The sequence below is a fragment of the Lactuca saligna genome, chromosome 9 (assembly GCF_052625555.1).
Source record: "Lactuca saligna cultivar CGN05327 chromosome 9, ASM5262555v1, whole genome shotgun sequence".
Taxonomy (NCBI): Eukaryota; Viridiplantae; Streptophyta; class Magnoliopsida; order Asterales; family Asteraceae; genus Lactuca; species Lactuca saligna.
This window is the reverse complement of record NC_136425.1, coordinates 180,920,305-181,053,723: the sequence shown is the minus strand read 5'-3', so window position 1 is coordinate 181,053,723 and position 133,419 is coordinate 180,920,305. Positions and strand designations below refer to the sequence as shown.

The following is a 133,419-nucleotide window of genomic DNA, read 5'->3' as shown; positions in this document are numbered from 1 at the left end:
TCAGAATCGACTTAATCCCCGGAGCTACCCCAATAGCAAAGTCACCTTACCATTTAGCTCCAGCCGAGATGCTGGAACTGTCCAGTCAATTGAACGAGCTGTTGAGCAAGGGATTCATCAGACCAAGCTTCTCACCATGGGGAGCACCAGTCCTATTCGTGAAAAAGAAGGACGGGTCTTTTCGCATGTGCATCGATTATCGGGAGCTGAACAAACTGACCATCAAGAACCGATATCCCCTACCACGCATAGATGATCTATTCGACCAACTACAGGGAGCAAGTTACTTCTCAAAGATCGATCTAAGATCTGGTTATCACCAACTGCGAGTACTGGAAGGGGACATCCCCAAAACGGCTTTCCGAACACGTTATGGTCACTACGAATTTGTGGTAATGCCCTTCGGATTGACGAATCCTCCAACAGTGTTCATGGACTTGATGAACTGAGTATGTCGTCCCTTCCTGGATAAATTCGTGATCGTGTTCATAGATGATATACTCATCTATTCAAGAAGCCAGGAAGAACACAGCCAACATCTCCGCCAAGTACTGGAAACATTAAGGGCAGAGAAACTTTACGCAAAATTTTCCAAGTGCGAATTTTGGATTCGGGAAGTGGATTTCCTAGGACATGTGGTAAGCAAAGAAGGAATACAAATGGACCCTTCCAAGATAAAGGCAATAGATAGTTGGACTACTCCAAGGACCCCTACAGAAATCCGACAATTTTTGGGACTCGCCGGGTATTACCGAAGATTCATACCGAACTTTTCAAAGATTTCCAAGCCACTTACCACCCTAACCAAGAAAAATGTGACCTTCGATTGGGGAGAAAAACAAGATAGCGCATTTCAGGCACTAAAGCGAGACTTATGTAGTGCGCCCATCCTAACCCTGCCAGAGGGAACGGAGGACTTCGTGGTCTATTGTGATGCATCAAACCAAGGACTTGGGTGTGTCTTAATGCAAAGAGGGAAGGTCATCGCCTACGCCTCAAGGCAACTAAAGATGCACGAAGTAAACTACACAACGCACGATCTTGAGCTAGGAGCAGTCGTCTTCGCTCTGAAGATATGGAGGCACTACCTCTATGGCACAAAATGTACAATCTTCACTGATCATAAAAGCCTCCAACATATCCTCAACCAGAAGGAACTCAACATGAGATAGAGACGATGGGTAGAACTACTAAGTGATTACGAATGTGAAATTCGATATCACCCCGGAAAGGCTAATGTAGTGGCTGATGCACTCAGTCGGAAGGAGTACTCAGGTCGCCGAGTGAAGTCCCTAACTATGACGATCCATTCACACCTATTCACGCAAATCAAGGAAGCTCAAATAGAAGCCTTGAAATCCGAAAATGTGACAGGAGAAGCCCTAAGAGGAATGGATAAGAACCTTGAGACCAAGAGCAACGGAGTTCGTTATTTCATGGATCGAATTTGGATATCGAAGTTTGGTGGATTCAGAGAAATCGTTATGGACGAAGCCCATAAAACATGGTACTCCATACATCACGGCTCCGATAAGATGTATCTCGACCTCAAGAAGTTGTACTGGTGGCAAAACATGAAAGCCGAAATTGCTACCTACGTGAGCAAATGCTTGACATGTGCCAAAGTCAAGGTGGAATACCAGAAGCCTTTGGGTTTATTACAACAACCAGAAATACCCGAATGGAAGTGGGAGCGGATAACCATGGATTTCATAACCAAGTTACCCAAAACGACAAGCGGACTCGACACCATTTGGGTAATTGTCGACAGGTTAACTAAATCAGCACATTTCCTACCGATCAAAGAGACGGATAAATTGGAGAAGTTAACAAGGACATACCTCAGAGAAATTGTACGACTGCATGGTGTGCCCGTATCCATTATCTCGGACCGAGATAATAGATTCACCTCAAGGTTCTGGCAGTCGCTACAAAAAGCTTTGGGGACAAGACTAGACATGAGTACCACTTATCACCCACAAACTGACGGCCAAAGCGAGAGAACCATACAAACCCTAGAAGACATGCTGAGAGCTTGCGTAATCGATTTTGGCAAAGCATGGGACACACATCTACCCTTGGCCGAGTTCTCGTACAACAATAGCTACCACACCAGTATCAAAGTTGCCCCGTTCGAAGCCCTCTATGGCCGCAAGTGTAGGTCACCTTTATGCTGGGCCGAAGTGGGGGACACACAACTAGCAAGAGGACAAGCAACTGAAAACACGCTCACTAGACCAGAAATCATAAGGGAAACTACGGAGAAGATTGTTCAAATCCGAGAACGTCTAAAGGCATCAAGGGATAGACAAAAGAGTTATGCAGATAAGAGACGAAAACCTTTGGAATTCCAGGTTGGAGACCGTGTCCTACTAAAAGTCTCACCTTGGAAAGGATTAATACGCTTCGGAAAACGTGGGAAACTAAACCCTAGATACATCGGACCATTTGAGATCCTTGCCAGGATCGGTCCAGTGGCTTACAAACTTAGACTACCTCAGGAACTCCACAACGTACACCCTACCTTTCACGTATCAAACCTAAAGAAGTGCTTATCCGATGAGACCCTTGTCGTCCCTCTAGACAAAATTGCAATAAATGAAAACCTCCAATTTGTAGAGGAACCAGTAGAGATCATGGATCGGGAAGTCAAAAGGACTAAACAAAGCCGCATACCTATCGTAAAGGTCCGCTGGAACGCCAAGCGAGGACCTGAATACACCTGGGAACGACAGGATCAGATGGAACAAAAGTACCCGCATCTTTTTCCTAAACTGTAAACTCTATCTTAGATTAAATTTCGGGACGAAATTCCCTTAACAGGGGGATGATGTGACAGCCCTATATTTTCCAAAAGCATTGTAACGCTCAAAAGTCAAATACAACTAAATTAACCTTGAAAATAAAGTGTTCAAATATCTAAGTTGGGATGCATCAAATATTAGATAACGTGTCAAGGTTTCCGAAAACATAAAGAACGCTCAAAACCGGGTTATATTGAAGAAATTATAACCACTCGTATATTTACGACACGCCGTTAAAACATTATTTGACGTAAAAAGTAAAATCTCAATAATATGCATTTTAGCCTTAAGTATCTAAACAAAAATCATAGATCTCATTGAAAGGTGAGCGTGCATAAAAAGATCGCCCAAATTGGACCTCGTATGAAGAAGTTACGAATTTTCAAAGTTTCGTAACAGTAGTAGAGGGCTAAAAACTCGAATTGAAGATCGAGTGTTAATTAGCTAACGAAATCTAAATGAGAGTTGAAGATCTCCACAATATGAGCAAATTGATAAAAAGACAAACGGAAATCGACGCCGAATAAAGAACCTATAAATCTTTAACGAACTTTAGGAGGCCCGACCTATTTAAAATTATGTCATTAAAAATAAAGTCAAAACCAGCCGACGGAGTCTAAAGGAAAGTTGTAGAACATAATCTCACCTACGCGTGGATATAAAGAACACAAAAAACAGAGCTTGTACGCGAAAGTTACGGAATTTAGAAGAGGACAGGCACGATTACGCCCCGCGTACTAGACCCAGAGTCGAGTCCCATCGGCCCGACCACTCTACGCTTAGCTAGTCAGGAGTCGTAAGCCATGACGCATTCTTATGCCCAGCGTAACAAGGTACGCGTTGCGTACCTGAGTACGCCCCGCGTACTCACTCTCCCAGCACTATAAATAGATGGCATCAGCTGCGAGTTTAGGCACACTTTCTCAAATATCCAGTTACTCTCACACACTTCCAAGCACAAGAAGCTGTCCCGACGAACTCGGTTTCTGCACTTGAGCCCCCGATGAAAGATTTACGCTGCAGAGATCCCCGAAGAGCCCGACGACGCAACTATCCGCGGTCGAAGTTCTACTCAACCCTAGCCTCTCTCTTCAAACTTAACGAGTGAGTTCATACCCCTACTTTTCAATTCTTTTCACGTTTTAGGGGGGGGGGGGAATACAAGTACATTACAAATCAAAGTATCGTTTTATAAACATAGTTATAATACCTTTCTTATAGGGCTTTGATACAAATATCTTTATGTTTAAAAGGGCTATTATAACACTAAGTTGTTCTTACAAAATGGAAACATACTTTTTAAGAAACTATAATGGATATAGTTATCAAGTTATTCGTACATTATACATATACATCTTGACAAACGAAATACTTTCAAAATAAGTAAAGTCTTTATTACCGTAAATCTGTTTATACCAAGTAATGTGAGACATTTAAACTTCACGTACGTTCGAGTATGCATTTTAAGTCCTGTATTAATGAACTTGGGTGTTTATTCGTTGTATTCCATCCCCCTCATGGTTGCCTTATTTGACTTATATTGCTGAGGAAACCCCGCAGCATGTGTTGTCACCCCGATGAAAATATTCTTAGATTAGGTCCCTTGTGTTAGTTATTTTAGGGACATAAAGTGAGAATAACGGGAATGGGTAACTGGGTTATTGTTGGTTGATAATAATAAATTTAATTATTTATTGTGGGTTGAAAACCCTATATGCTCACCAGGCTCCCAAGCCTAACCCACTCAGTTTTATTTGTATTACAGGAAGTAGCGCAAGGGCGTAAGATGGATGAACCATCAAGTTGTTTTGTTTACAAGTCTGTATATGTAAATATTTGTTGAATGACTTGTAACGTTATCGTTTATGCTTGTTGGTCTATATCGGAACATGACACCCCGAGTTTTGATTATATAATGAAAAATACATTTCTTTTATGAAATGCTTTGGTAAACATTGTTTTATCATGTTTTGTTTTTGGGAACAAATTCCGCAACTCTTTCAAATCAAAAGGATTTACTCTGAATTTATTTTAAAAGCATAAATGAAAATCGGTCTTTTCTGGCCGAGATTTTGGGGATGTCACACGGTAATCTATACACATCCGATGCGACCCATCATTCTTCTTCACAAATAGAATCGGGGCTCCCCAAGGCGAACTGCTCGGACGAATGAATCCCTTGTCTAGCAGCTCCTGCAGCTGCGTAGACAACTCCTGCATCTCGGGAGGAGCCAACCCATACGGTGCTTTGGCTATCGGAGCCGCACCAGGGATAAGGTCAATCCTGAACTCCACCTGTCGCTCCAAAGGTATCCCAGGTAGCTCCTCCGGGAAAACATCTGCAAAATCTTGAACCACCGGAACCTCACTCACTGTCGCCTTGCCCGCCTCCCGGGTATCCATCACATACGCGACATATCCTGCGCATCCCTGCTGAAGATAGCACCTAGCCCTCGCTGCTGAACATACAGTGGGTCCACACTGCAGCCTTTCGCCATGAATCACTAACTCTCCCCCGCTTGGGGTCCTGACCCGCACTAGCTGCTGCGCGCAGTCTATCACCGCCCCATTAGGGCTCAACCAATCCATGCCAATAATCACCTTGTTCCCACGCAATGGAATGGGAACCAAGTCTACCAGGTAACGCTCCTTAAACAGTCGCATAACGCAATCTCGAAACACCATCGATGCTCGTACCAATCGATCATCGGCAATCTCTACCTCTAAAGGGCAATCTAACTCGCCTGAAGTCTCATGAAACCTCTTGCTAAGCGCAAGAGAAACGAACGATCGGGATGCACCCGAGTCGAACAATACCTGAACTGGGATGCCGTTCACATGGAACGATCCTAATGCATATACATACACACGGAGCACATATCAATATCATAACGTCATAAAACAAGGATAGAGGGAAAGAATCATACCCGTCACCACATCGGGTGCGGCGCGTGCCTCCTCGGTAGTCATCTGGAATGCTCGGCTCCTCACCACCGGAGCCTCTGCCTTGCCCTGCCGGCCATCCATGATCCGCAGGGTCGCTGGAGTTGGCGCCTTCACCGACGCTGAAACTGTCAACTGGGGGCAATTGGCCCTCTTGTGGCCCCTCTGGTTGCAGTGGAAGCACAACAACTCTGATGTCTGAATAACTGCTGCCAGAGCAGTGCAGTCCCTGCTGATGTGTCCAGACTTGCCGCACTTGTAGCAGCCTGATGATCCCATCCTGCACGCCCCCTCGTGCGACTTGTCGCATTTCCGGCAGCATCCCCATCCCTGTTGGCCTTTCGGCCCCACATCTGATCCCTTGGGCTTCTTTCCCGAAACCCCTCCTGTCTGACCCTCCTATGACTTCCGTTTCCGGATATGCTCCAAATCTATCTCCCTCTCCCTCGCCCTGGCAATCATAGAGTCCAAGGTAGGGCAAGCTGAGAAGCTAACATGCTCTCGGATGTCAGCTCGAAACATATCGTGGTAGCGAGTCCTCCTCATATCCTCGTCACCAGCATACTGGGGAACCAACAAAGCCCTCTCCCGGAACTTGGCGGTGATCTCCGCTACAGTCTCTGTCGTCTGTCTCATATCCAGAAAATCCCTGGCCAGCTGCTGAAGCTCGACAGCCACCGCAAACTCCGCCCTGAACCTGGTCACAAAGTCCGACCAGGTCATAGCCTCGATAGCTGAGGCTCCCAACGAGTCACCCACTGACTCCCACCAATCCCGGGCTCGGTCCCGTAAACACCCTGCTGCATACCTCACCTTCGATCCCTCGGGGCAGAAGCTAATCAACTGTGCAGACTCGATGTCTGCAATCCATCGCCTGGTAGCAATGGGGTCCTTTACCCCATGGAAATCCGGCGCACCACTGCCCCTGAAGTCCTTGAAAGACAGTGTGCGTGACCCCGACTGGCTAGATGCCAAATCACTCCTGAATGCCCGCAGGCGATCCTCCATCAACTCCATGATCCCTTCCTTAATCGACCCGAAGATAATGGGAGTCGACTCAAGGATACCCCTGGTGATCTCTGATGCGATGAACTCACGTAGCCCCTCATCTACCGGCTCGGAACCTGATCCCGAGCCTGACCCCTCACCAGAACCGCCATCCACCGGCCTCGATCGAAGTACCACCATTCTGCAATACATCACAATAATCATTAGATATACTGATGCTTCCTGAGGGATCACAGCTACTTATAAGTTCCCTGATCTTGTCTTGGCCTTCCTTGGTTCGGGTACGGATCCTCTGCTTACAGTAGTACGGGCCCATACTACCTTCCACATCTATCCGTACCTTCTTCAAGGACTGCCTCGACTCCACCAGGTCCCTTACACTAAGGTTGGTTACTACTATACTCATCCCAGGCTCGCCCTAGGGAAATCTCCGGCTCTACTCGATCCAGTCCTCAGCTGCTGCAGGCCTCCTTGTAATGCCAATTAGCCATCACCCGAACACCATCACATGCGACGAGACTCAGATAATCCTTCGAGTGCCCGACTCGTCCCTACAACGGTTGGACTCAAACAAGAGCTGCGCAGTAGGATCAATCCGGTACTCTAAGATTATTCAACTCTGATCACCTGTGATGTGACGTATTCGCCTAACGGCTAATTCCCATTATTCGGAGTCCCACGTAGCACGAAGCAAGCAGCATTCGGACAAGGGAAACAACTTCAAACAATTCTGCTCTCATAGAGAGAAACTGAACTAGCACACCGTGCTAACTCATACTACCAGGCATACCCTAACAGGCTACCCTACCGCTGTCTACTCTATACTAGCATGCAATTCACATATAGGTGGAACACATAAAGCAGGCACATAAGGCATCATTCCTAGATCCTTAGTCCTATTCTAGCATGCTGTTCTACAAAAGCTGATAAACATAACATAAACTTGTATGGGTACTTTGGGGAATACTTACTTGAGCTCTGTCGGTCGCGCACATCACACACACTTTTGTTCTTTCTTAAACTCTTTTCTCCATTTTAGAAAACATTTTTTTTAAAAATCTTTTAATCCCTCGATTTGAGTTCAGACACCCCCGAAGGCGAGTCCGAATCCCTCAAACCAGGGCTCTGATACCAACTTGTAACGTCCTATTTTTCACATCCGAAAATTTCGTTTTAAAACATTACTTTAGAAAACATTAACAATTAAAAACACTGTTTGATCACACAATAACACAACGTAAACCATGTTTAAAAAGCCAACCCATACAACCCATCAAAATATCAGAGTACAAATCCCAGTGAATCTCGTAAATGCGGAAACCAGAGTGTGTGCATGATGTGTCGCTACCGCGCCAGCTCCTTCCCCTTCGAAGAAGAGGTACCTGAAACAAAAACTGTAAAACGTAAGCACAAAGCTTAGTGAGTTCCCCCACTGTACCACATACCACATAATCACATACATACGTAAAATTTGTCAGGCATATCCGGGTGCCCGACCTACCCCTTCGGTCCTCTCGACCGGATACTGCCTAGCATATCTGGGTGCTGGCCTCCCCTTCGGTCCTCTCGACCGGATACTGGGGACTATTTCACCCCCTACTACTACCACATAACACATATATCACATAGTCTATCTAGCATGGTTGGGCATGACCGCCCCTTCGGCCCTATCGACCGGTATTCTGGGGAACTATCTCCCCCATACTGTCACTAACACATAACATAACACAGTAGTAGCAACCCTAGATGAATATCACAAAGATAGTCATCTAATCACACATCTCCTACTGGTGGGCCGGCATTGTGGCCTTAGACCCACCGCTACTAGAAGGTAACTCACCTTAAAGTAGCTGCTGAACTGATCGGGAACTGACTGACTGCTGCTGCTACTGCTCCGGAAATCCTCCGACTGCAATTCCCACAACATACTTAATCACACACTGCTAACTGTCCTTTGGGTAAAATGACCATTTTACCCCTGGTTAAGCCCTAAGTCAAAGTCAGAGTCAACTTTCAGTTGACCCGACTCACCGAGTTGGCTCTCCAACTCGTCGAGTTCCTATCCAGACGATAGTCCTGAGTCCCTGATTCTACTCGTCGAGTTAGGCTATGACTCGACGAGTCCTTCTTCTAAACTGACATTGAAGTTCTTCGTCTTACTCGCCGAGTTGTATGGACAACTCGTCGAGTTCATCTTCATCCGATGAACACTCATGCTTAGACTCGCCGAGTTGTATGAACAACTCGCCGAGTCTGTTCTTGATCTATGAAGATTGCCTTGGACTCGTCGAGCCAGTCCATGACTCGCCGAGTCCTACCATGGGTGAGTTCAGCTTCCAACTCACCGAGTCACACCCTGTGACTCACTGCTCAAACTCGATACAACAAAAAGGGACAAATTCGGTGACTCGCGAGCAGACTCGTCGAGTCACATGAACGACTCGCCGAGTCGTTGCCATGTATCCATTAATTACACCGATTTGTTCGATTCCAGTCCATGCCATTCATAGATCTGGGCTTCTAGGACACGAATCACACGTAAAGTTTCCAACTTTACGTGTAGATATTCACCAATATGGATTTTAGGGTTCAAAGTGCCTCAAAAGGGTAGATCTAGGGTGAACAAGCCACATGGGTCCATAAAGCTAATAGATCTGAGCTCCTGGAGCTCAATCTTGCCTAGATCTAGAGGCCAATCAACTTATTACGAAACATTATGCACATAATAGCTTGGGGAATGGCTCAAGAATGTCTTAAATGAAACCTTAAGCATAGAAATAGGGGAAAATGGGATATACCTCAATGAACTGCTGAAAAAACACAATGGTGCTTGGATGGCTCTCCTTCCTCTTGATCTACTTCCCCTTCTTGCCTCAAAGCCTTCAAGAACACACACAATAGCCTCAAACTCTCAAGGAACAAGCGTAGAACGAGGGTTGGGAGCTCTGGGGGTGAATGGGGGTTGGCATGGGGCGGATATGAGGTTTAAATAGGGTGCAAACCCCTGAAACTTAGGGTTACATCCAACAGCGGTGACTCGCCGAGTCCAGGATATGGACTCGCCGTGTCGCCAACTTAAACGTGTCCTGGGTCTCGTCCCTACTTGGTGAGTCGAACCCATGACTCGTCGAGTCCAAGGCTAAAAATGGAAAATACTTAAATAAGATTTACATACCAGGAACCAGGTGCTACACTAAGTCTCATTTTGGGCCTTGAGTGTTGGGCATGTAGTTTGGGCTTGTTGAAATAAAGTTTCGGACCAGAGGATTATGTATAGGTGCTTTGGGCCCTTGGGTTGGGCTTGCCTTTTGACTTGAGAGTTGGGCCTCAGGAGAGCCCATTTATTATTAGGCCTTGGTGGGTCCAATGGGTTTTAGGTTGTTGATGGTCTGGTTAGTGGACCTCCTGTAGACCTAATGAGTGAGAGTATGGACTTAGTTCCTAATTGGGTTAATTGTGGATTTGGATCAGAGTTAGAGGCTGGTGCGTGGCAACATCGTTTTTAAGGGTTGTTCATCATTCGAGTTGAGTCTTCTCACTATACTTACCTTGAGTGGTACCTTTGTGTGATTGAGCTATTTATTGTGCATATCTGTGTATTTGATATTTTGCATCATGTCTTTGTAATTTATGCTGAGTATTGTTATTATGAGCTTACTGAGTTGGAACCGGAGGGTCCCACAGAGACACATTGACCAGAGGGTCTTATCTGAGTATAGCCATGAGAGGCTACTGAGATGTGTGTGGTATTTTGAGGAACTCACTAAGCTTCGTGCTTATCGTGTTATGTGTTTCAGTTTTTTCTCAGGATCGTAGGAAGGCCCCGACTCGATTGTACACACCAGAGAAAGAGTTATGTTTTGAGGATCCTGAATTATTAAACAAAAAGTTATGGAGATGCGTTTTGTAAACTAAATAAATGAGATTTTGTGACATGTGTTATGAGATTTATATGAATTTAAAATGGAAATTTTGTTTGGAAATTTTCGATGCTACAATAGGTAAGGTAAAGTAATGTGGGGTGGAAGTGGGGTTGGGGGTGTGTATATTTAAATAAATTAAAAAATTAAGGGAAAAATAGTATTTTTATGTAAGATAAGGACCAAATGCGCAACAAAAATAAACAGTAGGGACCTTCCGAGTTAAAAAAAAAGTTAGGGACCAAACGTGCAAATTACCCCAAACCATAGGAAACCATTCGTGTAATTTACTCTATTATTTTTGTCTATCAAGTTAAGGTAAAATACAAGAAAAAGAGAATATTTTGGATAGTTTATGAATAATAAATTGTTGTGAAACTTTTTTAGGTTAAAGAATCGGATACGGATATAGTTTCAAACATTATTGAAAATGTTGAGACAGAAACAAAGTTTTTAAAGAAGGCTCTTGGGAGTTGTGTTCCTGTAAGTTGGTCAACAATTGATTTGGATACGAGTCAAGAAAAAGTTGATGGTGTGTCAGCAGTTGGTTTTGAGATGGTGGAGTTGCTTATTTTAGCCACACATCTGTTAAAAGAAAAGATTGTTTGTCTTTCTTGAAACAAACATATAGATAGATAGACAGATAGATAATAATTTGGTTTATGTGGTTTGATGGTGAATGGTTTATATAGACAGATTGTTTGGTTTACGTTTATATTGTTTTTTTGTGTGTTGTGATTATTTACTAGTTTATTTTGTACCTGTAATCCTATAGATAGGGCTATATAGAATGAAATAAACCAAAAACCCGTAAAAAAAATCTACAAATCCTATAAGCATTAAGCATTTAAGCTAATGGTCTTTACTACAACCAACAATTGTAGTATAGGTTGGTTATGTATAACTTGTATGTTATTTGGTAGCAAATTCTCTAATTTATACAAAACATAACTCAGAAACAAATATATACAAGTTACAATATAATGCTTATATATTGTAACTCAGGAACAAATATGTACATGTTACAATATTTCCCTTATAAGAATACATGGTTAAATAACGATCTCTTCAAAGGTTTAGGAATAAATAGTTCTTGGACGATGGCAACTCGCTTGAAAGATTAGTCTCTCGGACACACTTCATTCAAGTTGCATCGAACCATGAACTATATAATTTTCAGATCATACAATAGTTTTAGTGTAAGATTTAGGGTATATTAATTTTGTTGGCATCGACAACCACCACCGTCGTCGTTTTTTTTTCGGAAGAATTAAAGCAAACACTCTATTTCTCCCATGAAAACTGTGTTGAAAACCATTTGTATCAACCTATGTGTGTTGCTTGCCCTAAATCAATCCTTACTATGTAAATAATATTTGGGTTCATGGGTTAACCCGCCAACCTACCCACCCGAATCTAACCCACAAACGTGAATCTAACTCACGCACCAACGAATACATATAATTAAACGAGTTAGACGGGTCGTGTGTCCGGTTGATGTTTATAACCCAACGACATGTGACACATAATTATATGGGACGTGTACAAATCAATGCATTCTAACGTACCAACACGAACCCGACACGAGTGTCATCGTAAAGAGTTGGTGACATCTTAATCGACATAAATGAAAAAGGTTTAGTAAGGTATGAGTTTTTCCACGAATAAACTTAAAATTGGGGTAAAAGTAAAACCATCAAAAAAAAAATGTAAATGTTAGGGCTTTTACGTCATTAACACTTTATTTCTTCCTTTTTCGCCCGGCCTTTTTTCCCGCATGACCCAAGAAATCGCCCTGCATCGCCATCATCTTCTCCGTTTATCGTTGCATTAAATATCCATCGCCGTCGCCGTCCATCTTTTCGGAGGAAGTCAGGTAAACACCCCCTTTCTCCCACGAAAACTCTGCTGGATCCCATTTTGTATATATTTCGGTGTTTCTTTGAGCCGAAAACCAATTTGTCAACATACATGAATTGGTAAGTTGTAATTCTTAGAATGAAACGACCGGAAAAACTATGAGTAGGTCTAGAAACGGCGTATGACAACAAAATAAGTGTTCTACCAGGTACAAGCTATGCTTTCTTTATAAAGATATAGCTTTGCTTTCCATTGCATACAAGGTGTTTGACAAAACTCCTGAGTGAGTTCTGTGTGTAATTTTACCTGTCATTCCTCTTTCTCTTACACATTGCTCATTAATTACACAAAACTTACAGGAAAATCGCTATCCAAAGGCTTAGAATTCTGTATCGGTGTTGAAAGAGTTGTATATTCTATATAGTGCCCTCAGCCATTCTTTCGATGCTCAGGCTTCTGATTGGAGGTAGGTAAGACACTAAGACTTTATTCTTGTCATCCATCATCATCTCATTCTCATGTTATTATAATCTTTTGATTTCAGTTTTTCGTACTTAAAGATCTTATTTTTCTCTTCCAGATTTCTGCCAAATCACAAAAGCAACTACTTTCCAAACATTCTTTCTTCTGGGCGATTTCTTCATACCCAAACATCTTCATCAGATGACAGCTGGACCAATAACAGAGACCTTAACATCGACCTTCTATTTCACTCATGCACAAAAACCCACCTTGCAAAACGCCTTCACGCATTACTTATCGTATTGGGAAAAATCCAAAGTCTCTTCATTTCCACAAGACTTGTCAATCTTTACGCCAATCTTGGTAACATCTCTTTATCCCAACAAACTTTTGATCAAATCCCACAAAAAGATGTTTACACTTGGAACTCCATGATATCTGCATATGTTCACAATGGTGCGCATACTGATGCCATCACTTGTTTATACAAAATGTTGACTTTTGAAGTCAAACCTGATTTTTACACTTTCCCCCCTGTGATAAAAGCATGCCGTGATATAAACAATGGAAAAATGATTCACGCATGGATATCAAAAACCGGGTTGGAATGGGATGTCTTTGTAGCTGCTTCTTTGGTTCATATGTATTGTCGTTTTGGTATCTTTGATGCTGCTTATGGGATATTTACAAATATGCCCTTTCGAGACATGGGTTGTTGGAATGCGATAATTTCTGGGTTTTGTCAAAATGGAAAAGGCGAAAAGGCTTTACAAATCTTGGATGAGATGAAATTTGAAGGGATTAAATTGGATTCTGTTACAGTTTCAACTGTTCTTCCCATTTGTGCACAAATGGATGATATGTCACAAGGAAGATTAATCCATTTGTATGTCATAAAACACGGACTCGAATCCGATCTTTTTGTTGGAAACGCGTTTATAAATTTCTACGCGAAATTTGGTGAACTTATAATTTCTCAAAAGTTTTTCGATAGTTTGGTGACTCGAGATTTGGTATCATGGAATTCGATTATATCCGCGTACGAGCAAAATGGAAATCCGGATCGCGCACTTTGGTTCTTCCGTGAGATGCAAAAAGACGGATTCGCCCCTGACTTATTGACATTAGTAAGTGTTGCTTCGAGTATCGCGCAGTCTAGGGACACTCGAGGTAGCAAATGTGTCCATGGTTTTATCCTAAGAAGATCTTGGTTTGTAAAAGATGTTATAATCGGGAACGCGGTGGTTGACATGTACGCGAAATTGGGAAATGTCGAAAACGCCCGTGAACTTTTCGAAAGAATTTCGATTAAAGACGTTGTTTCTTGGAACACGATGATTACGGGGTATGGGCAAAACGGTCTTGCAAGTGACGCTATTGAAGTGTTTCAAAATATGGTGGAGAAAAATTTCGTAACTCCAAATCAAGGAACGTGGGCGAGTATAATTCCGGCTTATGCCCATATCGGAGCGTTAAAAGAAGGGCAAAAATGTCATTCGAACGTATTAAAAACCGGATTAATTCTCGACCTTTATATCGGGACATGTTTAATCGATTTCTATGGAAAATGTGGGAAAGTGAAAGACGCGATGTTGTTATTTGACGAAGTCCCGAAAACGAATTCGGTCCCATGGAACGCGGTTATCTCGTGTTTAGGTATCCATGGACACGGGGAAACGTGTTTGAAACTTTTTGAAAATATGATCGAGAGTGGGACCCACCCGGACGCGATAACTTTCATTTCGTTATTATCCGCTTGCAGTCATTCGGGGTTAATCGAACAAGGCGAGCAGTGTTTCAACGCGATGGAAAAAGATTACGGGGTTAAACCAGGGTTGAAGCATTACGGGTGTTATGTCGATATGTTAGGTAGAGCCGGGGAGTTAGAGAAAGCGTATGATTTTATAAAATCTATGCCTTTGACACCCGATGCGTCCGTTTGGGGTGCGCTTTTAGGCGCGTGTAGGATTTACGGGAATACCGATTTGGGAAAAGTGGTTTCGGAAAAATTATTGGAAGTTGATGAAGGAAACGTTGGATATTATGTTTTGTTATCGAATATATACGCGAATGCGGGAAAATGGGAAGGGGTGAATAGGGTTAGGTTAATGGCTAATGAAAAGGGGTTGAAGAAGACGCCTGGGTGGAGTTCGGTTGAAATCGATAAGAGAATGGAAGTTTTTTATACCGGGAATTATTCGCATTCGAAATGTGAGGAAATATATAAAGAATTGGAGGATTTGATGATGAAGATTAAGGTTATCGGTTATGTTCCGGATTATAGCTTTGTGTTGCAAGATGTTGAAGAGGATGAAAAGGAGCGGATTCTTATGAGTCATAGTGAGAGATTGGCGATTGCTTATGGGATTATTAGTACGCCACCTAAGACAGTTATTAGAATTTTTAAGAATTTACGCGTGTGTGGAGATTGTCATAATGCTACTAAGTTTATATCGAAAGTTACCGAAAGGGAGATTGTTGTTAGGGATTCTAATCGGTTTCATAATTTTAAAGATGGTGTTTGTTCTTGTGGTGATTATTGGTAGTTTCATCAGACTGTTATCTAGTGGATCACTCTGTATCTGACAAGACATTTAAGATCATAAATAGTATTTATTACTTAAAGTTTGAGATCATAAGGTGTAACATGAAAAGATTGTGAACTTGCTATGATTAATTTTATTTTCTAGTATTGTGCTAATTTAGCCTTTTGTTTTCTTGATTCAAAGTTCAAAGTATATGTAGTATAGTTTTATTACTTTCTTCTAATTTTTAATGTAGTGTTTCATCTCTCATCATGGTCGAATAAAACTGTATATGGGATGTTGGATTCTTCAATTCTTTTTGTTTTACCTGTCTTCATATGTATTTAACTATTTTTGTTTGTTTGATTTGAATTGTGGGTAAATAAAAAAAAAATGTTCAACGTTAATTTGGCATCTACAAGGAGAAAATGGGTATTTATTCTTAGTCTTGAAAAAGAATATTTATTCAAATTTGATGGAGATTCTGTAACTAATAAAGTTGACTTATGGTTGTTTTAGATATATTTATTGTATTTCGCAAACATAAACTAATAAAGTTGACTTATGGTACAGACCCGGGTTCGATTCCCGGCTGGTGCATTTCAAAGAGCTGTGATGTTTCATGCATTAATGGTGGATGGGGGTCCATCAGCTTATCTGATCTCCAAGTGAAGATATTCTAGGCCTTACTGAGCTCTTTTTTTTTATTCTATCATTGCCTCTATTTGTATTTTAATAATAGTTAGTGGGATTAGTATACTGATAAAGAAATTAAAATATTAAAAGCTAAGTCTTTAACAAAGTATAATGCCTTAAAGATAAATCATTGGGCATACATGTCAATTATCGATCAACAGGTGTGTTCTTGACAAGAGGATCATAAATAGGAAGGTATGTAAAGTGTAAACATGTCATTTGATAGTTGGAATGAGAATGCTATCTAATACTTATGTTATAGTCTTATAGATTATGGAAGAATGTAAGCACAATGTATCATCGAAACTAGTATGCTTGATCCCATGTCGCCAATGTAAGAAAAAAATAAAATCCAGTAAACCTAAGTATATATTGTAAGCGATATCGAATTCATGGACTGCATATGGTTTTGAAAAGAATAAATATCAAACGAACAAAGTACGGCGACCGAATTTTAAAACATTTGTAAAATACTAAAGCAAGATAACTCATATTCGTGAATCCTATGTACAACATATGTTCATTCAATTATTTGTATTTAGGGGGCAGATTCAATGTAGAGCATGGGGTAGCCCGGGATACCCCTTAACTTTTTATTTTTATTATTATTATTATTATTATTATTATTATTATTTTTTTTTTTCCAGTAGTGTGATTTTTTTAAAAAAATTCGTTGTAGTGTATATATACATAATATAAATGTGTTTAGCGAAATAATAATAAAAGTTATAGTTGGTTCAAGTAGTTATGGTGATAGGGTGTTTTTATGGAGGTTGCAAGTTCGAATCTTTTTCTAACATTTCTTTTCTTTTATTTCCGCAACTATATAAAAGGATCTTATATAGCATTATCCAGATTTTATACCTATTATATTGTGATATTGTGGAAATTTAATACAAGTACCAAGTTGTCCAAGTGGTAAAACTAAACTTTTAACTTGAATGTCTCTATTTCAAATCTCGGCCTTGATACTGGTGTATTTTATTTTGTTTATTAGTTTCTATCTTATATTCTTTAAACTTGTTTCTTATAATTCTAAAATTGTCTCACATCGGTCATAACATGAAACATACCTTCTATATATCTATTATATAAGCAACACAAGCTTTATAGTAAACTTTTCGAATGGGTTTGAGTTTAAACCTACAACCGAGTTTGAAAAACCGAAAAACCAAGAAACCGAATCCATCGGTTTGGAATACCTTTTTACTTTGATCATGACTTTGTTACTGTTCGTATTAGTCAATAAATCTAACAATATTTTGATTTAAATCTTTTTTAAATAAAAAAAGACAGCCATGTAGGAAGTGTATGTTGTGATGACGTATAGTTTTATTGTTTCCTTTGATATTTGTTTTTAGCATTGGCGTTAATGTAATCTTTCATCCCCCCATTGATGGTTTAGGCTTTGCCATCTTATTATGGTCTTTTTTTTTTTTTTTTTGAACGGACCATCATATTATTGTCTAATAATATTATGTACATTGGTATATTGTATTTTATTTATTTATTTATTTTTCATCTTGTTTCAAAATATTCTTTAATTCCTTTTGTTTGTTTAATTTATTCTGTGGCCAAATAAAAAATCAGTTTTAATTAACATCTAGAAAGGGAAATGGGTATGTATTCTTATTTAATATGGTAAGCAAAGAGTCTTTGTTCATATAACCCTTTATCAATACAACATTTGATGAAAAAATAAAAGTAGACACATGGACCATGGACCATCGTTTTTGTTTCACTGTTAGGTTGTGTGTTAGCTTGGAATTTAAAGAGAAAATGATTGCAGTTTTAAATGGTCATCATCTGGATTCTTCTAATAAACATATCTTTCAGTTAATAAACCATAACACAAAAGCACCAGTGGTCTAGTGGTAGAATAGTACCCTGCCACGGTATAGACCCGGGTTCGATTCCCAGCTGGTGCATTTTATATGAGCTATGATGAAAATTACATTTCTGGTGGTGGGTCCATCGGTATTGTCATTATCTTAAATGATGACTTAGGTTCTAACTGAGCTCTTGTTTTTCTTTTTGTTTCTATCTCCTGTACTTCTGCTGATGTGTATACTTCAAAAATGAAGTATAGAAAACTTACGTTAAACTCCAAATCGGCTCTATATTTTTTATTCTGAATTTCCATGGGTAAAATTAAAATCATTACCAAGAACTGTTGAAATAGTAAAACATAAGGTGCAATGTCAACAAAGAGTAAAATGAAAAACACAAATTTATTGTTTAGTTATTTAGGAGTAAATTACAATTTCCATCTATATGTTATGTCAAAAGTTATGATTTTCATCAATTTATTTATATTTCGAATTTATATTGAAACTAATGATCTATGCAACATGTTCATGTTGTGCGTTAAAAAGAAAGAAAACATGAGAGTAAGTGTATTGTTTTTGCTTGCATTTAAGCAGAAGAAAAAAAAAAGATTGAAATTTTATAAGGGCAAACAGTGGGAAATTGCAATGTACTTAGAAGTGCAAATCCCATAATGTATCCTTTGTCGATGTGTTCATGTTTACCTTATTAATGTAGCTTGGTTGAATTGATAAGAAATGAAACATGATTGTGGATTTGTGTTTCATTTGCTTGGTTGAATTAAGATTCTTGGCTATTATAGTTTTATGTTGCAAGACGTTGAAGAGGATGAAAAAGATTGTTTCCTTATGAGTCATAGTGAGAGATTGGCGATTGTGTATGAGATTATTAGTGAGCCACCTAAGACACTCATAAGAATTTGCGAGTGTGTGGGGATTGTTATAATGCTACTAAGTCTTGTGGGTACAGTGTCAGTCACCTAACGGGTCATTATGTAGCAGAGGAGACATTAAAGATCGTTAATAGTACTTGTAACTTAAAGTAGAAAGCATAAGGTGTATCATGAAAGATTGGTTGTAATGATTGTCAACTTGTTATGAATAATTTTGTTTATGGTCAAATACACCGTACATGGGCATATTGGATTCTTCAATTCTTCTTCTTTTTTTTTTTTTAATCTCTCCTCAAAGTTTTTTTTTTCTTCTAAAATCTATTTTTTTATTTGAATCATGCCAAATAAACAATCAACTTATTTGGCATCCAAAAGGGGGAAATTGGTATTACTCAGTTTAGTCTTGATAATTAATGATGGAAATTTTCTATAAATATGGTTTGTTTTGGGTGATAGCTTTCATTGTTGATGATGTCAAACACAAAGCACTAGCGGTCTAGTGATATAATAGTATCCTGCCAGTGACGAATCTAGAACCAAAAATTGTGTGGTTCATTATGTAAGTGAAACTGAAAAAAATACTACTAAGGACAACAAACGCGTATTGGTTGAGGAAAAATGACTATGTTTTTGATGATGATCGGCCATAATTAACATTACGTGATTATCAAGCGGAGATTTCAACACTCGAAGCAAACAGTTCATAAATTTTTTTATGAAGTGTTGGACAAAATGATGCTTTTCGCACTAGATGTTATAGTACCAACTTCTTTTAATCCGAATTCAAACATTCCAGGACATAATAGGAGGCTACGACGGAGTTTCAAAGGGACGGTTGGTGCACTTGATGACACTTTGATACATGTTGTTGTCCCTGCTAAGAAACAAGACTTATATAGAAGTAGGGGAAAAGGGAGATTGCTACCAAAACGTATTGGCAATTTGTGACTTCAATATGATGTTTACATTTGTTGTGAGCGGGTGAGAAGGGGTAGCGCATGACTCTAGAATATTATCAAAAACAATAACCGATCCACAAGCATCATTCCCGTTTCCACCACCCGGTAAGTTTTTGTTTTTTTTAAAATACTCTTATCTTAGTTTAAAAATTGATTAGTGTTTTGCATTTTTTGCAGACAAGTATTATCTTTGTGATGCCGCGTATGCACACACTCGAGGATTTATGGCCCCTTATCGTAATGTGAGGTATTGGCTTGGAGATTTTCGTCAAAGACGTGCATTGACCAATAAGGAAAAATTTAACCATGGACATGCAAAACTTCAGAATGTCATTGAGCGTGCTTTTGGTGTTTTGAAAGCACGCTTCCCTATTTGAAGAGGATAGCACGATTCCCGTTTGTGACACAAAGAAACATTACCATGACATGCTTCATGCTTTATAATTTTATAAGGAGAGAAGGACTGAGTGATGAGTATTTCGCACGATACGATGAACCCAATGTCTCATTTCGGAATAACAATGTGGCCGTTGATTATGATGAAGACGAGATTCCAACACATGGTACTGCAGCAGACCGTGAATATATAACTCAGTTACGGGATAAATTGCTGATAAGTTGATGCAAAATATAGATTGAATTGTTTTAAATGAAATTGTTATTGTAAAACCATTTTTTTTATTGTATGACTAATTTGGTAATTTTCAATGTTATAAGACTATTGTATGACTAATTTGGTTGCATGAATTTTATAAGACTATTATTATTAAAATTTTGGTGTTGAAATTTCATTTTAAGTTTGTAAAATCATTTTATTTAAAATTCAGTTTATTTCAGTAGTCTGTAGACGTTAAAAAACAAACAGTCTTCTTATTGCAGACTGCAGACGTTTGGTCCACCTCTTCTGCTGCAGAGGCTTGCAGATGTGGTCCGCAGATTGCAAACATTTTGGCTTCAGAAAAACAAACAGCACCTAAGTGACAACACGGTTAGCTGTCGGACCGCGACGCGGTGGTGGAAACCCTAAATCTCAAGTTGTGGGCCATAAGTGCAATAAATTCTAGGCTTTGCTGATTCTCTTAGTCTCCACCCATTCATAAGAGAAAGCCCTAACCCTAAGTGCCTTGTGTGTGTGTTCTTGGTATTTCAAGCCTTAGTGTGCGCTTGCAAGAAAAAATAAGGTGATCTTGTTGCTTGGAGAGTGATTTTTACTTTAGATATTGCATCTCTTGCATCCTCTAGAGCCTTGGAAGGTATAAAGCTCCCATCTTTATTGCTTATAGTTTTTATTTCATGCTTCGAGGTCCCTTTTGGTCCTTCGGGAGAATGTTCTTAGAGTTTTGGGCAACTCTAGGCTCGGTTTGGTTTCATTTCTGGACTTGATTTGAAGGAAAAGAGGTGCGCATTGGTTCCCTTGGAACCATGTACATGTAATCGCCCTAACAACAACATAGAGGAGTTAGGGTTTGAGTTTTAGACTTGGTTTGGTTGTGTATGGATAAAGTTATGAACTTGACCCATTAAGTCCCTTAGAAGCATTAGATCCGAGCTTTGAAGCTCTGGATGTTAAGGGATAAGAGTTTAATGAATTAAGCTGTTTTGGACGTTAACCACGATGCGGTGGGTGGTAGGTCGCGACGTAGGTCAAAAGATTAAGTTGCGACTGTTATGTCTTTTTGCAACCACCGTGAAACCAAGGAGCTGGTCACGCCAGTTAATGGAGGTTGAGCGTTTTAACCAGTTTGACTTTTGGTCAAACTTGGATGTTTTGAGCTCTAGCTTGAGGTGTAAACTTTGATTGGTTTATGTGATTCTCGTAGCAGTTGCTACGAGCCTTAGAGTGTGGAATGGGAAATAAAAGAAAATGAAAAATCTGAAAGTAAAATAATGATTTAGACGGCTAAACAACTTCCACATTACAAATAATCTCAAGTTTTTCTTTTATGTGGTTTTAAGTTTGGGACTATCCAATATACCTTAAGAATAAGAAAATGCATATAAGTAAATATGTCATTTTCGAGTTGAGATTTCTGATTTTAATATTAGTCGTTTATTTTTTGTGTTTTATAATGTCAATCTCTTTAATTAAGCAAATTGAAATTTCTTTGGTGGTATTTGTTTTTTTTTTTTTGGCAAAATGTCTTTTTGACCTTTTATGTATACAAACATGAAGACATTTGATGAAAAGTTGTTTGTTTTTCAGAAGACTAGACATAAAAATGTATTTTTGACATATTTTTTTTCATAAAAAATAATTATGATCTTGGACGACGTTTTTTAAGTTAAAACCATAATGTGATATTTTTGTTTCCACCACAACTGCTATCACCACCGTCGTCACTATCGTGCCTCAAACAAACACTGTTTTTGTTGTCATTGCCATTGTCGCTGTCACCATCTCCACCGACATCATCACCTTTGCCATCTCTTCCGTCACCACCTCTGTCTCCACTTCGGCCACCATTACACCCACCCCCACGTTTGCCACCATCATCGCCTCCGTAACCTTGCCGGCACATCCGATAATTCCTCACCACCACCACTTCCGAATCTACCACTTTGACCACTATCTCCTCCACCACCATTCCACCAACAACACCAATACCAACATGTTTTTTTATGAAGACTTCAAAAAACAATTTTTTATAAAGACTAAAAACATTAAAAAAAAACTTTTGATTAACATCTTATTATGCAAATATAGAAAAAGACCGATTTGTCGATTTCCTCAACAAAAACAAACACCACCTTGCTAAAACTGTTTATATGTCTCGAATTCTTATTGGGTTAAGACTTAAGATGGTATGTCTCATCTAGACTAACCACGTTTTTCAGTTTTTAATTGTTTCCTTTTTCTTTTCCAAAATTCATTATTTTTGTTAGACGAAAAAGAAACGAAACAAAAAACAAATTCAGTAGTATAGAAGCCTCCTCCTGAAGCAATAAACGGACAAGAACCTTTCTTTCTTCTTTCTCGTCCGTCTGGTTAATTCTGATTATTAGGGCTTCCAATTTTTCTCCTCAGGTAACTTTATTTGCTCTTATATGCCCTAATTTTACGTCCGCAGGGTTGTGCATCTCACCATGTTCAAAAAATTACACAATATTGTTTGACCTAGTTTGAATTTCACTGATTAAGCTGTAATTTTGATGAAGATCCCTGTTACCTTTTTGTGACATTCAAAATATGTCATGAATGCTTGCCTGAATTCATATATGATTTCAATTAAACAAGTTTTTATCCATGGTGATTACTGGATGAAGGTCTTTTTTGTTTTGATTATTGTTTTTGTATCCCTAGTGATAATTATTCTACTTTTAGTTTGTGTTATAGGAATCTGCGACCATGGATGAAAGGTTAGAAGATCGAGCCGCTTTGCTTTCTCGCATTGAAGTATTGGAGCGAGGTTTGTGCTCTGTTTTTTTTTCTATGTTTTCGTTATTTTAGAACATCGTTCACTTTATCTCAAATCAAATACAAACTGATTTGAATTTCTACTTGTTATAAATTTCTTTCTTGCGATTTTTGCTTTGTAGAACGAAATGAACTACGGAGTGATATTGAACAAATGTGTATGCAACATGCTGGACCTAGTTACGCTGCTGTTGCTACAAGAATGCATTTTCAAAGGTACATCATTATACAAAAACTATGAACACATTTCCCCATTGTAACAATCTTTAATTGTGATATTAATACCCAATTAGGACAGCTGGTCTGGAGCAGGAAATAGATGATTTGAAGAAGAAGTTAACTTCTTGTCTGCGAGAGAATGTAAATCTCCAAGAAGAGCTTTCACAGTCTTACCTTATCAAAGTAAGGTCAATTCTGTCATTTTACTTTTCTTGTTTCACACCATCCATCACTACTATAATGCTATTTTTTTCTACAGAACCAGTTAGCTGATCTACATGCTTCAGAGCTTAAGAAGGTTAGTGTATATATATGCTTGTTGGAATGCATATCAACTTGTTTCTAGTGAGGTTAATTTCATCTTTTTAACCTCTTCAGAGCTTAGAAGCAGAGAAGCAGATTAAATTTTTCCAAGGTTGTGTTGGTGCTGCATTCTCTGAACGTGATAATGCAATAATGGAGGTCTCGTTTCTTGATTCTATCTATTAATTACATAAATTGTTGTTCTATAAATCCTGTAATTTGAATCGTGTATATGGTTCTGAATTCTGATAGGCTGAAATAGCCAAAGAAAAAGAGGAACTTGCAACACAAGAATTGGGAATTATCCAGCAAAAGTAAGAACTTTATATTTATACTTCAAAAAGGTATTATCTTTTATTCATTTCTGGTATATCTGTTAAAGTTTTTATATAAACCAGGATAGAAGAACTCACCTCAATTGTTCTTGAAGAAAAGAAATTTTCAGCTACCCTTCAGACTGATCTAGAAAATCAAAAGAAGGAAAATGAAATATTCAAACAGGTGATTAATATACATTGGCTACATTATCTATAAATAGTTAAATACATGTTCAATGAAAAAGACACCTAAAGATTAATATTTTACATGTTATAGGTGATCACTAAGTTGTATGACATCAGACAACATTCTTCAAACGAATACAATGATGTCAATTTCGAAGAAAAGTGTATCACTTTACTGAATGATTCAGAAGACATGTGGAGTTTCAATAGACAAGATGAGGAAACATCAACCAGTAAATACATTGTAAGTTATAGAGAGCTTGTAATGGCAATTTAGTAATTTAAACTTTCATCATTTTTGACTTTTCATTTAGACAGACTGCATTAGAGGAAGAAGTGGAGGCATTGAGAAAATCTGTAATCAATCTTCGAAGCAAGTTACAAATGGTAAAACATTTTAATCAAATTGTACAAATTGTAAAAGGGTATTATTGTCCTTTTACTTAACTTTTACTTTTTTTAATTTTTTTTTGGGAATCAGGGATTGGAGATTGAGAAACATTTGAAGAAAGTTGTTCGTGATTTAAAAAACAAGAAAGTGAGATCAATTGATCAAATCTTCATTGATAAATGATAAGTAAACTTATGATGTTTAAATTCTTGATAAATTATAATTTCTTTTTTTATTTGAATACAGATCTTTTTGGAAGAAAAGATGAAGAGGGACATATCTGTCTTACGTGGCTTATATTCTCAACACAGGGTTGATATTGTAAATTTGCTCCAAGAGGAATTTTCTCAGTTTAAATCAGTTATTGATTTTATTAAAGAAAATATGGGGCAAATTAATATAAATGAAGAACTTAAACATTTATCTCCTCAAGAAAATGATTGTCGTGATGTACATATAAGCCCTGATATTGGTTCAGATACTATCACTAAGGTATATCATTATTTATTTATTTTTTAATGTAATAAAGATAAAATATAAAATTCTATTTTACATTTTTGTAGGAAAATGTTTCTGAATCACAAAAAAGTTGTAGTTCTGAATTAGGGGATGCTTCTGAACCACTTGCTCAAGCATTACAAGAGAAGGTTTGTATGTGTGTGTGTGTGTGTGTGTTTATATATTTATATAAAAAAGATCATATAAAAAGATAAATTTTTTTGTGGGGTTTTCATTTTTTATTAAAAAGGTTAAAACTTTATTCAGGTTTCAGCATTGTTGCTTCTATCACAACAAGAAGAGAGATATTTATTAGAAAGCAATGTAAAAGCAGCTCTTGAAAGTAAAATGATGGAGCTACAAAGAAATTTGAATCAAGTAAAATTTCATTATTTAGTTTAATAAATTGTTATAATATTATTAGTTTCATATTATATTTATATGTACAATATCTGAATAGGTGACAAATGAAAAAGTGGTTGCTCTTATGGAATTAGCACAATTGAAGCAAGAATACCATCTACTACAAGAGTATATGTTTAATTGTTTATTTTTATCTTCAAACAATAATTTTCATCCAACATTTTTTTTTAAAAATATTTATGATTTTAAAGTTTGTGACTTGACTATAGGAAACTGAATGATGATAAGCTTGTGATCGATAAAGAAGAGAAAAGCATGATTCAAGATAAAGATGGAAGATTAAAAAGTTTATTAAAAAAGACATATTTTAGTCAATGGATTAATCCTCAACAAGATATCAGCAAGAAAAGTTGTAATGCTACCATGGATTTTGCAAGGTTTGTGGATTTTCTTTCTTTCATGTATTTATTTATTTTTTTATTGATTATATGTTTATTATTATTATATGTTATGTAGAATGAAAGTTGAATATTTATCTCTCAAGGAGAGCTTGGAAAGCATGGAGCATTTAACTAATTCAATTCGTAGACTTCGTTTGTCTCTCATTAAGGTAATCATTTTATATTATATAAATTATATTATTTTGAGTAAATTACACGAATGGTCCCTATGGTTTGGGGTAATTTTCACGTTTGGTCCTCAACTTATTTTTTAACTCTTCATTTTGTTTTTGTTGTGTGCACGGTCCCTGTTTTACCTAAAAAGGCTATATTTCTATTGATTTTTTAATTTATTTAAATAAAATGGGGTAGGTAAGGTAAAGTAATGTGAGGTGGAAGTGGGGTTGGGGGTGTGTTTATTTAAATAAATTAAAAAAATCAAGGGCAGATTAGTCGATTTATGTAAAACAGGGACCAAGCGCGCAATAAAAACAAACAGTAGTGACCTTCCGAGTTAAAAAAAAAGTTAGGGACCAAACGTGCAAATTACCCCAAACCAGAGGGGACCATTCGTGTAATTTACTCTATTATTTTTCTCCATCAAGTTAAGGTAAAATACAAGAAAAAAAGAATTAGTTTATGAATAATAAATTGTTGTGAAACTTTTTTAGGTTAAAGAATCGGATACGGATCCGGTTCCAGACATTATTGAAAATGTTGAGACAGAAGCAAAGCTTTTAAAGACGACTCTTGGGAGTTGTGTTCCCGTAAGTTGGTCAGCAGCTGAGTTGGATACGAGTCAAGAAAAAGTTGATGGTGTGTCAGCAGCTGGTTTTGAGATGGTAGAGTTGCTTATTTTAGCCACACATTTGTTAAAAGAAAAGATTGTCAGTCTTTCTTGATACAGACAGATAGATAGACAGAAAGATAGATAATAATTTGGTTTACGTGGTTTGATGGTGAATAGTTTGTATAGACAAATTGTTTGTTTTATGTTTATATTGTTTTTTTTTGTGTGTTGTGATTATTTACTAGTTTATTTAGTAGCTGTAATCCCATAGGTATAGAGAATGAAATAAACCAAAAAACCATAAAAAAATCTACACATGTGAGGTCTTTACTACAACCAACAACAGTAGTATATGTTGGTTATATGTAACTTGTATGTTATTTGGTAGAAATTTTTTTAATTTATACAAAATAAATGTAAAAATATTACTTACAAAAATATAATGAATTATTGAAATTAATGAGTATATATTATAACTCATAAACAAATATGTACATGTTATAATAGTTTCACCATAAGGACAAATGGTTAAATAACAATATCTTCAAAGGTTTAGGAATAAACACTTCTTGAATGATGACAACTTATATGAGAGATTAGTTTGACATGCTTATCGCATCGTGAACTATATAATTTTTAGACAATTTCTTGTTTCAATTGAAACCCACATATGACAATTTAGAAGTTGGTTTTTTGGCATTTGTTTACAAAAAAGAAAAGAAAAAAAGTTTGGGTGGGTAAGAATCGACCTGCAAGGTTCTTGTTAGGATAACTCTGTCATTAAGATTAAGTTTCAACTACTCGTTATGTACTTATTACAGACAGCACGTTACAAGTTATTGGCTTGTAACTCCTACATGACCGTCTTCTTTAGCTGATGGTTTGATAACAACTAAGTTGAGAAAAACATGATTTCACAAACTACACATTTTACACCAAAATTATATGTGCACTTTGGAAAATAATTATACACCGATATATTGCTTTCCATGACATCCTGGAAATTTAAAAGTTGAAACATGTTGTGCATTTAAAGTTATATAAAGTTCACCGTTAAATAGATCAACAAAAAAACTCAAATGTGAATATTTTGACCCGTTTGAAACTGTGAAATACCTTTATCAGAACTACAGGTCCAAAACTCATAATGGGTTAGAAAATCGATAGAAACAATCTTCAAAATTTCTTTTTTTCAAAAAATTAGTTTTTGAGAATCGAAGCTCGAAAATGTCATTTTTCGAACTCAATGGTCATTTAGGCTTTTTCCAATACAAAAGATCATTTTGTAATATTTACTTATTTAAGCATGAAAAGCGGTCATTTGGTGAATATTCCTTCTCAAATTCACGAAGAGTTTTATGATTTAATAAGTTTTAGTAATTTTTTTTTTTAAAAAAAAAATAATCTAAAAATGCTCGTGCTTTGTAAATAGGTTATGTGGCCTCGTTTAGGATTTTCTTGATTGGACCTGGTTAAAGCCCGTGATTGGTTTTGGGACGCTCTCCTACAAAACTTGGAATGGGCTTGGGATACGTTAGAGTAGGAACGGGTGGGGGCAACGGGGCTTTCCGTTATAGGTGACATGGCACCTAATAACGGCGCCATAACGGGTGGAACATCGCCCCGACTTACCGTTATTAGGTGTTATGTTACCAAATGTTATCACGACATGGGCCATAACGCGTATAATTGATGCAAACGGTCACAATTTTGACCGTTTTTTTTCAAACGGTAACTAATTAATTTTTCTTTTTTACACTATAAATACATACAACTTATATCATTTTTAAATACAAAAAACATAAATTTCTCTCAATATTTTAGTATTTCAACTACATAATTCTTTCAATATTTCAAAACCAAAATATGAATCGTCTTGATCCGGCTCATCCGTACAACGATGATAACGACGTACCAATCTTATACAGACAACCTACTACAGTCAGATCCAGCTCCACTACTCACGCGACGTGTGGCGTTAAATAGAGATCGTGAGGAAGGGCATAGACGACTAGTTAACGATTACTTTGCTGAAAATTGTATCTATCAGCCAAACGATTTCAAAAGAAGATTCCGTTTGCGAAAAAATATCTTTGAAAGGATAGCCAACGCTATGGAAGTAAGGTATCGTTTGTTTCAACTTTTATAAATTACAAAATGTCAACTTTTGATAAAATAAATACAATTTTTACATGTTTAATATTTATTTAGGTATTGTTTGTTTCAATTTTTATAATTTATAAAATGTCACTTTTAGATAAAATAAATAGAGATCGTGAGGAAGGGCATAGACGACTAGTTAACGATTACTTTGCTGAAAATTGTATCTATCAGCCAAACGATTTCAAAAGAAGATTCCGTTTGCGAAAAAATATCTTTGAAAGGATAGCCAACGCTATGGAAGTAAGGTATCGTTTGTTTCAACTTTTATAAATTACAAAATGTCAACTTTTGATAAAATAAATACAATTTTTACATGTTTAATATTTATTTAGGTATTGTTTGTTTCAATTTTTATAATTTATAAAATGTCACTTTTAGATAAAATAAATACAATTTTTACATGTTTAATATTTATTTAGGTATTGTTTGTTTCAATTTTAATAATTTATAAAATGTCACTTTTAGATAAAATAAATACAATTTTTACATGTTTAATATTTATTTAGGTATTGTTTGTTTCAATTTTTATAATTTATATAATGTCACTTTTAGATAAAATAAATACAATTTTTACATGTTTAATATTTATTTAGGTATGAATTTTTCCAAATAAGATATGATGTTAGAGGCAAACGAGGCTTCACAGGATTGCAAAAATGTGTTGCTGCAATAAAACTTATAGCAATGAGAGAGTCGCCCGAGTCTGTTGATGATTATATGAGAATGTCTGAGAGGACCGCACAAGAAAGTTTGTATTTATTTGCAAGATGTGTTGTTGAAGCCTTCGGTGATCAATACTTGCGCAAACCTTCGTTGCATGATATGCAACAACTATATGTGGCGCATGAAGAAATACATGGTTTTCCGGAATGCACACACTGGAAATGGAGAAATTTCCCCGTGGCGTGGAAAGGCCAGTATTCGAGTGGTCATCATGGAGCACCTTCGTTGGTCTTAGAGGTTGTTGCTTCACAAGATTTATGGATTTGGCATGCTTTTTTCGGGGTTGCGGGTTCTATCAACGACGTCAACGTTCTTGATGAATCACCAATATTTGACGATCTTTTGTCAGGAAAAGCCCTAGATGCTCCATTCACAGTGAATGGAAACGGATATAAGTTTAGGTATTACCTTACAGAGGGAATATATCCACAATATTCCATGTTTGTGAAGGCATTTCGACACCCAATAGATCCAAGGGACAAATATTTCAAGAGACGACGAGACGGAGCACATAAGGATGTTGAACGTGTTTTTGGGGTTTTGAAATCAAAATGGCACATAGTTGAACATGCAGCGAGACCTTATGAGTTGGATACTCTACGGTATATCATGTATGCATGTATCATAATGCATAACATGGTTGTCGAAGATAAATGACGCAATATTGCAACGTATTCGCCTACGGAGCCAAGACATGTGCAATTTCAACCAGTGACATTAGAATATTTACATAGAGTGGTTGATATTCAAGATCAGTGAAAACACAAGCAACTTCGTGAAGACTTGGTGAATTACATCTTTGTTGGTTACGAAAACGAAGATGAATAGTTTTAGGCCAAAAAATGTTGGTTTTATCATTTTATTTATTTATTTATTATTATTTTTTTTGCTTTTTAGGTTTTTAAATGTTTTTGTGTTTTGTTGTAATTTTTTTTAATGTTGTTTTTAATTTAAGTTTTATTAAAATTTTATTTTTACTTTTAAAATATAAATAAAAAAAAAACAAATTCGAAATATAGAAAAAAAGCATAAAAAATAAATAAATAAGAAAAATAAAATAGAAAATAATTGGTGTTATCACATGTTATTAGATGTTGTCCATTTCCACTTGAGTGTTATAACACTCATGAATGAGTAGGATGCTGACATGATACTTTTTGGGTGTGGTAACATGTAATAACATGTTGCCCACATCTAGTAGTCATCAAATTAAGCTCGGTTTTTTTCTTACCTCTACCTATTATGGAAGGAAGCAAACAAAACTATGAAGTGAATCACCTAAAAGATTAAAAGCGAAAGAAGTTTGCATTTTAATTTGCTTGCTAATTGCTAAGTTTACAATGTTCTTGTCTTTGTTGGTTCCAAATGTAAATTTTTAAAAAAAGGTAATTTCGCTATAAATAATGCACCGTCAAGTTATTATTATTATTTTTAAACAAAAATCCTATTTCATCAACCGTACAAAATACATAACACCATATGATATACATGAATATGCATATGAGAAAATTATAATCCATATTACTCTATAAGTATTTGAACTTTAATTAACTAGAAATGTTAAACACTTACGACTAAAAATAACTTAGAGTTTTAGAAAAAAACAGGAATCTTACTAATGCTATGTTTGGCGTAATAACATTTAGCTGAAAAACTAGTTGATAGTTGAAACATTAGTTGATAGCTGAAAAACTAATTGATAAAAAATCAAGTTTGATAAAATTAGTTGATAAATTAGCTAAAAGATATAAAATAACATAAAACAACATTTAAAAGAATATGTTTTTTTCTATAATTAATTAAGAGTATATTAATATTTTTTTTCTTTAAAAACTCATGAAAAGCTAGCTGTAAATTATTTTTAAGCTTGTTAAACACAACAATTTAAAAAATTCAAAAAATAAGCTACATTAAGCTAGTTAAACAAAACAATTTAAAAAATTCAAAAAAATAGATTAACTAGTCGTGACCTCAAACACCCTTAAATACCTTTATCTTATGAGTAAATTACACAAATGGTTTTTATGGTTTGGGGTAATTTGAGTGCTTGATCCTTAATTTATTTTTAAACTTTGAAGGTCCCTACTATTTGTTTTTGATACACGTTTATTCTATGTATTATCTAAAAAGATTATTATTTAAATAGAAAAAAATAATGATGTAGATAAGGTAAGTTGAGGGGGTGTGGGGGTGGTGGTTGTGGGTGTGTTTATTTAAATAAATTAAAAAAACAAGGGTAAAATAGTCTTTTTAAATAAGCAATGAACCAAACATGTAACAAAAACAAACAGTAAGAACCTTGCGAGTTAAAAAAAATAAATTAGAGACTAAACATACAAATTAGCCTAAACCATAGGGACCATTTGTGTAATTTACTCTTATCCGGTATCTTTCATCTAAAAGTAAACATGTTTTTCAGTTTTTAATTGTTTATTTTCTAAAGTTCATTATTTTGTTGAAGAAAAAGAAATGAAACAAAAAGCAAATTCAGTAATATAGAAGCCCTCTCCCGCCAGGAAGCAATAAACGAACAATAACCTTTCTTTCTTCCTTCTCGTTCATCTGATTAATTCTGATTATTTGGGCTTCCATTTTTTCTCCTCAGGTAACTTTATTTGCTCTTATATGCCCTAATTTTACATCCACAGGGTTTTGCATCTCACCATGTTCAAAAATTACACACTATGTTCTTGTTTAACCTAGTTTAAATTTCATTGATTATGCTGTAATTTTGATGGAGATCACTGTTACTTTTTGTGACATTCAGAATATGACGTGAATGCTTGCCTGAAATATTTTGTGGGACTTTCAAGTTTTAATTAAAAGGGTTCAAAGACAGCGCAAAAATAGAGGAATAAAATTTAATTGCTAAAATCATCATGTGGAACACCCTAAAAGAGAGATATTTGTTAGAGAGCGACGAAAAAGCAGCTCTTGAAAGTGAAATGGAGACGCTACAAAAAAATTTAACTCGAGTAAATTTCATGTTGTTCATTCCCTTTTTTTTAGTTCAATAATTTGTTATAATATTATTAGTTTCATATTATATTTATGTGTACAATATTTGAATAGGTAACAAATGAAAAGGTGGTTGCTCTTATGGAATTGGCACAATTGAAGCAGGAATACAATCTACTACAAGAGTATGTTTAATTCTTTATTTCCGTATTTAAACAATAATTTTCATCCAATATATATATATATATATATATATATATATATATATATATATATATATATATATATATATATATATATATATATATATATATATATATATATATATATATATTTATATTTATGATTTTAGAGTTTGTGACATGACTATAGGAAACTCAATGAGGATAAGCTTGTAATTGATAAAGAAGAGAAAAACATGATTCATGATAAAGATGGAAGATTAAAAAGTTTGTTAAAAAAGACATACTTTAGCGAGTGCTTTTATCCTCAACAAGATTATGCACAAAATATCAGCAAGAACAGTTCTAGTGCTACCACGGATTTTGCAAAGTTTGTGGATTTTTTTGTTTTTAATTTTTCATGTATTTATATTTTTTTTATTGATTATATATTTAGATAATATGTTATGCAGAATGAAGGTTGAATATATATCACACATGGAGAGCTTGAAAAGCATGGAACATTTAGCTAGTACAGTTCGTAGACTTCGTTTGTCACTCATTAAGGTAATCATTTCATTTATATTAATATATAGTTTATTTATATGCTTCTAATTATATAAATTATATTTATTTTTTCTATCAAGTTAAGTAAGGTAAAATGCACGTAACAAGAATATTCTTTCATTTATTTGTTAATTATAAGCTTATAGCATCCAAGTTTGTTTCCTCCTATTACAACATTGTAGTCTAAAAAAAACCCTAGGAGTGTTAACTCAAATACAAATATAATTTGGTAATTTTTTGTTTTAAATTACAAAGTCCTAACAAATTTATTATTGTTACCAACTTATAAAAAAATATTTTAATCTTATAAGTTCGATAACAATAAAAAGTTCACACTTGGGATGTAAGTGTAGTCACAATGTTCGTTTCACATTTATAAATAGTCAATTACAATATTCAATTTAGATTGAAAAAAAAGAAGTGTACGCTTAAAATATTTAAATATTAGAATATTTGATAATTGGTCAATAATAAATTGTTGTGAAACTTGTTAGGTTAAAAAATCTGTTTCGGTATTGAATACGGTTTCAGACATTATTGAAAATGTTGAGACAGAGGCAAAGCTTTTAAAGATGGCTTGTGTTCCTGTAAGTTGGTCAGATGAGTTGGATACAGGTGAGGGGAAAGTTGATGCCGTGTCAGCAGCTGGTTTTGAGATGGTGGAGTTGCTTATTTTAGCGACACAACTATTAAAAAGCTCGATGTCTTGAAACAGACAAATAGATAGATAATAAATTGGTTTATGGTTTGATGGTGAATAGTTTGTATAGATATATCCGGTGGTCCATGTTTATATTGTTTTTGTGTGCTATTAACTTAAGATTATTTACTAATTTTTTTAGCAGTTGTAATCTTATAAGTAGTGCTATGGGGTATGGAGTATGATAGAAGAAACAAAGGTCACAAGTTTGAAAAAAATATGTACTAAGTTTTCGTTAATTTAACTATTATATATGCCATTAGAAAAGTGCATATGACCTATTTTGGGACATCTTTAAAGAACGAGGTCGAAAATCATTGGGAAAATATGTTCGAAACTGAGGAGAATAAAAAGGTCCTTGTTATTCATTGACATAATGATCAACGCTTCCTAATATCCATATCTTGAAGACAAATTCGGATCAGCCTATTTGGCTAACAAAATGTCTAATGGATGTTTCTAATAAAGAGATATTGGGTTGAATTCCAAACATATACTAATTCACCGTTAAAAGAATGTCCACATCTTGAATATGTTCCAAATAAGCCCAAATGCTTATTTGTCTTTTGGTTTGGTTTGATGATAACTTAGGTGAAATGTATTTGTGAGTTCTTATCGACCCAAGAGGTAAATGTCATTCCTAGCTCTTTTGGACAACGTGGTAGATCTTTAGGAAATTTTTTGTTTGTATGGAACTTATTTATATTATTTAATAAATCTATGATACATTTAAATTCAATAGTATATGTTGTGTTACTTTGTAATAAATTCTTTAACTTATACAAAATAGTTGTAAAAATATTAGAAAACAAAACATAATGAATTATTGAAATTAATGCATACATATTATAAGTCGAACCAAATATGTATACGTTACAATAGTTCCCTAATGAGGATAGATGTTGGTTTAATAACAATAGCTTCAAAGATTTAGGAATAAACACTTACTTCTTGGACAATAGCAACTCGAGTGCAAGATTAGTCGCCGACACATACATTGAACCAAGAACTACATACAAATTCCTATATATTTGGGGATCTTATTATCTCTTCTAACAATTTTATTTTTCTAGCAATTTCAGACCATTTCATCTTGTTTTGATGGGAACCAACAAAGGGCAATTTACAACTTTTTTTCCTTTTTTTTTTTTTTTTTTGGCATTTGGGTAAAAAAAATAACTATAGGTCAAATCATAAGTCAAAATTGACAGGACGACTTTGACATTAAAATTGAGCTTCATTCGGTCGTGAGGCACTTCATTCCAGACAACATGTTACAAGTTCTTAGTGCAACTCCCTCATACCCATTTTCTTTACCTGATGACATTGATAACAACTAAATCGTGAAAAACCTAATTTCACACTACACATTTTACACGAAAATTATATATGTAGTTTGCAAAACAGTTATATGACATTCCACAACGATATATTGCATTCCATGACATTATCGAAATTTGGAAGTTAAAACATGTTATGCATTTAAAATTATATAAAACATCAAAGTTAAATAGGCAAACAAACACCTTCAAGTTTGATTTTTTTAGGCCTGTTTGAAATTACAAAAGAAACGCATGTTCAAAATGGGGTTTGAAGATTCAGTAAAAACAATTATCAAAATTGCTTTTTGTTAGAAAATTAGAGTTCGAAAATCATAATGAAGCTCGGACACGTCCATTTTTTGAAAAATATTATAAGCTGATAAGTTTAAGTAAATATATTTTTTAGAAAATTAGTTAAAAAGGCTTGTGCCTTGTTACGGATTTTCTTGACTTTAGGCCTATGATCAGTTATAAGATTTACGATTAAGCTTGAGACAGGTTAAACATTCGATTAGGCTTGTTTTTTTGCTCACCTTTATCATTATGGAAGGAAGCAAACCAAACAATAAAATGAATCACCTAAAAGATCAAAGTGAAAGAAATTTGCATTTTAATTCGCTAAGTTTACAAAGTTCTTGTCTTTATAAGTTCCAGATGTAAAGCTATGTGAAAAAGGAACTTACAATGAATGTTAGCAATGAATTTAGTTGATAAGTAATGCACCATCCGGTTATTTGTTCTTAACAAAAATCCTATTTCATTAATGGTAAAAATAAGAACACCAGATGATATACATGAATATGCATGTGAGAAAATATAATCCATGTTAGTATATAAGTATTTGAACTTTCAGTATCTGAAATTTTTAATATTTATGACAAAAAAATAACTTAGAATTTAGAAAGAAACCCAAGACATACGTCAGTTAGAAATACGAGCAATATTGAAGGATAATCGTATAGCATAAAAACAACAAGCGGGCATTTGGTCTAGTGGTATGATTCTCGCTTCGGGTGCGAGAGGTCCCGAGTTCGATTCTCGGAATGCCCCATTTTTCAATCTTCTAATTGTTTTTGAAGTACTCTATATATATAATTATTATCTTTCTCCAAAAATCACTTAAACCTTACCATCTGTTGTAAGATCAAAGTAAATCGAAATAAACTATTTTGATAATATGATTTGGGATTTGTTCAAGCAAAAGAAACCGATTACTTGTAATTTTTGTTGAATAAAAAAAAAAAAAAACTGAGTGTAGATATATAGTAATTAATTCTTAGCCATGATAAGGGTTTATCTTTCTAATTAGGAGATTTTGTGTAATTTTGAAATACATCTTGATACATCACACTTACATACAATCTTTCAAATAAGATATGATACAGAAAAAATCTGGTTGGTAGTAATTTATTCACTTTAATGATCTGTAATGTGCAATTTAAAGGGTTCAATTGAAATTATTGAGGCTTGAAATGTGTTCATCTTTTGCAATAAAAAGGTTGGTTTATTGCATTTGAAAAAGAAAAAGTAGACTGAAAATTCATAAAGGTAAATAATTGTGGGAATAGCAATACACTTTGAAGTGTAAATACCATAATATATCCCTTAATTGTTGATGTGTTATTGTTTACCATGTTAATGTAGTTTAAATTCAAAAGAAATGAAACATGCTTGTTGATTTGTGTTTCCATTTCGAAAAGAAAAGTAGTTAGTAGATATATTTCAACCTTTAAACTACTACTAGTGTTGTATGTCAGATGTAAGATATAAAACAAAAAGCACCAGTGGTCTAGTGGTAGAATAGTACCCTGCCACGGTACAGACCCGGGTTCGATTCCCGGCTGGTGCATCTATTTAAGGGAGCGATGATGTTTCATGCCTTTATGGTGGAGGGGTCCATCAACTTTCTCTGATCTCCAAGTGAAAAGTTTAATAGGCTTTATGTTTCATGCCTTTATGGTGGAGGGGTCCATCAACTTTCTTTGATCTCCAAGTGAAAAGTTTAATAGGCTTATCTGAGCTCTTGTATTTTTATTTTTCCATTCATTTTTTGCTTGGAATAGAACATATAATTGCTATACAAAGTTACATAGATGAAGTTATTACACTCCTTTAATACCAAAAAGGTTTGTTACTTTTTATTTCCTTGTGGGTGAGTTCCTGAAATTGTTATCTGATGAACACATTTGTATCATTGTATGTAGCACCTTTTGGACTACATGCTCACAATATAACCATCCCAATTGATTGCTGGATGTTAATTAACTTCTCTCAAACTTCACATGATTTTGATGAAAAGATTAGATGTGTCAGGGCGAAAAAGGAAGCATTACAGAAAAAAAACGTATGATTTTACAAAATGGATGCCCTTTAAAACCTGATGCTTCTATTTAGGGTGCTCTTCTTGGTTTGTGTAGGATTTATTGAAATACCAATTTGGGTAAGGTAGTTTCACATAAATTATTGGAAATTGATTCGGGTAACTTTGGGTATTATGTTTTGTTGTCAAATATATATGCAATTGCGGGTAATTAAATTGGAAAGGATGAAGACGGTTGGATTAATGCTAATGAAAAGGATTGAAGAAGATGTCCCGGTGGATTTAGGTTGGAATATATAACAAATGGAAGTTTTTTATGTCGTAAGTATTCACATCCTCAATGTGATGCAATATATCTAGTGTTGGAGGATTTAATTATGGCGATTATTGTGTATGTTCCGAATTATACTTATGTGTTACAACTTACAAGATGTTGAGGAGGGTGAAAAGGAGCGTTTTCTTATGAGTCATAGTGAGAGATTAGCGATTGAGTATGACATTATTGAAACGCCACCTTGGAGGATATAAGAATCTTTAGGAATTTGTGGGTTATCATAGTGCTACTAAGTATATATAGATTATTCTTAGGTAATAGGTATCCTAACCAGTATAATAAATTTAAGAATGATGTATATTCTTGTGGTGATTACTGATAATTTCAGTATGAATTTGCCTTCTTATGGGTATTGGCTTTTATGTTAGCCACTTAGTGATTACTGTAATTTCACTATGTATTTGATTTACATTTCGTATCGAATATCATAAATAATACTTATCACTTAAAGTTTTAAAGACTGTGAACCGGTTGTGATTAAATTTATTTTGTAGCATCGGGCTATTTAACCTTGTTGTTTTCTTTGTTCAAAGTATATGTATAGTTTTATTATTTCCTTTTATTTTTATGTTTAGTGTAGGTGTGTTTCTATCTCTCATTATTAGTTTAAACATGTTGTTTGACATACTGTTATGATCAATTAAATTGTGCATGGGTATGCACAACAAGAAATGGCACCTTTAGGGACGACATAAAGCGTCACAAATAGTCAAGAAAGTCGCCCCTAAAGGTATTAGGGACGACATGTCGTCTCAATTGGGTCGCCGCAAATACCTCGTAGCTAATACTCAATAGTCGTCGGTAAAGGCGTCGCCCCTAATAACCGTCGTCGCTAGGGCTGTAAACGAACCAAATGAACACGAACAAGGTCTTGTTCATGTTCGTTCGTTTAAGTTAGCCGAACAACAAACGAACACGAACAGATAAACGAACGAGATTTTCTTGTTCATGTTCGTTCGTTTAACAAATTACTTTGTTCATGTTCGTTCATTTATGTTTGTGAACATGCTAAAGGAACATAAACGAACAAACATAAGCAAATAAAGATATAAAAAAACACAATTGAACATATATATATGAACATAAACGAACATATAATATAGCGATATAATAAAAAATAATTGAATATAGATGAATATAAATAAACTTAAACTAACAAACATAAAAGAACGTAAACAAATATCATAAACGAACATTCACGAACATAAATAAACGAACGTAACCATTGTTCATGTTCGTTCATTTAACTAAATGAATGATAATTTTTGTTCATGTTCGTTCATTTATTAAATAAACGAACATAAACGAACTTCCCGCCGAACAGTTCACGAACGATTTGCCGAACGTTCAGTTCGTTTACAACCCTAGTCGTCGCTAATACCCGATGTCGTCCTTAAAGGTGTCGTCCCTAATAATAATATTTCGGCCACCGGCCAGTGTTACTCCGGCCAAATATAACACGGGTGTTGTCGTCTCTAATACTCAAGATCGTCCTTAAAGGTGTCGCCACTAATGCTTAATCGTGTTAATTTCATGTTGATTTATGAACACGAACACGACATCATATTTTGTAATCCTGACACGAACACAAATTCGAATTTTGATTTCGTCCCGATTTCGTTTCGTATATTTTTTTTCGTGTCGTGTAATAAATTGACACCCCTACTTTACGTATACAAAATTTGATGAAAAAAAAAATTGGATGTCAAAGCATTTTCAACCTTCAAATTCTCTATTATAGAAGATTATGAAATTGAAACACAATAGCACCAGTCGTCTAGTGGTAGAATTGTATCTTGGCAACAGTACAAACCTTAGTTCGACTCGTGTCTGGTGAATTCTTGAGCAATGATGTCATACTCCTTTCTGATGGAGGGTCCATCAGCTTTGTCTTATCCTAAATGGTGACATGCATAGGTCCTTACTGAGCTCTTTTTTTTAATACCCCTTCTTTTTCTATGTTTGTTTCTACTAATGCAACAAATTTGTTATATCTATTAAAGGGATAAACATAAGAAACAAGTACAACCCATGAATTCACAAAATATGTTTGCCAATCATTCTCATTAACTTTTAAAATACCAAAACATACATGTTTTATGGGGAAAATCTTGGAGGAGTTTTAGGTCTACTCCTTAAAATTGAATAACACCATGTTTCGATCTTTCGTTGTAATATATCCTCAAAGCCTCTACCAAATACTAAAACACAATACAAAGATAAACATACACCGGAAAAAAAACTAGAAGGGTAAAAGAAGTTAACGTGGAAGAAACTATAACAACTTCAAAAAGTCCGATGTATTATGCTTTTATATACTAAGCATTATGCATTTTGAAAATTTATATCTATTCTTTGATCAAGAGTAACTAACATTGCATTGCTTACATTACGCACATATTGTGATTATATATAATGAATGAATTTGATTTTTTACTTTTTGGTAAATAAGCTTCCGTAAAAAAAGTATATCAGTTTTATACAAATATTAAACAATTTTGATAGAGGTTTTTTTTTTTGAGATAAGTCAAATTGTATTATTATTCTATGAACGGAATATGTGTTGATTATTTATATTTCAAATCTGTATTGAAAGAATTAGATAAGGTGCGATGTCAAGGAAGCGTAAAATGAAAACATAAACTAATGTTTTGCATTAAAAAGAAAGAAAACATGAAAGTGACTTTATTGCTTTTGCTTGCATTTTAAAAAGAAAAAAAGTGACTTAAAATTCATAAGGATAAATTGTGGGAAATAACAATACATGTAGAAGTGTGCAAATAGCATAATGTATGACTTGTTGATGTGTGTATGTTCACCATGTTAATGTACGTGGATTAAATTCACATGGTTGTGGATTTGTGTTGTTTATACTTGCATTTTGAAAAGAAAATTAGATGTAAATCCTTTTGAAAATGAAACTACTTGTATATAAGATAATAGGTTCAACACAAAAGCACCAGTGGTCTAGTGGTAGAATAGTACCCTGCCACGGTACAGACCCGGGTTCGATTCCCGGCTGGTGCATTTCAAAGAGCTGTGAAGTTTCATGCATTAATGGTGGAGGGGGGTCCCATCAGTTTATCTGATCCTCAAGAGAAGATATTCTAGGCCTTACTGAGCTCTTTATTTTTTTTTGAGTAGTTAATTATGAACGATGGTTTTTTGGTCACAATTTTCTATACAAACATGAACTTATTATACTCATTTTATTCGAAGACAATCTAGGCCTTACTGAGCTCCTTCGACTTTTTTCTTATTTAATGAGGAATTTGATTTTATGAGTTTTGTTTGTTTTACATCACAATTTGATTAGATCTGTCAAGTTTAATAATAGTTTCTATATTATCTTATTATCTAGATTAATCTGAATGTGTGATTTTGTTATACATCAAGTTTTTGTTTTTCATTTTGATTATGTAATCTATCTAAGTGTCTTCAATCTCCAATATGTTCGTTAATAAATTGTAAATTTGTAATTTGGATCAATTTGGGTAATGAAATTTTGTTGTTCTAAAAATAGAATTTGTCTTTATTCGAAATTATGAAATATGAGAATGTTAATAGATTTTATCTTTAAAATGAATGGAACCTGATACATAACAGTTTTTTTTTTTTTTTTTTTTTTTTTTTTTTTTTTTTTTTGTGTGTGTGTGTGTGAACTTGTTATTTGGTTTTATGTTTATTTAGAATTGGTTTTATTTTTGACTTCTCACAAAAATGAAGATATACTACTAATTGTAAAATGGTTTTTTAATGGGTCAACAATATAACATGTATAACTCTATCCCTAGTCATAAGACGTTTTTTGTTTTGTTACCACTTATTAGTTACTTTTTATACTATTATTACTGATTTTACATATTAAAAAATATATATTTTTTTCACAAATAACGAAGTATTGTGAAATTTTCGTCTTTGAGGGGCCTTAACTTTTCTATTGCACAAGTGAAGTCGCTCACAAGCTTGGGTGGATCCTTATTATTATTATTATTATTATTATTTGTTATTTTCTTATGGTTCGTTGCTGATCTCTCAGTTTTCCGTCGTTGAATGTGTACATGTATATTTATATTTATATGTATGTATGTACGAACATATGTATGTATGTATCTATGATGTATGTATATATATGTACGCATATTTGTATGTATGTATGCATGTATGTATGTATGAACGTATTTACATATAAATGTATGCATGTATGTGAAACGTTCCAAAAGTATGACCCAAAATTTTCAATTTAAAATTTAAATAAAATAGTATTCCAAAAACATTGTTCATACAAACTAATGAGAAATAAGTATATCAAACATCATAATAATAAGAGTATGTCTCAGAAGCGGAATCCATATGGTGTGTGCGGCGTAGTCAACTCGAGCTCTTTCCTTTGGAATCAGAAATACCTGAAACATATGGGTAAATGGGAAGACATTGCGATAGATTTTGTCACTAAACTACCCAGAACAAAGAATGGTCACGACATGATTTGGGTGGCCGTTGATCGATTCACTAATAGTGCGCATTTCATAGCAGCCAATGAGAAATGGTCTATGGAAAAGCTTGCGAATTCTTATGTGAAGGAAATTGTGAGGCTTCACAGTGTTCCATTAACGATTGTGTCAGATCGTGACAGCCGTTTCACCTCACGATTTTGGAAAAGTCTACAAGAGGAATTGGGTACCAAGTTGTGTTTAAGTACAGTTTACCATCCACAGACTGATGGTCAGAGCGAACAAACAATACAAACACTTGAAGATATGCTGAGAGCGTGTACCCTGGAATTCCAAGGTAATTGGGATGAACATTTACCTTTGGTAGAATTTTCCTACAATAATAGTTTCCACTCGAGCATAAAGATGACACCTTATCAAGCTTTGTACGGATAAAAGGGTAGTACGCCGTCTTGTTGGCTTGAGGCTGGGGAAAAACAGTTTATGGGGCCCGAGATGGTCCATCAAACTGCTGAAAAGTTGAAAATAATTAGAGAAAGAATGTTAGCAGCTCAGGATCGTCAAAAGAGCTATGCTGACAAGAAGCGAAGGTCGATGACTATTGAAGTTGGAGATTCGGTTTTACTTAAAGTCTCACCGTGGAAGGGACTTATAAGATTTGGTAAAAGGGGAAAGTTGAGTCCAAGGTTTATTGGACCGTTTAAAGTTCTTCAGAGAATTGGGAACCAAGCTTACAAGCTCGAATTACCCGAAGAACTGAATGGAATTCACAACACTTTTCATGTGTGTTATTTGAGGAAGTTCACGGGAGAAGTTCCCGATATAATTCCAATTTCTGAATTGAGAATTGATGAAAACAATAAGTTAATTGAAGAACCTGAGGCAATTGTTGACCGAAAGACAAAGAAGTTGCGACGCAAGATGGTCGAATTAGTGCTTGTCCGTTGGAAACATTCGAATGGGCCAAATCTCACTTGGGAAACGGAGAGTGACATGTTGAGTCGCTATTCACATTTGTTTGTTGATGTGTGATTCCGGGGACGGAATCATCCTAAGGGGGAGAGAATTGTAACTCCCGCGTTTCCAGGCTAGGCATTATCATTGATGTAATAGTCTAGGTTAACCCTTGTAACTCTTTTTGGAGTATTAATGATGAAATATTTGAGTGTTATGTGAATTATGTGTTTATTTTCTTAATTATTATGATTTAATGAATTAAGAATAAAATAAGTGTCAAATTAAAGTCTGAGATAATCCCGATATCTTTGCATAAAGATGTAGTGGTTGAAACAAGGATTCCGAAGATATTAATAATGCCGAAATCCGAGTTATAACGAAGAAGTTATGACCTGTCGAAGTTTTGCGACAGAACCGATAACGCTGAATGACGTAAAAAGTGAAATTTATGTTAGACCGATATTTAGCCTTAGTGATTTAAACGAAAGTCGTAGAGTTCGTTAAACCGAGAGCGTGCATAACAAGAATGCCCAAATCCGACTTCGTATGAGGAAGTTATGATTTTTCTAAGTTTCAACTTAATAGTATGCAACCCGAATACTCGATTCAAGATCGAGTGATTGTTGGTTGAAACAATCTAAACGAGAATAGAAGATCTCGTTGATAGTAGCGCATTGGTGGAAAGACAGACGAAAACGAACGTCAGAGGAAGAAGTTATGAACTTATAATAGAGTTTTCCTGTCCCGGCCTACTAAAAATAAATATTAAAAATAAAATTCAAAACTAGCTGACGGAGTCTAAACGAAAGTTGAAAAGTTTAGTCTCACCTACGCGTGGATATAAAGAACATCAATATATATATATATATATATATATATATATATATATATATATATATATATATATATATATATATATATATATATATATTCGAATAATATCCGAAGGGGGGAGGAGTCACCGTTCCGATCAACATTACGCCCAACGTAAGGCTGTAGGCCCAGCGTACCACTCGAGTGCTCCGGGTTCATAAGCGATGACGTCGAAGTTCCGATGACACAAGCATTGACGACTTCGGAGGAGTACGCCCCGCGTAAGGGCATTACGCCCAGCGTAATGCAAGGCTCAACCTCCTATAAAAGGGCTGCGAGGGCAGCCGAGAGTTTTGCTCTTTTTCTCTTACCTCTCTCCCATTTTGCATCGTTTTGCATGCCAGAAGTATCCCGAAGCCCTTGTATTAATCCCGAGCCCCGAAGCAATTCCCGAAGTCCCGAAGCCCCGAGAAGTGCAATTCCCGAGCCGAAGCTCTTCCCGCGAGGTGCCCAGTTTTTGTTAAGATCTTCCAGATCTGCTGAAGAATACTGCTTCTACAAGTCGTAGTGCTGTCCGATCATCTTCTGATCAAGTGAGTGTGTGGTTACTTTCTTCTAACGCATAATTATGAAGTATTTTATACGAAATACGTGTTATGTGTATATTTTGTTGTTATATGCGTGAATGTATATTCACTTTCTTCTATCTCATAGATATGATTTATTCTCTATAAAATACGTGTTAGGTGTATGTGTCTCATCTGTTGTTTGGAATATGTATTGAATGAGAATGCTATACATGTTTTAAACTATGTATAAATATATATATATATATATACATATATATATATATATATATATATATATATATATATATATATATATATATATATATATATATATATATCTACTAAATATGTCGGGTAGAACATGGGTAGATAGTTGTGTGATAAACAGATGAGAGGCCTCGATGTTGTTTTTGATTCAGTCATCTAGCGAGTTTAGATGATGACCACAGACTTTTCTAGACAGTCCTGTGGAACGTTAGCAGGTTCGCCACCTGTAGGTGTTAATGAACTTGGGTGTTCATTCGCTGTACTCCATCCCCCTCATGGTTGCCTTATTTGACATATATTGTCGGGAAACCCCCGATTGCATGTATTGTCGCCCCGATGAAATATTCTTAGACTAGGTCCCTTGTGTTAGTTATTTTAGGGACGTAAAGTGAGAATAACGGGAATGGGTAATTGGGTTGTTGTTGGTTGATGAAAATTAATTTAATTATTTATTGTGGGTTGAAAACCCTATATGCTCACCAGACTCCCAAGCCTGACCCACTCAGTTTATTTGTATTACAGGAAATGGCGCAAGGGCATAAGATGGATGAATCATCAAGTTGTTTTGTTTACAAGTTTGTATATGTATATATTTGTTGAATGACTTGTAATGTTATCGTTTATGCTTTATGGTCTGTATCGGAACATGACATCACGAATTTGATTATATAATGAAAATACATTTCTTTTATGAAATGCTTTGGTAAATATTATTTTATCACGTTTTATTTTTGGGAACAAATTCCGCAACTCTTTCAAATCAAAAGGATTTACTCTAAAATTATTTTAAAAAGCATAAATGAAAATCGATCTTTTCTGGCCGAGATTTTGGCGATGTCACAGTAATCTCCGCCGCCGTCTCTATAGTCTGGGTGAGGTCATGAAACTCCCTGGTTAACTGCTGCACCTCAATAACCGGTGCGAACTCAGCTTTGAACCTGGCAGTAAAGTCAGCCCAGGTCATAACATCCAAAGATGCATCATGTCCAATGACATGTCTGACCTCCTCCCACCAATCCCGTGCCCTGTCCTTCAGAAGACAGGACGCCAATCTGACCTTGTCCCCCTCGGGACATCTACTCGTGCGGAAAGCGTTGGCCACATCCGCCAACCATCTAGTACTCACTATGGGGTCCCGTGCCCCGTGATAATCTAGAGCTCCACATGCCTGGAACTCCCTGAACGTAAGCGTGCACGACCCCATCATGGCCGCCACCTCAACACAAAATGTGCCTAGTCTCTCCTCCATCAACTCTAGTATACCCTCCTTGATCGAACCAAAGATCACTGGAGTCTGCGCAAGAATGATACGGGTCACCTATGAAGTGAAGAACTCTCTGGTCTGCTCATCTAGATGCTCAGCTCCCGAGCCTGATCCTGATCCTGATCCCTCTCCGGCACCTGAACTGCCAGCTGCTGGCCTAGGTCGCAAAACCACCATTCTGAAAACATATCATGGCAAACGTCAGTACACTGAAATATCTCAAGGGATTGTTGCTACTACAAGCTTCCCGGCCTCATCTCAGCCTTCCTTGATTCGAGTACAGATCCTCTGCTTTCAGTAGCACGGGACCATACCACCTTCCACATCTATTCGTACTTTCCTCAAGAACCGCCTTGACTCCACCAAGTCTGTAACATCCCAAAATACGACCCAAAACTTTTTGTTTAAATAGTAATAAAAATCATATACTGATCGTCATATCATAAAAACCATACGTCAAATATCTCAACTCATTAGAAAATGTCATGAAACAACTGTATCAAATCAAACTACGAATCAAAACAAACTCCCAGGATAAAGACTGAAGCTGTGGTGTGTATGATGCCATCATCCCAAGCTCTTCCCCTTACTTGCGGAAGTACCTGAAACCAAAATTGAAACTGTAAGCACGAAGCTTAGTGAGCTCCCCCAAACTACCACATACCATACAATAATATATAAACACGTATTGGGCCTTGCCTACTACATCAGACCGAAGCCCGGAAACTGCATCAGACCGTAGTCCGGAACTGACTGGGACCTTGTCCCCTGTATCGGACCGATGTCCGAAACTAGCTGCATCGGACCGAAGTCCGGAACTGACTGCATCAGACAGAAGTCCGGAACTAACTGATCATAGCATAGCATAAACACATATCAACTAGCATAACACACATCATCATAAACTCATATACTGCATACTACGCCAGGCCGTAGCCCATAACACATAACGCATAAATATTTTCTGAGCCACGAAGGCATCAAACACACTAAAAACTGCATCGGACCGAGTCCGGAAACTACTATTAACTAAACAGGCCGGCATTGTGGCCTTAGACCCGTTCCTACTGGAAGGAAACTCACCTCGTAGCCTAGCTGCTGAAAGGACTGCTTCGGAATCTGTCTGCTGCGTCTCTGGTTTCACTCCGGCTACAATATCCATGAGCACCATCAATCAAATACTAATAATAATACTGAGGGTAAAATGACTCTCCTACCCCTGATCCAAGTCAACCTAACTGTTAAAGTCAACATTCAGTTGACCTGACTCATCGAGTTGGGTCGCCAACTCGTCGAGTCCTTACTCTTACTTTCTTGATTCCACACGCTACTACTCGTCGAGTTTTGGCGCAAACTCGGCGAGTTACTCTTTGCTACTAACACTCCGACAATCTGCATCCGACTCGCCGAGTTGTATGAACAACTCATCGAGTTCTCCTTCATCAGATGATCATTCTAGCTGCGACTCGCCGAGTTGTATGAACAACTCGTCGAGTCTGTTCTTGAAGTATAAAGATTACCTTGAACTCGCCGAGTCAGGGCATTGACTCGCTGAGTTCTTCCACGAATGAGTCTAACCCTCTAGCTTACCGAGTCCATCTCTCACTCACTGGTTCCACTTGGCATAACTCGAAAAAGGAAAAACAGGGAACTCGCGACTCGACTCACCGAGTCAAAAGAACGACTCGCCGAGTCATATGCATGCAAACATTATATACTCGATTCTGCTTGAAACCAGTCCATACCATTAATAGATCTGGGTTCCTGGGACTTAATTTACACGTAAAGTTTCCAACTTTACGTGTGAATAACATCAAATGAAGGTTTTAAGGTTCAAAGCACACTATAATAGTAGATCTAGAGCTTTCATGCAAAATGGATCCATAAAGGTGCTAGATCTAAGCTTCTGGAGTTCAAATCTAGCTAGATCCGAAGGCTAATCAACTCCATGAGTCCTCTATGCTACTATTAAGCTAAGAAATGGTTCAAGAATAGCTTTAATGGCTTCAAAAAGGAGATTTAAGCATAGAAACAGAAAAGGGCCAAGATATACCTTACTATCTTTTGAAATTCCTCAAGGATCTAGGATCTCCTTCTTCTCCTCTTGATCTACCTTCCTTTATCTCTCAAAATCTTCAAAGAACACACCAAAATCACACAAAATGCAAAGAGGGATCTAGGGTTTCGAGAATAATGCTTTGAGGGGTGATGGGGACTGACTTGAGGCCTCAAAAGTTGTTTAAATAGGGTGCAAACCCTTGAAATTAGGGTTTCATCAGACTGGCGGACTCGTCGAGTCGCCAACTTAAACATGCTCGAAATCACGACTCTACTCGACGAGTCCAGCTACCGACTCGTTGAGTTCCCCTTAAAACTTGAAGAAATACAACAATAAGTAAAAATATAAATATCATACCAAAGTTTGGGTGTTACAAAGTCACTCTAATGCTACTGACTTTCGCTACTCACATCCTAGGCTTGCCCTAGGGAAACCTTTGACTCCACCCAAACCAATCCTCAGCTGCTGAAGGCCTCCTTGCAATGCCAACTAGCCACCACCTGAATACCATCGCATGCAATGAGGCTCGGATAATCTTTTGAGTACAAGACTCATCCCTACAACGGTTAGACTCAAACGAGAGCTGCACAATAGGGTCAAATCTGACACTCTGAGATTATCCAACCCTGACCACATGTGACGTGATGTATTCACCTAATGGCTAACTCCCATCACTCAGAGTTCCACTAAGCACAAAGCAAGCAACATTCGATAAAGGAAACATACTCATACAAACTATTCTCAAGAAATTGTACTAGTATAAAATGCTAAGCTCATGCTATCATGCATAACCTACACATGCTATTCTACTACTGCCTACTCACTACTAGTATGCAATTCTCGTCAAGCTGAAACATATAAAGCAAACACATAAGGTATCCTCCTAGATCCTTAGTCCTATACTAGCATGCTGTTCTGCTGCTGCTCCAGTTTCACCCCGGCTACAATTTCCATAAGTACACTCAATCAAATACTGATAACTATACCGAGGGTAAAATGACTATTTTACCCCTGGTCAAAGTCAACCTCTTGGTCAAAGTCAACATACAGTTGACCTGACTCGTCGAGTTGGCCACCAACTCGTTGATTCTCTACTCTCATTTCTCAATTCTGCTCGCTACTGCTCGTCGAGTTTGGCATAGACTCGACAAGTTCCTCTTTGATACAAACACTTAGTCAATCTACATCCGACTCGCCGAGTTGTATGAATAACTCGATGAGTTCTTCTTCATCATATGAACACTCCAACTGGGACTCGCCGAGTTGTATGAACAACTTGTCAATTCTGTTCTTGAGATATGAAGATTGCCTTGGACTCGCCAAGTCAGGGCATTGACTCGCCGAGTCCCTCCATGGATGAGTTCGATCTCCGACTCACTGAGTCCCCCTAAAACTCACTGGTTCCACTCGGCATAATACATAGAAGGGGAAAACTCGAGGACTCGTGACCCGACTCGTTGAGTCTGAAGAACGACTCGCTGAGTCGGTTGCATGAAACTTCTATACAATCGATTCTACTTAAAACCACTGCATACAATTAATAGATTTAGGTTTCTAAGGCTTGTTTACCACGTAAAGTTTCCAACTTTACGTGTGCATATGCATGAAAAGGGATTTAAAGGCTCAAAAGACACTTAAAAGAGTAGATCTAGGACTTTCATGCAAAATGGCTCCATAAAGGCAGTAGATCTGGGCTCTTGAAGCTCAAACCTAGCTAGATTCAAAGGCCATTCCACTCAATATGATCTTTATATTACAATCAAGCTAGGAAATGGATAAAGATGGCTTAAATGGGGTTTCTAAAAGAAAAATTGTGACATCCCCATTTTCATGGCCAAAAAAGACCGATTTTGTTTATGCTTTATAAAAATCAGAGTACCTCTTTTAATAAAAATGTTGCGGAATTTGTTCCCAGTAAAACATGATAAATACGTTATCAAAGCATTTCCGAAGAAAAGTATTTTTAATTCGTTTTAAAAAATTTGGGATGTCATCGTCAATACAGAAACATAAACATAAACAGAACTTACATTTATTTACATTAGTGATCTACATCTCTTTAATCTCTCAGTGTAATGTGACTTAATCTGAACACCTGTAATATAAATAAACTGAGTGGGTCAGGTTGGGAAACCTGGTGACTATATAGGGTTTTCAACCCACAATAATATAATTATTATGTTTAAACAATCAAACAATCGACCCAATTACCCATCCCCATTATCTTCTTTACTCTTAAGGATCTATCCTAAGAGTCATCTATCCCGCATTCGTTCATTCTGAAGTCCTTTGCTTCCAGAGTTATAGGACTGACAATAAATCCATAGCTGCCAATGCTCATTCGTAAAACACTAATTCCATAGCTGCTGGGTACTAAATCCATAGCTACCAGTGTTTATCTAATAGGTACTAAGTCCATAGCTACCAATTCCTAATAGGTACTTAGTCCATAGCTACCAGTGTTTGTCTAATAGGCACTAAGTCCATAATTACCGATGTTATTTGTTAGACACTAAGTCTATAGCTGCCAATGTTTACTCACATCATTTTTTATCTCTCATCATTCATCTACCCATCTCATACCCAACATACTTGTATATTTAAAATACGTATACAGTTAAAAATCATTTAAAACATGTATAAAAAAAAACGTTCATCCAGCATAGACAGCAAGTATTCAGATAATATGCACACATAGCACGTAGTTTATATAAAATACTTCATATCTATGTGTAAGATGAAAGTAACTATGCACTCACAATACGTAATTTATATTAAAGACTTCATATCTATGTGTAAGATGAAAGTAACTATGCACTCACCTGAGAAGGTGGTGACTCGGTACTCGGACAATGCTTCGTTTACTTTAAAATAATTTCCTTCGATGAAACCTAGTATTATTACCACTAGATTTTAGTCTAATATTTACTGTGACTAATTATTAGTCTCATTATTATTATTATATAAGTGTTTAAACAATACTTTCCAATCACTATGTACATACAGGGGCCAGACATAAAACACCGGAGGGCAGGACCATTTTGGTGTATAGCAGTTCTGAAATCCAACAACCTTATGCTACCCTTTAAACCAGATTCCCCGTACCATGAGTAGTTAAAAAGATATTATAACGACACTTATATAAATCATAATAACAGCTCAAATATTTATTATAAATTTATAATAACAATACTAATTTTAAATATCAACTATATTTAAAATAGGGTAAGTATAACTTACTTACAAGGGGATTTTAGCTAGGATTCGGGCTCTGCAGGGGCAGAACTTCATCCCTGTATCTTTCTAAGAAAGATTTGTGCAGCGCTTCAGCGCTCAACTTACTATACTAAAAACTACAGAAATAGAAGTCGAATCACGAGGGACCGAAATGCTCGGGGGATAAGGAGAGGAAAACTCTTGAATCAAGAGAATGGTGCAAGAAATATGAGAGCCTAATCCTCTTATTTATAGTAATTGAATTTACAAAAACTACCCTCCATAATTAGTTAATGACTTTATAGTTATATAAACAACTAAACACCCCTTTATAATAATATTTTAAATAGATTTAACGATATTTTTACTAAGCTAATGTCGAAAGAACTCAACATTATTCTTATAATAACCGCATCGTCGGTACCTTTCTAATGATATATACATATGTATATATATGTGTATGTATATATGATTTATACTTTATTTTAATACGTAAATATGCTATTATAATTTGTAACTCGTTCATACGAACTCCATTTTTGACGTTATTTATATCCACGCGTAGGTGGAGACATACTCTACAACTTTCGTTTAGACTCCATCGGCTAATTTTGACTTTATTTTTAAAGTTATATTTTTAACAGGCCGGGACATGATTGGTCCGTTAAAATCTCATAACTTCTTCATCCGATGTCCATTTTCATTTGTCTTTTTACGTTACGCTAATAATAACGAGATCTTTGATCCTATAATCTTCATCCCATATTCAAAAACCCTCCATGGCTAGAAAGGGAGATAGAGCAACAGAAATTAGGGCTTGAGAAAGAGAAAAAGAATGTATGTGGGTAGAGATGAAAACACTGAAGGTGTTTGTGTGTGATTTAAAAATTAGGATGGGAAAATGCCACTCTAAATTTTCAACTATTTCTCTTTCGATCTGTTTGATGAACTAATGATGTCTAGGGCTGATATTAGATTTAGGGCTTTTAGAAATAATATGTGAGTGAGGGTGGCGATAGCTAGGTTTATTGAAGGGAGATGATTATAATGTATGGTGACGATGGAAATGAGAAATTTGTGCGGCGGCGGAAGGTGGAAGTACATGGAAGAATACAGGGGAAATGGCGGTGACCGATGGTTTTCTTGAAAGAGTTTGTGATAGGGGAGCATGTGTTTTTATTTTCAAATTTTGAAATGAATTGAATAGGAAGACAATACATAGTGTGTATGCTTATCCGATCCATGTGAAGATGATTAATGTTAGTTTTTAAATTTTGCTTCAAAATTGGTACATGATAGTTTAACAGTTGTACATTAAAAAAACATGGCTTGTGATTGGTTATAAGCATTTCACTTGGATTACTATCCATTTAATCTACACCATACAAATTAGATCAAATGGTTCAAATTCCATCTCTTTGTTTTTTAAGACATTGTCTTAATTTTTTAGGCACCCACAAATATGAATGCTTTATAAAATAATATATATATATATATATATATATATATATATATATATATATATATATATATATATATATACAGGGAAACACAAACGCTACAAGTTCCCTGGTTTCATTGTTGCGCTCGCATCGAGTACAAATCCTCTACTTTCAGTAATATGGATCCATACAAACTTCCACATCTATCCATACTTTCCTTAAGGATTGCATCGATTGCACCAAATCACTCTATAACCAAATAATTATCCTTCTTAGATAAGGCTCCCGACACTAGATCTCATCCTAGGTCTTCCTAAGGAAAACTCCACACCACTCTCCACCATCAGCTGCAAAAGAAACTCCTGCTAAACTCCAACTAGTTCACGAATACAATTACATATTACTAAAACTAGATAACTAGGTCTACGGGTTCTTGGTTGCTACCGGTTCTTGCCGTGTCTTCAATGTTGGAACCGGTCATCGATAAATAGCAACAAACGGTTCCGTTTTTGCCGGTTCTACTGCTTCTGGTTCCTACCGGTTCCAGGTTCTAAAAATCCAAAAGAATATCGTCCCGATCCCGGCCCAACAGATTCCATCGGGGTTTCGGTTCCGATACCAGTTTCGGCCGATTCCTCATCCCTAGTTACATCCGTCAGTAATTATCTACGGAATGTTTCCGTAGAAGATTTTCGTAGATAATCAATGTTTTTCTAGTAGTGACAAGTGATATTAGGGGTTGAATAGAAACATTTTTTCAGTTTCAAATTAAATGGAGCTCTTTGGATATAAAACACAAATTTATCATACTCGATTAATTAATAAGAAATATTCGTATAATTGAAGTAGCTAGACAAAAATCGGAAACTGAAACCCATTTCAGTGATCAGGTATGGTCTTTGAAACATGCTTCCAACACCAATTGATATACAAAGATGATCTTATTATACTCCTTTAATACCAAGAAAACACGTTAAACTTTTTTCTTAACCCATAATGTTGATATTCAAGACATCCTGGGAAGATCCCATCGCTTCAACCTTAAAACCCCAAGACATACGTGAGGATTGGGTATCTTTTTCAGATAGGTAACCATCCGCAAATCGAACTTCATAATCACCATGAATCAGCGAAGTCTCAATGAAACCATCACCATCCGTGGTGGCCATGACAACCGCACCAAAGAATTCCCCAATAATCTTGTCCACCACATCACCTGTTGGCAAGTTCCTGAAATTATTATCCGTTAAACACATTCTATAACATCCATTCGGACTCCATGCAGACCACATAACTATCCCATTCACTGCTGGATGTGCATGAGCTTCTCTCAAAACTTGTTCCAAAAATGCTGCCTGTAAATAATTTCCATGATTTTTAAGAAAAATTAGTGTTTGAACTCCAGAAAGAGTAGGTTTAAAGTTAAACACTTATAAATACCTGATCATAACCGGGTTGGATATCTAGTTCAGTGATCCAAATAGGAAGTCTTGCGCTTGCCATTTTATCAATGGCGGATCTCATGTATGGTATGTTCACTTGGGTGAAATGACCTTCTAACCCGATGGATAACGGCCCTCTATAACCTCCAGCTCGAATCTCTCTAATTTTCCTTAGGTAAGCATCTGGTGACGCTGAACCCTCACCAGGTTGTTCAATCGTATTATATTCATTCAAGAACAAAGCTGCGGATCTATCAAGAGCTCTAGCTGTTGTGTAGAACTTTGAAGAAGCAGTTACTCCTAACTTACTTTCAAAAAAATTGAAATGCATGTTTTCATTGACAACGTCCCATGCAATCACTTGACCCGAGTATCTTCGCATGATTGAATTTATCCTCTTGGTGGCTGCTGCCGCTAGTTGCCATGGTTCAAGATTTGGAACCCAATATGGTTGATCATTCGGGTTGTTCCAGAACACGTTATGACCTCTCACTGAAATCCCATTTGATTTTGCGAAATAAAGTAATGCATCGGCTTTGGAGTAATCCTCTTGGTTTTGGATACGTTCGTTTGAGTACCATTTCATTTCGTTTTCGAATGTTGTGTACTTGAATCTTGAAGTGAACCAGTTTTTATAATCTTGGTTGTTTAGAATGTTGCTGTTGATGGCGCATCCGAATGGGAACCTTGCAAACTTTTGCGCAATGGTTAGTGTTCGATTCGCTAGTGGTTTTCCTTCGCTATCAACTACCTGAAGTTTCACCTTACTCTTTCTCACCTATACCATTGGAAACGCTTACATACATTAAATACACATATAAATAGTGATTAAGAAAGATGATTCGCTCAGTTTTCACCTTCTCAATGCTCTCATCCTGGTGAGATCTCCATTCCGCTTTTGTAAACGGTTGTAAAGATACGCTATCCACCCATATGTCAATGGATGCATTTTCGCTCTGTGAAAACAACACATCGTAGGGAAAGAAGGCATTCGCATTAGATAGAAATTGTGAGTTTAATTCTAATTCACTGATTCTAGTAGTGATCAAAGGATTATTTTACCTGAAAATATAGTTGGGCTGAGCCAGATTCGTTAACAGTGAGGCCACCTTTAAGCATCGACCAACACCCAGACTTAGCTATGGTAGAACCAGCATCATAGAAGCCTGATGGTGTTTTAAATGTAGCAACAACAATAGCATCATCGCCATGGCTTACTTGCACCCAAGCTGTATATTTCGAATTCCATTAAACGCAACAACTTGAGTGAAACTATAACATTTTCTCTAGATATGATGAAGCAGTGTACCAGAAAATGTGTAGAGTTTTTCCTTGTCCATGAAAAACTTTTGGGATACACTATCGACTGATCTATTCCTTTGATAAGCAACAATGAATTCATTTCCGGTTTTTGATCTTCGTACTTCTAGTTTTGGATTGCCAAAAGAAACCCATCCTCTTAACCCATCTTTGAGCTCAGGGTTCGTGACTATTCCCCCATCGTATTGAGGCTTCTTTGGGTTCTCTAAACACTATAAAACATTCAAGAATTAGGTTTCTTATGATTCCTTGTAAAAAAAAGCAAAAAAAAAAAAAAAAAAAAAAGAAAAAACAACAACAACAATTGTTTTAAGTTAATTACCTCGGTGGTAAAACTATAATCATATTGTGTTGCATGTGCTACGATTCCTGCGCACAAAATTCAATTAAGAACATATATACAAGGATAACCCATAACGATTGAGCAAGTCTGTAAGTAATACAATCATATATTATATTAGTAATAATGATCATTAATTACTTCAAATTAGTAGATTTGGATTTTATTTCTAAGCGTTTTACTATTTTGAGAGAATACTTTTAATTCGGCAATAAGAAAATATTTGAAGTAAAACATACCAAATCTAAAATAGTATCTCCATGAAATTATAAGAAACTATGATTGTGTTAAAAAAGCATTTGGCTTAGCTAGGGCGTAGTTTGAGAAGTTTGATTGCTACTTAAATATATAGGATTGTCTATGTAGAAATTTACAAATCAAAAAATGAAAAAGAATGTTATATTAGTTAATTTAACTTTTAATAGGGATAAAAAGTGAATAAAATTGACTTGGAACTCTACTTAAAATTAAAAAAAAAAAAAAAACATTTTACAACATATCTACGCCTAGCTACAACAGAAAAATATAAATTCGTTACCTAAAATCAAGAAAAAGAGCTAAAACATGAAAAACAATATGTTATATTAGCTAGTTTAATTAACTTATAATAGGGATAAATAAATAAACCTGACTTGATTTTACTTAAAATTAACACAAAACACTATTTTACAATTATCTATTCCTACATACACAGAAAAATATAAGTTCGTTACCTGAAATCAATAAAAAGCAAAACAAATGGAACCGTGTTCGAATCATCATTGTATCAAGTCCTGAATTTTTTTTTGTTTACAATACCCGGCCTGAAACAAGTTAACAAAATGATAAACATGCACCAAAACAAAAGACACACGAAAAGGTTAAAGATGTTCTCCTACGTGTTAAGTTAAATACCAATCGGAAGGAATTATATGATTTAACTTCAAAGAATTCTGATGTCTTTATATAATGTGGGCAGTGTTCAAGAATTGAAACATTTGTTGTTTGATCAAGAGTAATTACGAATATTGCATTGCTTAAAATGCCCGAATCATGATTACACAGAATCACAGATGGAATAGATTTATTTTATTAACAAAATTGGAAAATAAGTTACCATACAATAAAAAGTAAGATAATTATATGTACTTTAAATTATAGAGAAAGTTACAACTTTGGTCCCTCTGCTTCATTTAAAATTGCAAGTTCAGTCCAAATTTGAAATCATCCCATTGTAACCCTCAAGTTTGCAATTCGGTATGGATATGGTCCTTGTACTTTACTTGTGACATCTCCAATTTCATGGTTCGAAAAAGACATTTTCTTTATGCTTATTTGAAGTAGAGAATCCTTTTATTAGTGCGAAATTTGTCCCATAATATTATTCATGTAACATAATTTCAATTTCAAAACATTTCCAAAAAAAATGTTTTTCAATAATATTTAAAAATTTGAGACGTTATAACCGATACAAAAAACATAAACATATACTATTCATTACAGACCTTATAATAGTTTATTCTACTACTGGCTTAAAACTCTTTAAATATCTTTGCAAATTCAATATATCATTATTCATGGATCTTCGTACCGCTATCTATTGTACAAAGAAATTAGGTGAATTAGACTTGGGAGTCTGGTGAGTACATAAGGTTTTCACCCACAAAACTATAATCTTTTAAATATATATTTCATAGCAATCAAATAACCAAATTATTCATTCCCGTTATCCTCACTTCCTGATCTTAAACTGATGATCTTGAGGAACATATCATAAAGGATCTTTGTAGGCAACGAGTAGACAATATTGCTATGGGGATTCCCTTAGCAATATGTGTCAATAAAGCAACCATATGAAAGATGGAGTACAAAGAATGAATGTATAGTTCATTAACAACTACAGGTAATGAACTTGCCAGTGTTCCATATGATTGATTAGAATAGTTAGAGGTCATCATAGATACTTAGATGACTTGGCACATGATGTGCAAAAAATTATATCCTACTCCTAGTTTTAACCAACTAATTAACTAACTATTACGTCTTAGGCAGCGAACCTAATCTCAAATAGTATAGCACGAATAGTCGGGTATCGAACACAGAGAACAGATTTAGTATACTAAAGTAACTACTAAAAGATTAATCTAAAAGAAAACAATAATTAAAAAGGGGTTTTATCTGATTTTTGAAGTTCAGGAAAACTTAAACACTCAACTAAAAACAGTTTTACTCAATATATTAAAAACACTTTCGTTTAGTTTGGAATCTATCTCTTTTTGATGGTTAGTTACTATTTATGGATTAATAAAGTTGGTTACCAATTATTATGTAATTAGCAATCTTGGTCCAATATACTAACATTTTCACAAACCCATGTACTACTTAGTATTGTCATACACAAGCAACTACTACAATAACAACCTTTTACGACACACAATGTGTTTCGTAAAACGCTCAGACGACGCACAATGTGGGTCGTAAAATGCTCAGACGACACACAAATACATGTCAAGGAAGGCTTTATGATAATGAAAGACGACACACTTTTGCGTGTCATCTATTTACGACATACATTTACGACGTGCATTTACGACACACATTTACGACGCTCATCTATGACACGTAATGCGTATCAAGGAAGACCTTGTCATAAAGGAAGACGACACACATTTGCGTGTCATAACCTTATGACACGCATTGCGTATCATTAAAGCACCTGTCATAAATTAAGATGACACACATTTGCGTGTCATAAACTTCAACAACCATTTAAGATATGAATATACGACGTGTCTTTACAATACTTATTTACACATAATACAAAAATATAGAAACAAATATATACCAAAACAATCAATTTCATCCAATAACATCATGTCAAAAAATTGTAATACATTGATATTAAGGGGATCTTATTGTACATTGTTAATAAGAGGTTTTCCCTAACTATATAACCAAATCAACAACCCGCCTCTGTATTTACATTTTAAAATAAAATCAAGAGTTATGAATCATAAAGCTAAAAGGTAAGCACTTAAAGTTGAAAGAATCTATTAATACATATAGTGACAAGATTAACACCACCCATATTAGCACCCAAACAAAGATTAACATCAACCATATTAGCACCCAAGCAAAGTCTTGTAGATATAGCCCCACATCGTAAAGATCTAGCATTATCATATCTCATTCCCATCTCCTTCAGCATCTGTGTTTGGTTGATAAAGTGTACTAAAAGTTTAATCACTTGCTAGTATTATAGTTAATTTAAAGATAGTTTAAATGATAAAATATATATCATTCAGTTTGATTTACAAAAAATATACCATGTGGAAGGTTCTGATAAGTTGAATAAGGCAACATGTAACATCCTAAAATTCGAGACAAAAAATTTCGTTTTTAGTTTAACAATTCATAAAACCAACAGTAATAAAACATCCGTAATAAAATCGCTTGTCAAAACCAAAGTGTCAATAATCAAAACAAGTTATCATAAAACAATATTAGAGTGTAATCCCAAAGATCTTATATGCAGAAACCATAGTGTGATGCGCTGTGATCGAGCCGACTCCTTTCCTTTGAAAATGAAGTACCTGAAACCAAAATTATTATAAGCCATAAGCTCGAAGCTTAGTGAGTTCCCCCATTATATAACATACCATAAAAATAACATACTGTCAGTAGGGGTGTAAGTGAGCCGAGCTACTCGTGAGCTACTCGGGATCGACTCGTTAAAAGCTCGACTCGAGATCGAATTAAACGAGCCCGAGCCGAGCTCGAGCCTAAATATGAGGCTCGTTTATTAAATGAGCTCGAGCCGAGCTTCAATTAATGGGCTCGCGAGCCTAAACGAGCCTCTATATATATATATATATACACACACACACACACACATACATACACACACACACACATATATATATATACACACACACACACACACACACATAGAGGCTCGATTAGGCTCGCGAGCCCAATAAATTGTTCATGAGCCGAGCTCGAGCTTCATTTTAAGGCTCGAATCGAGCTCGAGCTTCCTCAAATTAAACGAGCTGAGCTCGAGCTTTGTCAGGCATATCGATAGACATATCGAGGTGTCCAACCTACCCTTGCTACGTATACTGGGGTGCCTAACTTACCCCTGTTAGACATATCGAGGTGTCCAACCTTCCCCTTCAGTTTATCTCAACCGGTTACGGGGACTATTTCACCCCTACTGCTACCACATAAGAACATAACATAATCATACTGTGAGGCATATCGGGGTGCCCGACCTACCCCTTTGGTCCTTTCAACTAATACATGGACTATTCCCCTTTCTACCATATAAACATAACAGATAGTGGCATACCATACAATTATCACAAAGACAATCATCTAACAAACAACTCCTACTGGTGGGCTGACATTGTGGCCCTAGACCCACTTCTACTAGAAGGTAACTCACCTCGAATACTGAAACTCGCTGCCCGAACTCCCTAGCTGCCGCACTGACGGCTTCCCAAACTAAACATTACCAACACAAAATACAATTAGCCACTAAGTTCTAAACCATGAACCATAATCCTAATCTTGGGGTAAAATGACCATTTTACCGCTGGCCCAACAAGACCATAACTAAGGCCCAAAACTATATAATCCATAAAAACCCATCAATGGCCCAATTTTCCAAATTAGGCCCAAACCCTTACATGTGGCTTTCCTTAAATCCCATTTACTTCTCTGAACCAATGATTTTTTTGATGGCCCAAAGGTCCAAGCTCATTGGGCCTAATAAAGGACTAACTACATTGGGCCCACTAAGGCCCAATTCATCATCCGAGGCCCATTAGGACAAACCCAGCAAGGCAAGCCCAACCAAAAGTCTATTACTCTAAAATCCTTAGTCCATTATGAGCCCAAACCAAAAGACAAGTCTAATACCAAGCCAGCCCACCATCAAAGAGTCCATAATGTGTACAGTGGATGCTCACATCGTGAGCTCTTCATGCTCACATCCTGAGATCATGGTTTCAGACCATAAACTTCCCTGACTATGTGCTCACGTTGTGAGGCTTCATTCCTCACGTCGTGAGTCTAAATCTAACCAAAAATGAGAATTAAGATCCTAATCCATTAAGCCTTAACATGGGACAGTCTAGAGGGTCTTCCTTGACCCCAAGGACCATAAAAATCGAAGCTTTTTAGTCATATATGTCCAATATATGATGTAAACACCAACTTGGTCAAAAAGAAGGAAAAAGGGCCAAGATTCAAACTTAGAGTCCAAAACCATGACCAAAGTGATGGGTTTTGAGCAATACAACAATCCTATAGTGCTCATGCAAAACCATAAAGCTTTGGATCTAGGGTTCTCTATTATACATGCAAATTATCCAAAGCTTACAAACCCTACATCTAGCATACAAAATCTTAAATTAACAACTAAAACAAGTTTAGATGATTACCTTTCACAAGTAGCATGAATCTTCAACTTCAAGAGCTTAGTATCACAATTGTAATACCTCTAATGGATTTCAAACACCAAGGTAAGAAGATAATCTTGAAGAGAGGGCAACCCCAAAGGACAATGCTACAAAACGGGTCAAGTACATACCAAATACAGTTATGGAATTAGTCACTAATCCAACAGTCTCTTACTTGGATAAGTCTAATAACTATAAATACAAATATGACTTTAGGATCCGATTAGCAATCATAGATCTCTAAAGCCGTTTTTGAACTCTGACTCGTCCTTTAGACAAGGGATCGTATAGTCCTCTTTTCAAGATAGCGTGCAGACAATTACATGTAACATCGTCATACTTATTATCTAGCAATTTGTTTCTCGATCTCTAATTTGTATGACATAGAACTTTATTGAACACATCAAATCAGTCTTGATCAGGCCCTACACACAAGTTAAACCAAATCATCGAAGGGGCCAGATATCACTTTTACCCTCTTAGGATAAAAGGAACAGATAAACATCGACTTATATGCATTTACTATTCACTTATCAAATCATGCACAACAATTCGTTTTATAACATCAGGTTACTGATGCGTTTACGCATTATCAATGTATAACCAACTTGCAAACAATAAACCATATGTCTAGGTTTAAAGACTATATGATATTATTCTCTTGCGATCACTCGTGATAAATTCCATGAAGTGATGCCAACAAGCGTGGGTTTAATCCAATGCTCAAATCTTATTTCATAAGCACTCATGAACGTCGTGACAAACTTTTGCTATGTCTAATACAGTTTAAACAATCTAGAAGCCAATTCATGACAATCTTCTTTCATACCTACTTCCAAAGTATGAGCGACTGTGGACTGTTCGAATAATCTTATTATTTAGGAAGTCAAAACATGCACAGTGAAACAATAGGAAAATAATTAACACAAGATAGTAACTTTACTCATAAATAATACTCCTTTATTTAATCATCAAATGTTAATTACAATTTATCTATTACACGTTTCGAAGCTATCTAATCTAAACTAATATCGTCCTTAAAACCAATGCTCCTATCGTGCTGTAAGTGCTTAACCCTACTCAGTCCCTTCGTAAGGGGATCTGATGGGTTATCTTCTGATGATACCCTCTTTACTATTAGGAGTCTCTCTTCTACCCAATGTCTAATAAAGTGATATTTCTTGTCGGTATGTCGGGATCTGCCACGATCCCTCGGTTCCTTGGTAAAGGCAACCGCTCCTTCTCTATCGCATAAAATATCTATATGATCCTTTATGGCTGGCATAAATCCAAGGTCTCCGATGAAGTTCCTCAACCATATCGCCTCCTTTGATTCTTCGTTCGCCGCTATGTACTCTGATTCACACGTTGAATCAGCTACGGTCTCCTGCTTGGAACTTTTCCAAGTCACTGTTCCTCCATTTAGGGTAAAGACCCAGCCCGACTGAGAGCGATAATTGTCTCGGTCGGTCTGAAAACTGGAGTCACAAATACCCTCGCACCCTTAAGTCATCACTCCCACCGAGGACAAGAAACCAATCCTTGGTCCTCCAAAGGCAATTAAGAATATTCTTGACTACGGTCCAATGTGCTCTGCCAGGGTTCCCTTGATATATGCTGACCATGCTCAAAGTGAAGGCCACATCAGGGCGAGTACAAGTCATAACATACATGATTGAGCCAACTACGGAAGCGTAAGGTACACGACTCATTTCTGCTATCTCGGCTTTGGTAATCGGTCTTTGAGTCTTACTCACCTTGGCATTGCCTTGGATCGGTAACTCCCCTTTCTTGGAATTCTCCATACTAAAACGCTTTAGTACCTTGTGCAACTAAGTATTCTAACTAAGTCCTATTAGTCTTTTACTCCTGTTTCTCAATGTCCTTATTTCCAAAATATAGGCATCCTCTCTGAGGTACTTCATAGCGAAACACTTCCCAAGCCAAGACCTAACTTCCTGCAGGGTCGGGATGTAGTTTCCTATAAGTAGTATGTCATCGACATACAATACGAGGAAGCTAACTATACTCCCACTGGCTTTGACATATACAGATGACTCATCCTCGCTTCGCAGAAAACCAAAATCTTTGACTTTCTCATCAAAACCAAGATTCTATCTGCGAGATGCTTGTTTCAATCCATAAATGGATTTCTCAAGCTTACACACTCTATTAGGATGCTTCACATCAACAAAACCCTCTGGCTGACTCATGTAAACATCTTCAGCCAACTTCCCATTGAGGAAAGCATTTTTGACATCCATCTACCATATTTCATAATTGTGAAATGTAGCTACGGCTAACATAACCCTAATAGATTATATCTTCGCAATTGGTGAGAAGGTATCATCATAGTCAACTCCAGGAATTTGAGTAAAGCCCTTTGTAACCAATTGCGCCTTATACGTGTGTACTTTCCAATCCATGTCGGTCTTCGTCTTGAAGATCCACTTGCACCCGACCGTCTTACGACTTGGCACATTGTCAACCAAATTCCAAACTTGGTTGTCATACATGGACTGAACATCGCTGTCCATAGCCTCTTTCCATTTCGTAGACTCCGGGCCTGCCATGGCTTCCTTGTAGTTGTTAGGTTCATCCAAATTTATTAGTGTACTATCCCTAATAAACGTATCACCCTCACTTGTTATATGAAAACCTTATAACACAGGCGGAACATGTGACATCCCCAAAATCACGGCCAGAAAAGACCGGTTTTGTTTATACTTTATTTCAAAATCAGAGTTATCTTTTAATAAAAGGGTTGCGGAATTTGTCCCAAAACAATAATATGATAAAGATTTATCAAAAGCATTTCCATAGAAATGTATTTCATTAAAAGACTCGGGATGTCATGTTCGTACAGATCAAAAGTATAAACAGTACAATATAAGCCTTACTACATTATTTCATATCTACAGGCCTATATCCGTAATCCCTCGTCCAAAACATCACACCTATGCTCATGCGCCACTACCTGTAATGCATAAAACTGAGTGGGTCAGGCTTGGGAGCCTGGTGAGCACATAGGGTTTTCAACCCACAATAAATAAGTTTATTAATTTTATCAATCAACAATAACCCGATTACCCGTTCCCATTATCCTCACTTTACGTCCCTAAACACCTATCATAAGGGACCTAGCCTAAGGATCATCATCGGGACGAACACTACTGCTAAGGGGATTCCTCAGCAATAAATGTCCTAATAGGCAACCATGTGGGGGATGGAGTACACTGGTGAACACATCGTTCACAACACCTACAGGTTGCGAGCCTGCTAGTGTTCCACTGGACTGTCTAGAAGAGTCCGTGGTCGTCATCTATACTCCGCTAGATGGCTGGATCAACAACAACAACATCGAGGCCTCTCATCATTTTATCACACATTACCTATTACATCTACCCATGTTTTACCCCAACATTTTCGTAGATATAAAATACATATACAGTTTAAATCATTGAAAACATGTATAACAACGTTCATCTAACGTAGATAGCAAGTATTCAGATAATATGCACACATAGCACGTAATTTATATAAAATACTTCATATCTATGTGTAAGCTGAAAGTAACTATGCACTCACCGGAAAAGGTGGTGATTCCGAACTCAGACAGCGCTTCGCTTCTTAAAAAGAATTTTTTTTCTTCGACGAAACCTAGTATTATTACCACTAGAGTTTAGTTTATTATTCGTCGAGACTAATTAATAGCCTAGCTATTATTATTATTATTATATAAGCGTCAAAAAAATACTTATATAACCCATAATAATAGCCCAAGTATTTATTATAAGTTCCTAATAACGTTACTATAATTAAATAAAAGTTATATTAAAAATAGCGTAGGCGTAGCTCACTTACAGCGGGTTTTATAGAAAACTGGGCTTTGCTTGGAGCAGCATTCCCGAGCTGAAAAGCTCTTCTTCTCAGAGCCTTCGAGCACTCCGGGGCTTCCGCCTCGTGCTAGGGAGGTTCCCTAGGCTTTTCGGGGGATTTCGGGGCTAGAGAGAGGTTCTAGAGAGAGAGAGAGAGTAAAGAGAAGAAAGAATGGGAAAGATGTGAAGAAAATGAGGGTGGGAGAGGTGGTATTTATAGGGTGAAATGTGGCTGAACTTGGTGCCACATGTCACCATCTGGTGGCAAGCCTTGGGGAGAAAGCAATGGCCAAGATTGTGCCACATCACCCATTTTCGCACAGCACACTTCCGACTTCTAAAATCCGTAACTTTCACATACGACCTCCGTTTTTGACGTTCTTTATATCCACACGTAGGTAATAATAAGATCTACAACTTTCATTTTGACACCGTCAGCTAATTCTCGACCGATCTTAAATTTAACAGTACAAGGAGATTATACTGTTAAACGTCTGCGTAAAATTAATAACTTCTACATACGGATTCTGTTTTTGTCTGTCTTTTTACCGTTGATTTCCTATTAATGAGATCTTCAACTCTCATTTACGTTGCGTAAGCCAAAAACCGCTCGAACTAAAATTCGAGTTTCAGGCCGTGCACTGTTAAGCCGAATCTTAGAAAAATCATAACTTCTTCATACGAAGTCAGATTTGGGCGTTCTTTTTATTGATGTTCTTAGTCTAACATATTATACGACTTTTGTTTAGATTTCTAAGGCTAAAAAGTCTTCTATCGTAAATTCACTATTTACGTCTCCCGGTGTCGTGCCGGTTTTGCCGTAAAACTTCGGCGGGCCATAACTTCTTCGTTATAGCTCGGATTTCGGCATTCTTTATATGTACGGAAACCTTGAGACATATTCTACAACTTTATGTAGAGATATCGGGATTATCTCACACTTTAATTTTGACGCTCATTTTTATTCTTTATTAATTATACATTTATAATTAAATAATAAACACATAAACACACATAATTCACATAATACTCAAATATTTCATATTTATTACTTCAAAAAGAGTTACAATAGTTGACCTAGACTATTACATTGATAAAAATACTTAGCCCTGAAAACCCGGGCGTTACAATTCTCACCCCCTGAGGATGATTCCGTCCCGGAATCATGCATCAGCAAACAGATGTGGATAGCGACTCATCATGTCATCCTCTGTTTCCCAAGTGAGATTCGGCCCATTCGAATGTTTCCATCGGACTAGCACCAAGTCGACCATCTTGCGTCGTAACTTCTTAGTCTTACGGTCAATAATTGCCTCAGGCTCTTCGATCAGCCTTTTATTCTCATCCATCCTTAATTCCGAGATTGGAATTATGTCGGGAACATCTCCCATGAATTTCCTCAAATAACACACATGGAAGGTGTTATGAATACCATTGAGTTCTTCGGGCAATTCCAGCTTGTAAGCTTGGTTCCCAATCCTCTGAAGAACTTTGAATGGTCCAATAAACCTTGGACTCAACTTTCCTCGTTTCCCAAATCGTATAAGTCCCTTCCACGGTGAGACTTTAAGTAAAACGGAATCCCCAACTTCGAAGGTTATCGGTCGTCTTTTCTTGTCAGCATAGCTCTTCTGACGATCCTGAGCTGCTAACATTCTTTCCCTAATCACCTTCAATTTCTCAGCAGTCTCATTGACTATCTCGGGGCCCATAAACTGCTTCTCTCCGGCTTCAAGCCAACAAGATGGTGTACGACACTTCTGCCCATACAAGGCTTGATAAGGAGCCATCTTGATGCTCGAGTGAAAACTATTGTTGTAGGAAAATTCTACCAGAGGTAAGTGCTCGTCCCAATTCCCTTGGAATTCGAGGGTACATGCTCTCAGCATATCTTCCAACGTCTGAATCGTTCTTTCACTCTGACCATCAGTTTGCGGATGGTAAGCAGTACTCAAACACAACTTTGTACCCAATTCCTCTTGTAGACTCCTCCAAAACCTCGATGTGAAACGACTATCACGATCTGACACAATAGTAAGAGGGACACCGTGAAGTCTTACAATTTCCTTCACGTAAGAATTTGCGAGCTTATCCATAGACCACTTCTCGTTGGCTGCTATGAAGTGTGCACTCTTGGTGAAAGGATCCACGACTACCCAAATCATGTCGTGACCATTCTTCGTTCTGGGCAGTTTAGTCACAAAATCCATGGTGATGTCTTCCCATTTTCCCATGGGTACAGGTAAGGGTTCTAAACTCCCATACGGTTTTTGATGTTGTGCCTTAACCCTCGCACATGTTACGCACTCAGCCACATACTTCGCAACATTGAGCTTCATCGTCGGCCACCAGTAGTAGGGTTTTAGGTCCCTATACATTTTAGTGCTACCGGGATGAATCGAGTACATGGTCTTGTGTGCTTCTTCCATTAGAAGATCTCTTATTCCTCCCGTCTTAGGTACCCAAATTCGATCTTGGAATACCTTCAGTCCTCGACTGTTCGTACCGAACACTAACGTTTTTCCCAAATGTTCTTCCTTTCGGTCATTCTTTTCTAAGGCTTCTTCTTGAGCTTTCCTGATACTTTCCACAATCATCGAGACGACTTCAATTCTTAACGCTCTTGGCCTTTTTCTTTCAAGATTGACTTTCCGACTGAGAGCATCAGCAACAATATTTGCTTTACCTGGGTGGTAAAGTATCTCACAGTCGTAGTCCTTGAGAAGTTCTAGCCAGCGTCGTTGCCTCATGTTCAACTCCTTCTGATTAAAGAGATATTGGAGGCTCTTATGATCAGTGAAGAGCTTGCACTTCGTGCCGTAGAGGTAATGCCTCCATATCTTTAAGGCAAATACTACCGCTGCCAACTCCAGATCATGAGTGGGGTAGTTCTTTTCGTGCTCTTTCAATTGTCGAGATGCGTATGCTATCACCTTTTCTCTTTGGGTCAGAACACAACCCAACCCGACTCCAGATGCATCACTATAAACTGCGAAATCTTCGACTCCATCGGGTAGAGAAAGTATCGGTGCTTCACATAACTTCTTTTTTAGCTTCTCGAACGCCTCATCGTGTTTCTCACTCCATGTATACGTAGCTCCTTTATGGGTCAAAGCTGTTAATGGAGCAGCTATCGAAGAAAAGGCTTGGATAAATCGTCGGTAATATCCGGCTAATCCTAGAAAGCTTCGAATCTCCGTGGGACTCTTCGGACGTTCCCACTTCATTACAGCCTCGATCTTGGCGGGGTCAACCATTATTCCCTCCTTGTTAACAACATGACCCAAGAATTGGACTTCCCGTATCCAAAAGTCGCATTTGGAGAACTTTGCAAAAAGCTTCTCCTTCTTTAACACCTCCAACACTTCTCGTAGATGCTTTCCATGCTCCTCCTGGATTTTCGAGTAAATGAGAATGTCGTCGATGAACACTATCACAAATTTATCGAGGAATGGTTTACAAACCCTATTCATCAAATCCATGAATGCTGCGGGAGCATTGGTTAGTCCGAATGACATAACCAAGAACTCGTAGTGTCCATATCTTGTTCTGAATGCAGTCTTCTCAATATCCTGCTCTCTCACCTTCAACTGATGATATCCTGACCTAAGATCGATCTTTGAGAAGTAGCTCGAACCTTGCAGCTGATCGAATAGATCATCAATCCTCGACAATGGATACTTGTTCTTCACCGTTGCCTTATTCAACTCTCGGTAGTCTATGCACATCCTCATGCTTCCGTTCTTCTTCTTCACGAATAACACCGGAGCTCCCCAGGGTGATGAACTAGGTCGAATGAAACCAATGTCCAACAGCTCCTGAAGTTGCGTCATGAGCTCCTTCATCTCCGTCGGTGCTAATCGGTAAGGTGCCTTTGCTATCAGTGTTGTTCCTGGTAATAAGTCTATACGAAGTTCTACTTGCCTATCAGGTGGTAATCCGGGAAGATCATCGGGAAAGACTTCCGGATAATCGCACACAACCGGTATATTCTGCACCTCTTTCTTTTCTTTCTTAGCATCGATTACGAATGCTAAGTACGATGCACATCCCTTGGACAAACATTTCTTGTCTTTCATCAAGGAGATGATTTCAGAACTCACTCTGTATTTGTCCCCGTACACCATAAATGATTCCTTTCCGGGTGGGTTTATCCTAACTATCTTCTTTCGGCATAATATCTCGGCATCGTTGGCGCTAAGCCAATCCATACCCAAAACGATGTCGAAACCGTTTAACTCTATGGGTAATAGTTCCTCCTGGAATTCGTTTCCGTTTAGGTCAATGACGATGTTCCTAATACGATTACTAACAGGTACGAATTTGCCACTGGCAACTTCTACAATTAGGGCGTTATCAAGTTTTTCTACAGGTAATGCTAATTTCGCACTAAATTTATGCGACACAAAGGAGTAGTTGGCTCCGGAATCAAACAGTATATTTGCAGGCAAACCATTTACAAGAAAGGTACCTGAAGCGATGTCTGTTGCCTCCTTTGCAGCCTCAAGCGTCATCTGGAAGGCTCTCGCCTTCGGCTTTGGTGGTATGTTGGGTCTTCCTGCCTCCTTCTTCTTCGGGCAGTCCTTCAAAATGTGCCCTTCTTCATTACACCCATAACAGGCCTTCTGGTTAAGGGTGCATTCATTGGCATAGTGCCCAGACTTTCCGCATTTGTAACAAGTGACCCCTCCATCACACTTCCCAAAGTGCTTCTTCTTTCACTTGTCACACCACTTTGCTTCTGATCCTCCTCCTCTCGAACCAGGTTTCGAGAATCTACTCTTCTTGTTGGACTTCGAGGATCCATCGAACTTCCGTTTCTCACCGACCTCAGCCCTTTCCAGACCTCTTTCCTTTTGTTGGGTCTCCACATTCTTAGCTGCTCGAACAGCTGATTTCAGAGTGGTTGCCATCTTGACTGTTGGGCCAAAGTCAGCCGGCAGTCCGTTTGCGAATTTCTCAATTTTAGAAAGTTCGGTTGGCACTAGGTATGGAAACAACTTCATCTTTTCCGTAAATGCAGCAGCATAGTCATCGATGCTCATTCTCCCCTTCTTCAAATTTTTGGAACTCATTGTTCAGATCAATCAGGTCTATCTCTGAACAGTACTGTGCCTTTAGTTGTTCCAAGAACTCATCCCATGACATTTTCAGGGCTTTTCCTCGTGGCATCGTATCTGCCAATAGCTTCCACCAACTCAAGACTCCAGTTTTCAATTGTCTCACAGCGAAGACAGTCTTCTGCTTTTCGTTGCAGTCGCAGCTCTCAAACACCATCTCCATCTCGGAGATCCAGTCCATAATCTTAACAGGCTTTGGGCTTCCTGAGAGACTTGGTGGTTTTGCACCCAAGAAATTTTTGTACATCCGCCCATCCTTGTTGTTTCTTCCTTCTGGGCCATCCCTTTGTTCACCTTGAGTCCCTATTTGACTCACTTGACGGCTATAGTTCCCTTCCTCAGATGGCTCGGGAACTGGCTCCGTCGGTTCATCATGTATGGTAGGTTCGTCTCTATTCTCACGGAGCATCCATCTCATTTCTTCCCTTTGTTCAGCTAGCATAGCCTGAATCATGGCTTGAACTCCAGCCATGGTAACTGGCTCATGTGCAACTTCTTCAACAATAGGTATTTGCTGAACTACTGGGGGTTGGTTCCTACCTCCATTTGCGTTCACGTTTCCGCTACGGGTCCTTGCCATCATGATCTATACACCGAATAAGGTGAATTCAGATCTTTATTTAGGAGAGACGTTTTAAATCGTCCTTATCACTCCGAAATCTTTACATGCTAGTTCTAATATCGTAGTCGTACATTTAGAATCCTAAACACATAAGGTTTCCAGATCCGGTCGGCAACAGACCATAGATCCGAACAAAATAACGGCATATCATGCATAAAGCATTTAGCACATAAAAGCATTTTAGGCACAATTCCTAAAATAAGCTAGTACTCACACCTCACAATCATCGCTTAGCATTCTAAGTTTAAGTCTAGAAATCCTACAAATTCCTAGTTCGCTTAAACTAATGCTCTGATACCAACTGTGACATCCCCAAAATCACGGCCAGAAAAGACCGGTTTTGTTTATACTTTATTTCAAAATCAGAGTTATCTTTTAATAAAAGGGTTGCGGAATTTGTCCCAAAACAATAATATGATAAAGATTTATCAAAAGCATTTCCATAGAAATGTATTTCATTAAAAGACTCGGGATGTCATGTTCGTACAGATCAAAAGTATAAACAGTACAATATAAGCCTTACTACATTATTTCATATCTACAGGCCTATATCCGTAATCCCTCGTCCAAAACATCACACCTATGCTCATGCGCCACTACCTGTAATGCATAAAACTGAGTGGGTCAGGCTTGGGAGCCTAGTGAGCACATAGGGTTTTCAACCCACAATAAATAAGTTTATTAATTTCATCAATCAACAATAACCCGATTACCCGTTCCCGTTATCCTCACTTTACGTCCCTAAACACCTATCATAAGGGACCTAGCCTAAGGATCATCATCGGGACGAACACTACTGCTAAGGGGATTCCTCAGCAATAAATGTCCTAATAGGCAACCATGTGGGGGATGGAGTACACCGATGAACACATCGTTCACAACACCTACAGGTTGCGAGCCTGCTAGTGTTCCATTGGACTGTCTAGAAGAGTCCGTGGTCGTCATCTATACTCCGCTAGATGACTGGATCAACAACAACAACATCGAGGCCTCTCATCATTTTATCACACATTACCTATTACATCTACCCATGTTTTACCCCAACATTTTCGTAGATATAAAATACATATACAGTTTAAATCATTGAAAACATGTATAACAACGTTCATCTAACGTAGATAGCAAGTATTCAGATAATATGCACACATAGCACGTAATTTATATAAAATACTTTATATCTATGTGTAAGCTGAAAGTAACTATGCACTCACCGGAAAAGGTGGTGATTCCGAACTCAGACAGCGCTTCGCTTCTTAAAAAGAATTTTTTTTCTTCGACGAAACCTAGTATTATTACCACTAGAGTTTAGTTTATTATTCGTCGAGACTAATTAATAGTCTAGCTATTATTATTATTATTATATAAGCGTCAAAAAAATACTTATATAACCCATAATAATAGCCCAAGTATTTATTATAAGTTCCTAATAACGTTACTATAATTAAATAAAAGTTATATTAAAAATAGCGTAGGCGTAGCTCACTTACAGCGGGTTTTATAGAAAACTGGGCTTTGCTTGGAGCAGCGTTCCCGAGCTGAAAAGCTCTTCTTCTCAGAGCCTTCGAGCACTCCGGGGCTTCCGCCTCGTGCTAGGGAGGTTCCCTAGGCTTTTCGGGGGATTTCGGGGCTAGAGAGAGGTTCTAGAGAGAGAGAGAGAGTAAAGAGAAGAAAGAATGGGAAAGGTGTGAAGAAAATGAGGGTGGGAGAGGTGGTATTTATAGGGTGAAATGTGACTGAACTTGGTGCCACATGTCACCATCTGGTGGTAAGCCTTGGGGAGAAAGCAATGGCCAAGATTGTGCCACATCACCCATTTTCGCACAGCACACTTCCGACTTCTAAAATCCGTAACTTTCACATACGATCTCCGTTTTTGACGTTCTTTATATCCACGCATAGGTAATAATAAGATCTACAACTTTCATTTTGACACCGTCAGCTAATTCTCGACCGATCTTAAATTTAACAGTACAAGGAGATTATATACTGTTAAACGTCTGCGTAAAATTAATAACTTCTACATACGGACTCTGTTTTTGTCTGTCTTTTTACCGTTGATTTCCTATTAATGAGATCTTCAACTCTCATTTATGTTGCGTAAGCCAAAAACCGCTCGAACTAAAATTCGAGTTTCAGGCCGTGCACTGCTAAGCCGAATCTTAGAAAAATCATAACTTCTTCATACGAAGTCAGATTTGGGCGTTCTTTTTATCGATGTTCTTAGTTTAACATATTCTACGACTTTTGTTTAGATTTCTAAGGCTAAAAAGTCTTCTATCATAAATTCACTATTTACGTCTCCCGGTGTCGTGCCGGTTTTGCCGTAAAACTTCGGCGGGCCTTAACTTCTTCGTTATAGCTCGGATTTCGGCATTCTTTATATGTACGGAAACCTTGAAACATATTCTACAACTTTATGTAGAGATATCGGGATTATCTCACACTTTAATTTTGACGCTCATTTTTATTCTTTATTAATTATACATTTATAATTAAATAATAAACACATAAACACACATAATTCACATAATACTCAAATATTTCATATTTATTACTTCAAAAAGAGTTACAATAGTTGACCTAGACTATTACATTGACAAAAATGCTTAGCCCTGAAAACCCGGGCGTTACAGAACACTAACTCTAACGGAACATCTAAGAGGTAAAGACTCGTCAATTGGTTCAACAGGAGTTTCCTTCTAAGCTTGAGCTCCAATGTTTGAGGTTCCTTCATCGTTCGATACGTGAAGCTCTTCAGGATCGATTTTCCTCCCACTATCCCTTTGGCTTATGGGTTCTCACTCTCGGAAAACCCTCTCCTCGCAACAAAGACAACATTGTCGCTCGGTCTATAGAGAGATATCCAAAAGGACTTTTGTGGGTACCCGATGAAAATACACCACCCACTATGAGGTTCGAGCTCATCGTAAGTCTATCGTCTTACAAAAGCCTTGCAACCCCAAACCTTGATATGTGCCAACGAGGGAGCTTTCCTTGTCCACATCTCGTGAGGTGTTTTGGCAACCTTCTTCGTAGGGACTAAGTTAAGGATATGGGCAGCAGTCTCTAAGGCATACCCCCATAATGTGATAGGTAACGAAATCCGACTCATCATGGAACGAACCATGTCAATCAAGGTTCGATTACGCCTCCCAGCCACACGAGATGTGGAACGAACCATGTCTATCATGGAACGCACCATGTCTCGTCAGGTGTTTTGGTAACCTTCTTTGTAGGGACTAGGTTAAGGATATGGGCAGCAGTTTTTAAGGCATACCCCCATAATGAGATAGGTAACAAAATCCGACTCATCATGGAAAGAACATTGTTTATCAAGGTTTGATTATGCCTCCCAGCCACACCGTTCAACTGCGGTGTCCTAGGCGGCATCAATTGCAAAACGATTCCGCATTCCTTGAGGTAGTCATGAAATTCAAGACTAAGGTACTCTCCACCTTGATCAGATCGAAGCAACTTGATTTTCTTTCCTAGCTGATTGATGTGTGTGAAACGAACTAAGTTTTTTCCTACTTTTTACTTATGAATGAAACACACAAAGGCAGTGTACCTATCAATTGTGGTATAGTTAAATAAGTAGGGTATCAAACTCAGGGAACATAAATTAAACTAATTACTAATATTATCTAAGAACAAGTAATAGAAAGTAGGGTTTTCTCTAGTTTTACAAGACTAGAAACTTAAATATTTAGCTAAGACTTAAACTAAATAACTAAAGCTAAAGCAACAGAAATCACTAAATTCAATAATTAAGAAGACTTCTGTTTAGGTTCAAATCATTTGTTCCTATGGTTGATTTTATGGTAAATGCTTTGGACTCAGTTTAAATGGCTAACGATTAAGATGATTAGGTTCACATTCGCTATTGCTAATCCTTAAAAAACAGATCAATTCAAATAATGGCCAGTTGTCTAAATTAATGAATTTCCTAGTTTAATAATTCGGGTTAAGTAAGACTTGTAGTGGTTAATTAAATTGGTCATTCAATTAACTTCTTGATGATGGTTCATGATACAAGCTCACACATTAACTTACCTATCTTCTAGTTAACCTTGTTTCATATTTGTTATTCTTAGGCATATAACTAAGTTTTCACATAAATCATATGAGATTAGTAACTAAGAGATGCACATACCACTTAATTACTGATTTATTAACTAAAAAAATAGTTGTTATTAACACATGAGGTTCTTTAACAAGCTTAACAAAACAAAATCACCAAATTAAATTAATCCTAACCATAAAATCAATCCATATTCACAAAATCATCTACCCTAAACAGAAGATAAAGGTCATAGTTTATAATTGTAGTAAAAACAAACTCAAAAACGAATTCAATTAGTTCAAACATGACTCAATCAAAAGATTAACAAAGAATGAACTAGAAATTGCCTTAATCCTCCTCAAAATCGAACGTAGGGTTGATTCTTCACTTCCCAGAGCTTCCACCGTGTTGACTCATCGAGTCATGGTACCGACTTGTCTAGTGCCTCATTAAAAATCCGTGTACGACAAGGACTTCTATAGCTTCATGAACCTTCAATCCGACTCGCTGAGTCAGGCGTTGACTCGTCAAGTTCTTCTTATTTTCGACATTTTTCTTCTTTATTTCAACTCCCGAACTTCCGATTGCATCTCTTGCTTCCTTTTGCCCCTAACACATCTTTTGGATTGAAAATATAATTTAAACACAATTAAGTACCTTTTGTCCATAAATTGAAAATAATTAGCCAATAAATAATAAAAATCTATACTACATATATAGCTAAATATGCACATATTAAATTCCCCACACTTTACTTTTTCTTTCCCCCAAGCAATACTGAATTTTAGCACACTAATATTACACAAGACAATCCCAATCAAACCTAACCGTTATGTCAAGACCGCAACGCATGCATTTGTGTCTAAATTTTTTCCTAAGGACCCCTCTAATTCTAAATACTAACAATCCTCATAAACACTCGCCCACTTCTTTTGAACAATGTTCCTTTTATGCATCCCTTTATATCCATCCGCAAAAAACTTCTTAACCTCAAGATATTTTTGGTAAAACAATTCAAACATACATAATCTAAAAAATTACAATTTTTGATACCATTATTGAGCTCTTTTGGAATTCTTCACTCTTGATAATTCGACTTTAATCTCCTTGAATTCACAACCTTTTGGTTTTTGGTATCTTCAATTATTTTATTCTTCAGAATTTTGATTTTTTGATTTTCACTTTAATTTGTCCAAAATTCTTACAACTTTTCTTGTAATTCTTTTTTTTTTTTAACATGTAACTCACTTTTTTTTCACTCAAATCCTACATGCTTAAGCAAGGGTGCTCAACTTCAACCTTTATTGGTTAAAATATTTGTCTTTTTGGATACATTTCAAGTACACGATGCTAAACATGTTGCATCCTTCAAACTAAGCTAGGTTGTGTTTTTGTCCCATGATTTCACTATAATAAAGGAGGCCACAAATGCATTATAACGTATATAGGCTTAAATAAACATTTGGGTCTTCAAAGAATCATCAAACACAATACTAGCATGGAATCCTAATTGATTTTACCATAATTTTCTGAATTAATCCTAGAAAATTTTTTAAAATTTAACCAGTGTAACCAACCCCTACCTCACGCTTAAATTATGCAATGTCCCCATTACATGTCATGCATGATATAAAAAACAATAAATTAAAGAGGGAATTGGAACAAACTCCCCTGGGATAGTAGTCGTGAGGTTGATTTTCTGCTTTTGAGCTCCATCTTCAGTTGACTTTAGACATGGGAACAAATCATCCATGTCTTGGGTGTCAAACGTCTCGTGTGGTGCAGCTCCAAAATTCAGGACAAACTCTCGGAAAACTTCAGGAATTAATCTTAAAAAATGCAGTCAAGTGTCATGTAAAATATCATCAAATCAGTAGCTTTAAAGGTGGAATGAAACGCAACTCGTCGAGTTGTGTCGCGAAAATGGCAGAATTTATGAAATTGCCTATGACTCGTCGAGTTCAGGATGTGCACTCTACGAGTTCCACACTATGTGATAAAAATGTGTATTATGCTTCAAATCCAGTTTGGTATGCTGAAGTAGCATTAAAAAGACACTTATGTTCTTCTCTTCTTCAGTATTCACGCACTCTTTAACCCTCTCTTGAACCGGACTCGATACTTGGACTCAAAACTTCACTCTCTCTCGGCTAGACTTGACTCTTTCCCTTTTTCTTTCACTCTCTAGACCCTTTGCATGCATACCCTAATTCAAATTCTGAGAAGAACCAACAACAAACATAAAATAAAACAAACCAAATCCTATTTAGAAGTTCAAACAAAACAAATAAAAACAAGCAAACAACACAACCAAACAAATAAAAAGGATAGAACTTCAATCTTCATCTTCTTCCTCTTCATCATCTTATCTTGCTCCACTCCCACCGGTTTCACTCCTTCGTGCATTTATCTGTTCTTCCCAAGTAGGTACATAAGGAAATTCTCCCCCATCTATGTAACATCCCGAAAATACGAGCCAAAAATTTCATTTTTTAAATACACATACTTAGCAAAACATTAGAATAAAACATTCACCGATCGTATCATTTCATAAAAGATGTGCGTGTCTGGAAACCAGTTTATAAAAATAGAATAAAATCAGAGTACAAATCCCCAAGAGGATCTCATAGTGCGGAATACAAAGCGTGTGTGTGATGTGCTGCTACTGCGCCAACTCCTTCCCCTTCGAAGAAGAGGTACCTAAAACCAAAAATGAAAACTGTAAGCACGAAGCTTAGTGAGTTCCCCCATCATACCACATACCATACAATCACATATCATACATATTGCCAGGCATTTCTGGGGTGCCCGACCTACCCGCTACGGCCATTCTGGGGTGCCGACCTACCCGTATCAAGCCATTCTGAGGTGCTGACTACCCATGTCAAGCCATTTTGGGGTGCTGAATACCCTTCGATCCTAACGACTGAACCTTGGGGACTATTTCACCCCCTACTGCTACTATCACATATATCATAACATAACATATTATCAGACATATATGGGGTGCCTGGACTACCCTTCGGTCCTATCAACCGAACTCGGGGACTGGTCCCCTCCTACTACCTCTATCGCATATAACATAACAAGCCAGCATGCAACATATAACCACATACTGTCAGACGTGTCTGGGGTGTCTGAATACCCTTCGGTCCTAACAAACGAACCTTACTACTATCACGTACAACATATCATGCTAGCATATAACATATTAGGTAGTAGCAAACCTAGATGATATCACAAAGACAATCATCTATCATACGTCTCCTACTGGTGGGCCACCATTATGGCCTTAGACCCACCGCTACTGGAAGGTAACTCACCTCGAAAGTAGCTACTGAAGTCTGCTTGCTGAGCGTCTAACTGCTGGGTCGCAAATCCTCCGGCTATAAACCATAAACATAGGTTAGACACCCATAAATACCCTTAGGTCAAAAGACTGACCCTCCCTTGGCCCAAGGTCAACTCCTTGGTCAAAGTCAATGTCCATTTGACTGGACTCGCTGAGTCCTTTTCCTACTAACCCGGTCCTACTCAACCAATCCTTCTTCCCACTCACTGAATCACCCTTAACTCATGACTTGGGACGATTGAACCGACTCGTGACCCGACTCGCCGAGTTTGAAGAAGAACTCGCCGAGTTCCATGAAATCTTCATAGGACTCGCCGAGTTGTTCATCCAACTCGCCGAGTCTAAGGCCATCTTCATGGAACTCGCCGAGTTCCTCCTTGGGACTCACCAAGTCCCTATGACCCATTTCCCATATAGGCCAAATCTGAGACATGCAACGCTTCAAAACCATAGATCCATGTTCCTTGAGCATGCTTATCATGTAAAGTTGCAAACTTTACGTGCATGCATGGCCCTATAAGCTCAAAAGGTCAAAACCAAACTCTTCAAGAGGTCATAGACTCAATGGGGACCTCAATCACTTCAACCACATGAACTTTATGCTACTAATTCATCCAATAAGTCCAGATCATAAGTCCTTTCGGATCATTAAGCACCAAACATAGAGTTTGGTGTTTTAGGGCTTGAAAACCACCCATTTGGGACAAAAATGGTAACTAATGATCTAAAGATCAAGGTAGAGACTTTTCTACCTGAATGGAAGCTTCTCCCTAAGTAGAGTTCGGATCTACTCCTCTCCTTGCACTTCTTCAACCACCTTTTTCTTCTTCTAAGCTCCAACCTCCTTCACAAGACCAAAAACACTCTTAAGAACAATATGGGGGCTAGGGTCGCACTCTAATGTTCTCTGGAAGTGTTAGGGACAAAGGAGGCCAAGATAGAGTGTTTAAATAGGGTACAAACACCCGGATTAAGGTTTTTGCCCAACCAGGGGCTACTCCCCGAGTCCGGGGACCGACTCGCCGAGTCCAGAGTCCAACCCCTGTACCTTGTCCCACTCATACTCGGCGAGTTGGCCCATCAACTCGCCGAGTCCAAGGCAAAATATATTATCTTAAGAAAATAAATAGCATGGAGTACGTACCGGAAACTAGGTGCTACAATCTACATGTTGGATGTTGAAGTGATTAAACATTTAGATAAATGACCGGTTGGTGAAATTTAAGCTCCTTCCCAAATCATCTTGGTATCTCATTCCCTACACATTAAACCATTCCTCGGGTATCTCATCTTCAATCAGAATCACCGGTGGGTCTTCACGTGCTCGGTGATGTCTCGGCCTTACCCTCCTTCTCGACTCCTCGGGTCCTATCACCGCATCATCATGAGGAACGGAATAGTGGACCCATCCACAATCTTCAATAATTCTTGCTCTTCTAAAAAGAATGATATTAAAAGGAAGGGTCGGGACCATTTTCATCAAGTTCCATGCTCCTCTCTCCATTAACCCATATGATTTTGCTAGGTGGGTCACAAACATCCCGCCAATGATCTTTAAATTTTTTCGATCCTTGACCGCTCCCTCAGCTAAATAAGATGTTATGCAGTGCGGAAGATTACAGAAAGTGTTTGGAGTAATAATACTCCATAAATAAAAAACATCAAGGTTGGGAACCTTATCGTCATCTTTTCACATGTTGATTGTATTAGCAATGAGGCAGTGAATCAATCGATGGGTCGGTGATCTAATACTCCCCTCTTGAGCGGACTTGGGGATATAAACCTTGTTGGCAATAGTGTTCCACCAAGTGGAACCCACAACAGCCTCCGAGAATTCCTTGTGACTATGCTCCAGAAAGTTGCCAAAACCTTCGGTGCTGACCAATTATTGGTCATATATACCCCACTGCAAGCAAGTTCCACCATACTACATTGGCGGAATTCATCACCAAGGCAAAAGGTAATGATTCCCGGGTTGTAATAATCGTTTCTTTCGCGAAAGTTTATGGTTGAGAAAAACTCCCAACACAACTCCTTGAACACCGGTTCTTACATACGGAATAGTCGGCTCCATCCATCACAAGTGATGGATACCCCTTTATGCATAAATGCTTTGACAAGAAATGGGGCCAACTCCTCCTCATATCAGACTCTCCCCAGCCATTCCCAACTTATTGCATTTGGTACATAAATTTCTTTCTTTTTAACTTCAACCAACTTCTTCTTCCATCGTTTCATCGTGGATTTTGAATCAGTTCTTGGAAAGTTTAACCAAGGATGATCCCCGTGGTTACCTCTAGAGCTCTGTCCACCTCTTGAAAACATTTTCTGCAAAATGACACAATCCATACAAACACAGAAAACATAGAACATTAAAAAAAATGAGGTCTGACTCGGCGAGTCCACGAATAGACTCGGCGAGTCATATTAACTACTTGAGTCGCATGTCTGATTTCTACCAACTCATCCAACAAAACTCAAAATTGTTTCCAGGGGTTTGTCTAGGAATGCATATTAAGTATTGATTCACAATAAATTTCACGTATAACATTCTATTTAGACAAAATTTTGAAACCCTGGAACCTTAATCAAGTAAAAACCGAGTTTGCAACAAAATGGGACCATTATTCTGCAAAAATTAGAGCTTTAACAAGATTATAAACAACAAACGTTACCTTGTGGGGAGGAAGTAGAAGAAATCAAAGAAAAATGAAGATGGCCGCTTGAGAGAATCTTGGCACGTCGAGTGGGTGTCGGCTCGTTTGAATGAATGTGTTTTCTCAATTAGGGTAAATAAACCTAATTTTACAGAAACGTAAAATTTATTCTTTTTCCAGTAAATTTAATTGTCTCGTTGAGTTAGCATACGAACTTACCGAGTCAGGTCGTGATTAAAACTTCCCTGATTCGTGTGGACTCGCCGAGTTATGGATGAACTCGTCGAGTCAATAAAAATCATTATTTCTAAAAAATTTACCATACCCCACACTCAGACGTTGTTTGTCCTCAAGCAATCATTTATAGATGAAAATGAAGATTTGGATAGAAAAAAATCCCAAGAAAACCACACAAAACAAAAACGAAAACGAAAAGAAAAGAAAACTCTATTGACGGGTTGCCTCCCGTTAAGCGCTTCTTTTTTTAGGAGTCTTTAGTTGGACTCGATCCCACTTTACATTGCTGCTGCTTCGTCCATTAGGATCTCCTTTTTCAGTTTTTGTACTTTGTATTTTGTCTTGTAGAGATAAGATTCTTCTCTTATATGCCCTCTTCAGTTCTTCCGTTCTCTTTCTTGCAACAATTTCTTCAGCTTTACGCTTTATCCCTTTACTATGCCTCTTCTTTTTCACTTCTTCCTTTTCATGCCCCATCATTTCCCTTCCTTCTTTATCTTCCTCGATTGCCTTTTCTGTCATTAACTCATCATCACTTGAAGGCACAAATTCTTCCTCACTTTCATCACATATTAAATAATCTGGTGTTTTGAAAGTGAAAACTTCAAACGTAGTATAGACAAGGGCACGAGGCTTGGTTCTTTTGCTTTTGGTTGACATCGCTATATGTGATTCAATGAAAGAGTTATGGTTATCATTATTCCAAGTTTTAGTATCCCGTTTATCTTCTAAACTTTCTTTATTCTCTTCTTGAGCAGCCTCATCATTTAGCACAATTGTTTCAAGACAAGCCAAATGTGAATTCTCAAAGTTGATGAAAACTTTAACAACTTTGCTTTCCTCAAGAAGATTCTCCACATAATCAGGCAAAACGTGCACATCTGGTTCATAAAGGGTACTAATGGTTTGCAGACTAAAAACTTCAACAAATCGGGATTTTACATATGTACTCGTTGAGTTAGAATGTACGACTTGGCAAGTCAGTGAACTTCTAATACTTCTAAGGCTTTTTTGATAATCAGCTTCCAAGATCAACCTCTTTAGCTCCTCCAGATCTCCTTTGGCATCAGAATTTTCTTCCAAAGATAACAAGAATTGACTTGGATTGATTTCATGCAAGCACACAAGCTCTTTTTCTAACAATTCATCCACCAAATCTATTGAGGAAACTTTATCTTCTCTTGACTCTATGTGCTTATCCTTTTCCTCATTTTTAAAAATCAACAAATCACCCCCACCCTTAATGTTAGCATAGATTCATGCATATCTACCAATGCACAAGCGGTATTCAAGAACAGTCGCCCAAGAATGATTGGTACTTTAAGGTCCTCCTCCATGTCTAATATTATGAAGTCAACAGGAAATACTAGTTTATCAACTTTGATAAGAAGATCTTAAAACACTCCCATTGGATGTATTATCGTTTTTTCAGCCAAATGGATTTTCATATGAATAGGCTTTGGGACCGGAAGGTTTAAGTTTTGGAAGAAGGAATATGACATAATATTAATACTTGCCCCTGAATCAGTCAATGCTCGTGTGGTCATTATGTTCCCAAATTAACAAGGTACGGTGATGCTTCCCGGATCACCCCTCTTTTCTGGTAGTTCATTCAACACTATTTCAGCAACTTCTTCCATATTTCTTCTAGTTGTAAAGAGGTTTTTAAGCAAACTTGCATATTTTGGTGTTTGAATTATCATTTCAACAAATGGAATATTCACTTGGAGTGCCCTTATATGCTCCATAAACCTCCTATATTCTTGAATATGCTCATTAGGTACGGCTCGGCTCAGAAATGGCAAAGGGGGCCGGTAAGGTTTCAAAAGAAAGCTGCTTGTGTCATCAGGTCTTGGACTCGTCAAGTCCTTGTTGGCGACTCGGTGAGTCGAGTCGGGTTTACTCGATTCCCAACTATTTACCTCTTCTGTTTGCACCATGTTTATATTCTTCTAGACAGGGGTCAGAGGAGTGAAAATTGTTTCAGAATCTGTTGTTATTACCTTCACATGCGCCATTCTAGGATTCTGTTCGGTATTGCTAGAAAGTTCACTGGTTGCTCTTTGGTTGATTTGTTGTGGAAGCTGGCCTAACTGTTTTTCAATGTTATGAATAGATGCTTGCTGATTCCTGAGCATATTTTGTTGATCTTTCATCACAGCTTGATGCTCTCTAAGCATAATTCGCTGCTCTTTCACTTCAGCATCAGTATCATTGTGCCTTTTCTCGGACGCGACTACAAATCTTGAGAACATATCTTCCAAATCAGATTTCTTCTCCATCACCGGTTCCTCATTTTGATAAAAGCCCCTTTCTTTTTTTCTTATACTTCTCCTCCATTACCTTTTTGTACTCATCATAAGGTAGTCATTCTTTCTTGGGTTTCTGTCAATTGTCATCATACCTATCACTACTTGAATAGCACACTTGCACCTTCTGGTCCGCGTTCTCGTCAAGATCACAATCTTTAGTGAGTTGAGGTCCTCTACAGTTTTCACAACCCACCCTAATGGCATGGATGGATTGGTCAATCTTAGTCATTCTTCGATCCAAATTCTCTAACTTAGCCATCATTACTGCCATGCTATCATTAATTGAGTTCACCACCCCTCGACTTAGTTCATTCCTTGGGTTATGATATTTTCTAGAGTGTTTAGAGAATTCTTCAATTAGCTCTTTTATCACCGGGGGTGCTTTCTTTGTGAGAGGCCCTTACGAATCAAGGAGCTGCCTAGTTGTTAAATTTACTCCATCATAGAAAATGGAGACTTCTTGTTGACTATTCAAATCATGATGTGGGAAGTTCCTTAGTAGGCCCTTGTATCTCTCTCATGCCTCATAAAGTGACTCTCCAGCTTGTTGCTCAAAATTGGCTATGGCTTATTCAACTTGGCTATTTTTGAGGGAGGGAAAATTTGGTCTATAAATTCAGTTTTCATTTTGGCCCAAGTAGTGATGGATCCGGAAGGGGGTGATTTCACCCAATCTTTCACAGCTCCCTTGAATGTGACCGGTAACATCCGAAGTTAAATTGTGTCGCGAGGTACATTAGGAATATTGAAGTAGTCGGCTATATCGTTGACCTCTTCTAGATGCTTGTATGCGTCTTCGTGATCCTTCCCGTAGAATGGGATCTCCTTAAGTTGAGCAAGTATGTGGCCTTTAAGTTCAAAGGTGGCAGTCGCAGGAATTGCGGGTTGCACAAGTCCTGGGTCGGTATCATCACGTATCCTTTTCTTCCATTCTCCCATGGGAACTTCATCGATGTTAGCCATGGTGTTGTCGAGTTCTCCTTCTAGGTCGCTTCCTTCTTCGTATTCGGATTCGTGCTCGTACTCAAATTCGGTTTCTTTGTAGAGTGTATCGTCTCCAAGATTTCCACAGTTGCTTCCTTTGCTTTTTTGACTGCTAGAATCACCTGCTTTCTTGTTTTTCTTCCTCCCAAAGACTGATTTAAGGTCCTTGAAGGGTGACTTCTTTGGTGGGTTATTGTCTTCAAGTACTTTATACTTGTTTTTCCTGAGAGTGGATTCCGGGTCTTCAAATGGAGGAACCAAAGGTGTGTTGGATCCTCGGGTCATGTAATACCTGCAACCAAAGCAAGAAACACGCATAAAAAGAAAAAAAATAAAAAAACAAAACTGGAAATCAGCTATGGACTAGACGAGTAGCTTCGACTGCACTCAGCAAGTTCAAGGCTAAAACAGGAAAAAAAATTAACTGAAATTCTAAAAACAGATATATTAAAACTTAACCTAATAACTGAATTACTTAAGAAATAACTTTGTGCAAGATAAATCTCACACAAAGGATCGATAAAACTAGAAATTAGTGATAATTTTTGAACTGTTCCCCGGTAACGGCAAAAAACTTGATGTGTGTGAAACGAACTAAGGTTTGTCCTACTTTTTAATTATGAATTAGACACACAAAGGCAGTGGACCTATCAATTGTGGGGTAGTTAAATAAGTAGGGTATCGAACTTAGGGACGAAAATTAAACTAATTACTAATATTATCTAAGAACAAGTAATAGAAAGTAAAGTTTTCTCTAGTTTTACAAGACTAGACACTTAAATATTTAGCTAAGACTTAAACTAAATAACTAAAGCTAAAGCAACAAAAATCATTAAATTCAATAATTAAGGAGACTTCTGTTTAGGTTCAAATCATTTGTTCCTATGGTTGATTTTATGGTAAATGCTTTGGATTAAGTTTAATTGGCTACCATTTAAGATGATTAGGTTCACGTTCGCTTTTCCTAATCCTTCGAAAACAGATCAATTCAAACAATGGCCAGTTGTCTAAATTAATGAATTTCCTAGTTTAATAATTCAGGTTTAGTAAGACTTGTAGTGGTTAATTAAATTGGTCGTTCAATTAACTTCTTGATGATGGTTCATGATACAAGCTCACACATTAACTTACCTATCTTATAGTTAACCCTAGTTTCATATTCGTTATTCCTAGGCATATAACTAAGTTTTCACATAAATCATATGATATTAGTAACTAAGAGATGCTCATACCACTTAATTACTGATTTATTAACTAAAAAATAGTTGTTATTAACACATGAGGTTCTTTAACAAGCTTAACAAAACAAAATCACCAAATTAAATTAATCCTAACCATAAAATCAATCCATATTCACAAAATCATCTACCCTAAACAGAAGATAAAGGTCATAGTTTATAATTGTAGTAAAAACAAACTCAAAAACGAATTCAATTAGTTCAAACATGACTCAATCAAAAGATTAACAAAGAATGAACTAGAAATTGCCTTAATCCTCCTCAAAATCGAACGTAGGGTTGATTCTTCACTTCCCAAAGCTTCCACCGTATTCTCAATCACAGCTTAGCCTCCTAGGGTTCTCAAGAAGTCTTTGGTATCGGTCTTAAAGTCCGTATTTATAGTTTTCTGGAAACAGAGTTGACTCGTCGAGTCATGGTACCGACTCGCCGAGTCCCTCATCAAGAATCCGTGTACGACAAGGACTTCTATAGTTTCGCGAACCTTCGATCCGCCTCACCGAGTCAGGCGTTGACTCGTCGAGTTCTTCTTTTTTCGACATTTTTCTTCTTTATTTCAACTCCCGAACTTCCGATTGCATCTCCTGCTTCCTTTTGCTCCCGAGCAAATCTTTTGGACTAAAAATATAATTTAAACACAATTAAGTACCTTTTATCCATAAATTGCAAATAAATAGCTAATAAATAATAAAAATCTATACTAAATATATAGCTAAATATGCACATATCACTGATTCTCTACTTATTGCTTAAACTCTTTGAACTTTTCACTGGTTTCTGACTTATGCTTGATTAAGTAGATATATCCATATCTGCTATAATCATTGGTGAAAGTCACACAGAATCGGCTTGCATTCCCTGTGTTGGATCTAAAGGGCCCACATACATCGGTGTGTATGAGATTCAATAAACCCTCACCCCTTTCACATGTACCAGTGAAGGGTGACTTGGTTATCTTTCCAAGTAAACAAGACTCGTACATGTCATTATCTCTAAGGTCGAATGACTCCAACACTCCATCCTTTTGGAGTTGGGCTATGCGTTTCTTGTTGACATGTTCAAGGCGACAATGTCACATGCATGCTTTGTCCAAACTATTGGAAGATTCGATATGCAACAAATCATTTCCTAAGTTTTCTAAACCATCAGAGTTTCATATATTCCATTACAAGGCAATGCTTCAAAATATAAAACACTATTAATAAAAGCATTAATACAACATCTTTCATTATGAAACGAAAATCTAAATCCCTGTTTATATAAACCATGAAAAAGAAATGATGTTTCTTTCCATTTCTGGCGAATAGCAACAATTATTCAACTCTAGTCCTAACCATAGTTGTAGAAATCGGGATTAATCGGCTATTAATCGTGGATTAATCGTTTGGCGTTCTCCAATCATCGAGAATAAGGGCATTAATCGGAAATTTAGGATTAATCGGGTTTGGCGGGATTAATCGGCCTTGGTGGGATTAATCGGTCAACAAAAGTAAAAAAATGGTCGAAAAAAGTCGAAAAAAAGGTCAAAATATTTTAAAAGAATTTTTAAAAAATTCAAAAAATCAACTTTCTTTTTTTACTCCAAAATTTTCAAATTTTCAAATTTTCAAATATTATACCAAAATGTTTATATTTTCGTATTTCCAAATTTCCAAATTACAATTTTTCTTATTTTCTAATTTTGAAGTACTTGTTTTTTCTTTAAATATATTAATATTTAATTAGTTTTTAGATTTTATTAATAATCTATGGTCCCCGATTAATCCCCGCCAAGACCGATTAATCCCTTAACACCAGTCGATCGTCGAGCTACTGTCAAATGATTTTTACAACCTTGGTCCTAACCCACTACTAAGCACTAAAGTGTAAACTCCAATCTTGGTGACAGGCGACGATCTTTTGTTCCCCATGATCAAGTTTATCTTTCCATGCTCCACATCTCTATTTCTTATTAGGACCTACAAATCAAAACAAATGTGAAGACCGCATCCTGTATCAAAAACCCAAGAAATAGCATGCAATGAGTTATTAGATTGAATAGTATGAATGCCTGCGAAGGACGGCTTCATCTTCCCATCCTTGATATCTTGCAGATATTTCGGGCATCTTTGTTTCCAATGCCCCTTCTCATGGCAGTAGTAGCACTCTGCATCCTTCGGGTTGGAGGAGGTTGCAACGGAACCAACCTTGGTTCCACTAGAAGAGGTACCATCATGGGACTTTCCTTTATGGTGGATCTTTGAAGGAGCCTTCCTCTTCGTACCCTTCCCCTGCCCAACAGCCAAGACGGGGGCAACAGTAGCGGGAGTTGATGTAACATATTTTTCCTTGAGGTTTCTCTCAGCAGTCCTTAACAATCCTTGAAGCTTGCTCAAGCTAACCTTCTCCTTGTTCATGTGGTAGGTCATGCGGAACTAGTTGAAACAAGGCGACAAAGAGTGTATAATGATACAAATCGCCAGCTCTTCATCGAAGTTAACATTTAACATCAGAAGTTAGTCGACATATCTCTGTATTCTCTGCAAATGAGTAGTGATAGACTCTTCGTCCCTCATCTTGTTCATGATCATCGAAGTGATGATCTCGTACCTCTCCTACCTGGCACTTTGGTGGTACTTGTCTAGTAAATCCTGGTGCATTTCATAAGGATAGTAGTCCTCATATGACTTTTGGAGTTCTACAGTCATAGTCACGAGCTTGATGCAATTGACTTTCGTAGCATCTCGCTCGTGGGCCTCAAAAGCAGTGATCTCCTCAGGAGTAGCAATGTTGACATTTACCTCCTTCAGCTCCTTGTCGAGGACATACTCCTTATCATCGTAGCGGGTAACCATTCGAATATTGTGGATCCAATCATTGAAATTGGTCCCATCGAAAATCACCCTGCCACACAAATTCATGATTGAGAACGAGCCAGAAGAGGTTGAGCCTGAAGCGTTGTTGTTTTTGAGTTAGACATCTGAAAAGGAAAAGAGACAAAGTTTGATTAAATAAGAATCCCCAATTAAACACCCAAATGAAAAATTAGGGCTAGGATCCAACAACATTATTTGAAATTTAAAAGAAGGATGTCGTAATCTAAACAACAAATAATTTGAAGGTAAGTGAATGACGATTCACTAATTTCCACCATCAAAAACAAAAAGATTAAGTTTTAAATGTATTGAAAACTCACAGATCTTTTGAGATTCATTGAACTTTACAATTGCATGTTTACATCTCGATATGCCCTTCAAGTTTGTGACTAGGATACCGAGGATCACGGACAAGGTATGAATAACCATGCAAATGTACTTGGTGTCCCCAATGTGACAGTCACCTAATCAATGTGCCGGTTAGCCACACACGCTCTATTGATCTATAACAAACACCAAGTCACCCTTTGCCACCTTTGCTAGACCCAAATTAGTGTGTCGATTAACCACACACGCTCCACTAATGGCTTGGCAAGGGTACAAAGTGTAATTTCATGGAATAACATCATTTTCACATTTTTCCTAAAGTAACTAAGATTGACAATTTTATAAAAACATTTAGTTACTTTATTAATCATTATACTTTTAATGATAAATTAGTTTCCCTATCCTACCCGTTCGGCTAACGACCCTCCACCAATCAAGGAAGCGGTGGGTGAGAGTGGACACTCATTAAACTGTCATTTTAGAAGCAATAACCTTATACCACCTTATAGATCGACTTTGTGAATGAGGCCTACTAACGGCAAGACTAGCATTTATCTTATACATATATATATATATATATATATATATATATATATATATATATATATATATATATATATATATATATAATCATTCTTATAATGTTATAATTAATAGTATAAGGGTTGAATTTTAAACTTGTAAAATTCAGGGTTTAGAATTTAAATATTTTAAAATTAAACTTTTAATAAAAAAATTTAAATTCCAAAACTTAAGGGCAAGTTTTGAAATATTTCAAAAGTATCTAGATCAAAATTCAAATATTATAATTAAACAATTAATTGATGATTATCTAATTTTGACCTAATCCAATTCCATGCAAGATAATGCAATCAAATAATTCAAATAATTAAGGTTTATCGTATAAGGAAATAATTATCTAATTAATTGATAAATATCTTTTATTTTGACAAGGATAATCACATGATATCAATAAAAATCGGATTTTATCAATCAAAAACATTTTTGTTAATTATCCCAAGTCAAAATAAGCTAAAATCATGAAATCCCTCTGTTTGACACTCCCACTTATCGAGTCACCATTTGGACTCGTTGAGTTCATCAGGGGACTCAACGAGTCTGTCAGGTAGAAGGCAAATGTTTTCGATTTCAAGCAATGACTAAACACACAATGCATCAAATACAATAGAAACCAAACAAGGCTCTGATACACTCATGGGTTTTGAGCAATACAACAATCCTATGGTGCACATGCAAAATCCTAAAGCTTTGGATCTAGGTTTCTCTATTGTACATGCAAATTATCCAAAGCTTACAAACCCTAGATCTAGCATACAAAATTTGAAATTAATAATTAAAAAAAGCTTAGATGATTACCTTTCACAAGTAGCAAGAATCTTCAACTTCAAGAACTTAGTATCACAATTGTAATACCTCTAATGGTTTACAAAGACCAAGGCAAGAAGATGATCTTGAAGAGAGGGAATGGAGGCTCCAAATTCGACTCTAGAACTCTTAGGAATAAGTGGTAGCCGGTTTTGGGTTCCCTAGGGTCCTTTATATAGGTGTGCTGCTAGCGTTTCAGTCAAAACCCTAATTGGATAGCTTAGTCTTTAAGCAGTCCAAAGAATCTTCTGGAATAAGGCCATGGACGAAATCATAGTGAATTTCCACTCTAATTTTCATTCCCCTTAATTAATTATTGACCAATATTAATTAAACAATATGATTTCTCTTTTAGTATATTATTCTTATAATATATTAATAAACCATAATATCCTCTCTCTCCATTAATTATCCATTCAAGTTGCTTTGGTGAAGGCAACCAAAAGGACCATGCTACAACTGGGTCATGTACATACCAAATATAGTTATGGACTTAGACACTAATCCAACACAAAGTCCAGATCTAGAACATATAAGACTTGAGATGCCATCATAATCCATAAAGTTGCCAACTTTTTGGACTCCATAAATTAATCAACATTACAAGCCATAAATGTGTGGAAACTTAGATCTAGCAAGCAAGGAAAAGAAAGGCATGAACTTGAGGACTTACAAAGGTCCAAAAGCTCCTGAACTAGCTGATGATGAAACCAAGAAGCTAACCAATACAAACCATCAGAATACACATCGATATATATATATATATATATATATATATATGTGTGTGTGTGTGTGTGTGTGTGTATATATATATATATACACACACACACATATCGGGGAATCACAACTCCTCAAGCTTCCTGGCCTCGTCGCTGTCCTCCTTGAATCGAATACGGATCCTCTGCTTCCAGTAGTACAGGCTCATACTACCTTCCACATCTATCCATACATTCCTCAAGAAGTGCCTTGACTCAACCAAGTTACTTTATATCCAAGCAGTTCCCCTCGCAGATAAGGCTCCCAACACTAGATCTCATCCTAGGTTTTCCTTGGGCAAACTCCACACCACTCTTCGCCATCAGCTGCAGAAGGATTTCCCGTTAACTTCCTCTAACTAGCTCACGAATACAATAACGTATTACAAAAACTAGATAACTATTTAAATGAGAGGTCTCACATTACAACGACTGGACTCAAACAAGAGTTGCTCAATAGAGTTAAAACCTAACCTTCTAAAATTGTCTAGTTCCCATAATATGTAACTTAGCATATTCGCTTACGAGTTAGCTAAAGTTAGTTAGAACTCCGAGGAGCACAAAACAGACATCATTCGGGAATCAAGTAATCAGAACCAAGCATAACCTAATCAAGCCATCCTATCACTGATTGATCACAACTAGCATGTAATTGTACAAGCTCACACAATAGGCATACAAAGGCTTATCTCCTAGAATTCTATTATGGAAAACTAAGCAGATCCTTAGCCCTAACTAGAATGTGATTCATAGATTCACAGATCAAGCATATCAAATAACATGTATGGGTATTTTGGAAAACTTACTTGAGCTCGGTTGATTGCATGCACCACACTCTTTCTTATTTTAGAAAAACCTTTTCTTAAAATATGTTTCTTTTGAAAAACTTTACCAAATCCTTAGTTTGAGTTCAGACACACCCGAGAATGTGTCCAAATCCCTCAAACCAAGACTCTGATACTAACTTGAAACGTCCCAAAAATTCGATCCAAAATTTTCTTTTATTTTTAATTTAAGTAAAATAGTATTCCAGCATCATCCATACATCCCAAATAAAACAAGTGTATCAAATATCATAAAATCATATTGAAATATCAAGTGTGGAATCCATGTAGTGTGTGTGATGCAGTCATCCCGAGCTCTTCTCCTTAGAACCGGAAGTACCTGAAACATAAACTGTAAACCGTAAGTACAAAGCTTAGTGAGTTCCTCTAAATACTGCATACCAACATACATAGCATATAACGGGCCCCACCCACTGAGTATAACGGGCCCCGCCCTAACTCGTATAACGAACCCTATCCAATAAGTATAACAAGACTTGTCCAATAAGTATAACAAGCCCCGCCTTAACTAGCATAACGGGCCCCTCCATAACTCGAATAACGGGCCCCACCCATATAAGAATCATATTGCAACTAATAACATATAGAATAATCATCTGGCCTCGCCCAGAAAGCATACAAGCACATCCACATAGTAGTGTCACACAGACAATGAGTATTATAACAGATCATATCATGGGTCGGCATTAGTGCCTTCGACCCGCTATACGTGGTGAGGAAACTAAACTCTAACTGGTGAATCACACTAAAAATCCATGGCTGCTTGTCTAACAAATCTTCGAGCAATCAATACCAAATAACATCCAATTAATAATTGGATTCAAAACCATAATCTTCAGTCCATAATAAGGGTAAAAAGACCATTCCACCCCGTGCTAAGTTTGGTCCAAAACTAAGGCCTAAATCCACTAAACCCATTAAGGCCCAACAATCACCAACTAATGGGTTGTAAGGCCCAAAAGCTCCAAGGGCAACTCTAAAGTGGTCAAATGACCAAAATGCCATTCTTGAGTCAAAACAGTCAACCAAGATCCAAGGTCAAAAAGTCAAAAGTCAGAATTGGTCAATAGGCTGAGTACGCCTGGCGTACAACTCAATGGAAATCGAGACTTTATCGAGTACGCGCCGCGTACTCAGGAGTACGTCCCGCGTACTCTGGTTGAACCAACTTCTTAAATTGTGACTTAATCCTTTTAAGTGTCCACGTCTACAATAAGATCTAGGTCTTAAATAGAGTTTCTAACCATAAGGTCTCCAATTTTCTGAGTTTGAATGGCCATAAAGAGCTTTACACCAAAAAACCCTAACTTCTTAATCTCTAAAGATGCTAAAACTCATGCATGAAAGAGAACTAGCATCCAAAGCTCTATTTTTATGAATCTAAACCCATTGATACATCAAAAAGGACAACCTAAAGGGTCTGAAGTAATCCATACACTTCAAGACCCAAATTTGTGGACTAAGAAGACATAAATCACAACATAAAGAGATCAGGTCATTCAATGGCCAATATTAACACTTTATACCTTTTTACAACTGAGGAAGGTGCCAAACTTCTAAATCTACAAGCTCAAACTCCAACAACACTTCTTCACCAACTTTTTCTCCTTTTAAAGGCACCAAACTACCAAAAATATACTCGACAAGGTCAAGAACACACCAAAAATGCTATAGGGTTTGATATTATGGTTTATGGACAATAGGGGCTGATAGGGAGGCAAACACTTGGGAGTTAATGATATTATATAGTGCTTGAACCCTAGAAATTAGGGTTTTGCGTCTGAACACGTATGTTGCGTACATCCTTGTATGCAACGCGCACGTACATGCCTCCACGTTCCATTTGATCCACCTACACTCCACATACACCAAGCTTACGTCCAACGTACGACCTCGATTAAGCCCACATAAAAGGTCCAATCCACCAAGCCCAAGACAACTTATATGATTTTGACAAATAAATAAATAAATAAATACCTTATGAATTTCCAAACATTACAGTCATAGCTTTAGAATTAGTTTTGAAGACGTTTGTATCTTGTACATATCTAAGACAATTTTAGTTATTCAGATTTACATGGTTTGCTTATGAACTTACAATATGTGTATTTTGGAGTTTATTTATGAAACTTGCAGTATGATTGAATTTCACTTTTGAAGAAATTGGAGGGTTGTTGTCGAATTTTTGTTGGATTGAGAAATGTATTTCGAGTTCATATAATTAGTGTCCATATAATTAGTGTCCGATAATATTATGTGCATCATGTAAACATGGGAACGTATAATTTCTCCGATATATATAGTCTCTTTGATTTAGGTCATGTAAATATAGGAAATATCGAATAGCCCAATAGCGTTGCTTGTATTCTGTGTTCTTAGATAATGGAGGAGGGCAAGCTTCTCTCAATTTGATAGATTGAGAACAATATATTAGGAAGTATTCGTTACGAAGAGTTGGTGAACGATTAAAGAATTCGGCTTCTAATAATGCTATGAGAGCTTCACCATTAATATAATATATATTATGGTTATTTTTTCCAACAATTATCGACGTATAGTAATATTAATGAAATTTGCTTATATACAAAAAAATTATATTTAATGGCCATTTTTTTTTTTTTTGCAGAGGCTCACCAAAATCAACGAGAGGCCCATTAACGCACCATAGAGCAAAATAGGGTTTGAATGACTAGCTTTATTTTAAATATCTCTTTGCACATTTACATGTTTTTACAAATTAATGATGTTGTTTCCCCAAGTTACACGATCTACAATTTTTGAGTAATAAGCACTCCTTATACAATTTAGCAAAACACAAATTCAGTTTTACGAAGGAAATTGTTATTTTATAATAAATATTTAAATTGGAATTGTAATTTACTTGTACATATCCACATATTTTGGTATATTTATGACTAACCTTTTTTTTTTCTAAATATTGATAATTGCTTCATGGATCATTGGATTGTGGTTAGGGCTGTAAACGAACTGAACGTTCGGCAAACCGTTCGTGAACTATTCGGCAGGAAGTTCGTTTATGTTCGTTTATTTAATAAATGAACGAATATGAACAAAACTTATTGTTCGTTTAGTTAAACGAACGAACATGAACAATGGTCTTGTTCGTTCATTTATGTTCGTGAACGTTCGTTTATGATGTTTGTTTACGTTCGTTTATGTTCGTTCGTTTAAGTTTATTTATATTCATCTATATTCAATTAATTTTTATTATATTGATATGTTATATGTTCGTTTATGTTCATATATGTTCAACTGTGTTTTTTTTTATCTTTGTTCGTTTATGTTCGTTTAGCATGTTCACGAACATAAATGAACGAACATGAACAAAGTAATTTGTTAAACGAACGAACATGAACAAGAAAATCTCGTTCGTTTATCCGTTCGTGTTCGTTTGTTGTTCGGTTAACTTAAACGAACGAACATGAACAAAACCTTGTTCGTGTTCGTTTGGTTCGTTTACAGCCCTAATTGTGGTATTTTTTTAGTTTCAAAACATCAACTTAGAAACAAACGAGCACTGGAAACTGAAAAGATTGTAACGAATCCAACGAATCCCAATTTTTCCTAAAGAATCTCCTACTATCTTTGCATTTCTTCCTACTTCTTGTTACGATAACTCAAATAATATTAATAATAATAACAACAACAATTATTATTATAATACTAATCAAGTAGATTAGTCCTACACAATCTACTCATTCACAATCTACTCATTCAGTTTGATATCTTGACCTCTTTCTGTGCGAGTCGCCACCGTGCACAACTGTTTCGTCATTTACAGCGCCACCCTCTCTGCCACTACCTAGGTACCTCAGCTGCGCCATTGGTGCTTGACGTCAGCAACTTACTGGAGGTATATTTTAAAGTTTTATACAAGTGATCAGAATAATTTACATCTCTATGTTTTACATCTCTATCATTAATTTACTGCTTTACTTTATACTACTCCCAAAAATAACCTTCGTATTAAATACTCTTGTATCTTTTGTTCCTACCAATTTTTTTATTTAAAATTTAATTTTATCTAATGAGTAGAAGATTAATGTAGGAGGGTATTTGATTATGTAAAGACCAGAAATTAAATATCCTCCTATGTTTTGTACTTACCAATCTTTTTTTTATATAAAATAATAACATTTGGAATCCGTTAATGCTCTTTTATAATCATCTTTTTTTTTGACACCTGATTAATTGATGGGTAAATGTTACTGTAACCCAACGAACTTTCAGATTTTGGTTTAAATAGTCTCTTGTGATATTTTTTTTGCATTATAAGGGAACGAATTCAACTCTTACCGGTTATTTTGGCCAAGTCACCTGTAATAATAGGTTACTGATGTCAAAAAGAGTGTCACATAGAAAATAATATGTTGATTTGTAATTATATATCTCTATATCGGTCCTAGTCAACAAATATTGGTCACCACCACCTTCTTCCCTTATTTCCTTCTTCAAATCGTCTCATTCCCTCCTTCCATCCTGGTTTTCTTTCTAAAATAAATGAAAGCATTTTTTTTTATCTTGGGTATGAAATTGAAGATGAAGGTATCCCTATCAAAATTAAACCCAAATCAAACCTCACCATTACTTCAGAAAAATAAAAACATCACAGGTTTGAAACTATGACCGTCCTGTTTACCGAACCCTATATATCGTTGCTTTGGTTACCGTCAACGATGATGCCTCCTTTTTTCGTTGCTCTGCTTCATCTCTACTTTAGCCACCAGCCGGTGAAAGCACTCCCCTCCCCTCCACTCACTAGTTGACCCTTCCCACTGCCCAAATCAGATCAAGATTGGGAGAGATCAGGGGATGAAGATCATGTGTTTATGGCTGGAGGATGAAATTAAGCCTAAATCAAAACCCCACCATTAAAAATTGAACCCAGATGAAATTAAGCCAAAATCAAACCCAACGTCCTGAATGTTCAAGAAAGAAGAAGTAGAGCTTTACGAGCATATGATGGATAGTCCTTACAAGCAGTTTTTGGATCAGCCTTAGGAGCTTCAAGGCCTCCTCAAATTTCCTCTCTAACAACAGTTTTTTGATCAAATTCTTGTAAGTCGCCTGCCATGGTTTCACCCCACCTGTCTTGTCTCAGTCATTTCAACAAGCACCTAGTGTGCTTCAATGGCCTTATTTTGACTCAATAACCCATGTACCAAAACGTCCAAAAGATCTGCATCAGCCTTGCAACCTTTCTCGATCATGTTGGCGAAAATGATCAGAGCTTTGTCAACTTCATTGGCTAAACAGTGTCCCTTGATTAGAATCATCCATGTCTTGATGTCAGGATTGCAACCATTTGCTTGCATTTCATCGAGCACCTTGGCTGCATCTTCTAGTCTTCTGGCTTTGCATATACCAAAGATTAATTGACTGTAGGTTATGTTATTGGGTTCGTATCCTGCATCTTTCATGGCTATCATCATCTTCTTGGCTTCATCAAATTGACCTACACTTGTTAATGATCTATAAATACCATCATAAACGCTTTTTGAAAGAGAGTTTCCCGTGGCTTCAAATTTATTTACTACCCGAAAAACAAGATCCAAATTTGGTGAAATGTTGCCTGCAATGGTTTTTAGAAGAACACTACAATGTTGAATTGAGGGCTTGTAAGGACTATCCATCATATGCTTGTAAAAAACCTGGTTGAGGACGCTCGACATCACAATCACGGGAGGTTAACGAAACGTTGGAGTCGATTCACGTTTTTGGCAGGGTCTCTTGACCTAGATCTGATTCATAGAGGTTACAATATAGAGAAATTCATCGATCCCATAGAGGGTCATTGTGACATCTCAAATATTTAGACATGTGGCAAGTGAAGTGGCCTACTTGTCTAATGGTACATGATGAAAAAGAAGGGGTTCACCGTAACCCACCAAAATATGAAAGTTGCGCAGAAACAAAATGTAGGATAATATTTTCTTTCGCTTAATTGATTTTATTTAATGATTTTATTTAATGAAAGTTGCGCAGAAACAATACGTAGATCGGTAGATGGACATTTTCTTTCCCTTAATTGATTTTATTTAATGAGTAGGAAGTTGCGCAGAAACAAAATGTAGGATAATATTTGATTGTGTATAGAAAAGTGAACACTTAAATGACACAATATAAGAAAAAAAAACTTCATACAATACATCAAAATATCTAATATTTGTTTACCAGGTACCACAACATCATTTATTTATATAAGGTTTAAAAACAAAACCACGTAATAGGGAAAAAAAACTATAAAACATATATCCCAATGTTCATCTTTAAAACCCATGCATAGAGCTTCAAGTTACCATAGGTTGTTTTTAATAGCAACCCAGTTACTCTAAACTACCCATATTTAACGACTTTTTTTTTCGTGGGGGGAGACTAATTAATAATATGTGGATACATATGGGCAACAAGTTTTTTAATATGTACAATAAGTAGATGGACATTTTCTTTGCCTCTCCTAGTATAGGTATATAATGGTCTTAACTTATTAAAATATATCAATACCATGTGAAAGTGACAAGAATGGAGGTTTCACCAGATCTAAGGTTGCAATGAATCCAGTTTCTCCATCTAAAGCCAAAAGTTCATTTTAGGCAAGACTGAATCAAGAAAGTCCCAAGAGATAGAAACGAATCAACAATTCAAGATCAACTTTGAATAACATTAAAGTTGATCTTGATGTCATGGGATTTTCTTGATTCGGTGCTTCAAATGAATTTTGGATTTAAATGGAGAAACTGGATTCATAGCGTACTTAGATTGGGTAGAACCTCCATTAATTGTAGTTACTTTCACATGGTATTGACATTTTTTTTTAATTAAACTAAGTGAACACAATAATATACTAGGTACGATCAGTAGAGGCAAAGAAAATGTCCATCTACCGATCTACGTATTGTATCAATCAAAGAGATTATAGTCATGTGGTATCCTCGTGTTCTTAAGGAGTCTTCTGAGACAAAAGGTGTCAAATTAATATTTTAGAGCATCTTGCTCGACACAGTTTTTGTACAGCAGATATGTTATTATCAAACAGAAAAAACGAACCGGCCCACTATATGTTAAAGATCGAGTCCTTCTCTGTTCTTTCTGAAGCTGGAGCTCGAAAAATTAAATCTGACATTTTTGAAGCGAGTGGTCATAAATGGTAAGTTCTTTTTTATGTGGTTCATCTATTTATTGCCATATCTGCCTTTTTATACATGAACTTAAGATTCATAAAACATGTAGGAGACTCGATTTGTATCCAAATGGAAATAAGGAGGAAAACGGTGCCAATCACATTTCTTTGTATTTGAAAATATGCGACACTAAAAGTTCCCCAAAAGGATGGACAGTCCAAGTTTATGTAAATCTTTTTGTGTATGATCACATAGGTCACAAGTACGTAAGCTTTCATGGTAAAATTTTCTAACCTCTAATCTCTATTCAACTAATTTCTTTTTGTTGCCTGCATATATACAGAATATATATAATTAAGTCATTTTGTTGTGCTCATTAATTAGATAATGATCATGGGAATGTGACAAGGTTTCATGAGAAGCAAAGGAAATGGGGTTTTGACAAACTGATATCATTGAAGTATTTTATGTTGGAATCCTAAGTCGATGAGGACTTGGAGACCAAGCAATCTAATTTATGGAAAGTTTAGTTTATGGCAAGTTGGTCATAAGTTTCCTAGTCTAATACAAGTTGGTTTGTTAGGCTATATATATACCTATCTATAATCGAGTTTATGATTATGAGAACAGATTGTAAAAACATTGGTTTTGAGTGATTTTCCAATTAATCAAAGAGTTATTTTGGTTATTTGTTTTGCATTCTTGTTTTCAAAACTTTAATTGGTATCAGAGCTTAGGTTGAGAAGCTGTGAGATCGATTTGTACCTGTTGACGAGTCAGGTCAACATGACAGATACAGGGGGAGAAGGAGAAGCTCCGGTGAGAGTGAAGGAGGTTGGGACAACCTCAGTTTTGTGTCCGATGCTCACATCCACTAACTACACCGTGTGAGCAATGCGTATGAATGTTGTCTTACGCATCCACAAAGCCTGGACTGTGATTGATCCAGGAACCGATGTCAATGAAGAAAAAGACTGTCTTGCCATGGGTTTGCTATATCAAGCCCTACCAGAAAACCTCATAATGCAGATTGGAGATCAGGATTCAGCCAAGAAATTGTGGGATGCGATTAGAGCACGTAATGTGGGCGCAGATAGAGTCAAAGAAGCGAGATTACAAACCTTGATGTCGGAATTCGATCGCCTGAAGATGCTCGAGTCAGAAACAATCGATAGCTTTGCCGGAAAGCTGTCCGGAATCGCGTCTACATCGTCGGCATTAGGAGAAACAATTGAGGAATCAAAATTAGTGAAGAAATTCCTCAAATCATTACCCAGAAACTTCATTCACATCGTTGCATCTCTTGAACAGGTACTAGATTTAAAATCGGTAGGGTTTGAAGACGTAGTGGGTCGATTGAAGGCATATGAAGAAAGAATAAGGGAAGTCGATGCTGGAGAAGGACAATCGAGGGTTCTATTTGCCGAAAAATCGACCGGAGATGGAGGTGGGTCGTCGACTGGTGGGGGTAACTCATCGGGAACGAAGGGAAATTGGAAAGGATCGATTGGGTCTAATAAAGCAAATGAGTTTAATGGGACTAATGGGTCAAGTGGATCCGGATATAGTGGGTTATCCAGGTCGGGCGGATCAGGCGGGCCCAAAGGGAATAATAGGGTTTCTCAAAGCAGTCGGCCCAATAAACTGTCCAATTCTAATTCTGATTGCAAAAATTGTAATTGTTGTTGTGGGAAGAATCGGAAAAATAGGGAAAAGGATCGATCTAAGGTGATTTGTTTTCGGTGTGACAAACCGGGTCACTTTGCTTCTGAATGTCCGGAACGACTCCAAAAATTAAAAGACGGTGATTTTTCGGAACGTGACGACAGTGACGAATCCGTTTTTTAAATACAGATCGGGTTGAAGAATTCTCTAGAAGGACTTAGAGATTCGGGGGTGATTGTTGGAATCCTAAGTCGATGAGGACTTGGAGACCAAGCAATCTAATTTATGGAAAGTTTAGTTTATGGCAAGTTGGTCATAAGTTTCCTAGTCTAATACAAGTTGGTTTGTTAGGCTATATATATATATACCTATCTATAATCGAGTTTATGATTATGAGAACAGATTGTAAAAACATTGGTTTTGAGTGATTTTCCAATTAATCAAAGAGTTATTTTGGTTATTTGTTTTGAATTCTTGTTTTCAAAACTTTATTTTAAGGAGAGTAGCGGAAGGTACCTATTCAATGATTCATGCGTGTTTGGAGCTGAGGTTTTTGTAGTTCCTTTGTGTACACAACAAGACAGATGCTTATCGATGATAAAGCCTCCTCCAACTATGAATACGTACTCTGGGACTATTGAAAAATTTTCCTCTGTAAAAGAAGAAAAATTAGTGTCTGAGGTTTTCAAAGTTGGGAAAGTCAAGTGGTACATCGGTTTCCGATTCTTTATTCGTTACATTGATTTCTTTTTGTGAATTAGGACACAAACGCGCGCATTATATTTTTGGGATGATCACATGACTTATCTTTGTTTGTTGCTTCTAGGACTCTATCACTCTATCCTAAAGGAAACAAAACAGGAGCAGATACACATTTATCAATTTATTTACGAGTACATGAAGCTGTGCTGCTTCCTGCTGATTGGAGAGTTTATGGAAAATTTGAAATTCGGGTTAAAAAATACGGTGGCTATGACCATTCAGTAATAGGTAAAAGTCATACGTTAATACCACACCCTTTTTCTTAATGACTTTGAGGTGATATATAGTGAAATAGCTTCTTTGAATGTTTGATATTTTATTATTTATATCGTTCATTACTTTTATTATTATGTATATATTAGCTCTTGATGGTTGGTATTCCAATTCTTCCTCGCAGGAACTGATGTGTGGTTTTCCAAATCTGCTCGTAGTTGGGGTTATGCAGATATGATGAAATTGAGTGAACTCCATGACAAGACGAAGGGCTTTCTGTTTAAAGATAGGCTTATAGTTGAAACAAAGATTTCAGCTGTTGGCATTCAAAAAAACTTTATGTGAATCATGTTTAATCATTGTAGTTATTTTTGGTTGACATATGTGGATATAAGAGGTTTATGATATTTAGGATTCATGGATGACTCCAAGCTTACATTTCACACGTTACAACTAGGTTATAGGCTATTATTAGAATAGAATATGAATTGTATTGTTTACATTCTATAAGGTGCTGAAGTGTAAACTCACAAACCCTTGTATCTATATATGATTATGTATGATGAGAAGGATCGACAATTATTGAGCATAATCCAATATGGTATCAGGGAGATTCCTAATTTCCCACTCACCAGCTCCGTCCAAACCCAAAACTCTGCAAGAACCTTCTTCCTCCGGTCGGCACTCATCTTCTTTGTCTCTATTCATCTCTTGATCCTTCTTATCTCTACCATGGAGAAATTACACCCAGCTGCAACCGTCACCAACATCAATAATTTTATTCCAATCATTCTAGTGATTGAAAACGCTCAATACGCATCATGGGCGGAACTATTCAAAATTCATTGTTGGGCATTTCAAGCAATCGATCACATCCTTCCAAACAATGCGTCAACTCCAGAAAAGCCAACCTCTGGAACAGAAGCCGCCAAAGACAAAACGACTACATCAACACCCGACGCTTCTTGGTCGAGAGTATATGCGCTATAGTACTCCAATGGATTTATGGTACAATTTCTAATGACTTACTCCACAACATTCTCAAGTCAGCTCCTACAGCCGTTCACGCATGGGCAACAATAGCCAATATATTTTAGGATAATGCTAACTCCAGGGCTATCTTCCTTTAAACCAAATTGACAAATAGAAAAGTAGCATCCTTTCCAAACGTTAGTGCTTACTGTCAATAAATTAAAGTACTGGTAGATCAATTAGCCAATGTCAATGCCCTTATGTACCTAGTCAAACTCTTTTTCTCCATTTCATTGTTGGACTCAAATACCAGTTTGATGGAGTCACGACTTTTGTACAACAGAACGACCCTCTTCCGGATTTCTCTACAGTCTGATACAAACTTATTATGGAAGAGGCCAGAAAAGCAAACCAGATAAGCTCTAACAGTAACACCGTAAATTTTCAAACCAAATTTTTCATTTTCAAAACACATAAAACTCATATATTGTATTTCATAAAAACCATAAGTGTCTCAAATGTCAACGTAAATCCACAAACAAAAGTCAAATCCCAGAATCCTGAACATAATCTCGACCAAGTGTGTACAATCACGCCGACGCCTTTTCGCGGTATTGAGAAGTACCTGAAACACATATCACACAACATGGTAAGCACGAAGCTTAGTGAGTTCCCAAATATACCACATACACAAATAATAAGCCTCTCGTCGCTATAACTCGGCGTGGACCCTATGGTTTCATGCGTCTCGGTGTGGACCCTCCGGTCATGTGTCTCACTGAGGACCCTCCGGCCTCACAGCTCGGTTTGGACCCTTCGGTCCTGTCTCTGTGGAAACCTTCCGGTCCCACAACTCAGTTTGGGCCCTCCGGTCCTATCTCAATAAACACAGAATATAGCATATATATCACACAGACAAAATGCATAATATTACATAACTCAAGTAAGCACATAAGAGCCTCCGGTCACACAAATATTACCACTCTAGGTAAAGTATTGTGAGAAGACTCACCTCGTAATCAAGCACGTAATAACCTTGTACACGAATCTCGAACTACCCTCCCCCTAACATATATGATAATTAACTCTAATTAACACCCTATTCACAACTCTAAATAAACCAAGGGTTATTCTCTCTCTCTCTCTTTCTCTCTCTCTCTCTCTAACTCTTGGAATGGGTAAAAGACCATTTTACCCCTCTATTGTCCCCATAATCCCTATCATGACCAACCCTAAAGTCAACAGAAGTCAACACTCAAGTCAACAATCCATGTTGACCTGACTCATCGAGTGCATCTATGTGACTCGTCGATTCCCCTTGTTTCTTTTGAAATATCACGAATATCCAATTTAACTCGTCGAGTTGTCTCGTCAACTCGCCAAGTTAACCATGTCCAGACTCATCGGGGAAAACCCTAGCCGACTCGTCGAGTCAGCTCATTAACTCGGCGAGTCGCTTAAGTAAGTTTCTCATTCAGATGTTTTAAGGCAGATCTATCACTCCAAATCCTAGATCTAGGCTCCCAAGGATCGATTGTCACGTAAATTTTCAATTTTTACGTTCATGCATAGCCTAGTTTGCTTAAAAATGTCAATACAACTCAAACAAGGGTGTTTAAGCACAATAACTCTTATATGGCTGAATAAAGCTAGAACCTTTGGACTCTCTGGACCTCACAAGGTCCAGATCTGAAGTCTAGACCTCCTAATAGACTCCATACACTCATTGTCCCAACAAAAGGTGGTAAAATCCCTAACTTCCATATTCAAGAGATCCAACTAATAAGATGAGAAAAATGTAATATTTTTACCTTCCACAGAAGCTCCAAGTGAAAGAATGTTAGATCCTACAACCTCTTCTCATTCCTTGCTTGTATCCCGCTACTTTCCTTCCAAGAGATCCACCAAAACACTCACTATTAGGTCACATACTATCTTTTAGCTTAATGGCCGATTAGGATTTCTCATAGAGGAGTTGGGCAGCTGGTGAGGCAGAAATGAGGATATAAGTTTCCTTAAATAGGCCCTAAACCCAAGGATTTAGGGTTTCATCTCGCAAAGCCTACTCGACGAGTCAGCTCTCTAACTCGTCGAGTCAGTTTTTTGACCCATGTGGCCAATCGGTCACTACTCGACGAGTTGAGGCACCAACTCGTCGAGTTGCTCAATAAATCTAAAAAATAAATAAATAAATAAATAATACATGGGAGTCTGGGTGTTACAATTCTCCACCACTAGAACCAGTCTTCACCATCGAAGTCATGCTCTGGAAATAACTTTGGATACTGCTCTCGCATCTCGGACTCCGGCTCCCAAGTCAACTTGGTCCCTTCCGATGTTACCACTATACCTGAATCAGGGGCACCTCTTTGTTTCTCAGAACATTCACCTTTCGATCCAATATTGCAATCGGCGTCTCAATATAATTCAGGCTCACATCTACCTGAATGTCTGCTAATGGCACTACTATCGTCTCATCGGCTACACACTTCCTCATTTGTGAGACATGAAAGGTGTTAGGAATCTGACTCAACTCTGCAGGTAGCTCCAACCAGTATGCTATATTACGCACTTTGATGTCACTCTGAAAGGACTGATGTATCGGGGACCCAACTTGCCCTATTTCTTGAAACGAATCACTCCTTTCCATGGGGATACCTTCAGGAGGACAAAATCTCCCACCTAGAACTCTAGCTCGAATCGTCACCTATCTGCATAACTCTTCTGGCGACTCTGGGCTGTCAGTAGCCTCTGCCTGACTTGTTGAATCTGCTCGATCGTCTGAGCACTATCTCAATACCACCCATCACTCTTTTCCCTACCTCTCCCCAATAGATGGGAGTCCGACACCTCCTCCCATATAGAAGCTCGAAGGGAGGCATATCAATGCTCGAATGATAGCTGTTGTAAGAAAACTCAACCAAGGGCAGATAAGTGTCCCAAATTCCTCCAAAGTCCATAACACATGCACGCAACGTGTTCTCCAACGTCTGAATCATCCGCTCGCTCTACCCGTCTATATAAGGGTGGTATCTGATACTAAAATGCAAACAGGTACACAACTCCTAATGAAATTTCTTCCAGAATCTAGAAGCAAAACGCATGTCTCGACCTGACACTATCGTTGTCAGCACCCCATGCCATGCTACCACATCTCTCACATAATCTCGGCTAGTCTCTCGATAGAAGATCTCTCACTGATATCAAGGAAGTGATCACTCTTCATCAGCCGGTCCATAATCACCCATATCGCGTCAACCCCACGCACGGTCCTTAGTAGCTTGGTGATAAAATCCATTGTAATCTCTCCCCACTTCCACTGGGGAATCTCTATAGGCTGTAACGGACCATGTGGGCACTGGTGCTCCGCGTTAACCTAACTAGAGGTCAAGCACCTCTCAACTACCCATGCCACATCCCTCTTCATACAGGGCCACCAATAATCTCTCTTTAGGTCCAAATACATCTTAGTGGCCCTGGATGGATCAAGAATCTTGATCTATGCGCCTCCTCCATTAGTATACGCCGAGCTCCACCCGTATAGGGCACCCGAATCCGCCCTCGGAAAATCATAAGCCCACGACTATCCATCTCAAAATCAGACACCTGCCCAATCACCCGCTCCCTCTTGCAGTTCTCCGGTCTAATGGCCTCCACCCGGCCCTTTTGAATAACATCTAAGACTGAAGTCATCACCGTCAACCTCATACACACGTCTCAGATCGGAGCACTCATTGCTTTACGGCTCAGGGCATCGGCTACCACATTAGCCTTGCCCGAATGATATAAGATTCCGCAGTCATAGTCCTTTACTATGTCCAACCAACTCCTCTGCCTCATATTCAGGTTGGGCTGATCCATGAGGTACTTCAGGCTCTTGTGGTCCATGTATATGGTACACCGGACTCCATACAGATAGTGTAACACCGTAAATTTTCAAACAAATTTTTCATTTTAAAATCACATAAATCTCACAACACATTTCACAAAAGTCTCATTTATTTAAGTTACAAACACAACTCCATAATTGTTTGATTAATCTCAGAGTGTTGGATTTGGCCCTATTGTGCAGCTCTTGTCTAAGTCCAACCGTTGTAGGGACGAGTCTTTTACTCGAAGGATTATTTGAGCCTCATCACATGTGATGGTGTTCAGGTTATGGCTAATTGGCATCACAAGGAGGCCTTAAGCAGCTGAGGACTGGTTTGAGTTGAGTTAGAGGTTTCCCTAGGGTAAGCCTAGGATGAGATAGTGTTGGGAGCAGTATTAGTAGAAAAAGGGACCTGGTGGAGTCGAAGCAGTTCTTGAGGAAAGTACGGATAGATATGGAAGGTAGTATGGGCACGTACTACTGAAAGCAGAGGATCCGTACTCGATTCAAGAAAGGTCGAGATGAGACCGGGAAACTTGTAGCGTGTGCATATAATCCCTCAACAGTGATGAGTATTCTGATAGTATTGTGTTATGTTTTCAGCATGGTGACATTGCGAGAGAGACAAGTGGGCGGATCAGGTGCCGGAGAGGGATCATGCTCGGGTTTAGGGGCCGAGAAGCTCGATGAGCGGATGAGGGAGTTGATATCAGCGGAGGTTACGCGTAGTATCTAAGATCAGACTCCTGTGATATTTGGCACGGTCAAGGAGGGTATACTGGAGATCTTGGATGAGAGGTTGGGAGCCTTTCATACCGAGATAATTTCTTTGATGGGAGCGCGTACTATGACATTCCAAGAGTTTAGAGCTTGCGGAGCACCAAATTATCATGGGGCTAGGGACCCCATCGCTAGGAGCAGGTGGATGGCCGGTATTGCCAACGCATTCCGTACGAGCCGGTGTCCTGAGGGGGACAAGGTCAGACTCGCCTCCTGTCTTCTGAAGAACAGAGTGAGGGATTGGTGGGAGGAGGTTGGTCATGCCATTGGTGATGATGCCGCGTTGGACGCAATGACATGGAGCGATTTCTCCGCCATGTTTAGGGTTGAGTTTTCACTGATTATTGAGGTGCAACAGTTGGCACAGGAATTTCAGGATTTGAGGCAAACTACTAAGACTATGGTGGAGATCACCGCCAAGTTTAGGGAGAGGGCCCTCCTTGTTCCACAGTATGTTGCAAATGAGGAGATGAAAAAGGCCCAATACCACGAGATGTTGAGGGATGACATCAGGCAGTTTGTGAGCAGGTCCAGCTGCAAAACGTTGGAGGATATGATCACACGAGCTAGAGAGAGATTCATTTGGAGCAGATCCGAAAGAGGAAGTCGGATGAGGTTCAGGTAGCCACAGGTTCGGGAAAAAGGCCCAATGAGTCAGATTCGAGATCGGGGGATTACCAGAGCCGTGGCCGATATGGGAGGTGCGGAAGGATGCACGAGGGTGCGTGTAGGAGTGGTAGTGGTGGAGATTCGGGTTGCTTCAAGTGCGGTCGGACTGGTCATCTTAGCAGGGATTGTACTGCTACCACCACACAGGGATCAGACTTGATATATTTCCATTGCAGTCAGCGGGGCCACAAGAAGGCCCGGTGCCCTAGTTTGTTTTTGGAAGGACGGGTGATAGCACCTTCCCCTGCAACTCTAAGGATCACAGACGACCATCAGGGCCGAGCAGAGGCACCCGCGGTATGAGGCAGGGCTTTTCAAATGACTACCATGGAGGCGCGAGCAGCGCCGGACGTCGCAGGTATGCAACCACCATTTTTTGTTTCCTTCATTCATGATTGCATTGTTAAGGATCTGCATCATTATTGGTATAAGTATTTTAGAATTGTGTGGTTTGCTTGTGATTAGTTATATGCCATCTGCATACCTTGGATAATGAATTGGTAGTTAGGGATCGTGCCCTATGGAAGCAGGTTACTTAGGATGCAGTAACTATCGCATGCTTATATTATACTCAGTAGTGACCCGTTGGATTGAGGAAGGTGTTATCGAGTAATGGATCGGGTAGATCCCTAGCTATGGAAAGTTTGGTTCTTCAGCAGATTGATTGCGGTATTGCAGAGAAGATTGGGAATTCTTCTCAAGCATTGAGCAGTGAAGTATAAGCAGGATCAAAGTGGGGGAGAACCCTCTGAGTGTACAAGGGTAAGATCACGCAGATCCAGAATGAGTACACGACCTCTGAGAAGGAAAAGAAGTAGCACAGCTATTGATGGGTTGAGGAGTTCAGCGTTGGGAGTCTGGGAGACTTCCCAACAGTTAGCTCATGTAATCAAGATGGTTAGTATCTGGTTGGGAATTCGAGTTGGAGGGTTGCCTATAGGACTCGGGAAAGTCGAAATAAGGATTTTGAGAATGGTTATCATGGGATGCTTTCGTGTTAGTAGTCAGTGGAAGAGGCAGCATGTAGATCATGGTAGAGTAGCGGGAGAGCCGCAGTATTTTTCATCAGTAGCCAGTGAGTATGGAAAGTGTTGTAAAACTATAGGTAAGCTGTAGCATTCCCTAGCAGCTTAGTTAGCGGAGTGTGGGCGGAGGCTCGTATCTCCTAGTTAGCGGAGTTAGGGTGAGGCCCTTACCTCCTAGTGATTCAAGTAGGAATCAGGAATGAGTAGTGGATGAGAATGGTATGGATCTTACCTACATTGCCCTAGAAAGGTGAGACCTTAGGAGAGGCCGCTCCAGGATGTAGATGGGTGAGACCCGTGGGCAAGGCCCGTATGAGAGTAGCAGTATAGGTGAGACCCAAGATCAAGGTTGCTCGGTAGTGTAGTCGGGTGGGACCTGTGGGCGAGGCCCGTGAGTTTTAGTAGCATAGGTGGGACCTGGTAAGGACCTTAAGGTCAAGATTGGAGGATCGAGGATCCCAGGACTTGTAGCGCCAGAGTGGCAGAGTAGAGGGGGCAGGATTAGGTAGCCTAAGTTTCCTCAGAAGTCGCTGGGAGTGACTAGAAGTTTGTGTTAGGGCTAGCAACCAGTGGGAGCCGGTAATCCAGATAGTGGTAGATCAGTGGGGACCAGGTGGTCTCGGTTCATCCGGAAAGCGGGTAAGGGACAACAGTATTTTTCAGTCAGCGGCAGTGATGGTAAGCAGACTATGGTGGAATACAGATAGTTGATCGAGGGGTGCTCGGCACTAAGTTATAGTAGTGGGAAGTGTCCAGTGGATACTAGCGGTAATGACCCGTACTGGAAGTAGCAGTGGTAATGGAGTTGGTGAAGGATAGGACCTTGACAGTGACAGAAGAAGTAGTTGGTTATGGAACGTTACCTTGGGGAGGCTAGAAAACGCATAAGGAAAGGGGGGTGAACCCCTAGGGTGTCCAGCATAAGTACTCGGGGAGTACCAGAATTTCAGTTGAGTAAGTTTTGTTTCTAGGATAGTCAAGGTTAGGGTAAACCCGAGAATATTATCCGTAAGGAATAATTGCAGTCAGAACGACCGGGCGGAAGGCCAACGGAGGTAGTCAGCGGGTGTTAGGTCTAGCAAGCAGAGTGTTGAAAGCAGATTGCAAGGCAATCGGCCTGTAGAGAAACTTCGAGGACGAAGTTTAGTTTAAGTGGGGGAGAGTTGTAACACCCATAATCAGAAAGACCAAGAAAGGAAAGGAAAACCCTAGGTTAAAGGGGGGTCAACTCGTCGAGTCCAGGGTGGAACTCGACGAGTTAGAGCGAGATCCGAGTCGAAGAGTAAGTGGCCGACTCGACGAGTCCGGTCTGGATTGGGAAATCCTATATCCAGGGCTTTGTGCACTATATAATCATCTCATTCTCTCCGGTAGGGTTCTCTATAGCCTCTCTTACCCAGAACACGAAACCCTAAGTCTCCATTTTTGCACATTTAAGCTTTCTTGCCATTTTGGGTGATTTGAAGGAAGAATGAGGAAGGGAACCTTTGGTGATTCAAGGATTGGCTTTAGATCCAGAGTTGGTGTGATTTTTCAGATCCCTTGAGGTAATAAGCTAAGCCTATTGCATTTAGATCTATCATATGGTTGAGTTTTCGGCATTTTGAGTATGGAGGAGGTTTATTCCGAGTTTGGAGTAGATCTGAGGTTGCTACCTCAGATCTAGGCTATTAAGGATCCAGAAAGCCATAAAGTTTATGCCAATAAGTTGTTGGTGAAGCCCCTTGGTGACAAAACCTAGCCCTAGAGTGTTTTAAGCCCATATCTCATTGGTTTCATGTAAAGTTTGCATCTTTACATGAGGAATGGACTTGGGAAGTGTGGATCTATGAGTTAGAGCCCCTGCATGGCTCGAAAAGCCACTGTATGGATTAAGAACTGAAGCGACTCGGCGAGTTGGTTGAAGATGGGCATGGACTCGACGAGTTGGAAGAACAACTCGGCGATTCTGTTGAAGATTGTCATGGACTCGGTGAGTCTATTCTTGGACTCGAAGATTCAGGTCGCGAAGCACTAACCCCTTCTGGTTAAGACTTAGATCGGTGAGTTGAGTGGAGACTCAGTGAGTTAGGCAGGATGGGACTCAGAGATCGTTGAACTCGACGAGTCTTGGGGTGACTCGGCGAGTTGAGTCATATTATGGGAGTTTCGGAATTTATGGACTCAACGAGTCTTAGGGTGACTCGGCGAGTAGAGTCAATCAAGAAGGTTGACTTGGACCAGGACTTTAACTTTGGAAAGAGTAGACTTAGACGGTTTCTAAGAGTTCAGTTTGGGACTAAGTGTTGTATGATATTGATATTTATAGCTCGGGGAGCTAGTGGAGCAGCGGTATAGAGAATTGTCGGTCAGCAGTCAGAGGGTTATCAACAAAAGTTCAATAGTGCAGGTAAGTTTCCCTTTGTGTGAATGGGTTTAAGGCCACAATGCTAGCCCATGTATTTATGAGTAGGAACACCTGGGGGTTATCCCTAGGGACTGTTTGCTAGTATGATATTTCGGACCAAGGTCCGATGTCGGGCGGGTGCCCAAGGAATGGTTTGCATGTTAGAGTATACTTGTTGTCTATGTGATGCATGTATGTGCCTGGTAGGAAGTTGAGTGTGGGTGAGGTCCCGTATCTCACCAATAGCAGAGTATGGATGGTGTTCCATATCTCATTAGTAGTAGATCATGGGTGAGGCTTGAGATAGGCATGGAGTGAGTGTGGGCGTGGCCCGTATCTCACTTACCGTAAGAGCTTGGATGAGGTTCCATGACTCACTAGTGACAGGAAATGGGTGAGGCCTAAGGACAAGAATGCAGTAGGGTATGTTCAGTTATGTGTTATATGCTATTTTGTACTATATGTGGTTAGCGGGAGAGACCCAGAGACAGGCGGGGCCTATAAGAAACAGATATGTATCCGAGCAGGGCTCGAAGCCAGGTGGGGCCGTTGTAGCGGGTGGGGCCCGAAGTAGGGGCGAGGCCCGAAATAGCAGGTGTGGCGCAATATATGTTGTATTTGTTTGTGATTTTATGGTATGTGGTAGGTTGGAGAACTCACTAAGCTTCGTGCTTACGGTTTTTAGTTTTGGTTTCAGGTACTTCCGGTAGCAGAGGGAAGAGCTCGGGGTGATCGCATGGCACACACCATTGATTAGTTAGTCTGGGATGTTTTACTCTGATAATGAAACTATGTTTTGGAATTAATACTTTGAATTTATGTTACGACTTATGATATGTTTTTATGAATATGGATTTGATAATGTTTTAAGAAAAAAATTTCGGTACAGATTTTTGGAATGTTACATGATCAACTCCTCTACACTTGTAGCAGCCTAAACCCTTGGAATGTCAAACTACCTTACGTACCTTCCCGTGCGTGTTGTATTGACTCCGGCCCTCCTGGCCTTTCACCCGATGATCAGAAGTCATGGGTCTCTTCCCAGGGTGCTCCAAACCGATCTCGCATCCTCGGGCTTAAAATTCATATCCTCCAGGGTCTGACACCTTGTGATGCTCACTAGCTCACTTACCAATGGTTAAGCTGCAACAACTAGAACATCCTATGTCCCCAAACTGGGTCACTACTCCTCCCCGAAGCTTCTTAGATTCTTCAAGATTCTCACCGATTCGAGTATGGATCCTGTGCTTTCAGTAGTACGGGCCCAACAGTACCTTCCATACCTATCCATACTTTCCTTACCAATCCTCCCGAATCCTCCAAGTCACTTCCTCAAACTTGTACACCCAAGTTTCACTGAGCCTCACTACTAACCCAGTGAAACATATCCTAGGTTCCCGAGCTGACCCAGTCCACAACTGCTGAAAGATTCCGAATTATGTCAACTAGCTACCTCATGAATATAGCCTCATGCAACAGAGATCAGATAATCCTTCGAGTAAAAGACATCCCTAGAACGGTTAGACTCAAATGAGAGATGCGCAATAGGGTCAAGTTCATCACTCTGAGATTATTCGGCATGTGTCCCATGTGACTTAGCATATTCACTTAGTAGCTAACTCACATCACTAAGAATCCACAAAGCACATAACAAACAACATTCAGACAATAGAAAATTTAACCATCATATTCCATTCAAACCTTTTTATCCTCTAATCAGGAATCTTTCTATCCTCTAAGGCATCGTCCTAGATCATCAGCCCTAATCTAGCATGCACTTCTCATAATCATATCATAAAACAACATATCATAATATGTATGGGTATCTTGGGGAAAACTTACTGGTGCTCGGCTGATTGCACGTATCACACACCTTGTTCTTTTCAAAGTGTTTTTCTCTTTTCAAACTTCTTTTTATAAAATGATTTTACTTTTGAAAAAATTTCATACCAAGTCTTGAGTTTGAGTCCAGACACACCCAAAGGTATGTCTGAATTCCTCAAACCAAGGCTCTGATACCAACTTGTAACATCCCAAAAATACAGGCCAAAAAATTCATTTTAATTTAGTATAAAAAAATACTATAAGAAAACATCCATAATAAAATATCATGTCAAAACCAGTACGTCAATAATCAAGCATGTCACATCATAAAAACCATATCATAGTGTAATCCCAAATATCTCGCGTTCGGAAACATAGTGCGATGTGTTGCGATCGGGCCGACTCCTTTCCTTTGAAAACGAAGTACCTAAAACCAAAATTTGAAAACTGTAAGCACGAAGCTTAGTGACTTCCCCCATCATACCACATACCATACATAACATATACTGCCAGGCATATTTGGGCGCATGACCTACCCCTTCGGTCCTCTCGACTGGTAACCTTGCCTAGCATACCTGGGTGCTGGCCTTCGCCTTCGATCCTCTCGACCGGTAACCTTGCCTAGCATATCAGGGTGTTGGACTACCCTTTCGATCCTCTCGACCGGTCTCCAGGGACTATTTTACCCCTGCTACTACCACATTATCATAGCACATAGCATAAGTTGTCTACATAACTGGGCACTAACTACTCCTTCGGTGCTTTCGACCCGTACTAGTGTCTATCCTACCCCTCCTATCTCATATCACATAACATCATAGGATACTAGCACATAGTCATAAAAGATAACACATACCAGACAATTATCACAAAGACAATCATCTTAACTATAACTCATACTAGTGGGTCGGCCTTGGTGCCTTAGACCCACTTCTACATGAAGGTAACTCACCTCACACTGTTGAAGTCCCGTAGACACAATCCCGACTGCTGGATGACAGATTCATGAACTTTCAATATCAAAACATCACCCAATTAATAATTGGGTCCCAACACATAACCGCAAGTTGTTGGAGTAACATGCTACATCACCCTATCTTGGCTTGATTCAAGCCCAAAGCCTAATCCAAAGTCCCAAAAGTCAAACCAGGAATCAAAGCCCAACATATGGCCTAATTTTCCAAATTGGGCCCAAACCTTTACATGGTCATAATTAAAGGCCCAACTACTTAGTCTAGTCCAAACATTTGGCATTTCAAATGGCCCAATATCATATAATCATTAAGGCCCAAACTATGGCCCATCTACATCCGAATTTTCCAAATTGGGCCCACACCCTCATATGGGCCTTACCCTAAAGCCCATCAACATATTTTAGTCCATATGATATTCTTAGATGGCCCACCAATAACCCAATAGAAAGGCCCAACAATAAACCCAAGTGAAATTAAGGTTTCATATAAAATGACAATTAAGGTCAAGTGTTTCTCACTTAACCCATTAAGAACTTAATCCATTAAGTCCACCACTCTAATGGATAAATCATATGGTGTGATTGGGCTTAGTACATAGTCCAATTCCAATGGCCCAAATGTGGGTCCCATTAAGTCCAAGCCCATAAATTCAATATTAGGTTTTTCTAAACCCTAATTAGGGTTTCCAACTCCATCGTAGCCCGATAGGCCCAATAGCTAGGACTTTTGATCAATTTGGGTCCATTAGCCCTATTAGTCACATGTTTGGGCTTTTAGGTCAGTTAGGGCTTCATTGGTCTAAATAGGGTTTCATTGGGCCCACTATGGTTTATTAGGCACATTAGGGTTTATTAGGCCCATTAGGGTTTTAGTTCCTTTGTCCAAACATTCCAAACGAGTCACAATCCAAACAATGCACATCGCCACCTGACACGGTGGCTGGTGGCGGTAGGAGGCTGTAGCCACCACCTCACGGTGGTAGTTTTGACTTTCTTTCCATTATTCCATTTTTTGTTTCCATTTACAATGCCAATGTCCAAAATAAACACACACACTAATCCTAAATACACACACACACATACAACCATCCTTGTGGTGGCCGGTGGTGGTAAGTGGTGGTGGTGGCTGTTTTTGCGATTTTCGGCCAAACAAATCGTACATACAACATAATACCCACAAAACCCATACAATATACTCTCACTCACACAACACACACACTCCCAGCCACCCATACATAGAGGTTAATGGTGGCAGAAAAGAAATAGCGGTGGAAGCCACCATGGTTGGCAGTCATGGTGGTTATTTTTCCGGTTTGCTGGCCAAACGAGCATCCCTTGACACTTCACAGAGCAGAAACCTCACCGTCAGAGGGAGGCAGGAGCTGGAGAACCTACGAACGTGAAACGGAAGAAGCATCGGTGACACGAGATAGCGTTGGTTGTATTGGCTGGAGCAGCGACCTGAATAACTGAACAGAGCCAAACAGAGGTAGTGGTCATGACTCAAAGAAACCACCATGAAATGAGGAAACACCGACAGCAAGAAAAAGAGAAAAAGGTGATGATTGTAACTTCCCGGCGAATGGCAGCGGTGGTCCATTGCAGCAACTTCTGACGTAGAAGGTTAGACTCTGGCAACTGGCTTTTGTGGTGGCGAGGAGGTGAGGAAGGGGGTGGCGGTCGGTGGGAAACATAAGGGGTGACGGCTGAAAAAGGTTTAGTTAGGGTTAGGGTTTGTATGGGTATATACCCGTGCCCTAGGAAACTAAGAGCCATAATGTCAAGATCAACCCCTCCATCTAGAAATTATGTCAAAATAAATCTACAAATTGCCATTTAAACCTTGCCCCTTGACTTCCTTTACAAAATAAGTCCGGGTTTCACAAAACAACCCCCATCTTCTAAAATCTTTACAAAACCAATCCATAATTTACCTTTTTAACCCCCAACTCCAATTAATGACGTATTCAGCCTTCCCTTCTCTTTTTCCTCCAAATAAAGTCCCAATAATTACCACGGAGCCCCTGCCTTCATAAATATTTACAAAATAAGTCTTGAATTTACACTTTAACCCACAAATAATCCAAATAATAACTTTTGGCTCCCACAACCAACGCCCTACTAAATATTATGAATTTTAAGGCTAGGATTCATTTATTAATCTTTATCTATTTATTTACATAATAAACGGGGTGTTACATTATGGAGATTAGGCCAGTAGAAAATAAATAGAATGTTGTAAGGCCTGTGCTTTTTCGGCCAATTTTTGTTTTGTGGCCTAAGATGTTTTTAGTTTATTCTTTTTGTATGTATCAATGTTGACACCCCGAGTTTTGTAATACAATGAAAATACATTTCTTTAAGGAAATGCTTGATAAATCTTTATCATATTTTGTTTTGGGAACAAATTCCGCAGCACTTTTCTTTAAGAAATTACTCTGATTTTATTAAAAAACATAAACGAAATCGGTCTTTTCTGGCCGTGAAAATAAGGATGTCACAGTTGGTATCAGAGCATTAGTTTAAGCGAACTAGGAATTTTTAGTATTTCTAGACTTAAAATTAGAATGTTAAGCGATGATCGTGAGATGAGTGTCTACCATATTTATTGTAACATCCCGAATTTTAGGTGTGTCTCATAAACCCTTTTCCTTTTCCAAAGTCATCAAGTTAAGCCCTTAATTGAAATATTAAGGCAAATGAGTACGATGGGTGTACTGAGGAGTACGATGCGCGTACTCGTGTGCTTTAATTGGACGTGGACTCGCCTAGGTACGTTGGGCGTACCCAGGGTTACACTGGGCATAGTGAGCCCAGATGCAAACCCTAATTTATGGCTTGTGCATTATAAAAGTAATGCTAAGGCCTTATCCTCAGACACCATTTCAGAGAGTGAAACCCTAAGAGAGCATTTCCTTCTTCCTAAAGCTTGTGTGTGAGTGTTTTGAGCTAAAAGTGCCTTTGTGTGTTAGTGAAGAAGAAGGAGTGGTGCTTGTGGAGGCTAAGGTTTGGAGTTCAAGCTTGGATCTAAGTTCTTCAAAGGAAGGAGCTTCACTTTGAGGTAAAAAGCTCATAACTTTCCGCTTTATTTTGGTTTGGTGTTTTATGGTCCATTTCTAGGGTTTAAGTCCCAAAGGTGGAGACTTTATGAGCAAGAGGGGCTCCATGGACCTAGATCTATCCCATTTCATTCTTATGTGTGATGTTGATCCATAAAAATCCCAGCTTGGTCGTCATTAGGAAGTCATGTTAGAGTTGTGGGCTTTAGAGTGTTGAAAGTGGAAAGTTTTGGGTGTTGGTGACTCTCACAATGTGACATCCCCATTTTCACGGCCAGAAAAGACCGATTTTGTTTATGCTTTATAAAAATCAGAGTACTTCTTTTCATAAAAATGTTGCGGAATTTGTTCCCAGAAAAATACGATAAATACGTTATCAAAATATTTTCGAAGAAACGTATTTTATTCATTTTAAAACGTTTGGGATGTCATCGTCAATACAGAAACATAAGCATACACAGAACTTACATTTATTTACACTAGTGATCTACATCTCTGTAATCTCTCAGTGTAATGTGACTTCATATCAACACCTGTGATATAAATAAACTAAGTGGGTTAGGTTGGGAAACCTGGTGAGTACATAGGGTTTTCAACCCACAATAATATAATTATTATGTTTAAACAATCAAACAATCAACTCAATTACCCATCCCTATTATCTTCTTTACTCTTAAGGATTTATCCTAAGAGTCATCTATCCTGCATTCGTTTATTCCGAAGTCCCTTACTTCCAGGGTTATAGGACTGGCACTAAATCCATAGCTGCCAATGTTCGTTCATAAAGCACTAAAACCCTAGCTGCTATAGTCTATTTATCAGGTACTAAATCCATAGCAACCACTTTTTATCTAATAGGTACTAAGTCCATAGCTACCAATTCCTAACAGGTACTAAATCCATAGCTACTGGTGTTTGTCCAATAGGCACTAAGTCCATAGTTGCCGATGTTTATTAGTTAGGCACTAAGTCTATAGCTGCCAATGTTTACTCACATCATCTTTTATCTCTCATCATTCATCTACCCGTGTCATTCCCAACATATTCGTACATATAAAATACGTATACAGTTTAAATCAAATGAAAACATGTATAAAAACGATCATCCAGCATAGACAACAAGTATACAGATAATATGCACACATAGCACGTAGTTTATATAAAATACTTCATATCTATGTATAAGATAAAAGTAACTATGCACTCACCTGAAAGGTGGTCACTTAGTACTCGAACAACGCTTCTATACTCTCAAAACAATTTCCTTCGATAAAACCTAGTATCAACACCACTAGGGTTTAGTCTAACGATAACCGCAACAAATTAATAGTCTGACTATTATTATTATCATATAAGTGTTAAATGACACTCAATATAATTCATAATAATAGCCCAAATAATTATTTTAAGGACCTAATAACATTCCTATAATTATTTGAAAGATATATTAAAAGTTGCATAAGCGTAGCACACTTACAACGAATTTTATCAAAAATCGGAACTTTATTTGGAGCAGCGTTTCGAAACTGAAAGACCCCTTTTTCTCGGGAATGCGGGAGCCTCGGGACGTCCTTCGGGTGCTAGGGAGGCTCCCTACGGTTTAGGAGTGTTTAGGATACTTAGAGAGAGAGTAAAGAAAGGTGTGAAAATGTGGAACCCTTGCCCCCTTTTTATACCTAGCGAGACCTCGGATTAGGTTGGGCATAGTCCTTGGCTACGCTGGGCGTAGTGCTCGGATATGAATGCCAGCGAGCCTCCAGCTGGCTTCCACTGTGAAGGGATAAGAACCGAAGTACGCTGGGCGTACCCGGCCTCGGACGCGGGGCGTACTCCGGATGCTAGGTGTCTCTTCGCTACGCTGGGCGTAACCCTTGCACCAGGTGTCACCATCCGCAGCGACTTCATCCGATGGCTGGGAGTTCGGCCACGTCATCATTTCATGCATCAGCTTCGTAAATTTGACTACGAACTTTAAAAATTCGTAACTTTCGCATACGAGCTCCGTTTTCGACGTTCTTTATATCCACGCAAAGGCTGGAATGTACTCTACAACTTTCGTTTAGACTCCATCGCTAATTCTGACTCGATTTTAAATTTTATATTATTAACAGGCTGGGATAGGATTGGTCCGTTAAATCCTCATAACTTCTTCATCCGACGTTCGTTTTTGCCCATATTTTTCTCGTTACGCTACTATTAACGAGATCTTCGATTTTCGTTTAGGTTGTGTCGGCTAAAAACCGCTTGATCTAATATTCGAATTTTGGGATGTACACTACTAATCCGAAACTTCAAAAAATGATAACTTCTTCATACAAAGTCAGATTTGGGCGTTCTTTTTATCGATATTCTTAGTTTAACATATTCTATGACTTTCGTTTATATTGCTAAGGCTAAAACTCTCTCTATCGTAAATTCACTATTTACGCTTCTCGGTGCCGTGCCGGTTCCGTCGCGAAACTTCGACGGGTCATAACTTCTTCGTTATAACTCGGATTTCGGCGTTCTTTATATGTACGGAAACCTTGTGACATATACTACAACTTGGTTCAAATTATTTATTCTAAAGAATCTTTTGTTGAAAAGTTGTTTTCAACCCCTATTGCCTCTAAATTCACTAGCCCGGACCTACGGGCGTTACAATTATCTCCCCCTTAGGATGATTACGTCCCAGAATCTTCAACGAAACAGGGCTCACATGATAACTCCATTTTTTATCTATTCATACTAAGTCATAACTTCGATGTTTCTTCGAACGAGTATCTAACTCTTAGACTCCTTGACTGCAGGCGGTGCTCGATCTTGCATACGCTCTCTATCTCACGTTAGACTCCAAATTATGACCTTCAAGTCACAATGTCAATGCTCAGTTAATACGAACTTAAGATAAGTTCTTTTATTACTACAATGGAACGATGTGTCATATTCTAATGACCTATCATCGTGTGATGCATTGCTTGGACTCAGGTCGTTTAGAGTCAAATTTTGGAACAAACTATACCTTCCTTCATGTTCTAATCACATCTTAAAAGGTAGCATTTCTAGCAACCATCGCGATACTTCTACTGATCACTTTGATTAATTCTTCTGGATTAATTCGGTGCTACATCGAACTTGGTTCTCTGAACCACGTAACATACTTATCGTAGTCGGACTCAATTCGATATGACCACTCGGGTCGGAATATCAACAATCTTCTTGGTTATTACCGAAACGATGGTAACGAAATACATGAATAAAACGGTATCAATTACTAGCTTCTTGGTAACCTTGTGACTTTCCCTGATCCAAGCGTGAGTCTTGTGCTTCCGGTAGTATATGCATCTACTACCTTTCACACCTACTCATACTCGTCCCAAGTATTGTCTCGCAATTTTCCAAGTCACAATTCAAGAAAATCACATAACAGTTGAACACACCAGATAACAAAACGAAGATTTTATTATTTCTTGAAACTATTACATAGGTGTTCAATTTCACCCTAGACTATGCCTCTAAGAGGCTACATCATGTGGTTTTATCTCTTAGGCTACCTCGTAACTCGATCTTCGTGTATTGATTCCATATCCTTGGTTCCTTGCGTTATTTTCCGCTTCGTCGAGGATCATGTGGAATGCCCTTGGCCTTGGTGGCATTTCTGGTCTTGCTGCTTTATTTTTTCTCGGGTAGTCTCTGGACATGTGCCCCTTGCCTCCACATTCGTAGCATACTTTATCATTATGTGTGCAATTCTTAGAATAGTGACCAGTCCTTCCACACTTGTAACAAGTCACTTCTTCGTTGCACTTCCCACAATGCTTCTTCTTGCATTTATCACACCATCTCGCTTCACCTCCATCTCCTCCTCCAAGCTTTGAGAATTTGGTTTCCTTGTTGGACCTTGAAGGTCCTTCAAACTTCCGCTTCTCTCCTACCTTATCTTTTTTTAGACCCTTTTCTCTTATCTGGGCCTCTACGTTCTTAGCTGCCCTAACAGCTGTTTTCAAGGTAGTTGCCATTTTGACCATTGGGCCAAAGTCTGTGGGTAATCCGTTAACAAACCTATCAATCTTGGAGAGTTCAGTAGGCACCAACTAGGGGAATAGCTTCATCCTCTCGCTGAATGCGGTGGCATACTCATCAACACTCATCTTCCCTTTCTTCAGGTTCTGAAACTCGTTGTTTAGGTCTATCAGATCTATCTCCGAGCAGTACTGCATTTTCAACTGTTCCAAGAACTCTTCCCATGACATCCTTAAGGCTTCTCCTCGTGGCATCATATCTGCTAATAGCTTCCACCATCTCAAAACTCCAGTTTTTAGTTGTCTTACAGCGAAGACGGTCTTCTATTTCTCGCTACAGTCGCAGCTCTCAAACACCATTTCCATCTCGGAGATCCAATCCATAATCTCAACAGGCTTTGGGCTTCCTAAGAGGCTTGGTGGTTTTGCACCCCAAAAATTCTTGTACATTCACCCATCATTGTCGCTTCTCCTCTCCGGGCCATCCCTTTGTTCACCTTGAGTCCCCACTTGACTCGCTTGGCGACTGTAGTTCCCTTTCTCAGATTGTTCGGGAATTAGCTCAGTTGGCTCAACATGTATGGTAGGTTCGTCCCAATTTTCGTGGAACATCTGTCTCAATTCTTCCCTTTGTTCAGCTAGCATACCCCGAATCATGGCTTGAACTCCAGCCATGGTGACTGGCTCAGGTACAACTTCTTCTACAATGGGTATTTGCTGAACCACTAGGGGTTGAGGGGGTTGGTTCCTATTTCCATTTGCGTTTACGTTTCCGCTATGGGTCCTTGCCATCTTGATCTATACACCGAATAAGGTGAATCTAGACCTTTACTTAGGATTGACGTTTAAATCATCATTGTCACTCCGAAACGTTTATATTCTAGTTCTAATATCGTATTCGTATGTTTAGAATCCTAAACACATAAGGTTTCCAGATCTGGTCGGCAACACACCATAAATCCGATCAAACTATAGCATAACAAATCATTTAGCACATAAAAGCAATTTAGGCATCATTCCTAAATTAAGCTAGTGCTCACACCTCACAATCATCGCTTAGCATTCTAAGTTTAAGTTTAGAAATAAATCCATAATCCTAGTTCGCTTAAACTAATGCTCTGATACCAATTGTGACATCCCCATTTTCACGGCCAGAAAAGACCGATTTTGTTTATGCTTTATAAAAATCAGAGTACTTCTTTTCATAAAAATGTTGCGGAATTTGTTCCCAGAAAAATACGATAAATACGTTATCAAAATATTTTCGAAGAAACGTATTTTATTCATTTTAAAACGTTTGGGATGTCATCGTCAATACAGAAACATAAGCATACACAGAACTTACATTTATTTACACTAGTGATCTACATCTCTGTAGTCTCTCAGTGTAATGTGACTTCATATCAACACATGTGATATAAATAAACTGAGTGGGTTAGGTTGGGAAACCTGGTGAGTACATAGGGTTTTCAACCCACAATAATATAATTATTATGTTTAAACAATCAAACAATCAACTCAATTACCCATCCCCATTATCTTCTTTACTCTTAAGGATTTATCCTAAGAGTCATCTATCCTGCAATCGTTTATTCCGAAGTCCCTTACTTCCAGGGTTATAGGACTGGCACTAAATCCATAGCTGCCAATGTTCGTTCATAAAGCACTAATTCCATAGCTGCTATAGTCTATTTATCAGGTACTAAATCCATAGCAACCACTTTTTATCTAATAGGTACTAAGTCCATAGCTACCAATTCCTAACAGGTACTAAATCCATAGCTACTGGTGTTTGTCCAATAGGCACTAAGTCCATAGTTGCCGATGTTTATTAGTTAGGCACTAAGTCTATAGCTGCCAATGTTTACTCACATCATCTTTTATCTCTCATCATTCATCTACCCGTGTCATTCCCAACATATTCGTACATATAAAATACGTATACAGTTTAAATCAAATGAAAACATGTATAAAAACGATCATCCAGCATAGACAACAAGTATACAGATAATATGCACACATAGCACGTAGTTTATATAAAATACTTCATATCTATGTATAAGATAAAAGTAATTATGCACTCACCTGAAAGGTGGTCACTTAGTACTCGAACAACGCTTCTATACTCTCAAAACAATTTCCTTCGATAAAACCTAGTATCAACACCACTAGGGTTTAGTCTAACGATAACCGCAACAAATTAATAGTCTGACTATTATTATTATCATATAAGTGTTAAATGACACTCAATATAATTCATAATAATAGCCCAAATAATTATTTTAAGGACCTAATAACATTCCTATAATTATTTGAAAGCTATATTAAAAATTGTGTAAGCGTAGCACACCTACAACGAATTTTATCGAAAACCGGAACTTTATTTGGAGCAGCGTTTCGAAACCGAAAGACCCCTTTTTCTCGGGAATGCGGGAGCCTCGGGACGTCCTTCGGGTCCTAGGGAGGTTCCCTATGGTTTAGGAGTGTTTAGGATACTTAGAGAGAGAAAGAAGTTAGAGAGAGTGTGAAGAAAGGTTATACACAGCCATGCAAAGGCTTAATGTCACCAACTTTATAACTCGGATTTCGGCGTTCTTTATATGTACGGAAACCTTGTGACATATACTACAACTTGGTTCAAATTATTTATTCTAAATAGTCTTTTGTTGAAAAGTCGTTTTCGACCCCTATTGCCTCTAAATTCACTAGCCCGGACCTACGTGCGTTACACACAGCCATGCAAAGGCTTAAAGTCACCAACTTTATGGATTAAGAGGCTTAGGGGTGGTCAGATCTGAAAGTTGGATGTGTGTATTAACCGTTTAAGACCCCAAAAGCTAAGGAGCATGAAATTGGGACTTACCCGGGACGTAATCCCAGTACGCGCAGCATAGGAGGTCGCGTTCCCCGTTTTTGTGAGGTTGTCGGGTACGCCCAGCGTAAAGGTTCGGTACGTGCAGTGTAACCCGGAGAGTTGACTTGTAATGACTTTTAGGGTTTGGTTAATGTTAGGGTCTTTGAGCCATGGGAGGGGTAAAATGGTCTTTTACCCTTCTGAGAGTTCTTAGAGAGGGATTAGTCTAGCCTTGATAGTTTTATTTATTAGAGTGCTTATTCCATGTGATTAGGCGGAGGCTAGACCAGATTTTTACCGAGTTCGAGATTACCGAGTTACCCAAGGTGAGTCTTCTCAATATACTTTACCTAGAGTGGTAATTAGAGTTATATGATAGAGTATCTTGTATGTTGTTTATGTGATTGTGATTCACTGCATTAATTCTATGTGATTCATGTCGTGTATGTTCCAGAGTTTACAGAGGTAGAACCGGAAGGTTCATAGAGTTAGAACCGAAAGGTTCACGGAGTTAGGACCAGAGGGTCCACAGAGTTAGGAACGGAGGTTCCACAGAGTTATGTCCTCGAGTGGCTATAATGTGTTATATGTGGTATGTTGGGGAACTCACTAAGCATTTATGCTTATAGTGTTGTGTTGTGTGTTTCAGGTACCAGTGAGGATCACGGGAAGGCACTGACATGATCAGTACACACATGAGGAGTTTTTATACATTATGATCTTGGGGTTGTGTTTCTATGGATTGATATGTGATACAATGACATTTTTATAATATTTATGAATGAAAGTATATTTTTGAAAATGTGAAAAATTGTTTGAAAATTTTGGTGTTATATTTACAGACAATCACTAGTTTATTTCAGGAAAGATGCCTAAAATGTTTTTATGTGCTAAATGCTTTATGTTTGCCTTGTATAATTTGTTAGGACCTATGGTCTGTTGCCGACCACATCTGGAAACCTTATGTGTTCAGGATTCTAAGCGTTCGATTACGATATTAGAACTGGCATGTAACGTTTCAGAGTGATAAGGAGGATTTAAACGCCTATCATATATAAAGGTCTAAATTCATTTAATTTGGTGTATGGATTGAAATGGAAAGAACCCGATGTGGAGCTAGAAATTCAAATGGAAACAGGAATCAGCGACCTCAACCCCAAGTGATTGAGCAGGTGCCGATAGTAGAAGTTGCACCTAAGCCAATCAAAATGGTTGAATTACAAGCCTTGATTCGGGCTATGATGGCTAAACACAGGGAAGAAATAAGGCAACTTTTGCTGAATAATAGGGATGAACCTTCGATGCCCATTGAATAGCCAGAACTGAATGAGAGGCAATCAGAGGAGGGAAACTACAGCAGATCTGTTGGTTAAGCTAAATCGCCAGTGATCAAGAGAAACAACCAAGAGGACATATTCGAGAGAAACAGATGCAAGTATAAGGACTTTAAGACTTGTAAGGTGTCAACTTTCACTGGCAAAGAAGATCCATTTGGAGTTACGGAATGGATATCGGAAATGGAATTGGCCTTCATAACATGTGGTTGCGAAGGAAAACTACAAACCATGTTTGCGGTGTGACAGTTCAGAGGTGGCGCTATTCGCTGGTGGAATACTTTGGGGAAAACCATAAGCCCCCATGAGCCCTTACAACTAATTTGGGCAGTGTTTTTGGTGCACTTCAAGCACAAGTACTGCTCAGACCAAAATCTGCTTGAGCTAGAAAACCAATTCCTGACATTGAAAAGGGGAAGTATGTCCATTGATGAATAGAACCAATGCCTTCACTGACAAAATAGAGTTTGCTTTGCACATCGTTCCAGACGAGCTGACAAAAGTTGATAAATATGAAAAAGGACTTCCATGGGAGTACGTTGTGCTAGTCCGTCAGACACCTACTCTTGAGGCAGCTATCTAAGTGCCAAGTCTGTTGAGGGAGATGATCAAGGGAAGAGCCGCCAGCAAGGTTGAGGTTGGAGAAAAGAGGAAGTTTGAGGGATCTTAAAGGTCCAACAAGAAGAAAGAGTCTGGTTCAAGGAAGTCTGGAGGAGGAAACGAAGCAAAGTGTTGCAAAAAGTGTAAAAAAAACACTTCGGCAAATGTATCGAGGAGGTGACCTACTACAAGTGTGGGAAGACAGGGCATTACACCAACGAGTGCACCACCAGCAAAAGGGTGTACTATGGGTGTCACGAGGAAGGGCACATTTCGAAAGACTGTCTGATGAAGAAGGAGGCAATAAAGCCCAATGTCCCACCGAAACCAAAGGCGAGAGCATTCCAGATGACCCTGGAAGCCGCGAAGGATGCAGTAGACATCGCTTCAGGTACCTTTCTTGTAAATGGATTGTCTGCCAATATATTGTTTTATTCTGGAGCAAATTAGTCCTTTATATCAATTTGGTGGAAGACTAGCATTGCCTATAGAAAAACTTTATAATGCTCTAGTTGTAGAAGTTATTAGTGGCAAATTCATACCTGTTAGCAATTGCATTAAGAATATCGTCATCGACTTGAACGGAAACGAATTCCACGAGGAGTTGTTACCCATTAAGTTTAATGGCTTGGATATCGTACTAGAAATTGATTGGCTTAGCGCCAATGATGGTGAGATATTGTGCAAGAAAAAGATAGTGAGGTTAAACCCACCTGGGAAAGAGTCAATTATGGTGTACGGGGACAAACACAGAGTGAATTCTAGAATCATTTCCCGGATGAAAGCCAAAAAAATATTTGTCCAAAGCATGCACATCATACTTGGCATTTTTCATCGATGATAAGAAGGAGAAAAAGGAGATGCAAAGTATACCAATGGTGTGCGACTATCGGGAAGTCTTTCCAGAAGATCTTCCTGGATTACCCCCTGATAGACAAGTAGAGTTTAGGATAGACTTGTTATCAAGAGTGACACCAATAGCAAGAGGACAATACCAATTAGCACCGATGGAGATGAAGGAGCTTATTGATGGGTTTGGGGCATAAGAACAATCCTATGTGCTCATACAAACCCTAATGCTTGGATCTAGGTTTCTCTATTGTACATGCTTTGAATCCAAGACTAATAAACTTAGATCTAACATATTATAAACTGAATTAGGGTTTATAGAATTACCTTTGATTGTTATATAGCAATAACAATCAATTCCTTGCTTGGATTGGCTTCAAAAGCTTAGTGCCTCAAGTGTTGCACCTCTAATGGAGTCACAAACACCTTATGCAACTTGGATGAAGAGAAGAGGAAAGGAGGCTGCCCAAAAATGACTAGAAACCCTAGAGAATTAGTTTTCCACATTTTTGGAGCCTAAGGGGTCCTTTATATACTTGTGTGGGCTACTAGGGTTTCAGTCAAAACCCTAATGGACAGCTTAAACTCTAAGCAGCCCATGGAACCTTCTGGATAAGGCTATGGACGAAAATATGATGGGCTTCCATCATAATTTCGTTCACCCCTTATTCCTTTAGCATTCCTTAGCCCAATAACTCAATTATCCAATAATTGCAGTCCAGTCCCCTATATTTAATTAATCTCTTTTAGCCACTAAATTAATTATCAATTAATTCTTGACTAATATTAATTAAACAATATGATTTCTCCTTTAATATATTATTCTCATAATATATTAATAAATCATATTTAAACCATTCTCTCCTTAAATCATCCTACATATTGCTATGGTGAAGGCAACCCAAAAGGACCATGCTCATAATCGGGTCAAGTACATACCAAAATAGTTATGGACTTAGACACTAATCCAACAGTCTCCCACTTGGATAAGTCTAATAACTATTTTCCGTATAACTTCAGAACCTGATCAGCAATCGTAGCTTTCAAAAGCCGCTGTCAACTCTGATCTTATCAGATAGCGTGTCCTCTAGATAAGGGATTATATATTCCTCCATTCTCAAGATATCGTATAGACATAAGACATGAATTTCAATCATTCTCTCTATATTGTTTCCCGAATTCCGATTTATGACGACTGACAACAGACTACAATTGAACACATCAACTTAGTCCCGGCTTGGCCAAGCGCTTAGGTGTCATCATTAAATCATCGAGAGGCCCACAGATATCGCTTTTATCCTACTTTGGGTAAAAGGAATGGATAAACTTCGACTCATATGATCGCTTGCATTTACTGATCGAATCACACACAACAATAAGTTTTATAACATCAAGTTACTGGTGCGTTTACTTATTATCAATGTGTAACCGACCAACAAATAACAACTCACACGTCTCGGTTTCAAGAATATACAATATTATCGTCTCACTAATCACTCGTGATAAATCCATGAGGTGATCCAAGTGAGCGTGGGTTTAATCCAATACTCTAATCTTATCAAAGCACTCATCAACTCTGCAGCAAACTTGTGCCATGTCTAAACACTTCAGACAATCTACAGACAGATTCATGACAGTCTTTATTCATACCTACTCCCAACGTATGACCGACTGTGGATGTTTGAATAACCTAGTTATTCTGGAAGTCAAAACATGCAAACTGAAACATAACAATAATACTTAATCCTATATGGCCCCAAACTTGTGAGAGTAAATAAAACACTTCTATTTATCCACCATATTGATTACTTATTATTTATCATTTAATGTTTCGGATAATCAACTTATTACTTGGATTACAACGACAACTGTCCCCTGCTCTAAGCATGCACACTTTGTTTCCTATGGTCCATGCTTTGTGAAATAGAACTATTGAAAACTTTTCCAATGATTCTCATTTCACAATTCCTCAATCCCCATTATTAGTGTAAGAACACAAGGTTCTTCCACTACTAGAATATGCTAGATTCTAACATTTTACGCAACGATCCTTTCGTAAAGTCATAGCACAAAAGTCACCAAGACTTGGCTAATGAGATTACAAAGTACTTACTTAGAAATTGTTACAAGACAATTCTATAGACGTGAAGTCTCACATTCAAAGTACATTCCTTTGAACATCCTTCTTGCATAAAAGTTTCTAATCTAGACATAGATTCTTAATATCCAACTCCCAATATGGAAACATTTCCACATTTGCCATATGACAACTCATTCTTAATAGAATCTTATCTATTCATAATAATGTCGATATGGTCCATCCAATACCATACTTCCAACTACTCACAAGCGACCAATCCTCAACGAACTTTGGATCGTCCTTTAATAGTTGTTTAATTATTTTAGTCAAAACCAATTCTAGTCCTTTTTCCCTCTTAATGCGCTAGACATTTAGAAAATTTTAGAATGGTCAAATATTATAACATTTGCAATCGATCCTATACCCGAAGCGTATGGGACACGATGCATAATGTCTTACATAAAGATATGATACTTTACCAATCTTTTGCCATAATATTTTATGTGTCATGTTCTCACAATTCGAACTATGAAGAGGGATGCCGTAATCATAATCGAATTTTAAGAACACACAATCGATCCTATACCCGAAGCATATGGGACACGATGCATAATGTCTTACATAAAGATATGATACTTTACCAATCTTTTGCCATAATATTTTATGTGTCATGTTCTCACAATTCGAACTATGAAGAGGGATGCCGTAATCATAATCGAATTTTAAGAACACACAATGTATCCTTTGACTGAAAATATTAAAATTTCTTAATCTAAGCTTTAGATTTTGAAACGGAGTATAATATTCTCTCCCTTAATTACAGCAAAACAACTTTTCAACCCATGCAACTTTGCAAATGGAATCTTTGTTTTTCTATAATTAATATTGCTAACTTGCAATACTCGCCATAATAATCATACAAGCATAACACTTATGCTCCCACTATCATGATGATTATTATATAAGCATAACATTTATGCTCCCACTAGCTTTGACATGTATTCAGAAAACAAATGAACTTCCAGAAAACAATGCCTATTCAATTTCTGAAATTCATATTTCTAATACCAGATGCTTCGATAAGCCTTTATCTAAGCTTCTTAACCTTATACACCTTTGCCTTAGATAGCTCATATGTGTGTTTAAACAATTCATAACTTATGTTACTAAGTTCCAAATGTTGAAACTAATTGCCAAATCTCACAATTCGAACTATGGAAAGGGATGCCGTAACCATAATCGAATTTGAGAATACAATTTTCACAATCACTATCTTCTTAAAATCTCTCTTAGTGAAAGCATTTCCTCACAGTCATTTTCATGAAGGAGGGAATCTTATGACACTTAAATTTTATGGTGTATGAGTTCCTATCCATGTGAATTTGCCAAAACCAAGGTTTGCGACAAATCCAAACTCATATGGACTGAACTTTCTTAATCTTGATTTCTTGCCCTATAGTAACACGAGTGCCCACCATGTCTTCCAAGTAGTTTAGTAACTTGTCCTTACATATCAATGTACTTTCCATCGACTAAGGCTTTAGTGTGTATTCAAATGAGAACTCATATACACAAAAACAATTGAGTTAATTGTTTCTGTGCCATTCCAATTAACTCAATTGGAATGGCACAGAAACAAAATAATGTCAGCACGATGGGTTGTAAACCTCAAGTCGTGTGCTAGTGATGAAAGATAAGGTTTATTCTTGATTTGTTCTTGAAACTTTTCAAGACCATTAAGACTCCCACTGACTCCTTGACATATAAGATTCTCTTGTCAAGAAACATTTCTTGACAAACAAATATTCAAGAGTTAGTGAAGCATTTATCAAGACAAAACACTTAACAAATTGGTCCTAGTTGGTCTTTGTCTTATCCAAGACATCACAACTTACCAATTTCTAATGTGCAGGAATAAGAAAACTTTTTCAAATTCCACATTTGTTAAGTGTTATAAACCTACTAAATACTTTTTCACTCAAGTCACAGTCTTGACTCTAAGACTTGATATTGGAACGAAGTATGATTGACTTCTTGATTTAACCATTTCTACAATTCTCGATTCCTCTTCTTAGACATGCAATTGCACTAAGACTCACTTAGAGGATCAATTGAGACATGGTTCTTAAGCATTAAGACTTATCATAAAACACAATAAAAGGTACTCTCCCTTCTTCTTAGAGTAGAGAAACTTTTATCTTTCTGCCTACTTGATTCTTCTTTATTCGTTCTACTATTCATTGAAACTCTTTCAATCAACTCAGAATTACACTTAATCTTATAAGTATAATCATATTTACCAAACTTTAGTAAATCATGACGAATGTCTTTGTCACTCTTATGGTGGACTTGATCAACGCACTACCTAGTGTACTTGATCTCCTAGTCCTTCAATTGACACTTTGTCAAAGAATTAATCTAAGTTTCCCAAACGTGAAGGTTTTTCATTCATCATACAATACACATTGCATGATTCCAAGTTTCTGTCCAATTGAAACTTGGGTGATGAGAAACTCTCCCTATTTGGTAAACTTTTGATATGTACACAAATAATACAATTAAGAATCAAATCCATTATTGCTAATATAGAAACCTTCAAACATCAATTTCTCATACATGCCATTGCAAGGATAAATAAATAAGATAAAATCAAAATTCATTTTATTGTGGAAAAAAATTTGTCCTTACAATGCAATTCAATTGAAAAACTATGTTATTACATATATCTTAACAATCTATTCTAACTCCAAGTAGTAGCTCAAGAATCCAATCTTCAAGTAATGCGATCGAAATCCATTTCTTCACGATCAGATTCAACTCACTTCTTCCCTTAAGCTTCCTCTCTTTTCTTCGATCCTACAAAACATCAAAATGTAATCTTATCACATAATGTATTAAGAATCTAGAATAGGAACTTAAAAGAGTTAGTTAATGGATTTTACCTGAAGTAGAGCCATACGTCTTGACTCTCCCTTCTCTTAGATCTCTCAGGTAGTTAGGGCAGCTTCGTCTCCAATGCCCCTTCTCTTGGCAATAAAAGCAAATGGACTCTTTTGGCACAACACATCGGACAATCACAGACTTAGTTCTTTCTGGACTTCCAATGTTGCCAGTGTCCATTGAAGTTTGGGAGCTTGATTCACCAGACAAATTTGCTTGACCAGCACGCCAAATCATTGCTGATTCAGCAGCTATAAGCAAATAGGTGAGATCAATTAGGGTCACGTCGTGGTCCATCATATAGTACTCTCTAACGAACTCACTATATGATTTAGGAAGTGACTGAAGAACCCAGTCAATAGCCAACTCGCTTGAAATCTCGACACCCAACATGCTTAACCTATCAATGTGTGACTTCATCCCTAAGACGTGTGCACACACAGGTTTCCCATCTTCGTGTTTACTTGCCAAAAGGGCTTGAGTGAGCTTGAACTTTTCAAGCCTTTGAACTTGTGGGTCAGAGAGAACAATTGGAGGAGGTGGAGGAAGTGAAGCATGACTCTCATTTCCTTGATTGTATCTCGGAACGTCATCTTCATTTGGAATGCTTGTTCCAAAGGATTTACTTAGACCATTGTAAGATGTAGACATCTACAAAACGGGAGAAAATTCAAGTTAAGTTGATTAGAATTCTTGATGCAACACCCAAATGAAACATCAAGCTAGGATCCAACACAATACTCTACAACCTAGAAGAGGGATGCCGTAATCTAGTTGCAGAATATTTGAAGGTAGGTAAATGACGATTTACCAATTTCCACCATGAAAAACGAAAAGAAGTTTAAGTTTTAAATGAATTGAAACTCCTAGATCTTTTGAGATTCATTGAACTTTTCAATGGCATGTTTAATCTCGATTATGCCCTACTATTTGTGACTGGGATGCCGAGGATCACAAACAAGGTGTGAATAACCATACGAATCACGTGGTGCACCCAATGCTACTATCACCTAATCAATGTGCCGGTTAGCCACACACGCTCCATTGATCTATGATAAGCATCGAGCCACCCTTCGCCACCAATGTCATCCCCAAATTAGTGTGCCGGTTAACCACACACGCTCCACTAATGTTTG

The 133,419-nt window shown here is 37.7% G+C and overlaps 5 protein-coding genes and 5 non-coding genes across 15 annotated transcripts; 9 read left to right on the top strand and 1 right to left on the bottom strand.

The window, feature by feature from the left end:
* The first annotated feature begins 12,416 nt into the window (after positions 1-12,416).
* Positions 12,417-15,698, top strand: EMB2758 (Tetratricopeptide repeat (TPR)-like superfamily protein). The gene is made up of 3 exons (XM_078975502.1): positions 12,417-12,551; positions 12,895-13,005; positions 13,116-15,698. Exons 2-3 carry the CDS (start codon positions 12,980-12,982, stop codon positions 15,541-15,543), a joined length of 2,454 nt encoding a protein of 817 aa, XP_078831628.1. The 5' UTR covers positions 12,417-12,551; positions 12,895-12,979; the 3' UTR covers positions 15,544-15,698.
* A 2,377-nt stretch (positions 15,699-18,075) lies between these two features.
* On the top strand, positions 18,076-18,146 carry TRNAG-GCC (transfer RNA glycine (anticodon GCC)). The gene has a single exon. It is a non-coding gene; the product is annotated as a tRNA-Gly (tRNA).
* A 4,601-nt stretch (positions 18,147-22,747) lies between these two features.
* On the top strand, positions 22,748-27,040 carry MEE13 (myosin heavy chain-like protein). 5 transcript variants are annotated; one of them, XM_078976376.1, is made up of 18 exons: positions 22,748-22,921; positions 23,219-23,303; positions 23,434-23,527; positions 23,605-23,713; positions 23,790-23,828; positions 23,909-23,992; positions 24,086-24,147; positions 24,232-24,334; positions 24,428-24,580; positions 24,655-24,723; positions 24,818-24,874; positions 24,974-25,219; positions 25,291-25,374; positions 25,493-25,603; positions 25,686-25,756; positions 25,858-26,025; positions 26,133-26,198; positions 26,700-26,829. In XM_078976376.1, exons 2-17 carry the CDS (start codon positions 23,243-23,245, stop codon positions 26,158-26,160), a joined length of 1,539 nt encoding a protein of 512 aa, XP_078832502.1. In that variant the 5' UTR covers positions 22,748-22,921; positions 23,219-23,242; the 3' UTR covers positions 26,161-26,198; positions 26,700-26,829. The 5 variants fall into 5 exon arrangements, with proteins under 5 accessions (XP_078832502.1, XP_078832501.1, XP_078832499.1 ...); XM_078976375.1 differs by having other exon boundaries at positions 22,754-22,921; positions 23,231-23,303; positions 23,610-23,713; positions 26,105-26,198; positions 26,700-27,040; XM_078976373.1 differs by having other exon boundaries at positions 22,754-22,921; positions 23,231-23,303; positions 26,105-26,198; positions 26,700-27,040.
* Positions 27,041-28,718: 1,678 nt separating this feature from the next.
* LOC145017004 (uncharacterized) lies at positions 28,719-32,241 on the top strand. Its single transcript, XM_078975123.1, has 4 exons — positions 28,719-28,857; positions 29,076-29,226; positions 29,575-30,306; positions 32,166-32,241. The coding sequence occupies exons 1-4, from the start codon at positions 28,719-28,721 to the stop codon at positions 32,239-32,241; spliced, it is 1,098 nt and encodes a 365-aa protein (XP_078831249.1).
* On the top strand, positions 32,177-34,344 carry LOC145014374 (uncharacterized). 2 transcript variants are annotated; one of them, XM_078972749.1, is made up of 6 exons: positions 32,177-32,309; positions 32,472-32,679; positions 32,777-32,847; positions 33,035-33,214; positions 33,297-33,390; positions 33,885-34,344. In XM_078972749.1, exons 2-6 carry the CDS (start codon positions 32,584-32,586, stop codon positions 34,098-34,100), a joined length of 657 nt encoding a protein of 218 aa, XP_078828875.1. In that variant the 5' UTR covers positions 32,177-32,309; positions 32,472-32,583; the 3' UTR covers positions 34,101-34,344. The 2 variants fall into 2 exon arrangements, with proteins under 2 accessions (XP_078828875.1, XP_078828876.1); XM_078972750.1 differs by lacking the exon at positions 32,177-32,309 and having other exon boundaries at positions 32,559-32,690.
* Positions 34,345-36,390: 2,046 nt separating this feature from the next.
* Positions 36,391-36,462, top strand: TRNAP-CGG (transfer RNA proline (anticodon CGG)). Its single transcript has one exon. It is a non-coding gene; the product is annotated as a tRNA-Pro (tRNA).
* A 728-nt stretch (positions 36,463-37,190) lies between these two features.
* On the top strand, positions 37,191-37,261 carry TRNAG-GCC (transfer RNA glycine (anticodon GCC)). Its single transcript has one exon. It is a non-coding gene; the product is annotated as a tRNA-Gly (tRNA).
* A 3,761-nt stretch (positions 37,262-41,022) lies between these two features.
* On the top strand, positions 41,023-41,093 carry TRNAG-GCC (transfer RNA glycine (anticodon GCC)). The gene has a single exon. It is a non-coding gene; the product is annotated as a tRNA-Gly (tRNA).
* A 12,972-nt stretch (positions 41,094-54,065) lies between these two features.
* LOC145017002 (endo-1,4-beta-xylanase 5-like) lies at positions 54,066-83,864 on the bottom strand. The gene is made up of 10 exons (XM_078975122.1): positions 83,586-83,864; positions 81,865-82,821; positions 80,876-81,016; positions 56,281-56,299; positions 56,192-56,238; positions 55,859-56,081; positions 55,612-55,778; positions 55,407-55,505; positions 54,548-55,327; positions 54,066-54,462 (listed from the first exon to the last, which is right to left on the bottom strand). The coding sequence occupies exons 1-10, from the start codon at positions 83,862-83,864 to the stop codon at positions 54,094-54,096; spliced, it is 3,081 nt and encodes a 1,026-aa protein (XP_078831248.1). The 3' UTR covers positions 54,066-54,093.
* A 503-nt stretch (positions 83,865-84,367) lies between these two features.
* Positions 84,368-84,473, top strand: LOC145018878 (small nucleolar RNA R71). Its single transcript, XR_013667239.1, has one exon. It is a non-coding gene; the product is annotated as a small nucleolar RNA R71 (small nucleolar RNA).
* Positions 84,474-133,419: the final 48,946 nt, after the last annotated feature.

Coding starts and splice junctions, on each gene's coding strand:
- EMB2758 (XM_078975502.1), top strand. CDS start 12,980: ATGCTCAGGCTTCTGATTGGAGGTAG. Junction 13,006..13,115: donor AGGCTTCTGATTGGAGGTAG/GTAAGACACTAA, acceptor TTTCTCTTCCAG/ATTTCTGCCAAATCACAAAA.
- MEE13 (XM_078976373.1), top strand. CDS start 23,243: ATGGATGAAAGGTTAGAAGATCGAGCCGCTTTGCTTTCTCGCATTGAA. Junction 24,875..24,973: donor GTGATTTAAAAAACAAGAAA/GTGAGATCAATT, acceptor ATTTGAATACAG/ATCTTTTTGGAAGAAAAGAT. Junction 26,026..26,104: donor GCTACCATGGATTTTGCAAG/GTTTGTGGATTT, acceptor TATGTTATGTAG/AATGAAAGTTGAATATTTAT.
- LOC145017004 (XM_078975123.1), top strand. CDS start 28,719: ATGATAACGACGTACCAATCTTATACAGACAACCTACTACAGTCAGAT. Junction 28,858..29,075: donor CGATTACTTTGCTGAAAATT/GTATCTATCAGC, acceptor TGTCACTTTTAG/ATAAAATAAATAGAGATCGT. Junction 30,307..32,165: donor TATGAGTTGGATACTCTACG/GTATATCATGTA, acceptor ATTTTGTTGAAG/AAAAAGAAATGAAACAAAAA.
- LOC145014374 (XM_078972749.1), top strand. CDS start 32,584: ATGTGGAACACCCTAAAAGAGAGATATTTGTTAGAGAGCGACGAAAAA. Junction 32,680..32,776: donor TACAAAAAAATTTAACTCGA/GTAAATTTCATG, acceptor ATATTTGAATAG/GTAACAAATGAAAAGGTGGT. Junction 33,215..33,296: donor GCTACCACGGATTTTGCAAA/GTTTGTGGATTT, acceptor TATGTTATGCAG/AATGAAGGTTGAATATATAT.
- LOC145017002 (XM_078975122.1), bottom strand. CDS start 83,864: ATGGAGAAGAAATCTGATTTGGAAGATATGTTCTCAAGATTTGTAGTC. Junction 55,506..55,611: donor CAGCCCAACTATATTTTCAG/GTAAAATAATCC, acceptor TTGTTTTCACAG/AGCGAAAATGCATCCATTGA. Junction 54,463..54,547: donor TCCAACCCGGTTATGATCAG/GTATTTATAAGT, acceptor AATTATTTACAG/GCAGCATTTTTGGAACAAGT.